Consider the following 144,179-nt stretch of genomic DNA (forward strand, 5'->3'; position numbering starts at 1 on the left):
AACTTCTGTGGTCAGTCACCGATCCTCTCAGAGTCCCAGAGACAGCCGCCGCTTTTCAGGGTTTAGCCCAATAGCTCTCTAAGCAGCCAAGAATTCTCTGTTTTTCACTCTGCTGATACCACATACTCCTCCTGGCTTTCCTTGACTCTTTGGTTGGTCATTTGTGTGTGTGTGTGTGTGTGTGTGTGTGTGTGTGTGTGTGTGTGAGAGAGAGAGAGAGAGAGAGAGAGAGAGAGAGAGAGAGAGAGAGAGAGCAGGTGCATATGTGTGTGTATATGTGTTCAGAGACCCAAAGACAAAGTCTGGTAGTGTCCCTTAGGTGCCATCTATCTTTAATTCTTTGAGACAGGGTCTCTCACTAGTCTAGAACTCACCAAATAGACCATGTTGGTTGCCAATGAGCCCCAGGGACTCATCTGTCTCTGCCCCTTATCCCAGTGCTGGGATTTCATGTACACACTACCACACCAGGATGAAAACAATTTTTTTTATGTGTGTGGATGTTTTGCCTGTATGTGCCTGTGTGCTGTGTGTGCTGTGTTCTTAGAGGACAGAGTTGGAATAGGATCCTCTGAAGCTGATGTTGCAGACGGTTGTGAGATACCAAGCAGGTGCTAGGAACCAAACCCGGGTCCTTTGGAAGAGCAGTTAGTGCTCTGAGCTGAGCCTTTTCTCTCTACCCCACCCCATTCTTTTAAGCACACCAGCTGCTTTCTTTGGGAGCACACACAAGAACCTGGGGAACAAACACCGGTTCTGGTGGGTTAGCAAGGAAAAACGTTTACCAGCTGAGCTATCTTCCCAGCTCTTTACTAATTTCTTGACCTCTAAACGAAATAATCTTGTGCTTAGTCTTGGGTCTCCTTAAGTCTTATTTTTCTGTAGGAAAACTTTTGAACCCAAAGACTTTGAGCAGCGTCCAATTCTTTCTTGGAGGAAATACAACTTGCAGACGCTAGAGGTCGCTACTGTACCATAAAAACACGGCCTGTCAGTGGAAACCCTTAACAACATCTTCCGCGAAACAATGATGGTGTCTTATTCCCAGGGGTGGAAAGGGAGTGGGCTATGGAGAAAAACCACGGTTTGAGAAGAAAGGTGAGCAGTTTCTAGTTTCTGAGGGTGGTTGTCACCTGCGGGTGTTTTGAAATATCGACTTGAAATCTAAGTAAATACCGGGGACTTAGAGTTTCCACTTGGTTTTCAGATTTTTATCTTTGGTCGAACATCCAAACCTTCTCACCGCCTGAAGCGCTGGAAACACAACAAAACAAAACTCAACCAAGACAGACTCTGTGGTGGTTGCTGCACAGACTGCTGAGAAATTATCGCCCCTCTGGGTTTCATTTTGGTAGTCCAGAATCAGGCTTGAGGTAACTGAGCGGCTGCTCTCATATTTAGAGTGCATACAATTTAAGATTATTCTGGGGCTGTGTCTCCACTCACAAAGCATTAGGACCTGAGTGTGACCTCCAGAACTCATGTACAAGGCCAGACACAGTGACGTGTGTGTGTGTGTGTGTGTGTGTGTGTGTGTGTGTGTGTGTGTGTAATCCCAGTGATGACAAGGCAGGAGGCAGGCACATTAGATCCTGAAACTCCTTGCCCAGCTAGCCTAGGCTGTTTAGTGAAGTGCCTGGCCAATGAGAGACCCTGTGTCAAACAAAAACTGGCAAATGCCTGAGAAACATCACCCAAGGTTGTCCTCTGATGTCCACACAAGCACACACACCTGCAACCTTCCCCCACCGCCGCCGCCACCACGATTCTCAGTCTCTTAAGATGATGCTCTGTCTCTTGATCCATCCATGCTGGTCCCAATCCTCTTCCCTGGACCTTGAATTTCCCTGTCACCTCAGCTGGACAATGAAGTGGCCAGATGAGTGGTCAGGTGAGCAATCAGGACTCTTGGTGGGGGGAAGGGTGTGTGATGATTTCTGTCCCGTGGAGTCCTTCCTGTTCTCACCCCACCCCCCAGTCCCTGCCCTGGCCTCCCTAATGTCAGGGAACTTGAAGGCCCTTTGTATCATCACTTATGTGCCTGACTGCTTCCTTGCAAGGGTCTCAGGCCCTTGGCTGTCTCCCAGAGAGCTGTTTCAATGTCTTACAAGCTGCCTATGATTCTCTCAAATGTGTTTGTTCTGAAAGTCTATCAGGCAGCCAGAGATGTAAACTGTCATTTTCCAAAGAACAAGGTCCTTGCTTTTAAAACCGATTATGTATTATTTACATTTAAAATATCACAAGAGAATGTCTGGCTTCAGTTCACAGTCAAGACATGTCCACAGACATGCCCACAAGCCAGTCTGATCTGGGCCATCCTCCGGCTGAGACTCCCTTCTCAGCTGACCCTAGGCGGTGTGAAGTTGACCGTTCAAGCTAAACAGGACAGGTAGACACCGTGAGAACTCAGGCTCCTCCCAGTCACGGTCCGCCTGCGGGGTCTCTTGCTCCTCAGAGGAGGCAGGAGACAGAGCAAAGCCTGATTCCTCCTTTCCATCCTCTGCTCTCTGCTCTCCACCCCCTGCCAGCAGCTCTCACTGCCTGCCCTCACCCAGCTCCTGGAGTGCAGCTCAGGAAACCACGGGACTTTCTGTCTGAACTCCCATGGCTACTTACGGAATCACAGAGGTTAGAGGGAAGATTAAAGATGAAATAAACGAATTATCATGCTTGGAGAGCTCTCTAACTACCTTTGACAAAGGAGTTATGCTTCCGTGCTTATTTAGATCCAAGAAACTTTTGGCCTCCCAAGGAGGCTTATCTGTCACTTATCTATCATTTGTCCTTTGATGATGCATACATATTTTCTATCTATCTGCCTATCTATCTATCTATCTATCTATCTATCTATCTATCTATCTATCTATCATCTATCACCTATGCGTGTATGTATATATGTATGTATGTACGTATATATGTATCTATGTATGTATGTACGTATCTATCTATTTATCTATCCATCTATCATCTATTACCTATCCATCTATGTGTGTGTCTCCTTCTATTCACAGAGGTTCCTTGACTCAGGTTAACATTATGTCCCAATAAACCTAATATAGGCTAAAAAAAATGCATTTAAAACACCTAACCCTGGGCTAGAGAGATGACTCAGAGGTTAAGAATACTTGCTGCTGTTCCAAGAGAATTTGAGTTCAGTTCCCAACATCTATATCAAGTGACTCACAACCACCTGGAACTCCAGCTACATGAAATCTGATGCCCTCTTCTGGCCTTCATGGTGTCTGGACACATGTGGCATACATTCTTCCTCATACATGCATAAAATAATAAGCACCTAACCTACTGAATGTCATTGAATATCAAGTTGTCACTGCAGAGCATCCGTTGTTCCCCCTGTGACTATGTGGCTGGCTGAGATTGTGGCTTGCTGTGGCTGTCCAGGGTCATGAGAAAACATCACACCTCATACTGCTCACCAAAGGAAAGACCGAAATGCAAAATTCAAAGTATGATCTCTATTGAGTGCCTAGTGCTCTTGTCCTTTCATAAAGTTAGAAAATAGTAAGTTGGAAATTTCTATCTATCTATCTATCTATCTATCTATCTATCTATCTATCTATCTACCTATCATCTATCTGTCTACCTATCATCACCCATATATCTTTATCAACCATTCACCATTCTACTTATTTATCTATAAAATGAATCTTTCTATAGTCCATTTTATCTATCACTATTTCTTTGTCTTGTCTTTCCTTGTGTGCATCTATGTTATATATGTTCACAGTCATGAATGCACATAATTTAAAAGCTCTTCAGAGATGTCTCTTTCGTGCTCTCTTTCTCAGGTTCTGGATTTTGAGATTCTGTCTGGCTTTTGTTAAAAAAGATGAGGATATATCTCATCCACTCCTTCATACAGAAATCTTCTCTTCCCTTCTGAGTCTGTTTGATTAAATTTGCATTTATGTAATTATTTATGTATGGCTATTACTTAGAGGAATCTACTTAATGTATTATGATTACCGTCTCTACAATTCACAGTCAGTTCCGTTCCTTTCTGAAATCCATGACTCCGTGGCTTAGGATTTCTCTCTTTACTATGCCAAGTCTTCCTCAACTTCTTTCCATCTTCTGAAACTTTCTAACATCTTTCCTCTGTTGTCTTTTTTTTCTTTGTCTTTTTAAATGACGTAACTTTCTTTGCAAAGCTTAGTTGAAGGTGGGAAGGAATTGAATGAATACCCTGATTTTGCACCAAGGCATTATGTTTTTTTACTATTCCCTTAGGTAACTTAAAACTAGAAGACCGTTTCCATTTTAAAACACACTTACACATGTAGCTTTCTGGCTCCAGGAATTTGACCCTGCTCCTGAATGTCATTGTAAAGGACGCCCTGAAGGAAAAGCCATCCCCGGCCACCATCACTTGGTGTGGTCAATAAAGGCTTCAGCCGGACCTTGGGAGTGGATTAACTTTAGGGTTGTTTACAAGACTCACGGGCCTTCTGGGCAGGCAGGAGAGAATGAGTAAAGGTTCTGGGACAGGAATGGACACATTGAGACATTGTGGAGGGAACAATGAGTCATCAGCATGACATAAATAGCTGGGTGCTATATTGTGTAATCATTTAGTTGATCTCTCTGTATCTTCACACACACATACACACACACACACACACACACACACACACACACACACACACAGAGTGTCCTCTACTCCTCCCTCAACTCTTGTTTCAGGAACATAAATGTGTTAACCTAGGACCCTGGAATCATTTCAATTAAATATTCTCCCTTCCTCTTACCAGGTGTATTTCATGTTGGACACTTGTGGTTAGCTTCCTTGTGCCTTTTTATTCCTCAGACTCAGTCTTCTCCTTTAATACATAGATAGCCATAGCTTCTGTTCCTCTGGACATCTCCCCCTCCCCCCCCCAAGATGGGAAGGCAAAGTAAAGAAGGAAGAAGTGATGGGGGAGATCTTCCTGGATTTGAACTATTGTGACTGGATCCTGGCATTTCTGCATCTGGTAGGTGGTTAAAGCTGGTGCTCACTCATCATTGTGTCCTGGATGGGTCCATTTGAGAATGAGCTATCTCTCAGTGTTCTTCTTGCTGTTGACAAAAACATCTCTTCTGCGACGACTGATAGTTTGTGAGTTTTTCCTCTTGCTAACTGAAAGATGAGCACATCCTTCATAGTACTCTCTCATAGTCCACAAATTGTCCACAGGAAGTGCCTGTGCCCCGTTGTCTGAGTGTGCAGAAGTAGTATAGGCTCTGTGAAGACACCCGCTTTCTTGTTCTTTCTTGGCTGTGTCAAGATGAAGCTGAAGATCTCCTCACCAGCTGTTGGAAACTCAATGAAGTGGAGGGTGACCACAAACGTCGTATTTTCTATGGGAAACGTGTGGTCACCAAAGTAGCTGCTGGTACTCTGAATGAAGAGTGGAAGGGTTATGTGGTCCGGATTAGTGGTGGGAACAGCAAACAAGTTTTCACATGAAGCAAAATGTCTTGACTCACAGCAGACAGAATGTGCCTGCTGTTGAGTAAGGGGAATTCTTTTTATAGACCAAGGGGGACTTCAGAGGAAGTGCAAGTTTGTTCAGGATGTACTGTGGATGCCAATCTAAGTATTCTTAACTTGGTTATTAAAAAAAAAGGAAAGAAGGATATTTCTGGACTGACAGGCACCACTGTGTTTGGGTGGTTAGGGCCCCAAAGAGCTAGAAAAACCTGGAAGCTTTTCAAATCTCTCTAAAGAAGATGATGTTGTCAGAAAGCCCTTAAACAAAGAAGCTAGGAAGAAGCCCCAGACCACAGCACATCTCTTGTGACTTCACCTGTTTGCCACACAAACGCCCACGCCTTGCTCTGAAGAAACAACACACCAAGAAAAACGGGGAGGCTACAGAATGTGCTAAACATTTGGTCAGAAAAATGAAGGAAGCCAGAGAAAGAAATCTTTATCCCTTCAAAAGAAATAAGTATATCTCTCTTTCCAACACCTTTGGATGGGGGCCAAGGAGCAGTCCTCATCTCTGTTGGCAAGATGGAGTCTGAGTGTAAGCACAATGTGGTATGATAGGGACTTGGAGGTGTTCTGAGAACTCTACCAAGCCTGCACCAGACCGTGTCCCTGAACCAGTTTCCCCAGATGTGGAGTTAACCATGACCTGAAGCTGGGAGAGCCCATAACTCTCGGGTCAGTCACAGCCAGTGATGGAAAGATACAGCTGGAAACCTGTATGCACATCATAGTGGAGCAGAACCTCGTGTCAAGAGGTTTGGGTTCAAGTTTCCATTGTCAACTTTCTGGTATGGTCTGAGGTTAGTGGCTGTCACCCGCCACCACAGTTCTTTTGCTCTTCAAGTAGATACATTAATAAATGATTCCAGAGGTTTCTGTAAGAATAAGAGGACACATGTAAGAACTATTTCCAATCTAAAATATGAAGCAGACCTTAACATTGTTAACTGTCCAACAAACCATACAGGAAACATTTGTTATAAAACCGAGGGGAAATGAGGCACTGTTTTCAGTAAAGCAGAGAGGGAATAAAAGTGGATAGGTTGTTATTCCTAAGGGCTAAAAGTCTTCCTATACTTGTGTGTTCTGGGGGGCGGAGGAGGTGTCTCTGTGTGGCAGCTGGGTGCCTGGGCAGGGGTTGTGAGGGAGAAGAGAGCTGACAGGAACTGGGGTTGGCCCCACATCTGGAGAGTGGTATCAGTGGGTACCTGTGTATGGAAAGAATTGCTCACTGACATTTTAGCTTCTTAGGATTTTGATTCATATTAGAACCAGAAAAGACTCAAGTTAGAAGGGACCTCAGCTGTCTCCCTGCTGACCCTCTTAGTTGGGGTGATGAAATGACTTGTTCAAGATGGCAAAGCAAACTCAAGAAAAGGCCATCCCTCCCCGCGGGCTGTCCACTCCAGGCTATGGATTCTCTTTCTCTCCTGTGTGGGTGGATTTGGTCAACATCTGTGAACGTTTTCATCTGGAGCAAGGGAAACGCAAGCGCTTGTTTCCGCACACAGCCAGAGGTTTAGTGTTCTGGTCAACCTTGACTGTCAACTTGACACAGTCTGGAGCCATTCGAGAGAAGTCTCGACTGAGGAACTGGATGGATCAGATTGTCCTGTGGGCATGTTTGTAGGGAATTGCCTTATGTGGGAGGGAATAGAGAAGAGAGACTTGACTGGTAAAAATGAATAGAAATGCAGTGAGAAATAAGAAGGAATGTGTGCATCTGGTGACAAGTATAAAGTAAGAGTGAAAGCAATAAACAGTTTACTCCTCTGTACTGTGTGTGTGTGTGTGTGTGTGTGTGTGTGTGTGTGCAGGTCGGTGTGTGAGTGTATGTGCTTGTCTGTGTGTGTCTTTGTGTGTATATGCAAGTCAGTGTGTGAGTGCATGTGCTTGTGTGTATGTGTATGGAGGTTGGTGTGTGAGTGCATGTGCTTGTGTGTGTGTGTGTGTGTGTGTGTGTGCAGTCAGTGTGTGAGTGTATGTGTTTGTCTGTGTGTGTCTTTATCTGTGTGTATATGCAAGTCAGTGTGTGAGTGCATGTGCTTGTGCTTGTGTGTGTGTGTGTGTGTGTGTGTGTGTGTGTGTGTGTATGCAGGTCGGTGTGTGAGTGCACGTTAGTGTGTATGTGCTTGCAGAGGTCAGAGGTAGATGTCAGCTGTCTTCCTATTTTCCTATTACTCTCCACCACATTGTTTGAAACTGTACCTGGAGCTCACTGACTTGGCCAGCATGGCTGACTGAGGAGTCCCAGGGAATCTACCTGTCTCCCCTGCCCCCAGGACTGGGACTGCAGATGTGTACCAGTGTCCAGTTTTTACATGGGTCCTGGGGATTCAAACTCAGGTAACCTGCTTGCACAGTAAACTCTACCCCATGAGCTATTTCTCCAGTCTTCAACTCTATGCTTTCAATCACTCTTTTAGCAGTATGAATTTTTTTTAAGTCATTGCATTCAAAACTATTATTCAAAGATATGGGATGAACTAATGTGAAACACTCTTATTGCAGCCTAAGAAATGATATACACTTCCTCTCATATTGTTGAATACTCAAGCAGGTTGTTGGTTAAATGTTGTCTTAGTCCCTGTTCTATTGCTGTGAACATACACCATGACCGCGGCAACTCTTATAAAAGAAAGCATTTAACTGGGGCTTGCTTACAGTTTCAGAGGTTTAGTCCATTATCATCATAGTAGGGTGCATGGCAGCACACAGGCAGACATGGTGCTGGAGAAGTAGCTGAGAGTTCTGCATCCGGATCTGCAGGCAGCAGGAAGGGAGAGACACTGGACCTGGCTTGAGCTTTTGAAACTTCAAATCCCATCGCCAGTGACACACTTCCTCCAACAGTGCCATAGCTACTCCTGGGCCACACTTAGACCAACAAGGCCAGACTTGCTCCAACAAGGCCACATCTCCTAATCTTTCTCAAGTAGTGCCATTCCCTGAAGACTAAGCATTCGAATACATGAGCCTATGGAGGACATTCTTATTCAAAGCACCACAGTGTGCTATCTTTCTGATGTGACTGTCTTGCATGAGGAGGGTGTCTGGGTTGAGGGGAGGGACTCTCTGAGTTGCATAGAGTACTGGTGTTGGAAGAGAATGACAGAGCAGAGGTGAGACCACACAGAGTTTCTTCCTTGAAGATCTACTGTTCTATTTTATTTTTGAAAGACATCCCAGAGTGAGTATTGCTGGAAACTCAAGGGCAAGTTGCTCCTTGATGAGTGTCACATCTGATAGTCCTAGAGGGAGAAAGGCGGGTTTCCTGACCTTATCTGAGTCATCCAAAAGAGGACCAAAGATTGTGGGTGGTGGTGGCGCACGCCTTTAATCCCAGCACTCGGGAGGCAGAGGTAGGTGGATCTCTGTGAGTTCGAGGCCAGCCTGGGCTACAGAGTGAGTTCCAGGAAAGGAGCAAAGCTACACATAGAAACCCTGTCTCGAAAAACAAAACAAAACAAAACAAAAAAAAAGAGAACCAAAGATCTTACTATGTATCACGAAACTGTCCTTAGACAGTTTGCTGGATTCTGGATACTAATGTTAGAAGAAAGGAAACTAACAACCCTTTTTGTTTAGTAGATCTATTACTCCACATCATTTACCTGCATTCAGGATTGATATTTATATTCCCAACATACCTTCATAGTCACTAGCCACCAGAATTGACACCAGTTCATAAACAATGTTGACAGACATACTGTGTGAACCCACTGAAAATTAGAGCCACATGGCGAGCATCTCTCTGTCACAGACATGCTTGACCTAAAAACACACAAAAGAGAGGAGAAGGGAGATGGGCTGGGTAGACCCAGGGGGTGCCCAAAGCCATCTAGCCATCTGTGGGAATGCAAATACTTTAGCTGTAAGTAAACACAGCAAATCTAGCCTTGAGGACATGGTAGGGGGAGTATTGATGAGTCCCGCCCCTGGGGGTTTTCACTCCAACAGCTCATTACCTCATTGACATTCCTGGTGTCTTGACACAGACAGCCCCCCCCCCCACACACACACAGCCTGTTAGACATTTGCAGCAAAATGGTGCAGAACATAACATGAATGTCACAAGAGAACAGCTGGTTACCCTGGAGTGTGTGTGTGTGTGTGTGTGTGTGTGTGTGTGTGTGTGTGTGTGTGTGTGTGTGTGTGTGTGTGTGGTGAAGGGGGGGCAGGGCTGTGGGTAACATGGCTTCCTTGCACTTTCCCTTCCTGACAGCTGAGAGGGAAGTCAGGAGATGAAACCCATCTCTGGACACAGATTAAGGCAGCCATGGGGCCAGGATGATACCTGCCAACGAAGAAACACATTGTTGTCTTTTCCTGCAAGACTCCAGGCCCACACAGTCCCCTGGCTTGTCTGGTCATCTGGGACCACTTGTTTTGATTCCAAGTTGTGCAGGGGAAAAAGTCCCCTGGCAACTCTCTTGTCAAACTTGTGGAGTAAATGTAAGGAAGTACTCCACCCTCCACCCCACCCCATTAGATCCCTCTTCACTCTGAAAACTTTGAAAAGGATTAGCTAACACAGTGAAAGGAGTTGAAACCTGGCAAAAAGTATTAAAGCTACAAAATAACTAAGCCTCTGAACTGGTGTTGGACTCAGGATGAAAAGAAATAGAATGGCCCAGAAATGGATGCCTCTTTCCTTGTAAACCCCTAGAGAATAGCTAAGCTAGTTTCTCACTTCATGGTTAATGGGATGGTGGGGTGTCTGGGCTAATCATAGTGGGGGAGGTTGAATTACCATCTGCACCCGGCACAGGATGGTGCAAATGAGCATGGGCTTGCCTGCAAAGTCTTTGCTTTTAATAGAAAAACATAATCACGATAAATATTTTTTACAATGTTGACAAAAGAATGTTTCTTTGAAATTTATCTTAAAAACACACATATAGCCAGGCTTGGTCATCTCTTCATTGTCTTATTACTGTTAACGGGATAAATTTCTTAACTTTTCAAATTGTTCGTTTTTAGTGTATAGAGATGCTACTAAGGTTTTGAATGTGTTTGAGGGGAGGGAACGAGGTGAGTAGATTCATGTGGTGACCAGAGGTTGACCTTGGGCATTGTTTCTCCAGCACGATCCAGCTTACACTTTTGAAGGAGGATCTCTCACTAGCGTGGGGTTTGCGGGACAGGCAGTCTAACCAAATCTGTGAGTTTCAGGTTCCGTAAGAGACCCTACCTAAAATAAAATAAAGACTGAGAATAATCGAGGAAGATACCTCCTATCAGCTGCCAGCCTCCACATGCATGCTCACGTATGTGTGCACACTTGTACATATTTTTGCACACACATATGACTATGCATACACAAACACAAAACCTATGTGATAAATCTAATTTTAGAAACTCATATTTTCTGTTTTTACTAGGAAACTGTCCATTTTATCTGGGTTTTAAAAATATACTGACACGAAATCATATATATTTATACTTAATAATATATCACTTCCTTTTTGGTTTTGTAATTAAGACTCACAATAGTTTTTCAATTATTTTTATGACAAGCAAGTAAGGAGTTTTTTCACTTAAAAAGTCAAAGCTTGGATTTATTAGTGAAGTCTGCTGCACACTTTCTTAGTATATTTCTGCCATTTGTTTATAAAACTTTCTGTTTTCCAGTTGATATGGTTTCTGTGTAATACTTTTTGTGATTTCTTGCATGATTTTGTTCATTTAAAAATATTTTTAATGTAGACATTTTCCTGTTTACAGAAGACATGAATCTAGGCCTGAACACCCATCTCAAACATCTCTGATAAGGCTTCTGCCACATGTTTCATTTTCCATTCTCCAAATCTTCCTTCCTTTCTTTCTCTTTTAAGACAAGATTTTTCTTTTTTTATTTTTCAGACAAGTTCTCTCTCTGTAGCCCTGGCTGTCTTGGAACTTAATATGTAGACCAGGCTGGCCTCAAACTCACAGAGATCCCACTGCCTCTGTCTCCCAAATGCTAGGATTAACTGTGTGCCACCATGCCCAGCTGGCTCCTTCCTTCCCTCCTCCCTCCCTCCCTCCCTCCCTCCCTCCCTCCCTCCCTCCCTCCACCCCTTCCTTCTTTCCTTCCTTCCTGTGTGTAAGTGTGTATACATACACTTACAGGTCAGAAGAAGGCATTGGATCCTCTGGAGCTGGAGTTACAGGTGGTTGTTAACTGCCCGGTGTAGGTGCTGGGAACCCAACTCCAGGCCTTTGAAAGAGCAGCAAACATTCTTAAGCACTGAGTCATCTCTCCAGCCTCTACCTCTTCATTTTGAACTTGAAGATTCAGAGTAGCCTAGGAGACACACCTTGGGACACGTCTGTGAGAGTGTTTCCTGAGAGGGCTACCGGAACCCAGCCCTTCTTGCTTGACCTTGTGTTAGGGTTCTAGTTTTCCAGATTCCCACTGGAATGACCCATGGAACTCTCCACGTTCTCCAGTCCGCAGCTCAACACCCTTCACATTCCTCCTGAAAATCAGTTCCAAAGTCACAAGCCACATGGTCAGGTCATCCCAGCAACAGCTCACTTCTCAGCACCAGCTTTTTTTTTCTTTCTTTTTTATTCATTACTTTTTTGTTGTTGCTGTGACAAAACTTTAAAACAGTAATATAAGGAAGTAAAGGCTTATTTGTCTCATTTCTGAAGAGTGTCTTAATTACTGTTCTATTTCTGTGAAGAGACACCATGGCCAAGGCAAACTATAAACTATAAAACTATATAAAGGAAAGCATTTAATTGGGGACTTGCTTACAATTTCAGAGGTTAAGTCTGTGGTCATGGTGATGGGACAACAGGAGGCAGGCATGGCCTTGGAGGAATAGCTGAGAGCTTACCTCTGATCCACAAGCAGGAGGGAGAGAGAGGGAGAGGAGAGAGAGAGAGAGAGAGAGAGAGAGAGAGAGAGAGAGAGAGAGAGAGAGAGAGAGAGAGAGAGAGGAGAGCCTGGTATGGGCTTTTGAAACCTCAAAGCCGACCACCCCCATGACACATGGGGGTGACACATAGGGGTGTCTCCTCTCACAAGGTTACATCTTCTAATCCTTCCTAAATAGTCTCCCAGCTGGGGAGCAAGCATTGAAATCTAGGAACCGATGGGGGCCGTTCTCATTCAAATCACCATCAAGCCAGTATAGCTCTAACACATAGAGAAAGGTAGGAGTATGCCTTGGTCAGGATTTCTACTGCTGTGATAAAGTACCAGGACCAAAAATAACGTGGGGAGGAAAGGATTTATTTCAGTTTACAGTTCCGTACTCCAGTCCATCATCAAAGGAAGTCAGGGCACCAGAGGCAGAAACTGGAGCATGTGGCCTGCTGAGCCTGCATCTTATATCACCCAGGACCACCTGTCTCGGGTAGCATCACCCCCAGTGAGACGGCCGGTCCACGGCAATCATTAAACAAGAAAATACCCTACAGACGTGCCTACAGGCAATCTGATGGATGCGTTTTCTCAGTTGAGGTTCGTCTTCCCAGATAACCCTATCTTGTGTTAAGTTGATAAAACGCTAGTCAGGGCAGGCAGCTGATCACATGGCGTCTGCAATCCAGAAGCAGAGAGAAATGAATGCTGGTGCTTAGCTTGCTTACCTTACCCCCTTTTTATTCACTTAGGATTGTGACACCCCTAATCACACATTCAGGGTGTGTCTTCTCTCCTCAATTAAACCTTTCTAGAAACAGCCTCACAAACATGACAATGTCTCCTAGGTGGTTTTAAACCCAGTTACAGTGAAGATGAACTATTTCAGTCATCTCTGCTGTTCTTATTCTGAATTCACTTATAGACAGCTTGTGAGTTGTGTTTTACTTGCTCTTGAATGCAGAGGTGTTTACGAGTGAGCTTTCAGTTTGCCAGGCGGAGTTTTCTTGCCAGCCCTCCTGTGGTGACTTTGTCTTGTCAATGCTGAAGTCTTTTAACTTACCACTCCTTGAAGGTGTGTTGGTGGTTTTGTTTAGATTTTAAGAGTAACAATGTTCCCCACACTTTCCTCTCTTTACCACGTACTAGATAGATTTTTCCATATTTTGACTCATTAAACTTTATTAAATCCTGTGACATCGGCTACATTTTTCTTCGGGGTATATATTTAGTGTTTACTGACTTGAATTTTCTATTAGCTCATGCTTACTGAATTTTTTTCGGGTTGCTAGTAATCTTTTTTACCTAAGTTTTGATTTCTGAGGAGGTATTTCAAGGCCTCGCTCTATGATGATATTGTGAAGGTCTAGACTTGACTTTACAGGCTCCATCTTAGGAGAGGGCCACCATCTCAGGCCACCTGCTGTACTCAGTTCCAGGAAGGGCCTCAGGAATGTGCCATGACAACTCTAACAGATACAGGGCAGTATCCTCCTGCAGACACCCTGTCTGCGGTTTATGGCCCTTGAAGATAGCTAGATAATCCTGCTGAGCAGTCCAGATAATCCTGTTCAGCAGGCTGTGGTTCCCCACCAAAACTCTAACCCAATAGTTTAAAATGTGGTTTTGCGCCTAAAATCTAGACCAATAGTTTCAAAAAATCACCTTGCCCCATATCCCTTCTACCCAATCCCAAGTTGCCAATTCCTGGCTTGTGGTTTTTCCCTACAAAAACTCTCTACACCTGGGCTCGTGGCCACCACCACATTTCCTTCCATCTGCCCTGTGGTGGCCCAGGTTGAACCTGAATAAAAGGACCCTTATGTGTTTGCATCGGAAACCGGCTCCTTGGTGGTCTCTGGAGGTTTGAGGAAATAGGTACACCAACATATTTATCCATCTTGCATTTTTATCTGTTTAATTTATTATACTTTCAAAAGTCTCTACGTTTCCATGTATTCTGGATATTTTTATTCAAATAGGATTTTTTTAAACTACATTCTGCCTGGCATTAATATTACTAAAACTGAGATTTTTCTTTTCATTTCTTCCCTGTGTCTTGATGAAAACTCTTGTCAGGAGTTTGGTCTCTGAATTCTCTTCCCAGCTGGTTCACAATATTTAGATTTTTGTGTTCATGTTTGCAGTGTATGATTTTTAGCAAGGACCGTGGTGGGTTAGTTTAGCCAGAATCTGCCACCGTTGATATCTGATCAAATCCCTCATTTCTCTCCATCCCTCAGGGGAGGCTTTGTCACCTTGACTCAAGAATCTTGTTGGGTTCTCCCCTCACCCTTCAGCATCACTCAGTTCCAGTCACTGAGCTCATCTCGCTCCTTGACCACAGGTTCCAACTCATCCATGTTTGCAGTTGAGCCCAGACTTAGCCTCCTGTCCTTCATGGATTCCTAAATGGAATCTGTTTTTACCGCTTTACTGTCAGGCTCTGGTTTTCCTTTGATAGTTGTACTAATTCTCATCTTCCCCCTTTCCTTGTTTCCTTTATCTTTCGTTTCTTCCGAGTTCAACTGCAATATCTTTTCTTAGTCATTTATTGTCAAAAATTCTTGTCACCTAATTTGTATCTGCTGCTAAATAGCACAAAATTAAAAATGTCAATGGGAGAATGTCTTTTATTAAAGAGATTTAACGCATTGACATACTGATTAATGACATGTTTAAAAGTGGGTCTGTTTGTGATTGCTTTTACATTTTTTTTCTGTGTTCTACTTGTTCTTTTAATTGTTTGGAAGCGAACTGACCTTTTTCTAATCTCTTCATGCTTATGTTTACATTAAAGGAAAATAAGTCTATTGAATTTTCTGGATCTGACTTTCTATAGACGTTGCCAAATGATTGCTGCCCTTTGCCGCTTTATAGTTTCCTTAGTGTTATCTACTCTCAGGCCACTTCATCTTTATTCCTGTTACAATCAATTTCCCCTGAAGTGATGAATAACGAGCCAATTGCCAAGGCTGCTCTATTGCCTTCATGAAGGCTAATTGCTCCCACGAGTGAACGAAGCTTTGGATTCATGGGGTCTATTGGCATTTCCAGTATGTTACAAATCTCAGAACAGAGATTTTTGACTTGGTTAATATTTCACCATGTTGACTGACATCTTTAATCAAGTCAGTAGGCCTTTCTTTATCAGAAAGAAATAATAAAATAAAAGACAACTTTCCTGACTCCTGAATTCACGACTTGTTTTTTCTTCTTCTAGGCGTCATCTCCATCACAGTCTATGATGAGCTCAGGAGGCTCAGTGGAGAGAGCACTAGCCATAAGCCCTGGAAAAAAGGTTGGCAGGCAAAAAGATGAAAGCAAATGGTCAAAAGGGAGTATTGTTTTTATTGTAATTATCAATGCACACTGGTTGGACATAGCAGTAGGTTCACTGTTGTGGTCTAGACATGCAAGGTGTGTGTTTTGAGTGTGTTCAGTTCCCAGCGTCCCTCTGTTACCCTAACCCTCCCTGACTCTGGTTTCCTTTCCGGCCCTTGGTTAGGTCCTGCTCCTGCTTTCAAGTTGCTTTTTTAAAATATTAGTATGATTTTAAGCATGTGGTATACTTGTTTTTCTACCTCTGACCTCTCCTGCTTAACAGACTACCTCAAGTCCCATGTATTTCTCCACAAATGATGTGATTCAGTTCTACTGTGATGAGCACCACGAGGAACATGCATGCTCAAGTATCTCTGCAGATATTAATTTTGTGTGGTATAGACCTAAGAGTAGTAGATCTGGGTCATTCTAATTTTAGTTTTTGAGGAATCACCACGATATTGTCCCATCATTGCTGGGCTGATTTTCATTCCCAATAACAATGTATAAAGTTCTTTTCCCCTACATCCTTTCTAGTGTTTTTCTTCTTCCTCTTCCTCTCTTCTCTTTTTCCTTCCTTCCTCCTTCTCCTCTCCTTCCTTTTCCTCCCTTTCACCATTCTGTCTGGGATGAGGGGATTTTAAGTTTAAAGGGGGATTTTTCATCATGTGGGTATTCTAGTTAAATTGATCCTCTTATGTTTATGCCACCATTGATTGTTGATTGATAATTCATCTTCTGGAGAAAAGGAAGAGAAATAACATCTCCTGATACTTCTACTTGGTGTTTAGTATGTATGCTTGCCATCATTGATGACTACCCAAGATGTGTTAAGCATGTAGGGGCAAAGGGTACAGAAGAGGCTCTGTCTTTGTCCTCAAAGAGTTCACAGTATAGAGTCAGATATACAGTTCAGGGAAAGACATGTCACGGGGAAAGCTATGTAGAAGGGCATCTAATTTTGTCCAGGAAATGCATTCCCCACAAGGCAAATTTGGATTGAAAGTCTGTGGTGGTTTGAATAAGAATGGCCCTCATAGGCTCATATATTTGAATGTTTGGTCACTGGGGAGTGGTACTATTTGATTGAAAGGATTAGGAGGTGTGGCCTTGTTGGAGGCAGTGTGTCACTGGGGGTAGACTTTGAGGTTTTCAAAAACCCGAGCCAGGCCCAGTGACTCTCTCTTCTTGCTGACTACAGATCTAGATGTAGAACTCTCAGTTACTTCTCTAGCATCATGTCTGCCTGCATGATGCCATGTCCCAACATGATGATAATGGACTAAACCTCTGAAACTGTAAGCCATCAATTAAATGTTTTTCTGTTGTAGAATATTATTTTAAAATGTGTTACATTTGTTTATGCTGTGGAACATTTGTTTAATGATGCAAAGATGTGTTGCATTCCTTTATGTTGCATTTGTTTAACTCTGTGAAGCTGTGTTACTGTGCCTGTCTAAAACACCTGATTAGTCTAATAAAGAGCTGAATAGCCAATAGCAAGGCAGGAGAAAGGATAGGCGGGGCTGGCAGGCAGAGAGAATAAATAGAAGGAGAAATCTGGGAGGAGAGGAGAGATCAAAGAGTGAGGGAAGGAGGGCGATACTAGGGGCCAGCCACCCAGCTACACAGCCAGCCATGGAGTAAGAGTGAAAGTAAGAATTACAGAAGTCAGAGAAAGACAAAAACCCAGAGGCAAAAGGCAGATGAGATAATTTAAGTTAAGAAAAGCTGGCTAGAATCAAGACAAGCTAAGGCAGGGCACTTATAATTAAGAATAAGCCTCCATGTATGATTTATTTGGGAGCTGGGTGGCAAGCCTCCCCCCAAAACAACAAACAAACAAATAAACAACAACATTTTGGCAGTCTGACGTGGGGCCATAGAAAGCTGAACAACATTTTCCTTTAAAAGAGCAGCTGTGGTTATGCCTTGTGGGGAATGCATTTCCTGGACAAAATTAGATGCCCTTCCACATAGCTTTCCCAATGACACTTCTTTCCCTGAACTGTATATCTGACTCTACACTGTGAACTCTTTGAACCAGCTCTTAGAACCATGACTAAGAATTGGCTGCGTTTAAAGTAGCAAAATCATTCAAGGCATACTGAACTGCATGTTTAATAATCAAGTGGGGCAGGGGAATGTAGCTTTGTGGGGAAGTGTTCACTTAGTGTTCTGGCTAGTTTTATGTCAACTTGACTCAAGCTAGAGTCATTGGAACAAAGGGAGAATCATGTGGGAAAGTGTCTCCAAAATATTTGGCTGTAGGTAAGCTTGTAGGTCTCTCTCTCTCTCTCTCTCTCTCTCTCTCTCTCTCTCTCTCTCTCCCTTCCTTCCTTCCTTCCTTCCTTCATTCTTTCCTTTCTTTTTTAAAATTATTTTAACTTTTATTGATTCTTTGTGAATTTTACATCATGCATCCCGATCTCCCGATCCCACTTATCTCCCTGTCCCCTCGAATCCTCCCTCTGCCCTTGCAACGTTCCCCCCAAAACAAAACAAAATTTGAAAGAAAAACCAAAGACCAAACATAACAAACAAAGCAAAGCAAACCCAAAACAAAACAAACAAACGAAGGAAGAAGAATTTTGTCGTGGAAGCTGTAGTGTGGCCCATTGAGTCACACGGTTTACCCTTTAGTCCACTCATCTTTACTTGCAAGTGTTCATTGCCACGAGTCATTGGAGTCATTGGTCTGGCTCCAGTGAGGCCTCTGGCTTCTGCTACACCACTGACATTGGACTCTGACTGGGGCTCCTCTTGGATATCCTGTTATTGGCCTGTGTCATGGAGATCCTGCTATTTTGGATCTGCAGATCGGGCCCCTCACATGCTCCAACAGTTATAGATGAGGTGGATATTGGGGTGGGCTAACTCATAACCCTGGTTCTGGGCCTGGGTGGTAGCTGGAATGGTCAGTCCACTAGCATTCTCTCATCATCACTACCTGGACAAGCTCTCCAGCACTGCCTCCGCTAGCTCACCCAGTGCAGCCTGCAGCAAGGACCAGGGCTGATTCTGCTCTCAGATCCTCATAACTGGCTCATCCACATTCATACCACTAGGGCCAGCTCCACCATCATGCCCAGGCAAGGTTCAGGGCCCTCTCCCTCCATTGCTGTAAGGGACATATGAGGAGGCAGGGTCAGCTCTCCTGCTGTCACGACCTCGGGGCTGCCTCACCTGTACCCCCAATAACAGGGTCAGCTCTAGTGTGCTGCCCAGGCAGGGTGCAGGGCCCGCTCTCCTGTGTGCTGCAGCTGGTAAGGGGCAGGGCTAGTTCTCCCATTTTTATGGCCCCAGGGCCAGCTCTCTCACCTGCCACAGGTAGCAAGGGGAAGAGGGGGGAGGGCATAGTTCCCTCACCCATGCCGCTGCATGATGGTCAGGGGGCGGGGGGAGGGGTCAGTTCTGCTGCTCTCATGACCTCAAGGCCAGCTCACCTGTGCCCCCAACAACAGGGTTAGTCCTAGTGTGTTGCCCAGGTGAGGTGCATGCCTGTTGTGAGGGATGGGGCCATCTTTCCCTAGTGCAGGGGCCAGCTCTCCCTTAAGGGGTGGGTTCAGCTCTCTTGCTGCAGTATCCAGCAAGGGGCAAGGCCAGCTATCCCAGGGCCAGTGAAGGGAGGGGCTGGCTCAGCTGGTTCTGATAACTCCCTGTGCTAACATGGACCGTGGACATCATCACAGACCCCAGTTGCAGCGGGACCAGGGACCCAGACATGGTCCTTGGTGGCAGCTCGGGCCAGATGTCACCATGGTGTAGGGCATTTTCTTAATTAGTGATTGATGTGGGAGGATCCAGTCCATTGTGGTCCCTGGGTTGGTGGTCTAAAGTTCAATAAGAAAGCAGGCTGAGCAAGTCACATGGAGCAAGCCAGTGAGCAGCACCCCTCCATGTCCTCTGCATCAGCTCCTGCCTCCAGGATCCTGCCCTGTTTGAGTTCCTGTCCTGACTTCCTTTGATGATAAACTGTGATGTGGAAGTGTAAGCCAAATAAACCCGTTCCGCCCCAAGTTGCTTTGGTCATGGTGTTTCATTACAGTAATAGCAACCCTCACTGAAACACTTAGCATATGTAAGGTCTTGGATTCAAACCTCAGCCCTACAAACAAAAGAAAACAAAAACTAAGATGCTGAAAAGACGAGAACCCCAGTTTCCAAAAATTAGGGAGTGGACAAGAGGTGGAAAATGAAGCCAGAGAGGGAAGGCAGGTCCCGAACGCGGAGGTCATGCTTGCTTTGCAATTGGGACTTTTGTCCTGTAGGAAGTAAGAGGCTATAATATAGCCAAATGTTACTATACAGTAGAGCTATTTGAACACCCATCTTCACTGTGGCAGTATTCACAGGAGTCAAGTATGGAGTCAGCCTAGATGCCCATCCATGGATGAATGGATAAGGGGAAACATGACACAAATATACAGTAGATCCGTAAATCATATTTATTTATTCCTTCACCTGACATCAAGCACTGATGAGAAAAGGAGTTATGGAACATGCAAAGATAAATTGGACAGAGATCTTTCCCACTGGGGGTTTACAGCTCACCAGAAAAGTGATGAATGTACCAAAGCAAGCAGCTGGTCATAGGGGAGCTTAGAGAGCTTGGGGCGAACTAGCTAAGGCAGGGGAGGCAACACGATGGGCCAGTCTGCATCTGAGAGACTAGGGGGATTTGGATAAGTGGGAATGGGACATTGGAGGCAAATGAAATAGTATTGGGGAGGCACAGAGGTGAGAACTAATTCATGTGTCTGCACCATGCTGAGAAACTCGGGTGTTGCATCTGGGCTCAAGGTAAAGAGGGAGTCCAGGAACTAAGCCAGTGGGTCCATGGGGGCTTTAGTAAGGGAACATTACGCAGAACATTTTCAACATATGCATTTGCCACATGATGTCAAAGAAAAGAAACCAGATGTCTTTGGGAAAAGAAAGCAGATGCTTGTTTCTGATCTCTCTCCTTTTCATAGAGTCCAAGGTCCCAACCTAGCAAATGCTGTGTGTCTTCCCACCTCAATTAACCAAATCAAGAAAACGTCTCACAGGCCAACTTGAACTACAGAATCTCTCAGAGGTGGGTGGAGGTTTGTTCCCTAGGTGATTCTAAACCCTCAAGTTGACAGTGCTAACCATCACATTATGCAAAGGATCATAATCATAGGATTTGCTATCAAAATCAAAATCAAAATCAAGGAAGTTAGAAGGAGAGAAGGGATTGTTAATGATAATTCTGGTTCTGGGCCCAGGTAATGGAGGCTATGGTGGGGCCATTAGTAGAAACAGCAAATACAAGACAGAACTAGATCCTAACAATGGAATGAATGTACTCTGGGCATGTTGGGTTGATGCAGTCCGCTGGCAGAGGGGCTGCAGCTGGAGATGTCGATTTGTGACTGACTGCATGGAGTGGCACTTACATGCCAGGAGTAAGAGGAGAATACCAGGGGTAGTAAAGGCGAGGGCAGGGAGGGGCTTTCTGAGGGATGCAGAGTATGAGGAAGGACAAGAAGTCAATAGAGGGGTAAGCAAGAGAGGATGCAGGAAAATGTCATCAGAAAATTCTAGAAGGCAGGCTGGACAAGAGCATTGCTCCTGTATAAAATGCTGCAGAAAGGTGACTGAGGAAGAACATTCCACCAGGGACAGAAGACACTGCCACTGGAGGAAGGGAGGCCAGGCACAGTGTGAAGGCAGCCTGTGTAGATCCCTCCATCAAGTACTCTTTCTGGGGAGGGGAAAGAGCGACTTATTTATTTACCTGAATGGCTCACACTTCTGAACATCTCTTTTTCTTAATTCCTCAGTTTTAAACCAAATCCAACCCTGGTTATGTTGTGATGGTCACCACGATGGAAGTTATGTCTTTGAGGGAAATAGCAGAGAATCAAACTATTAAGAGGCATCTTTCTTTCTTCTTCTTTTATTTTTTTTATTTTTATTTTTTATTTTTTTTATTCCATTTTACATATCCACCTTTTTGTTACTGTCACATCTCATCAAAATATACAAACAGCACAGATATTTTAAGTGTACAGTTAGTACTCTAATCCAACAGGACTGACTGCTGCAAAAAGCATGCATGGGTTGTTTGTCTTGCAGGACACCTAAAGAGGGACTTATTTGTCATCAAATCACCAGGAACAGCAATGGGAAGGGATCGGTTTTCTTTATCTCAGAAGGATCATGCACTTCATTTCTTGTCTGGTGGGGAGATGGTAATGAATGGCTATGCTGATAAAGAGCTCAACTGAGGACGGGGGAAGGCAACGCTTGATGGGCAGCGGCAACCTCTGCCGTCCTTGTCGGTTATGTTGACGTCTGTGTGAACATGATGCTGCACACAGGCAACACACCCTTCCTTGTTGGCGACCTGAGCCCGGCTCGTTGCCACTCACTTTCCTCTGTTTTGTGAACGTCAGCGCTAGCCAGAATGAACAGATTTGTAAGTCTCAAGTTCCAAGCTATGTTTATTGGAGAGAATCCCATCACAACCCACTCAGGGCTTCCCCTTTCCTTCCCTTCAACCATTTACATCGCCACAGACATGCACAGAACAATGTGGATTAGTGGCTCCTTCTCCGTGGTTGAGTGAGATCCATTTCTATACGAGGCAATCTGCTGCTCCAGTCTTGAGAAATGTGTTCCATCTGCCCCTTGGCTCACCACCAACCAGCCACTGCTGTCTAGGGCAAGAGCAGAATCTTTCACAGTATCAGGAACCATCTTTCAAGTAAATGACTAGAGTTAATAATGATCTAACTTCAAGGGCTGCTGTGAAAGATGCCGGGTGATATAACGGGGTGATGTCATTAGTGAAGTAGACTTGGTTTCTGCTACAGGTAACAGGTCACGTGAGGAGATCAAAGGTCTCCCCACCTTTGCTGTTGAGTGTTTCTTTTCTTTTCCAACTTGAAAAAGAGACCCCCAGAAGCGATACTCAAACCAGTTCCCAGAGAGAAGGCAAATCCCTTCCGGTCTGGGGAGGGGTGAGGTTCAGGAGCAAATGAAAGTCTCCATCCCTGGATTAATGAAGGAAAAGTTTCTGAACATGTTCTGGTCCATGCTGTTGATGAGTGCTCTGTCGGCGAATGACAGCCGGGGTTTCTCACTTAGGAATTCCTTGTCGAAATTGCTACAGTCGTGTGGTGATTTCTTGGTCACAGTTTAAGGAGGAGAGAAAAGAAAAGGGGAAGAAAATTAGCCACCAAGTTCATTATCTTAACTTTGCTTATGTAGGCTATAGCGTGTGCACAACCCAGTGGGTCCAAATCCTGACTCATCATGTCTTTTATTAGAATAATTAATTTCACATGAAAGAATTACATTGTACAGGTTTCCGTCACCTGTACTGTGACCATTAAGAATATAAGTTCTGCATGCAAAACCCCATCTCCTGAAAGTCCCTCTCGGATGTTCGTTCAACGTGGGAATGTTCTGCAATTTCTTCCTCCCATAGGTGAATTTTGATGACAGTTTAAACCTGGCAAGCAACAGGAACACCCCCTCTGAACTCTCCTCTAGCCAAATGCTGTGGATTAAAGAAGCACGTTCCTCCCGAGGGTGGGGTCGGGCCAGGTTTCTGGAACTGCCCTTACTCGATTAGGATGACAGCCTGTGACAGAAGGAGAAGGGCTGCCGCCAGACTGTCCAGCTGGGGAGTCCTTACCACTTTGGGCCTGAAGGGCGGGTCAATCTCTTTCTTCTCAAGTTCTTCCCAGTTGATCTCTCGGAACAAAGGATGCTGGCGGATGTCTCCTCGCACCCCCAGCCTCTTTTCGGGTTCTCTCACAAAAAGCTGCAAGGGAGCAGAGAAGGAGTAGTTAGTTCACTTCTGTGGTGAGGCATTAGGTCAGGTGCGGGTGCACTCACTCGGGTGTGAGCAACTGGCTTTCTTCACTGACCGCTGTGGAGATGGAATAGGCTCACACTAACCTGACACACCCCCTCCATAGTCTGGGCTTCGACCTCCTTCCTCTTTGCCCCAGGAAGGGTGTACTGTGACTTATAGAAGCCTGGCATGATGTCAGCTTTGCTTTGGGTTACTTATGTGGTCTCTGACAAGGCATGGACTCTGAGTTAGTGTCATAACCTTCGATGTATGCTGTGCTGGTCACTTTTAATTGTCAACTGGACACAACCTAGAGTCACCCGGGAAGAGAGATCCTAAGGGAGCATTGCCTCGTCACACTGGCCTATGTCTGTGTCTGTGAGAGACTAATGACTGATGTGGGTGGTGCCATCCTCAGGCAAATGGTCCTGGGCCATAGAAGAAAGGTAGTCAAGCATGAGTCAGGGAGCAACCCAGTAAGTAGCGTTCCTCCATGACTTCTGCTTCAGTTCTTGTGTGAGTCCCTGCTCCAGTTTCCCTCTGTAACGGACTGTAACCTGTAAGCTGAAATTAACATTTTCCTCCTCAAGTTGCTTTTGGTCATAGTGTTTATCAGAGCAACAGAAAATAAACTAGAACATATTCCCAAGTATCTGTCTCACAGGCACATCCTTAGGATTAAATAAAACAGTAATATACACACATATACAAACATACACATGTATATATACATATATACCTTTACATAGAGAGGCATGCAAACATGCATACAATCACATGTATGTGGACCTAAGCATTCACACACACACACACACACACACACACACACACACACACACACACACATGCATGCCTACGCATATGGCTAAGCATATATGTATGTGTGCATAAACACATACCCACATATTGCAACCCCCCCATATTTGTTTACTGTAACTTTCGGTCTGTAATTCCCAACAGAATAAGCCAGGCACAGTGGTGTGGGTCTGGAAACCCATCACTCAAGAGGCCAGGGAAGGAGGATCATGAACTTGAGGCCAGTCTGGTCCAGTCTGGATGATGTTAGCCTGGGCTTTACAGTGAGGTGTGGTGCTGTTTGAAAAAAAAAAAAAAAAAACAAAACCCCAAAGTGGGGGAAAGAACCCTCAGCAGGACAGAATGAGTGATTAACTTATTTGTCCGACTTAACTGCCCATCCAAGTGTGACATTTCTTATGAAGATGCCCTATCTTAGGAGTCCAGCATTGTGGGGCTTGTGTGTGATGTCAGCTAGTCCTTAACAGTCAACTGAGGTCTCTGCAAGGCCCTGGGTATAGTCACACCCACTCCGCAGACCTGCTGGTGATACTACTGAACACCGGGCTCACCTCTCCAGCCTTTCAGCCAGTGTCATGTGCTCCCCCCCCCCTTCACCTAACAGTCACAATGGATGTCAGAAAGACTGCAGAGCAACCCAGAAGCATTTTACACTTTAACCTCTCCAGGGTTATGGAGCAGGAGAGTCTAAACATTGACACAGAAAGTAACAGGTTCCCCGGCGTCTCATCTAGTTACTTCTTATTTCGGCACCAGCAAGATGTCTGCCATAAAGCCACAGCTCAGGTGTTTTAGGAGACGATGGCCTTTTAAGATAGAAAAGGTAGCAAAACGTAGGGATTTTTCCAAGTGTCTCCCCCAAGGGTTTCAGCCCCATTCTTTCTTCCGTCCTCCCTTCCTCCCTCCCTCCCTTCCTTTCTTTCTTTGTTTTGTTTTTTTGAGACAAGGTTTCTCTGTGTCGTTTTGGTGCCTGTCCTGGACATTGCTCTGTAGACCAGGCTGGTCTCACAGAGATCCATCTGGCTCTGCCTCCCGAGTGCTGGGATTAAAGGTATGTGCCACCACCGCCCGGCCAGAAAACCTCTTTTGATGATGTTATCTCATAACTTGAAAACCTTCAGTGCCTTGGCTCTCCCCAAATCACAAAGGCATGCTGTAGAAAACTGCAAAAGAAAACTGCAGATTCTTTTCTTATGGATTGATCAATGAACTAATTAAATAAGGAGTCTTTCTTAAAGCTCCAGGTGTAGTCAGGCATGGTGGCATACACCTGCAGTCCCAATACCTGTGAGGTAGAGGCAGGAGGATCAGGAGCCAAGGGCTAGCCTTGGCTATAGAGTGAGTTTGATGCCAGACTGAGATACTTGAGATCCTGTCTTAGAAACAAGTGCCAAGTAGAAGGCTTAGGCGACCACTGCACATCCACTGACGAGGCCTCAGAATGGTCCTGATGCTGCTCTCAGCATCACCATCTAGTGGCCATGGAGGACTCTTACTGAGATCCTGAGTACCCAAAGTGTTTTATAAAAGTGCTATATAGTGGAAGTAACCCAAGGCTAGCATGTAAGAAAGCGACTACATTTGCATCACGGAAGGAGTGATTAATCTGTTTGTCTGCTTAGGGCTCTAGTAGCCTTGGGTAAGTTTTCTGAATCTTTATTTCCTATTTAGCCATTTTTCCATTACTGTAACAAAATACCCGAGATACTCAATTTTAAAAATAGGAAAGTTTTATGTTGGCACATGGTTTCAGAAGTTTCACCCCGTGGTCAGTTGGCTTCATGCCTTTTGGGCCTGAGATGAATCAGAACCTTCAGGCAGGAAGCTGGTGATGAATCTCAGTGTTGCACCTCAGCGCAACAGAGAAGCAAAAAAAGAGAAGGGGTGGAGGCTAGGGTCTGCCAAGCTCCCCATAACTAACTTCCTTGCACGATGATCCACCTCTTAAAGGTGCCATTACCTCTCAAGCCTCTGTCACGTGGGCCTTTGGAGGGGATATTTCAGATCCAAACTATAGCACTTCTGTCTGTAAAATGGAAGGTTAGTTAAGATGACCTCCAGGACCCAGAGAGTCCTGATGTCCTCATACTCCTACTAACATTCAAGACTCTGTGCTCTGGTACAAGCACACCCGTCCTTTCTTCCGAGACAAATCTGCTCATTGAATGGATCACTTACCCTCTCAGTTTCATAATAAGAATTCATCTTCTAGGAGGTGACTCAACCATTCTCCTAGTCATTAGTCTTTAAATTATGCCCCGGTCCTCTCTTCCTTGACCACCTTCGCTGTAACAGAGCTCAACCCCCTTTTCAAGGTCATCTGATTGGCTATGCCATTCATTCTGACCAATGTTCTCTGAAAGCCATGTTGAGTGCTAGCTGTTTCAGACAGGTCTGTGTGATTTGGTTTGATTATTCTAACTGTATATATTTATGGCATACAGCAGGATATGTTGATTTATGTGGAATGATTAATCAAGGTAATGAACATCCATCCCCTCACTTTTCTAGGGGGAGAATGAGAACATTTAAAATCTGCCCTGCACCTTTCAACCCTGCAGCTCACATGCTGGACAGCATGTTAACTACAGCCCACACGCTCGACAGCAGAGCTTTAGAACTCCATCCTTGCATTTAAGTGGTATGCTGCAACTTCACCCTAATTTTCAAAACACGTTTAAACAAGACCTTGTGAGATGGCTCAGCACGTAAAGGACGTCCCATGTGAGCCCGATGACTTGAGCTTGCTCCCTGGAAACAACAGTAGAAGGAGAGAACCGATTCCCAAAGTTGTCCTCAGACCTACACGCCTCTGCGTTAGCATGCGCACATGCACTCGTGGATACACATGGTGCACACACATACAATAGTGATAAACGAAATAAAACTTCAAAGAAGAATAGAAGCTATGTTGCTGTCCTACTTGTAGTTTGAGGAAACTGAGGCTCAGAGTAGCTCTGTCACTTCTCCAAGGTCATGAATGCAGCCAGCAGCAGAGGCGTCATGGTCAGTACCCTTCCCACTCTGGGAGCAGGTGTTCTCTCTGCTACGCCCCACACAACATTTCACAGCGGTTTTCACCTGCTGTCAGTTTTCCCAGTCTGCCTGTCCTGTGGACTGTGTTCGTTCCCGTTACCCACAGAGTCTAGCACCATCCCTGGTCCTAAGAAGCAGCTGAGAAAATGCCAGATAACGGAAGATGCTGTCTTCCCAGGTTATCTGCAGGCCGCACATCCTCTGTCCTCACCTTCTCTCAGCCTCCTGTTTTCAGCACATGGAAAAGGCACCGCATTTGCAGTAAGATTGCTTTCTCTGTGGACTCAACAACCAGCGAGAATACAGGTGGAAAAACACATTGGTTCTTAAAAAAAAAGATTCATTTTATTTTTATAAGTGTGTGTGTGTTTGTCTGTCTGTCCGTCAGTGTGTCTGTGTGGGGTGTGCATGTGAGTGCAAGTGTTTGTGGCGGCCGGAAGAGGGCACTGGAGCTCCTTAAGCGGAAGTTACTGGAGTTTGTGAGCTGCCCAATATGGGTGCTGGGAGCTGAACTCGGCTTCTCTCCAAGAGTACCAAGTGCTCCTAAATGCTGGGCCAACTCTCCAGCCCTGACTACATTTTTTTTTTTTTTAAGTTTTAAAACAGAAGAAATAAGCAGTTTGCCCCCCCCCCCCCCCGCCCCAATGATCATAACACGTGGCTGACCTCTGCCTCCTAAGGATATTTTGATGAAACAAGATGAGATCGATAGCTTAAGTGTCTTAAGAACGGCCCCAAATCTAGCTGACATTGGTATAATGAAATGTTTTAGGGAATTAAGTTAGAAGTCACTGCCTTGGGCCAACTGTGAGCCACGCTCAGTTTTCCATTAGATTTTCTTAGCAAACATGTGACATTTGGACCAAGAAAATCCTAACAAAGAGCCATCTGAGTTCGGCTTAGGCCCCTGTGAAATAAAATAATGTCTTCTTAAAAGCAAAATGGGAAACGAGAAGATAATCTGGTCTCCAGCCCCAAAGTTCAATATTCTTTCTGTCCTTATCTTCGCTCCCAGCAGCAAACAGGCCCACTTAATGTCCTGAGGGCAAGACAGGCCCTAAGGACACCCAGGTCAAGGGCTCTGCGGCAGGAAAGATACACCAAGGACACGAGGAAAGTATTGCTTTTGCCAGTAAAAGCTTTCTATATTTATAGGAAGCAGCTCACTCTTACACAAAAAAGCTGGGACATAGTTGGAGTTTGTTTAAATTTATTTGACAGCCCGGGTAGGAAGCTATTTGTAGGCACCCACAGCTGTGGCAGGTTGTACCTGGATCCCCCCTCCCTCCCAAGTCCCTCCTCAGAAAAACGGTCCTGCAAAAAGGGAGATGGATTTCTGTTTAAGGTCATTACTTTCCCGTCATTTTCAAACACAAGGACCGGACATCCTGGATAAATAAACGGGGGAGAAAGGGTGCTCGCTTTTTATTTTGTCACTAGGCAACTGGACAGCAGCATCCCAGCTGTAACTCTTGATGGAACACAGCCTCTTCCGACATGCTCAGTGGGCTACACGTGCCCCTCATGAGAGCTCAAGAGGACAGTCTGGTTGGTACCACTGCGCTACTGGGTGCCATACAGCGCTGCCTCGTCCAGCCTTTCTGGAGAACTCGGGACTTCTTGGTTTTACATCATGGAAAAGTCCCTGGAGGGAATTTCTGAGAAACAGTATTTTCTTTGGATTTTTGCAGAAGGGGGGGGGGGGGGCGCGCAAGGCTGTGAAGGCTGTTGGATTAAGCTTTAAAGTGATCCAGGAGGAAAGATAAGCTGCAGATCAGCCTTATTCGCAGCAAACTGCATAATGGAAATTAATTTTTATCAGCTGAATTGCTGCGATGTGTGCAAGGGGAGGGCAGGGATTTTTTTTTTAATTCATGTCAGAAATAACAATGGCTTCCTAGTGGCTTTAAAGTCTCCTGTGCGTATAGTCCTCCGTTTTTATCCTTAATTGCCTTAATTTTTGATCTATTCAACAAGTTTTTGCCCATTTTCATAACACACTTTTCTTCTACCACCAATAATCTGCATAAATGTGTATTTTATATTTTTGATGTTTGCATGGCATTTAGTCTTACATTTACTTCTGTTTTTGCAAAACTTATGACGTTTATCTATCTACCTACCTATCTATCTACCTATCTATCTATCTATCTATCTATCTATCTATCTATCTATCTATCTATCTACCTATTTATTATTTATCTGCGTGTGTGAGTCCATTCTCTCCTCCCTCTGGTGAGCAATCTCAGGTCATCAGGCTTTGGGGTGAATGCCTCTACCTGCTGAACCATCTTGGCCCTACCTCTGCTTTTAAGTTTCCTGTGTGTGGGTGTACAGGTATGTGTACGCACCTATGTGGAAACCAGTAACTAGCCTTGGGTGTTATTTATTTTAAAAAACCATTTATTTATTTATTTACTTATTTGAGCTGAGGACCGAACTCAGGGCCTTGCGCTTGCTAGGCAAGCACTCTACCACTGAGCTAAATCCTCAGCCCCCTTAAAAAACCTTTTCATCATTAATTTTTATTTTACATGTTTTGGTGTTTGGTCTGCATGTATGTCTGTGTACCACATGTGTGCCTGGTGCTTGAGGTCAGAAGAGGGTTTTAGGTCCATGGAACTGGAGCTAAAGACAGTTGTGAGTTCCATGTGAATTCTGGAACCTGAACTTCAGGTCCTCTGCATGGGCAGCAGGTGCTCCTAACCCCTAGGCTTCTCTCCAGCCTTTCTACTTTGGTTTTTGAGACACGACTTCTTGCTTGACCTGGTGCTCATTGGTCAGGCCAGGCTGGCTGGACCTTAAGCCCCAGCAAGCAGCTTGTTTTCACCAGCTCTGGGATCCCAAGTGTGTACCACCTCAGCGGGTGTTGTGAAGTTGTTTATTGTTTGAAATGATGGCACGTTCTCTCCCTGTTGCTATCTTACATAGTCACAGTCATATGCCTGCCCCAATACCTGTTCTTTCCCCTGACAGGCCAACACGATTCCATCACTTTAAGAACATTGCAGAGATTGACTTTTTGCCTTTAGGATCCATGCAGCTTGCATGAAGTATCGATATTTTGCTCTTTTCATTGAGATGTGGGTGTCTGTTACACATTCTCCACTTCCTTTCTCAACGGAAGCAATCCTTTCCTCTCACCCAAGCTTTCTTACTTTGGCAACTAGCCCTCCCCACTTTCCTCCAAAAGTTGTTTCTGCTTCTGCCTGCCGGTCCCTACTTCACCTATCATAGTTGCCTGACGATGTCCTGATGTTGCACGGGAACTCAGCATTTGGAAGGCACAATGGGAGGGCTGGCTACGGAGCACCCACACGTGTTGGCGGATTGCAGCTAAGTCTGGGGCCTCTGTCTGGGGACTTGTCTGACAGGTAGGTTCCTGACTGAAGGTGACTACATCTCTGATGATGAGAAGAACAAGGCTCTTCCTCATTTCTCTTTTCCCAGAAAGCTCTGTTGGTCCTGGTGCCTCCGTATGGCTGTCCTGTTAAAGACTGAGTGACGGACCCTTCAAAACACATATATCGAAGTCCTAACTCCAATGTGACTGTGGAGAGGGACTTTATGGAAGTGACAAAGTTAGATGAGGTCACAAGGATAGAACCCTAATCTCATAGGATTCGTATTCTTAAAAATAAGAGATACAGAGTATTTTTTGTGACCCGTCTCTTCTCCCAGGTGCAACAAGGTGCTTATATACTTGCTATGAAGAGAGCCAGCACCAAGGCTGACCCTGAGGAACTTTGATTTTGGATGGCTGACCTCTAGAATGGTAAGAAATAAATGTCTGCTGTATGAGATGCATCCATATTCCAGTGTGCAAAAACTAGGGCTTGCTGGGGGTGGGAGATCTGATTTGTGTGCCTTTAAATACTGCCTCTGACAGCATGCCAAGCAGTTAAGAAACAGTGAGAGCGAAACACTGCCTGATTAGTCTGGGTACATTTTGTTATGGCAGGTGGAGCTGACATGTTCAATTCACATTGAGCTCTTCATACAGCCAAGTGTAAAATACATGTACTGATTGTCATGAAATTTGAACTTGCCTTTACATAAGTGAGACTTTGCATTGAAATCCCACTAGCTGCTTTTTACTGCTCTCTTTTTTTTTTAACCTAGCTAATTTTTAAATTAGCTTTCATTCTCCGTGTGTTTTGTTTGCTCATTAAAAGTAAATTTAATTGGTCATTCAGGGAGTTTTCAGAGCTCGGTGCTTGTTTGGCTCATAGTCAGGAGGTGCAGGCTGCATGGACTAGGCTTGGTTTTTAAATACCCACTTCCATTAACCCCAGGCCGAGTTTCCTATGAGGCTTTGTCAACACCTCTCAGATTCGAGATCCCGATTCCCAGGGAGAGCTCTGGAGTCATCTCAAAATTTCTAATACCTCAGACAAGTTGTCACTTGCCTTAGGGACATGGAAGTATAAAGTCCTTTAGAGTTAATCCTAAATAGTTCTTCAAGAGAAAAAAGCAGACTGGTGAAAAGATGAGCCTGGAAATCCCTTGTTCTCTGTCTCTCTCCGTCTCTCCCTCCCTCCTTCCTTTGTTCCTTCGTTCCCTCCCTCCTCCCTCCCTCCCTCCCTCCCTCCCTTCATTCCTTCCTCTGTCTTTCATTCTTTTAGTTTTGAAAGGGAAAGCTAGAACCCTTGTTATGCTTAGAAACCCCCCTGTCACTAGCTGTACCCCATTCATGGAAATGCTTTCAATTTTTGGTTTAAAATGGCTTCTGATTAATAATGCACAATAGATGGCTTCTGATTAATAATACACAATAGACTCATTAGGGTGTATACACATGCACACAAATACACACACAGGTGTGTGTATAACAATAATAATTAAAGAAAAGAGGTTATGAATTTGAGAGGGGACAGAGGAAGAAGAGTGAATTCAGGCTCAGTTAGAGACCTTGCCTCCAAAAAAAAAATCTCTTGTTCTTTAATTATTTTATACCCAACATATTTAAATAATTACAATAAAGAGTTAATAGTATTTAAATATCCTACCACATCTATCTATCTATCTATCTATCTATCTATCTATCTATCTATCTATCTCTGTCTATCATATCTATCTATATCTGGATCATCTATATGCATCTCTCTATATATCACTACAGGTCTAAGCACGGACTCAAGGCGAGGAAGAGAACAAGGACACAGACAACCTCAGCATGATGGCAGTCCCCTCTCCACAGGCCAAAGCCTGCCAGCCATGACCTCTGAGCAGAGGTGGGCAGCAGTCCTGCATTCCCGTTAAGACTGACATGCTGACCGGGGCCTAGGGTTGCATGCTTTCGTCTCTCGATGGAGAGAGCAGAGACGGCATTTGTGACTGAGCGGTTTGCCTATCACCAGAGTGAGCAGAGAAGACCCCATCCTGCCAGGGATGGAGGAAGCATCAGACACAAGAAACAAAGACTGTGGTAAGTCACATGCTGTGAGTGCTTGAAGAACCAGCTACACCTCCACCCAGAGTCCCCCAAGGCTTCCTCCACCCAGACTCCCCCAAGGCTTCCTCCACCCAGAGTCCCCCAAGGCTTCCTCCACCCAGACTCTTCCCCAGGCTTCCCCAGGCATTTCTTTTACAAACGGTGAAAAGAGGATTTATTTGACTTCCTCCTTCTCCCCGTCTCCTTCCCCTCCTCCCCGCTCCTCCTCGTTTTTGAAACAGGGTCTCATGTAGTCATATAGCCTGGTCTGGCCTCAAACTCACTAAGCAGCTGAATGACCTTGAACTCCTAATCCGCCTGCCTCCACCTCCCAAGGGCTGAGAATACAGAGTATGCCACCATCCTTGGCTGCAAATATTAGGTTTTTGTTTGGTTGGTTTTTTTTTTGGGGGGGGGCATGGTTGTTTTAATTTTGCAAAGTTAAATTTTCTTATTATTTTATTTAGTTCACAAAATAATGGGTTTCACTGGGGTATTTTCAGAGACATATAACATTATACTTAGTTCATATTTGTGCCTCCTTACACTTCTTTTCTCATCCTTCCCTTTGCAGCAGGTTTCTTTCCTCCCTTCGAATAGTTTTCCTTTTCTTTACACGCACGCACGCACGCACGCACGCATGCAATCTGGAGTCTGCCTGTGAGAAACAACATGAGACATATGTCTTTCTCCCCTCTCCCCCTTCTCCTGTCTTGGTCCCCTGACTTTGACACCAGAGCTCATGACACCAGCGCTGCTGTTGAAATAGAGACAGTGACATCCCATTGAACCATTCACTACATGCTGTGGTGTCTGGCCATGTCTGAGTCAGAACCTGGGAGCAACTGGGACCACCGAGTTAAGAATCCCTTCTTAGGGTCATTTCCTTTTTCTTGTTTCTTTTCATTTCTCTTTCCGTTGTGCTTTTTCAGTGCTGGGGGTCAAACCCAGGGTATTGCACATTTGAGGCAAGCACTCTCTCAATGCACTGCACCCCAGGCTCTGACTTCTTACCTTCACTAGAAGGTCCTTGGCCTCCTTCTCCAGCCACCGTGGGTAAAAGGGATTGTCCATGCGGATGGAGTGGAAAAGTTCCTCTTCGTCCTGCCCATGGAAAGGCGACTGGCCAATCAGCATCTCGTAAAGGAGGACCCCGAAGGACCACCAGTCAACGGAATGGTTGTATTTCTGACCCAGCAGGATCTGCATGGCCAACAGGTAGAGGCATCATTAATACACGGGTCTGATGACTGATAACACTTCCAAGTCTGGAGGCATTGGGTCTGTCTTCCAGGGAGAAGGGTGTAAAGGTGGGAAATTCTACCTAACTTAAAACAAGAAAACTATCCTTTTACCAATTTACTTTCTGTAGCAATAAAGATGCCCCTTAACTTTCAGCAGCTTCTTCTGCTGTTGGAATGCCAAGGATGTGCAAGCCATTGAGTCACTGCATGTCACCCTGATGCCAGTAGGCCCCAGGCTTTGCTACAGCAGTGAGGAGTGAGCTCCATGACTGCCCGAATGGCTGAAGATGGTGTGGTGGTGGATGTATTAACAAAACCAACCAAGTCAGCGAGCTCCAGAGACATGGGCACTCTGTTTAATATAGCACTGTTTATGGTAACTAAGACAGGGCATCAGCCCAAGATCCCATCAATGGGATGAATGCACAGAGAAACTGTGATACATAGACACAGCAGAATGCTATCTAACCTCACAAACATATAGGAACCCAGAGCACTTCACGTTAAGTGAAATAAGCCAGATACAAAGACAAACACTGCATGACTTCACTTGTATGAGCTACCCCAGGCCCTGGGTCAGAATGGAGTGAGGCTTAGGGACATGATGCAGTGTTCTACAACCCACACGTTCTGCATGGGCTGAATCTCTCATTGCACAACCTGAGGAGGACTCCTCACGCCTTCAGAACCTCCAGTGAAAAGTAGGAATTCAAGGTGACCTGTGACCTGAAAATTGCTGTAAGGGCAACGCTGAACAGCTGCTTGGATGAAATGTACCCCCATGTACGAAAACAAAGATCATTTAGCAAACAGAATTTTGCAATCTGCCACCATTATAAACTGCTACCTGATAACTGTAATTCAATATGGAACTATAAAAGATCATCTTAAAGTTGATAAACAAAAAGTCAACTGCATTTGCCTTAAGGAATAATGTAAAAGTCGACCCAGAGAGAGCGATGAGGAAGAAAAGCTGCACCATTAGTTTGTACAATCAGTTGGTTCCGCCCTCCACACAAAGGGTATTAGGCACTAGGCTCACACGCAATTCCCAAGACAAGCCACAAGGTGGTGCCAAAGCAACCAGAACCGGTTCTGAACAACAAACATCTCAGTAAACAACTTCATTTTGGAGGAACAAATGAAAAGAAATTTGGAGGCCAGGAGACAGCTGTCATAGAAATTAGAGCGTCGAGGCTATGTGATGTTAGTTAAAGCAAACGCAGTCTTGTGCTAGGAGGGAGGAGCAGAATGCAAGTTCACAAAGGGAACAGGCTGTTCGAGAGGGAATGTTAACATACACTAGGTGTTTTTGTTGTACATTATGTTTTCGTTTCTAAGAACACCTGGAACCTCTGTTGTTATCGCTGGAGGATGATGACTGGACTTGGGAGGCTGTGTTTCTTATTTCAGGTCTCATGGTGAGTAGAGAGCTGGGTTCTGAAGTCTAGTCTCTGAGGATTTCAGTTCACAGTTACTACTTACTGTCTCCTGGTATTTATCTCTTCCTTTGCACACTGTTCTGTGATGGAGGGGGCAGAGAAGCTGTACTGCGTAGGGGGTCCCGCCCCTTTCCTAGCTCTGCCTTACTTCAAGAACTGACACTCACAACTTCAAACCAGAGAAACTAGCCAAATAATAATAATAATGGCTTTGTCACTTTCTGACACAGACCCTTTGTCCCCTATAACAGCGACAGTAACAGATCCTTGGAGAGAATGTGTTAAGGTGTGTACATTCCTGAGATGATGGTGAATAGCTACGGATAACATGTATCCCATTAGTGAACACAAGGCTCTGGTAGCAAACAGGATGTTTGGGCTAGAGGCAGAGCTTAAATCAATAAAAGAAATGGTGCTGACATCATCTCTTTCAGACAACTTGTTTGCCAGTCATGTGTGAACTTAAACCAGTGGCCTCATCAACTGTCCTTTAGGCCAAAAGGAAGCTTGCTTTAAAATATAATGTTAAAAACAGTGCTTTGGATAGTGGACTTACATCTGCTATCATCAGTGATAGTCCTTGCTAAGTACGGATTATAAATTCTGTTTCATATTTTACTTGCTAGCAGTCTTTACCATCCATGATAGCATGAGAATCAAAAATTTGAAGAAACACATCAGACCTTTCAATACCAGAGGCCCAAAGTATTAAAGCAAGATTAAAAAAAATATTTTTAAATAATATATTTATTTAATGTGGGGAGGCATGTGCTTGCCACGGCACATGTGTGTAGGCTAGGAGTCTGTTCCTTCTATCACGTGGGTCCTGGGGTGGCTCTCAGGCTGTCAGGCTTGGTAGTAAGTACCTTTACCTGCTGAGCCATCTCATGAATCCCTAAAGCAAGATTTTTTAAAAAATTATCACCTAAGTATAGTCTTTACCCTCAACAAGGAAATTTCTCTTTGCAACAGATGGAGACCATTACAGAAAAACAATCAAAATTCAGGGTGTGGAGCTCAGTCGCAACCGATGCTTCTAGAACACACCTAAGGCTCAGGGCTCAGTGCCGAAGGAGGGGAAGAAGGATTGTAGGAGCCAGAAGAACAGGGGGTTTGCTGTGAGACTGTCTCTCCCCTGGATGTCAAAAGCTACACCTGTAACATTTCACCAACATGACTGTCCAAACACAAGCTGCACAATGCCCACACCAATAGCCATGTTAAAGAGGACAGGAGGAAGCTCACGAGGCCTCAATGTAGACAAAGAACTACAGGCAACCAAGGAAACGCTGAGAGCAGGGGGAACAGTCTGACCTAGGGAAGAGCACACCGACTGGTTAGCTAATACCAAATGGTTAGCCCCGAAAACACACACCTGAGGATTATAAAGACTGAACAGGTTGTACTTATGTATTTAGGAACACACACACACACACACACACACCACCACCACCACCACCACCACCACCACCACCGTCATCAACAACAACAATTAATGGAAAAAGAGGTCATGAAGGTTGTACTTATTTATTTAGGAACACACACACACACAGACACACCACCACCACCACCACCACCACCATCACCACCACCACCGTCATCAACAACAACAACAATTAATGGAAAAAGAGGTCATGAATTTGAAAGAACAAGGAGGTATATATATAGAGAAGGTTGGAGGGAGAAAAGGGAAGGGGATAATGTAATTATATTAAATCTCAAAAAAAGAAGTAATTTTAATAAGTTATTCGATTTCCTAATTTTCATGACATATACTTACTTTCTACTATTAAGACAGAAGAAAATTAAGCTATTTAGTACCAGTTTTTAATCTCATTCTTAGTTCAATTTGATCTTATACATTTTAGACATATTCTTTAACACATGGACTATGTTAACTGGTAGCAATGCACGACATTCATATGTAATGGAGACACATACACATATCTTCAGAGTGTTTGTTTCACTGGTAAAGAAACACCATCAAAAAGTCTGAGACTATGGGGTCACTGAGATACCTCAGTGAGTAAAGGTGCTTGCTGCCAAGTTTGATGACCTGAGTTTGATCCCTAGGACCCACATGGTAGAGGGAGAGAACTGACTCCTGCAAGTTGTCCTCTGACCTTCCCATGTAAGCCAATATGACCCTCATGTATGTATATACATATATAATGACAATTACATAAATAAATAAATAAATAAATAAATGTGTTTTAAAAGCTTGAAAACATATAGAGGCTGGTGGTGTGTGGGATGGAGAGAAGCTGTGAGGAAGGAAGGGTATCATCATAACTAGGACTTAGTGCATGAAGTGACAGACATTCCAGAGTAGGAAATGCCCAGAAAGGATGGGGAAGACTGGGAGATTCTTTGGGGGACCAATTCCAAAGGATGCATTTGAGGATAGAGTAAGAACAAAGGGAAGTCTTGATTCAGTCTCAGGACAGGGGGAATGAGAGGTCCCATTTGAGAAAGCCTTATATTTGACTGGATTTGGGGAAGGAAGGAGAGCACTTGATTATTATATTTCAAATCTTTTGGTTGAGGAAACTGGTAGATGGCCCGTGGTTAATCATCAAAGATGTATTAAGGAAAAGAGAAAGAGTGGGCAGGCTCAGCAGAGAAAGTGAGCTTGGAGTTATGATGTTTGAAGGATCTGTGATGTACTTAAGGCTGTGGTGTATGTAGGTCTGAAGCAAGACAAAGTTTGGGCTGGTCATGCTGATTCTGGAGCTAAAACCATTGTCACAGATAAAGTCACTCATTTGAGACTATATAGAAAGGGGAGAAGAGTTACTAAGCAGTTAAGAACAAATACTGCTCTTGCAGAGTACTGGAGTTCGAGTCCCAGCACCCATGTTGGGGCTGTTCACAACTACCTGTTGTTCTGCTCCAGGGGATCCAACATCCTCTTTTTGCCTCTCTGGGTACCCCCACATACATCACATACCCCTCTCCTGAATATATGTATACATAGCTAAAAAATAAAGTAAAATTGTGAGATAGATAGATAGATAGATGATAGATAGATAGGTAGGTAGGTAGGTAGGTAGGTAGATAGGTAGATAGATAGATAGATAGATAGATAGATAGATAGATAGATAGATAGATAGATAGATAGAATATGCAGTAAGAAGAGATGAGGACCAGGAATGGAGCCACAAGGAGACAAGCATTGGAGATAGAGGGAAGTTGAAAACAAAACAAAACAAAAAGAAGCAGGTCACTGAATCTAAGGGCTGGAAGCTGTGAAAGGAAACAGAACCAGGAAGGGAAGCTTTGCTCCAGCAAGAACAAAACTTAAGAATTTGCAGACAGGGATGGACAGGAACAGACGCAAAGATATTTAGACAGCCTAAGGTAGAGGGAAAAGAATTGCAGGCAGCTCATGGCATGAGGGTGGGGGTTGGATGGAGTGGGCATGGGTGTGGATGAGGTGGGTGTGGGGCAAGAGGAAGACACAGGAGACCTTTGCTGAGACTAACATGAAACATCTGAGCTGAGTCAACACAGTTTAGGGTCATTACTAAAGGGGTTTGGTGCTGAACAGTCTCTGCTCTGAGGTCTCCTGCATTTGTGCCATAATCAGCTTTGGCTTCCCCTCAAACTAAAGCTGGTTTTCTGCACCCACCATAGGTACCTGTGCTCACACGCAGGTTCTAATATCGGAAAGATATCACAGCAATGAACTCGACAATTAAAATAGCCACAATCTCTTGAAGAACAGCGGCCATCCACACCTTTCAATGAGGTTAAATTAAAACGAAAAACACAGGAGTGCAGGGAAAAGCAAAGTTCCTAAACTTCAGCTGCCGTGGTTGGTTGAGGGATTATGGGGATCTGCTGCTGACATTACCAGGGAAATCAGAGGTCTGTCCTTAGTAGACAATCATCTTCCACTCACAAATTCATTCTTTCACTCATTCATTCATTCATTCATTTTTAAAAGGCTAATATGTCTCACCTTACTGTGCCAGTCCTCTTACGGAGTAAAAGGGTAGACCACTCAAATCTATCTGGTGAGATGTCCCTCATAGTCTCAAGCATTTGGATACTTGGATGGCACTGTTTGGTGACGCTTAGGAGGTGTGACTTTGCTGGAGAAAGTGTGTCACCGAGGGTGGGCTTTGAGGTTTCCAAGTCTCTCACTATTCCCTGGGTTTCCTCCTTGGAGTTTAAGATGTGAACTCTCAGCTGCTGCTCCAGCAACCATGCTTGTCTGCTGCCACACTTCCCCTCTGTAATGGAGGTGGACTCTTCTCCCTCTGGAACTGTAAGCCCGAATAAACTCTTCCTTCTGTATGCTGCCTTAGTCATGGTGTTTTATCACAGCAGTAGAAAAGTAACTAATGTATTTTGTGTGTGTGGTCTGTGTGCAGATGCGAATGCATGCATGTGGGGGTGTGCAGCCATGATGGTGTAAGACACTGGGTATCCTGCTATTTACCTCTCTACTCTATTCCTTGACACAGGGTCTCTCACTGAATTTGGAGCTGGGCTTGTAGCCAGCAAACCCCAGTGATTTTCGCGTGCCTCCCTTCCAAAGCTCTGAGGTTACAGGTGTACATGGCCAGGCCTGGCTTTTTAAGAGGGTGCTAGAAGATTTGAACCCAGGTCCTCATGCTTGCACAGGAAGACCCTTGCCCCTTGTGCCATCTCTCTAGATTCTGAACGATCTGAGTTCTAACCAATGGAGGAAGCTGGATGGAGGGTTGCAGGTGTTTCTGTACTGCCTCTGGGACTTCTTACAAACAGATCATGACTTCAAAATTTAAAAAGCTTCTCAACAGTGAGCAACAGGACCAGACGGTAGAGCAAACAAGCAGCTGTGTGGAGACTGAATGGTAAAAATAAAGTAACTGCAATGGCGCCAGCTATTCCATGCTATGACAAGGACCACATGTAAGGCATTCTTCCTTCTCCCTGGGGTGGGCAGCTGGGGGAGAATTCCCCAAGAGGGGAAACTGAGTTTAAGTGAGAGGACAAGTGTCTCCTGAGAAAATGCTGATCACAAGACCAGCAGGACAATTATTTACTATTAATATTTTGGTGGGATTAGAATGAGGCATAGTTTTTAGAAGCTCCATTATTCTTTTAAGGTTTTCTTTTTAAAGCAATACATAATCATATACAATAATAGATTGCATTATGAAATTGTCAGACATGTAGCTGCTCCCTCCTTTAATATCTACAATAACACTATAACTCAGAGTTATCCTCACTGTGGAGAAGTCCACACTCATTTAGAAATGGGATGTGAGAGGCACTGACAACCCTCCACCTTCCCCTTCTACCCCAGTGTTCTGACCCCATGTTTCAACTTGATTTAGGTGGATCACGGCTTCTGCCTGGCTCTTTGTCAGGTGTTCCTTCAGGTGGGTCTGAACAGGTAATTTTTTATGGTTAGGGTGGTTCAGAACCCTAACTCAAAGGGAGTCTAGACCTCTAGCCATGAAAAAGATGTCATTAGTATGAAGAGCATTTGCTATAAACTCAACACACACACACACACACACACACACACACACACACACACACACACATGGAAAACACTCCACAGACCAAACCAAATACTAAACCCTAGGGGAGGAATCACTTGGCCTCAGCACATTGGGTGGGGAAGGACCATTCGGGCAGTGTGTCCCTACCTCCGGAGCGATGTAGTCAGGAGTTCCACAGAAAGTATTTGTCTTCGCATCTCCTAGCATGTTCTCCTTGCACATCCCAAAATCTGCTATTTTGATATGTCCGTCTCTGTCTAACAGGATATTATCTAGCTTCAGGTCCCTGAAAAACAAAAGCAAAGTGAAGTCTCACGTGAATAAAGACAGTTTTGTTCAAATGAAATTCTCTTGGGGGTGTGGTAGCTTGTTGTCATCACAGCTAGGGGGTGGGGTGGGGAGCATGAGGGGATGCTCTGCTGCCACCTGATCCTCTGGACCGGGCATGGTTCTCAGTTGCTCACTGCCTGCTGTCATGTGTCCCCATATCAGTGGCTCACGTTCAAGGCTTCTTTTGAGGCTTGATTCATTCACGGCTGCCCTGGCCACCCGCCTTGGGCCAGATACCGCAACAGATTCTGGTTTCTTCCAAGCCCTTCTGAATACTTGTTGCACCTTAGGGGCTCGATCCATATTTCCTGTGTGGCTGTGTCAGCAGGAGAGTGAGTACATCAATGTCCCATGTGGATGTCTCAGCTGGTGAGTGAAGATACCAGCATCCCGAGTCATGGCCCCAGTGGAAGTTCTGACAACACACTAAACACTCAATAATATTCATGGAATCACTTAAAAGCCAACCAATGATTACCAGCTGTGAAGCACACCCGAGTAACTGTTCCAACTGCTAGCTCCACTTCTGCGAGCTTCCACAAGCTGACTAGAGAATCAGAGCGGCACCCAGCTCCTCTGCTGCAGCTGAGACTTAGCACATGTCCCTGGAGTTGATGTCTTCCATTTGGTCCGGTTTAGTCATCTCTACTACCCCCATGTCACCAATAGACTCTGTGTGACTGAGAATCCCTAGATATGTCTCAGATTCATGATAGCACCTGTTTCTCTCTGTTCCTGCCACACTTTCATGGTCAAGACAGAAGATGCCTGCTGTATCTGATTCTTCTCATTGCAGAGTGCTGGGCTTCTGCCTCCTGGAGCTAAATACACGGCTTACTAGTTTTATCCATTCAGTCCAATTACAGGCTGATCTAAATTCACAGACTAACAATTCAGGCTTATTAGCTAATCCAATATGCTATGCCATATCAGTGCCATTTTTAGTTTGTCATTTATAGATATGTTTACACAGTTCTAAAATTTGGCTGAAGATGATGGGACTCATCTCTTGAGAGCTAGCTATCCAGCTGTGGTGCTTTAGAGAAGACCAGAACAATGGCCACATTATCTAATACTTTCACTGGGTTCTTTTGCTTGTACACACATTTTTTTCATCATTTGATTCTCACAGTAGTGCTTTGATATCAAGTTATTATTATTTTGTGTTACAATATGAGTGTATGTGATGTATGTAGTGTGGTATACAGGCACATGTGTGGGAGGGTGCTCACACTTGTATGTGTGGAGGAGAGAAGAAGATGGTGGGTATCGTATTTTATCATTTGCCATCATTTCCCCTTGAGACAGTGTTTCTTCTGGACTTGGAACTAGGCTGGCAACCAGCAAGCTCCAGAGATCCTCCCATCTCCTCTCTCTCTATCACTGGGATTGCAATGCATGCAGTCACACTTGGATTTTTTGTGGGGGTCTTGGGATTTGAACTCAGGTCTGTAAGCTTGAGTAGTAAGCACTCTTTCCTACCCCTGAGTCATCTCCTCAACTTCATCAAGTTACTACTAATGTAGTTTTCTTTTTTTCCCCCCAGATAAAAGTTTTTCATGGATGACATTATTTATCCAGATGACACAGCCAGTCAGTGGCCTGGGATGCAAACCTAGTCTATCTCTCTTATATTCTTTTTTTTTTTTTTTGGTTTTTTCGAGACAGGGTTTCTCTGTGTAGCTTTGCGCCTTTCCTGGAACTCACTTGGTAGCCCAGGCTGGCCTCGAACTCACAGAGATCCGCCTGGCTCTGCCTCCCAAGTGCTGGGATTAAAGGCGTGCGCCACCACCGCCCGGCCTTATATTCTTTTATAACAAGACCACCTGGTCTTTCTCATCAAACTGGTCTCATGAAACTGTACACAGATGTATTTTAACTGATTCTAAAAATAAATGTTCTCTGGGCCTCTGGCTAGGAAAAATAAGCTTCATGTCAAATTTCCAACCTATTTTTTAAAGCAGGACAGATGTCTTTGGGATGGTGGGAAAGAAGGTCTGAGAGACCTAGTTGGAATGGAAAGGTCCTGAAAGATTTTTTTCCCCAGAGCCAGACCTCCATGAAAGTGAGGAATAAAGGCAGAAGACTAGCCAGGTTCTTTGGAGCCAACTAGAGATACTGTAGAACCTAAAAATCCAGAATGGTCTGAGGCAAATCATTCAACTTATTCTTCACTACAGGATATCAAGATTCAAGAGAAGCACTTGAGAGTCTAAGACCACTGTTTTGTCTCTGTGGCACTTAGGCATCAAGCATAAGGGGAAATTAAGTGGAAACCTTTGGCACATGGTCCACTTGTGGAGATCTTCTTTTCAGAAACCAAGTCACAGCTGATTTCATGGTGGACCTTCTCAGTCATATCACTTGCCTTTGCTGAGCCTCTTGTTACTGACCAACAAACAAGGTCCATGATGCCTCTTGCTTATCTCTGTGGCATCTACTGAGACAGGCCACGCAAAAGCGTTTGGAAATGACCTCAGATATGAAGGTGAGGTGTTGTGGATATCGCTCTATATGCTGTGAATGTGGTGCTCTGATTGGTTAATAAATAAAGTGCTGATTGGCCAGTAGCCAGGCAGGAAGTATAGGCAGGACAAAGAGAGAGGAGAATTCTGGGAACAGGAAGGCAGAGTCAGGAGTCGCCAGCCAGACACAGAGGAAGCAATATGTGAAGGCAGAACTGGGAAAAGGTACCAAGCCACGTGGCTAAACATAAATAAGAATTATGGGTTAAGTGTAAGATCTAGCTAGCAAGAAGCCTGAGCCATTAGGCCAAACAGTTTTAATTAATATAAGTGTCTGTGTGTTTATTTGGGTCTGAGCAGCTGTGGGCCGCACAAGACTGGAGAAAACTCCAGCTACAGTGAGGTCTAGTTCATCATTCATATGTGCAGTCACTCCTTCTCAGCTATGGCATTCTCATAGCCCTTTTCTTTCCACGTCTGTATGTTTTCTGAGTCCTTGGTTTTCTATCACACCCAAATTAGAACTTAGAGCATCTCTTAAGATGCTGCTGTTTCCACGAGAAGGCTTTATTAGACGGTGTTGGAAGATGAGCAGCTACCCGCATCTCCCCATCGCATCACTTCAGCTCTGCGCTGTCCAACCACCGGCTCTCAACCAGTGAATTTAGTTTTGTTTCACATGAGGTGGTAAGCAGCTCTAAGAGCTAACTGGCCTGTCCCTTTCTGCTTGACTTCCTTCATGTGTAAGTGTAAGTGTGTGTGTGTGTGGGGGGGGCTTCTCCACAGTCACTTTTTCTATTTGAAAATCTTCTTCCCCTTAAAAACAAAACACTACCAGAAGAGAAGTTTTTGTTGTTGGAGTGCTAGCAGTTCTGACAAAGTCTTTTCTTCTCTCTCTCTTTAAAACTGGATTCCTATTTATTTGAACTTTTTAGAATGCACTGCCTCTATCTTTTCATGTAATTCTACCATCCAAAAAAATATCTGGAAAGTGGCTTTATTTAGATATCTTAGAGTTGGGAATTCTACATATCTTCTGCCCATTACAATCTTCAACCACGGACTATGCATTAGTGGACATTCATCCATCAGTTCATGATATAGGTTACAGAGTAGTGAACGGTGCCTATCACACACACACACACACACACACACACACACACACACACACACACGACAGGTACTCACTGTGTAGCCCAAACTATCCTTGAGTTGTAATCCTTTTGTCTCTAGTCTCTTGACTGCCAGGATCACAGGCATGTACCATCATGTCTGGCTTTGCATATGTATTTTTAAGACAATAGAAAAGGAATAAAATCCATGTCCTACTTCATAGAATGCTGTGAGTGTAACCTCATTTAAGAGAAGGGGTATTTGCTGAGATAAGTTGAAGATGTCACAATGAACTCATCCTGAATTGTATGTGTGGTGAAGCTGGACTAAATTTATCATGCTTTCTTCTCATGCCACACAGAGGAGAGTGTGGGGCGTTTACCCAACCACCCCCACAGTTCCCCAGAGTTTTCTTGAGTGCGAGCAGCAAGAAATATTAGATAGAAGGATTTATTGCGGAGAATATCGTGGAGATAAACAGATAGAAAATAAAGGATAGCCTCGAGAGGGCCTGGAACCTATTCCAACGGGCCCCGACTGTCTCTGCCCCAGGGTTTTTTTTTTTTTTTTTAAGTATCTTTTTTTTTTTTTAAAGATTTATTTATTTATTATGTATACAGCATGTATGACCAGAAGAGGGCACCAGACCTTATTACAGATGGTTGTGAGCCACCATGTGGTTGCTGGGAATTGAACTCAGGACCTCTGGAAGAGCAGTCAGTGCTCTTAACCTCTGAGCCATCTCTCCAGCCCCCAGAGACGCCAAGGGGTGGAGCAAGAGACCTCCTCCCCCAGCACAGCCAAGTGCAGACCATCCCAGACACCTGCACTTAGGCCCGTGGTCTAATCATCCTCTATTCGGACCTGCTGGGTAAAGCCACGAGGAACCCGAGAACGGGCTCCCACAGGAGAGACAAACAGGAGAGAAGGGCCTGGTGGACACAGGGATTGGAGTGATGTAGCTATCAGCCAAGAAATGCCTGCAGCCACTCCAGCTGGGTGGTTGAAGAAGGGCCTTCCTCTAGAACCTTGGATGAAAGGGTGGCCCTGCCCATACTCTGATTTCAGCCGTCTAGTCTCTACAACTGTGACAGAATAATGTTCTGTTTTTAATGTGCCACAGGATTATGTTAATTTTTTAGACAACCCTTCAAAATGACTAGAGTTTGTAAACAGACAAATGTAATACTGTGTGGTTCACAGGAGGAAATGAACAGACTCTCTTTACCAATTCAGTCACCGCATTAAAAGTTTAGAATAGTCAAGTTACACCTGAGCACTTGAAATGTCTCTTAAAATAGGTCAAGTTCAGTGTCATGAGCAGCTGAAGTTTAGAGCTGACCTTCCCCACCAGCAGCTTGCTGTCTTCACCAAGCAGCATAGAAGTAGAGTTGATAGCCTCATCTCAATTTTAATTATCTTATGATGTCTCTCAAAGATCCACTGTGACCTTATCTAACAAATATTTTCCCCTGCTTGGTACATAAGAAGACTTAAAAACATGACTCATGTATATGGATAAAGCCCTAAAATGAGTGCATGCTGTTTATCATAGGAAGACACTTATCGGTCATTTTGTTCTGCATGTTCAACAGCATGCCAAGAGTCAAGCCTCATGGTGGGTGGGAAGAGAAAGACTGGGGTGTATGGATTTCAGCTTTATAGGTCCTTTTCAACTCTGAGATAGCCAGTTCTCTCTCTTTCCAAAATTCCTGACTTTTTCTTTCCCTCGTCCATCCCCCACATCCATCTAGTCCATTCATCAATCCATTCATTTGTTGATCCATTCACTTATCCGTTTATTAAGATATTCACTCACTCCATTCATCCACTTATCGATCTGCTCAGATTTAAACATACAAACTAAGCAATATTGAGTACAAATGTGTTTTACATATTGCAGACATTATCAAGAAACTAAGAAAAAGCATGAATTTTGATCAAAGTTTTCAAATAATGTTCAGGTGACTATGGAGATAGAACAGCACAAACCCATTTTAGGGCTGTTGATATGTTTAATGACGTAGGTCATGAGTTTGTCTTATGTTCTAATAAAAAAGAATACTGCATTTGTTTAATGTGCTCATGAGGTTGGAGGAGATCCTTGAAAGTCATCATCCTTAGTCTATCACCTTTCAGATAGCTAGGAAAATAATTCTGGAGAGCCAGCTCAGGGGCTAATAGTGCTTGCTGCTTATCCAGAGAACCCGAATTCAGTTCCCGGAATCCATGCTGGGTATCACACAACTCCAGTTCAAAGAATCCGACGCTTTCTTCTGGCCTCTGTAGGTACTGCATACATGTGACACATACCCACACACACACACCACACACACACACCCCACACATACCCACCCACCCACACCCACACCCCCACACATACAACTTAAAAGAAGTTTATACTCGGAATGTGCTTAAGAAGACTGGCCTCCCAAGACATTCCTAGAGACGCTGCACAGGGCACATCTGGAAATGGACTGTTCTTATTATATGACTGGTTTTTTTTTTTTTTTCTGATCACAGGACCATACTCCATGAAAACCAAAGCTTCAGTGTTGACCAAGGCTCTATATAGCCTGCTGTCTGCAAAAAGCCAAGTATAGGAAACAGAACTTTTAATGGTGACTCCAGGTCATGGCTGTCCCAGATCAGGCCCCTGAGTTAGCTTCTTCACTTAAATGAACTGGGTTGTGAAATCAAGTCAGACAGAGAACAGTTTACCTGTAGACAATTCCTTTGGAATGAAGAAACTGTAGACCAAGGATGATTTCAGCAGCATAAAACCTGTCAGAAAGACAGTCAAGACACAGCGTGAGTATAGGAACAGAGTAGGGCACAATCTCCAAGCCTTGTGATAGTTTATGTATATTCAACTAAATGGCACACATGCATTTTTGCTTAATTCCAATAAAGAAGATGTCATCCACTCTGCATTTAACACAAAGGCTCCAGCTCACCCAGTGTCTTCCCAGAAAGCATAATTTAAGAGCTGGCGAATCTGCTGTCTGCTTTTATCTTTTAAACTGCAAAGCCCATACTATCTTAAAACCTATGCAAACATGAACTGTAATAAATAGTACAGTGTAGTAGCAAAATAGCTTTCTCCTTTATTTTAAATTCTGCCCGGAGCCCACAGAGCTCTATGCCAGGCCATTCCCAACATATCTGGCTAGACTATTTTCATATTGATGAAGTTAAGTATGGGCCAGAGCTATAGGCTGGGAAAAAAGGATATTAGAAGATAGACAGGGATAAGCTGGTCCTCATCTTCAGTGGTGACAGGCTTAAAGGAAATGAGTTTATGTCTCTCTAGTGGGATTAAGTCAGACATAAGGGAGAGCTTCCTGGAAGTGAAATTTGCTGGGTCCTGGGAAGAATGTATTTAGGACATGATAGGGGCAGCAGGTGTTCAAGTTAGCTTCATGCTTTATAGAACTCTCGGGGACAGAACGGATCATTTCTAACTCTCTCTCTCTCTCTCTCTCTCTCTCTCTCTCTCTCTCTCTCTCTCTCTCTCTCGTGCATGTGTGCAATAATGCCCAGTGATTTCTGTGCAATGCTGTGGAAACCTGATAAAATAATTGTGGGTGCTTGGCTGAAGGTGCCTGAGGATGTTGGGAGTGGCCAGTGCTCCCTTCAAGAGTTGCTAAAATAGCCACATTGGTGATTTTTGCAGCAGCTGGTGGGCCAAGTCCATCTTTCAGTCCCGTTCAGCCTAAACCACTCAGAGTCGTCATGAAGAGATACCTGATAGATGGCCGAACATCGAGGAAAGAAAGCTAATATGCAGTTGTCTCTAAAAACCACACATTCGTTCATTTATTTATTGTGTATCATGGTGCATGTGTGCAGACTAGAGGACAACCTTCGGGAGTCTGGGATGGGACTCAGGTCATGAGGCAGCACCCTTACCTACCAAGCCATCTTGTCAACCCTCGCTGTCATTTGTAAATGATGTTAATGTCACTGATTACTTCTGCTTGCTTGTCACTACGGGTTTATCAGGAGGGAAGCAGGACCCAAGGCTAAGGAAAGAGCACCTGCAGCTGACCTGTGGGACCCAGCCACAGTCCTACCAGGGAAAAGCTGGCCCCACTTGGATCTCTGGCTGCTTGATGCCAGAGAAGGGGAGGCTTATTTTCAAACACACGAAGGGTTGAATGCTTTATAACTTCCCACTGAGTTTCCCCATGACAGGCTGCAGCTCAGGGCCTCCCTCAGGGCCACTTGGATAGCCGTGTTCCATTTCACTGTTCTTTCCAAAGGATACATGTTTGCATCGGTGCTCAATGAGTTAAGAGCTTGATGGACTGGAGAGGGTTCCAATAATGTTGAACATGAAATAAGACAGAAGTGGATTTCCGTTTCACAAAAATGGAAATTGTTAGCTGGTTTGACACTATTCCCAAGTATTTACCTTGTTCTGGGACTTAGGCATGCCAAGCAAGGAAGTAAGAAAAATAACATATGAGGGGGCTGGAGAGATGGCTCAGTGGTTAACAGCACTTGCTACTCTTTCAGAGGACCCAGGTTCAAATCCCAGCACTCACATCAGGTGGCTCACAACCACCTGTAACTCCAGTTTCAGGGCATCTGACCCCTTCTCCTGAATTCCAAGGCACTGCATGCACATAACCACACACACAATCACAAAAAATAAATTAAAAAAGACCACATGAAAAGAGCAATTTGTGGATGCTGGGTGTACATAAACCACCAAGGATACAGAACATCCCAAAAACCAAGTAGGACTCTTACGTGGCTCTGGAAAGATCAAATTTGTGGCAACTTTGGATGTGGTACATTAAGTCTCCTCCATTGAGATACTCCATCACGAAAAAGAGGTTTTCCTAGGGGAAAAACAGCCAAACACCAATTTTTAGTACTGAAAGAAAGAAAAAAAAGTTGACTTTTCAAAGAGATTAGACAATTTTAGAGGAACCAATTCTATCATAAAATTTCTTATGAGAAGATTGTCCAAATACTTCAGCTGAATTCTCTTTTTGAACCCCAGGGCATGTAGGGAATCTCTGTGGGAGGATGGGTAACACACTGATCGGCTAGTGTGTTGTGATCCATCCCACGGGAAGCAGGAGGCAGAAGAACCTGATTGGATCTGCCTGCTGAATAATGGGTAATGTGGAGCACTTAGTGGGTGTGGATCATGCACTTGCTCAAACGGACAGTGTGTAGGATGGTGTCTGGGTCTCGGACTCCAGGGACAGGATGGGGACCTCCATGTTATATGATGGTCAGCCAACAATCAACGAGCATGTCCTATGGGTGATATCCCAGGCCTTCCATCAAAGATGCTTTCAGTCTTCTCATCAAGTTTGCCTGTCACTCTCATGTCCACATGTCACTCGAGGCAGAGGTAGCCATGGTTTTTGAGCATGTAGCTCCTAGTGTAAGATATCCTGCCTGGCATTAGAAATACAATGCTCATAAGCAGTGATCAACAGAATGCCTGGGTAATCCTCAGGGTATGGGTGAAGGTATCAGATATCAGAGGTCCCAGATTCCAACCAGAGCATGTTCCACCAATAATGTGAGACACCATTTCTTCAGGAAAAATAGTCACAGCTCTTTGAACACTTGGATGCTTAAGAGTTTTTAAGAGTCACAGAGTCACTAACCCATGAAGTGTGGAGACAGTGTGCTTGTGCATGAATTTGCACTTAACCTCAACTGAGTGATTTTTTTAAAAAAATAGAATTAACTTTCTGTCTGGAACCGAGACTAATCAGGTGTTAAGGCAGACAAGGTAATGGTTCAAAGTGTTCTGGCTGCGTGGTGACATTCATTGCCTACCATCTGCACAGAGGCCACATTTCCCCAGGACAAGAAAAGCTAAATACCATGGCAATTACCTTGATAATTCAAGTAAAGTTAAGTATCCATCCACTTTTTCCAAAGCTGACCCAGATGTAATTTCTAAATTTCACTACTTGAGCTGCAACACACACACACACACACACACACACACACACACACACACACACACTCTTTTTTGTCTGTTGCACACAAGCCAGAATTGTCAATTCAATCATTGTAATTGTAATTAAGCCCTGACATTTCAATCATGACTCAAGAGTGGTCATTTCCCTGATCTGGAGGCACCTGAATTTCCTTGGCACGCCTTACCCCACTGTGATTAATGTGTGAACTGCTTCCAGCCTTTACCATTTTCACTCAAAACTCGACTGGCCTTGAATAATCCACGGCGCTGGCATCTTTCTTTCATATGGAAGATTAAAATCACATGACAGGAGCTTAGGGAGATGGCTCAGTTGATAAAGTCCTTGCCTTGCAAGCACACAGACCTCAGTTCAAATACCAGCACCCACGTAAAAAAGCCAGACATAGTGGTATGCATTTGTAATACCAGTGCCAGGGAAGTGGAGACATGTGGATTGCTGGGGTTCCTCAGCCAGCCAGCCTAGCTTATTTGGTAAGGCCCAGGTCCTAGTGAGAGACTCTGTCTCAAAAAACACGGTAGACAGATCCTGAGGAATGATACACGAGGTTGATGTTTGGCCTCCATAGGGATGTGCACACTTATGTACTCAAACACACTAAGTACACATTCACCCATACACACCCACCCACACATAAAACCAGTTGGTAAGCTGGGCGGTGGTGGTGCACACCTTTAATTCCAATACTTGGGAGGCAGAGCCAGGCGGATCTCTGTGAATTCGAGGCCAGCCTGGTCTACAGAGCGAAATCCAGGACAGGCCCCAAAGCTACACAGAGAAACCCTGTCTAAAAAAAAAAAAAAAACCAAAAACAAACAAACAAACAAGAAAACCCAAAACAAAACAAACAACAACAAAAAACAAAACCAGTTGGTAAGACCGTCTGTAAAAATGCAAAGGAGATAGTTCCCTTTTAGTGTCAGGATATGAATGGGGCCCTGCAATATTTCTTTGGATTTCAGTTTATACATCAACTTAGACTTGGAAAAAGTGGATAAAGGAGACTAGTGGAAAACTGTAACTCTATCCCACATATTCCACACATTACTCCTGTGACAGGGGCTTTGTGAAGTTGGGGTATAAAGGAGGACCTAATCACTGTTCTCTTGGTTCACTCTTCCTAGCTCAGGAAGGACTTTGCCACTTGGCAAGGCTTTTTACAGCAACTCGGAAGGAGTCCAGGTCAGCTAGACCTGACTTGTCCTGAGCAACGCTCTGCTGTATTACTCTGTGTGTCTCTGAGTCCTTTAGTTTTGCTGTGTGGTCGAGGATGGCCTTGACAGCCTACCACAAACAATCATGACTTTCCCCAGCACCACCAGATCCCCGAAGAACCAGATCTCAGTAAGGATCAACCCAGTTTGGTCAAGACCACTTGGCTGCATGCTTCCGGTCATCTGCTTTAGTCTTTCTCCAGTAAGATTCTCTCATCAGTACTCCGATGTGGTGACACAGACCTGTAATTCCAGCACTCAGGAGGCTGAGGCAGGGGATCACTGTGAAAACAGCCTGGGCTACAGAATGAGTTCAAAGCCAGTGAGCTACCTAGTACTACATGGGATTTGGAGTTCGAAGATCACAATTTTGAGCATAGATAGCTCCTTTAAAATTTTAATCCCATTACTGAAAACATCCGTACAAATAACTGTCATCAGTGGCCAGGGAAGGAGGCTCAGAAACTGACTTCCGGCTGACCTGGACCCATTTAGAGATGCCATCGCGAGCTCTGCCAACTGGGAAAGTCCAGCCTGAGCTAGGTAGGGCTATCCAAGAGCAGGAGAGTCAGGCTACCTGATAAGGCATGGGCTTTATCTTTCCTTAGAGCTGAGTTCGAATCAACCGTTCTTTACAGGCTAAGTTCATTAACCTCTCTGGGGCTTCATTTCACTTCCGAAATCAGGAAAGTTAATGTTTGTACCTCATAGGGTTGTTCTAGGTATGAGATGAGAGGGTATTTGTAGACAGTGAACTTAAAGTTAGCACCTTGCATGCATTGAGTAATTGGTAGCTGCAGTCATTAAAAGAAAATGAATGGCTGGGTGGTGGCAGCGTATGCTTTTAATCCCAGCATTTGGGAAACAGAAGCAGGCAAATCAGCTGTGGGATGGTCTGTATGTCAAATGTGTTGCTGATTAGTCAATAAGTAAAACACTGATTGGCCATTGGCTAGGCAGGAAGTGTAGGCGGGACAAGGAGGAGAATAAAGCTGGGAAGTGGAAGGCTGAGTCAGACACTGCCAGCCGCCACGATGACAAACAGCATGTGAAGATACTGGTAAGCCACGAGCCATGTGGCAAGGTATAGATTTATAGAAATGGATTAATTTAAGCTGTAAGAACAGTTAACAAGAAGCCTGCCATGGCCATACAGTTTGTAAGCAATATAAGTCTCTGTGTTTACTTGGTTGGGTCTGAGCGGCTGTGGGACCGGCAGGTGAGAGAGATTTGCCCTGACCGTGGGCCAGGCAGGAAAACTCTAGCTACACAAATCTCTGCATTTGAGGCCAGCCAGGGCTACAGAGTGAGTTCTAGGACAGCCAGGGCTACACAGAGAAACCCTGTCTTGAAAGAAACAAAGCAAAGAAGAAAAATGAATGAAATTAATTAATACTAACAAGCAGACATAAACAAATGCTTTTTGGAGAAAGACTGAATAGTACCACAGCTCTTGAAAGAAAGAAGAAAAGAGGATTAGATGTTCCTCTTCTAGGCTGGTCTCTTGACTCTGCTCCCCAGCTGAGAGCCACACGAAGGAGCTCAGTGAGAGGGGACCTGGGAGCTCCCTTTATGTCTGTATCTACATATCTATGTACCTTGACTGGTACAAAGGGTCCTTCCAGGTGTACAGGAACTGAAGTTTTAATGGGATGGGGAATGGAACACTACAAATCTGCTCCCATTTAGAGCTCATGAGCTCCTGGTGCAGCACTTACTGAGTGGAACAAAGTTCCGTATCTGAGCCCAGCCCAGTCTATTGCTAACCAGTTGAGTGATGAGGCCCACCCAACCCAGAGCTTCACTGAGACATATTTGTCAGAACCTTGACTAAACATCACATATTTTTATGTTTTTCCCTTTTCTTGGGGGAAAAGATGAAATTAATAGACAGTGCCCACTCAGCACATGGTACTAAGATCTATGTAACACTTCTGGGTAATAAATATTAGTGAGAGGACGCCAAGCTTACAAACTCCCAGGAGAGATGACTGCCCAGCAATAATGCATACTTGATGTATAATTAAGAAAAAGAGAGGAGTCGTCTTTTGAATGTCCCTTAAGTGGGATGGGGCATACAGCTAGTTTTCCTTAAAGACTACTGTGTTCCCCCAAGGAGGATGGAACGAAGTGCAGGGTTTCCTCTGCATAAGCCGCTCTTGGGTACATTTGAGAGCCTGGCTATTGGAGAAGTGCAGGTGATTGTGTCTACTGCAGGTATTTAGGGTACTCAGGGCCCTGGATGAATTATTTAAATAATTCTTCCATGGGCAAAGGATGGAGAGGCTGAACAGGTCCAAAGAGAATGTGTCTTGGGCTCTTTAGAATAAACAATAAAGGTGGTAGGGCAAGGCCATTTTGATTGGTCATTTTACTTTGTTTCTAAAATGTGCATCTCTTTGAGAAAAAAATCTATGAGGTGCTCAGAGGACAGGACTGAAGCAAGGGAGTCAGTTGTCAATCTGGTCTCAATCTAAGCATTCAGGATCTATGTAAGTACCAAACATAACACTTTGAAAGGGCGAACTCTCTATTAGAAAGCTATCTTCGAACTGACAGATCCAGCTAGTCAAGGCACTTGCTGCCAAGAGTGATGAACAGAGTTGGATCACAGATCCCACATTGACTCCCAAGGGCTCCACACATATGCTGTGGCACCCAAATGTGCACACGCACACACAAACACACCACACACACACACCCCACATGTAGAAAGGTCTCTTTTTTTTTTTTTTTTTTTGAGACAGGGTTTCTCTGTGTAGCTTTGTGCCTTTCCTGGAACTCGCTTTGGAGACCAGGCTGGCCTCGAACTCACAGAGATCCACCTACCTCTGCATCCCGAGTGCTGGGATTAAAGGCGTGCGCCACCACCGCCCGGCTAGGTCTCTTTTTTCAATTTGCTTCCCACAAGAGGAAACACACGACAGTTTTCAACACCACTGTTAGCATCAGATTAAACACTGGTTTGCAAAGTGAGCACTCCTAAAGGGCTTTCTTCTAGTGTCACGCTCTTCAGAATGCATCCTCTGAATGTCCTTTCACTATCCGCTGATTTTATTACCAGAACAAGAAAATACTGTGTTGTTCCCATCCTGTGGGTGAAGCAAGAGTCAACCCATTTGAGAGTGAAGGTGTCCTAGAAGCAGGAACTTATTGACTAATGCTGTGGGGGTCCTGGCTAACAGGAGAGGGTTTGATGTGGCATTCGATGACATTTACTGACTGTCCAACTTCTAGTTTGCAAATACAGCCATGATATGCATGAAGTTCTTAATGCTAAGGCCAAAAACTGAGAGGGTCACAGTGCTTCTTGCTTTACTGTGAGTTCTTAAAGAGAGTGTTGAAGGTAACAATCAACACTCTTGTTCTGTTACTAGATGGCTACTCAAACCTCTGCAGCTGTTTTTATTATTATTATTATTATTAATTGTGTGTGTCTATGTGTGTCAGTGTGTGAGTATAAGCATAACAGTTCAGGTACCCTGTAAGACCAGAAGCATTGTTTCCCCTTGAAACTGGAGTTACCGGCAATTGTGAGCCACCTAATACGGGTACTCTGTAGGAGCAGTATGTGCTTTGTTGGTTTGTTTTGGTGTGTTTGCTTATTTGAGACAAACTCTTTCTATTATGTATCTCTGGCTGTCCTGGAATTTGCTATGTGGATCAGGCTGGCCTCAAACTCACAGAGCTCCACCTGCCTCTGTCTCTTAAGTGCTGGGATTAAAAGATATGTGACACCTCTGGACCTCCATTATTTCTCTAGCCCCTGTGGCTTTGTGCTTGTTTTCTTGGTGCCTTAAAAATGTGTTTATGGTCTGTAATTCTCTTTCTTTGTTGAGTCTTTCTGTACTTTGGGTAACAGGGTGACTGTGGCCTCATAGGAAGAATTGTCAGTGCGTCTGTTTTTAGTTTGTGGAATGACTGTTTCTATTTCTTAGGGGTTATTGGTCTATTTAAATTGTTTATCTGATCTTGATTTAACTTTAGTAAGTAATATCTAGCAAGAAATTTGTCCATTTCTTTAGATTTTTCCAATTTTATGGAATACAGGTTTTTGAAGTATGACCTAATGATTCTATGGATTTCCTCTGAGTCAGTTGTTATGTCCCCCTTTTTGTTTCTGATTTTGTTGATTTGGATATTCTCTCTCTGCCTTTTAGTCAGTTTGGATAAGGGTTTATCTATTTTGTTGATTTTTCTTGAAGAATCAATTCTTCGTTTCATTGATTCTTTGTATTGTTCTCTGTGTTTCTATTTTATTGATTTCAGCCCTCAGTTTGATTATTTCCTCCTGTCTATTCCTCTTAGGTGTGTCTGCTTCTTTTTGTTCTAGAGCTTTCAGGTAACATTGATGCAAAAATACTCAGTAAAATACTGGCAAACGGAATCCAAGAACACATTAGAAAGATTATCCACCATTACCAAGTAGGCTCATCCCAGAGATGCAGGGATGATTCAACATATGAAAACCTGTCATATGTAACTCACCGTATAAACAAACTAAAATAAAAAAAACTACATGATCATCTCACTAGATGCTGAAAAAGCCTTTGACAAAACACAACACCCCTTCATGATAAAAGTCTTGGAGAGATCAGGGATACAAGGGACATACCTAAAAAAAATAAAAGCAACATACAGCAAGCCGATTGTCAACATCAGATTAAATGGAGAGAAACTCAAAGCAGTTCTACTAAAATCAGGAACAAGACAAGGCTGTCCAATCTCTCCATACCTATTCAATATAGTACTTGAAGTTCTAGTTGGAGCAATAAGAAAACTAAAAGAAATCAAGGGAATACAAAAGGGAAAAGAAGAAGTCAAAGAATCATTATTTGCTGATGACATGATAGTATACATAAGTGACCCCAAAAACTCTACCAGGGAACTCCTACAGCTGATAAACATCTTTAGTCAAGTGGCTGGATACAAGATTAACTCCAAAAAATCAGTAGCTCTCTTATATACAAATGATAAATGGGCTGAGAAAGAAATCAGAGAATTGACACCTTTTACAATAGTCTCAAATAATATAAAATATCTTGGTATGACTCTAACTAAGTAAATGAAAGACATGTACGAAAAGAACTTCAAGTCTTAGAAGAAAAAAATCAAAGAAGATATAAGAAGATGGAAAGATCTCTCATGCTCACAGATATGTAGGATTAACATAGTAAAAATGGCCACTGTACCAAAAGTAATCTATAGATTCAATGCAATCCCCGTCAAAATTCCAACACAATTTTTACAGACCTTGAAAGAACAATACTCAACTTCATATGGAAAAACAAACAAACAAAACTCCAAGATAGCTAAAACAATCCTGTACAATAAAGGAACTTCTGGAGGTATCACCATCCTTGATTTCAAGCTCTTTTACAGAGCTGTAGTAATAAAAACCACATGGTATTGACATAAAAACAGATAGATTGATCAATGGAATTAAATTGAAGACCCAGACATAAATCCACACAACTATGGACACCTGACTTTTGACAAAAAAATCCAAAATTATACAATGAAAAAAAGAAAGCATCTTTAACAAATGGTGCTGGTCTAACTGGATGTCTACATGTAGAAGAATACAAATAGATTCATATCTATTGCTCTGCACAAGACTTAAGTTCAAGTGGATCAAAGACCTCAAGATAAATCCAGATACACTGAACCTGATAGAAGCGAACGTAGGAAATAACCTCGAACACATTGGCACAGGAGACAACTTACTGAACAGAGCACCCATAGCACAGGCCTTAAGATCAACAATTAGTAAATGGGACCTCATGACACTGAAAAGTTCTGTAAGGCAAAGTACACTGCCAACAGGACAAAACAATAGCCTACAGAATGGGAAAAGATCTTCACCAACCCCACATCTGACAAAGGGCTAATCTCCAAAATATATAAAGAACTCAAGAAACTGGATATCAACAAACCAAATAATCCAATTTAAAAATGGGGTACAAATCTAAACAGAGAATTCTCAACAGAAGAATCTCAAATGGCCAAGAAACACTTAAGGAGATGTTCAACATCCTTAGCCATTGGGGAAATGCAAATGAAAACAACTCTAAGATTCCATCTTACACCTATCAGAATGGCTAAGATAAAAAACACAAGTGATAGCTCATGTTGGAGAGGATGTGGAGCAAAGGGAACACTCCTCCATTGCTGATGGGAATGCAAACTTGTACAGCCACTTTGGATGTCAGTGTGGTGGTTTCCCAGAAAACTGGGAATCAATCTACCAAAAGACTTAGCCACACCACTCTTGGGCACATACCCAAAGGATGCTCAATCCTACACAAGGACACTTGCTCAGCTACATTCATAGCAGCATTATTTGTAATAACTAGAAACTGGAAACAACCTAGATGTCTCTTAACTGAGGAACGAATAAAGAAAATGTGGCATATTTACACAATGGAGTATTACTCAGCTGTTAAAAACAAGGACACCAGGAAATTTGAAGACAAATGGATGGAACTACAAAAATCATCCTGAGTGAGGTAACCCAGACTCAGAAAGACAATCATGGTATGTACTCACTCATAAGTGGATATTAGCTGTAAAATAAAGGATAACTATGCTATAATTCACAGATCCAGAGAGACTAGGTAACAAGGATGGTACGGGGAGGGGGGGGGGGATGCCCAGATCTCCCTGGGAAGGGGAAGTAGAAGAGATTTTGTAAGTGGACAGAGTGAGGGTGTGGCTGGGAACATGAACAATCAGGCTGGGAGTGGGATGGAGGGGGATAGTACTGAAAGAGACTATTGGGAAGGGGAGCATTTCCGGGTCAGGTAAAAACCCAGTGCAAGGGAATCTCCCAGGAATCTACGAGCTAATACTGTCAATATTGGTTACATAGCCTGAACTGGCCATCTCCTGTGGCCAGATTGGTGCTTAGCCCTATTGTCATCAGAGAGGCCTCATCCAACAACTGATGGAAACGATGCAGACCCACAGCCAAACATTGGGTGAAGTTCAGGGAACCCTACAGAAGAGGGGGAGGAAGGATTGTAGGAGCCAGAGGGGTGAAGTACACCACAAGAAAACTCACAGAATCAACTAACCTGGGCTCATAGGGGCTCACAGAGACTGAACTGACAACCAGGGAGCCTGCATGGGACTGACCTAGGCACTCTGCAAGTTTCCAACTCTCTTTTACTGGCTTTTGGGACCCTATTTCTCATACTGGGTCATTATGCCCACTTAATACATGGGAAGGTGCTTAGCCTTACTGCAACTTGATATGCCATGTTTTACTAATACTCACAGAGACCTGTCCTTTCCTAAACAGAAACAGAGGGAGAGTGGATTAGTGTGGACTGGAGGGGAGGGACTGAGAGGAGAGGAGGGAGGGGAAACTGCAGCCAGGACGTAAAATAAATAAATAAATTCATTTAAAAAGATAATATTATAAAGATTTGCTGGGTTAATAAAATTGTTCTTTTCCCTAAAAGAAAAAAAAATGTGTCTATAGGCTGGGGAGATGCATGCAGAAGCACGAGGACCTGAGTTTGGATCCCCAGAATGCAGATAAAATCAGATATGGCACCTACATGATCTCCAAGGAGACGGGGGAATTCCTAGAAGCTCACAGGCCAGGTAACCTGGAATATGCAGCCATGACCATGGAGGCCAATACTCTTGTCTTTTGACCTCCATTATATTCTTACAAAATTATTTAAGTACACACTTTGAGTACTCTTAAAAATTAAAAATAGTCTAGTGGCTTTGCCAAGAATTATATGTATCTGTGTGCAAAGGATCATATTATCCACAGCTTCTACAAATAGTTTTCATCCCTTAACTGGAGGAAACATATGCTATCACTTATGGGGGCGGCTCTAACATATAAATTTCTTTGTGTTCATTTTCTTTGTTATATCCATATAAAATTTAGCTGTGAAAATGCTTTTTTTAGGTAATGTTGAAGAAAAGGGGCTAAAATTCTATATGAGAATATAGATTTTTAAAATATCCATTTTTAAAATATCTTACAAATCAAAGAGCTGAAAAAAGTAATTTTTATATAAAAAGTTTTAATAATTTCAGTAGCTTTCCTCCTTTCTCTGTCTCCTCAGAGGGGGGATTACAAATATGTGCTACCATACTGGCTTTTTTAAAAAGCAGATTCTCGAGGTTGAACTCAGGTCCTCATGCAAGGCAAACCTCTCTTCTGGACTAATTTTAACTCATGTCCTTAGTACCCTCTTTTGTGACTTGCACTCTTTTTCGTTACTCTGTTTTATCCTTTTTTAAAATTACATTGTCAGTACAGTGAGGCCTCATTGGCATTAGAAGAGCTGGAGATTCCCCTCAGCTGTGGGCCACCACAGTCAAGGCTTAGCTAGGTCTACTCACTAAGGGGACTCAGGTCATCGTGCAGAGAAAGGTTTAAGGTGAGAATCACAAGGGAGAACTGCCTTTTCCACAGTCACACCTCTGCAGTGGGAAAAGACAGGAGCTTCGTGTGTTTCACTATAGATCACGGGCTGCTCAAACACATGCTGCAGGGGGACCTGATGTTTAGTGGGATGAGGTGGCAGGGTGGGGCTTTGATCCCACTTTAACACACTCCATACTGTCTTCGGAGGTCATTCCAAAATTTCTGCTGTGTTCTAAAGCCTGTACTGGGATTGATAACTCAATATTCAGGTGCTGTAAGAAAGTGGAGCAATTCTGAATTCATGCATCCTCTCTTTGAAACAGGTCTTGCTGTGTGGTCTAGGCTGACTGCCTACTCACTGTCTTCTTGCCACGGCTTCTCCAATGTGGGAATTACAGGGCTGTGTCACCTCACCAGGCTCTTTCCTTCAGTTTTAATTTTTCCAACTACAAATTGAGATGTTCTAAGAAAAAAGGATTATTTCCTTTTCATAAATACCAATGCCATAAAAGACCTAACAGAAAACCCTTTGTACAATTTGATATATAAAGGTACAGTGTGTGTGTGTGTGTGTGTGTGTGTGTGTGTGTGTGTGTGTGCATGCATGAATGTGTATATTCAAGGGAGGCAGAGATGGAAAAGAGATAAATGACTCTCTACAAACTAGCAAGCTCATTTATTCTGGCCTGTTTATATTTCTACTGTAAATTTTAATTAGTAAAATTCACTATCTTTGTAGATTCATTAGTGTGAGTCGGAAATAACTGGCCTGAATTTCAAGATGTCGGTACCTTGCAACAGGGACTTGGGCTCAGTTGTATTTACTGGCTTAATTGTTCCGTGGGGTCTTCTTGCATTAACTAACCAATTATTTTCCTTTGCAATCAAAGTGCAACTAAAACTCCATTTCATGAATTTTAAAGCCGTTTCCTTGGTGTGTTTAGTCTCTGAGGAGAGGCAGTACAGCAACATCCTGGCTCCCTTGCTTCACAGCGAGCTGACCTTCAGTGGGGCCTTATTCCTCTGGGGCCTCCATTCCTTTGTCTATAAAACATGGACGTTAATAATGTCTGCTTCCTGGACTGCCATGAAGAGTAGATGAGCTCAAACACAATGTGCTCAGAACACAGAGTGACACATAGTAAGCGCTCTATAAATGTCAGATGTTTTCATATTTATAACTATAGTTATTAACGATAATCCTCACACATTGAGAACAAATGTCGCAGAAGCAGGCTGGATTTTAACACAAAAGGTGAGTTGTTTGAAACAGGGGTTTGATGTGAAAATGTCCCTTTTTGTTGACTATTTATAGTTATTAAATTATCACTGATGTGAAATTACAAAAATATTGGATGTGGCACACACTTTAATCTCAGCACTCAGTATGCTAAGGAAAGAGGGCTGCCATGACTTCAAGGCCTTACACACCAATCAGTGTCAATGTCAAGGAACAAGGTTTAGCCTGAAGGTGATTCATTGATAAATTCATGTAACTATTGCCATTTCTAGAGCTGACAGGGAAACAGTAAGATCCTATCCCCGAAACTCATCTAAGTCAACGATCTTATTACATTGAAGATGCTCAAAAGAAATTATGGCCAGACAGAATAGTAGGGTGGTCTATTGGATGTAAAAAATCATATTTGTAAAACAGGATTGGGGAATGAGGTTGAGTGTTTGCCCCTTGTGCATAAAGCCCTGGGTTCAAGACAAGTAAGGAATAACCCAGATGTGTGCTGACAGACACTTAAAATCACAGCACTTTGAAGATGAAGGCAGGAGAATCAGAAGTTCAAAGTCAGGCTAAGTTACACAGATTGTTTAAGACTAGCTGGGCTACAGGATACTGTCACACACATAAAATTCTGGGTTTAAAAATGCTTAAAAATTGTTTTAAATTAAAGTAAGACAAACATAACCGTTCTTCTAAAAAAGAAAAGAACCTAAAATTTCTCACAGGATAAACATTATTAAAATGCAAATCTATTTACAGTACAAAGGAGAGACAATTAAAGAGCAATCAAAGCGATTAATCTAACAAAATCAATTGCATAAATATCCTAGGACCATGTTGTTTTGATAGGCAGTATTTAGAGAAAGTACAGGGCCTGGAACTGTGAGAAAATGTCAGTATTTAAAATACAGACTCACTCTTAGAGGAGGCAGAGGGCACTCTGGGAACTTTCTAGTGTTAGCCAAAGGGAGATTGCAGAAGCAGACTCAGAAGCCGTTTGATGCGCTCTGGCTTGGAGAGAGAGCATGCTCTCCCTGCAGTGTTCACATTTTCCAAGGAAACGGAGAAGGGAAAATGAAACCAGAGGAACAGTGTCAAATGTTGGGGATAAATGAGAATTTCACAGCATCAAAGGAATTAGCTAGTGATTTTATCAAAGCAAAAACAATTGACTTTAAAAATGCACGGGGAACTTGACAAGTGTCACATAAATGACATCGACATCGAGAACACCAACCCTTTTAGCAGATAAGCAAGGTGGGAACAAAAAGCAAAGTATAATTATAGTTATTTTTTCCCAGGTATCATTTTTCTTCAAAGGCTAGGAAGCTCACCTAATATTTTTTTTTTGGTTTTTGTCTTTTTATAAATTTTTATTTACTCTTTGATAATTAAAAGTTATAGAAGGAGGACATGAAATTGGGAGAGAGAGGTGATGGGGAGTCCTGGGGAGAGCTGGAGGTGGAAGTGAGAGGTGCATTGAGATGCATGAAATTTTCAATGAATAATGTAACAAAATTTATGTATAAGTTTTTCAGTATCTGAAGAAGAAAAGAAATCAAGATCAAAGTACCTACTAAAATAAGATATAAGTAGATCTTATTCTTTTCAGAGTATCATAAGTTAAACATGTGTGATAATGTTCTAATTTCAAGATTATGTAAGAAAAAGATGGATATTGGAGAACAGAAGACTTGTATTCATTGGTATGTAGCCTGTGACAGTCAGTGGACTGAATTGGGAATTCCACTCAGAAAAGAGGAAAGCTACTATACCCATCTAACCCTAAATGAAACAGGCTTGGATGTGGTTCAGCTGGTAGAATGCTTGCACAGTATGCACAAAGTCCTGGATTCCACCTCTAGCATCATATAAACCAGGCATGGGAATCTAAGAGCTGGCAAGGTGGAGGCAGGAGGACCAGAGGGTCCTAGGCCAATACCAAGATCAAGATTGAGACCAGAGCCTGGGCTACTAAGACTCTATCTAAAAAACAAAACCAAATCAAACCAAACTATATAAATAACAAAGAAATAATCCACAGAGAATTCCTAGGCCTGGCCTGGCCTGTAGAACATGCATATTCATTTTTATTATTGTTGTATGCACTGAGCTCTGAAGAAATAAGACAGTTACATGAAGATGAGAAATACCTGTGGGTTTAGAATGTGCAGGAAGCTTATGGCATTTCTAGTGCACTGGCTTTTGCTTTTTCACATGCCAAAGAATTTCTGCATATCTGTTTATTAATTTCCCCTATTATCCTCTGTGACACTGGACAAAACACTTTAAGCAAACTTTCCAAGCATAGTTTACCATAAATTAACTTTAAAGCTACCACATTTGATAAATCTGACCACGAATCCACCTTCTGAATCACAGTTTTGTGACATCAGGCATGGGGGTGGTTGGGGGCTGTTGAACATCCAAGTGAGTCACCATTTCTGAAATAATCTACCCTAGCACTTAGGGAAAAGTGGTTCATTGGTCAGGCTCAACCAGGCAGTGGTCAACATCCATTCTGACCCAGTGCAGGGACAAGTCTCTTCCAGGATATAGTTTACATATGATCTTTTATTATTCTTTTCTTTGCACTAAAACTGATCATCGCCACGGCTCCCAACTCAACCAGAGGGTGTCTAGATCAAAGCGTTCTCCACAGCTTCAGATGAGGAAGCTTAAGTAGCTAGAGATTTAACACCCCACGAGGTTCGAGTTTGCTTTAAGTCATGTCCACACCAGGATGACACGCTTTGGAAAACAAAAAGGTTTTCCTCTCACTTCCAATAGTGATCTTTTTCCTCACAAAAGATTCAAACATCTCTACAATGTTCTCTTTTTCAGCTTTGTGCATTTGAAGACAAGGAGGAAAAGCAAGGTTACCAAGCCATGTTAGAATCCTTTTCAAAAGATGGTGTCTCCTGCCTTGAAGCTGCAACCTGAAGCACAGCTCTGTGTGTCCAAAATAGAAATCAAAACACAAGCTTCTTTTCATTTTACTCTTATTATTATTTCTTATGAAAGAGAAATGTCAAAGGAATTATGCTGACAGTGTTGAAGTAGCTCAGACCAGAGGTGAGTGTATAGTTTTGAACACCAGCATTCATCATGTGATAGTGGGGATGACATGTCTTCATGGAGACCTCTAATACTCACAGTGGCTGTCATTCAAATGCACCCCTAGGAAGGACCCAGAGCTGAGCTTATAGGATTAAAAGCCTCTTTGAGGTCTGTGGTTGTTAACCCTTCTTTTTAAAAATGTGTATAGATTAGTTGCCTGCAACTATGTGCACCACATGAGTGCAGTGCCTCTGAGGGGCCAGAAGAGGGCATCAGATCAATTGGAACTGGAGTTACAAACAGCCTCCATGCAGGTGCTGGGATTTGAACCTGTGTCTACTGGAAAAGCAGCCAGTGCTCCTAACCACAGAGCCATCTCTCCAGCCCTGTTAATGCTTCTTAAACTACAATTGCAGATTTGAATATTGATGGGCCTTTCATTAACTAATGTTCCCTTAATTTATAGCAGACTCAAATGAAGGCAGATCATAATTCACTTTAATGTCTAACAAAAAATAATTTAAAAAAACCAAAGCAAAGACCTCATTGTATTAGGTGCATCTTTTTAAACTAGTTTTGGAGCTACATCAACCTGTTTGAAATGGTTTTTTTTTTTTTTTTTTTTTTTTCGAGACAGGGTTTCTCTGTGTAGCTTTGTGCCTTTCCTGGAACTCACTTGGTAGTCCAGGCTGGCCTCGAACTCACAGAGATCCGCCTGGCTCTGCCTCCCGAGTGCTGGGATTAAAGGCGTGCGCCACCACCGCCCGGCTTGAAATGGTTTTATGGGAGATGAAACAGGGAAACTTGGATTGCCTAGCTCATTGTTGTTATCATTATTATTATCTGTGGCACTCGGTATGGAACCTTGGGCCTCATCCATGCCAGGCAGTCACTCTACCACTAAGCCACACTGTCAGCCCTTTTCTTATTTTTATTTTGAGACAGGGTCTCACAAACTTGCACAGGCTGGCCTTGAACTCATTCTCTAAACCAGATTGGCTTTGAACTTGGTGATCCTCCTGCTTCAGCTTCCTGAGTGCTGAGATTTAAAGGGGCGTGGTGCTATGCCTGCATTAATCATGTTAAACACAAGGAACTTGGGTCTGGGGGTAGCTCAGCAGGGAAAGCATTCCTTGTATAAGCCTCAGAACTGAGTGAAAGTCCAGAACTCACAGAAAAAAGCCAGATGCAGTGACCTGAAATCACTGTGCTCCTGGTGAAGATGGGAGGCAGAGACAGGAGAATTCCTGGGAGGTCGCAGGAGTGTGCCAATGACAGACGTGAAGGAGAGATCCTACCTCAACAAGGGAAAGGCAAGAACTGACTCTGAAAGTTGACCCCTGACCTTCACATGCTCATTCTGGCATCAATGTGCCCCAAGTAAAGAAAGTGAAATAAAATTTAAACAAGACTTCAATTTAAAAGTGAAAACCAAGGAAGCAGAATATTATTCTTCCAAACTAGGTAGATCTTTCCCACCCTTTCTTACTAATTAAAGGAAAAAAAAAGTAAAAATAGGCAAAGCTTTGTAGTTTAGTCCCAGACAGTGCTGAGTTTTGTGTTTTTTTGAGGAAAAACACAGAACTCACAAATAGTGGTTCCCGAGAAGCATCTGTGATTTAATATAACAGGGACTTTTGAAGAAAATTTGTGAGACAGAGTCTCAAAGTTCATATTTAATTTATTCCAGTTGTTTTTAATTCACTTGTGGGTTTCAAAGTTTTCTGTGTAACATTTTCCAATTATTCTTAATTCATTTGTGAGTGAATTCGGCTGAAAGATTCATGGCAATTTTTCTTGTAGATGGTTTTTCTTATATACTTTCTCATCTTTTTTTAAAGATTAATTTATAAAAATAAATTGTATGTGTATTGGTGTTTTGCCTGCATGCGTGTCTGTGTATCATGTATGCTGTTACCAGCAGAGTCCACAGGAGGGGGATGGATCCCCTGGAACTGGAGTTGCCATGGTTGTGAGTGTCATGTGGGTGCTGGGAATCGAACCCCAGGCCTCTGGAAGAGCACCCAGTGTTCTTAGCCACTGAGCCATCTCTCTAGGCACCATCTTGTACATTGTAAAAATTAATAAAAGAAAGTAGATATTGTATTTCCTCCTTTCCTTTCCTCACTCTCCATCCCTCCCTTCCTTCTTCCTTTCTCCTTTTCTCCACCCCTTCCTCCTTCTAGTCTTCCTTCCTGTCCTCCTTTCTTTTTATTTCCCCTCTCTGCTGTAGACGGAACCAGAGCCTTGTGTGTGCTGGCAAGTACTTTTACATTAACCCACCCAGCTCCATGCAGGATTAAAATCCAGTGTCACACAGGTTTGCACACATTAAGGAGCATATACTGAGAAGGGATTGTGCAATTTTAAGCCTTGTGGACTTCCGTATGAGGCATAGAAAATACAAATATGAAGAAACAATACAGAAATATAAATAAAAAGTAAATCAGATATATAAAAGCTGTTCTTTATCTATGACAGTCACAACGCTCGTCACACTACTGTACTGCGGGGCCAATGGCTAATGTCAGAGATTGAAGGGAGTATAAAGTCATCTTGATTAATCTGGAAGATTCTTTTGAGCTTCCTCCAGGTTCAGGTTTGGATTCAACAGAATGCTTTGTGCCTCCCTGGCCTCAGCTTTCCTGTAGGGTACCTGTTCCTACCCTGCTGCCTCTCTGCACACAGATGTTTCCTTTTTATCCTGAGCGAAGAGGCAAGAGAACGTCAGAGCCGAGGCTAAACTTCATAATCCAAGCCCACAGCTCTTGTCCTTTTCACAGAAGCCTCCCTTTCTTTCTTACCACATTTTTATCCACCTAAACACTCATAAAAGTGTGTGTGTGCACACACGTGGGAGAGAGAGACAGAGACAGAGAGCAAGCGCAGGTGCGTGGGGGTGGAGGTCAGAGGTCAACTTTGGGTGTGGCTCCTCAGGTCACTGCCCTTCTTGTTCTTTTGAGACAGCTCTCACTGGTCTTTAACTTTATTTGGCAATCAGGACTCCCTGGGGACCTCCCGGTTTCCACCTCCCCAGGGCTGAGATGATAAGCGCACATTTTGCACCTGACTTTTTACACGCTTATGTGGTAAGCATGTAATGTACTGAGCCATCTCCCTAGCCTGACATTAAAAAATCTTTAATGATCTGATCCACATGTGCCTGATAAATAACAGCTGAACAACCTCAACACCTGTCAACGGCTCTGATGTTCAACAGGAGCCCTCTTTGGAGGTGGTGTGAGAGCCAAAGTCATATTTTAGGTTTTAATAACTATGTCTTAGAGATCCATGAGACAAAAATGCCTCTGATCTGCAAGCCTCTTGCCCAAGGACAGATAGTTTCTAAAATACTAAAGGATACTGTTCATAGTTCCTGAAATGCTGGAGGATACTGTTTATGAGAAATAACAAGTTACATGTTTTCACTCCATTAAACAAGTTTGTTTGACCCATCTGCACTGATGTGCTTGATCTCATAAGGGTGGGAGGTATGTAGGCAGGAAATATGTCTGTCAGGATATATGCCTGCTCATGATTGGACATGATGGGAAATGCAATGAATTATGGGTTTTCTTTCCATACCTGATTCTGGGCCATTTCCCAGGAACCTGGCAACCTCTACCACCAAGCCACACTGTCAGGCGGCCCTTCTCTTATTTTTTACGCTGTGACAAGGTCTCACAAAGTTGCCCAGGCTGATCTTGAACTCATGCTACAGCCCAGGTTGGCTTTGAACTTGGTGGTCCTCCTGCTTCAGCCTCCTGAGTGCTGAGATTACAGGGGTGTACTACCGTGCCTGCATTAATAGTATGTTAAACCCAAGGACCCTGGGCTGGGGAGATGGGTCAGGAGATGAGTCCTGAAGGTGTAAGGCTGATGCCTGGGTCTGAGGATAGGCCCTTCCTTCCCGCCATGCTCCCAAAGGGTGACATGGATCTGTTGCTTCTCCTTCACACGGGCACTTAGTCTGTCCCTTTGGCAGGGCAAGATCTGAATAATAAATCAGGACATCTCAAAAGCTCAGGGTTCTGGGACATCCAGTGTTAGGACAGCTTTTCTTCTTTCCTTTTATCTTTTTCTAAATGGACTCAAGTCCTTAACGTCCAAGTGAACCAGCCACATTTACATTTGATGTGCAAATTCTTGGCCACCTTTTCCTCCATCCTTTTGTTTTTCCCCATGGCAAGGGCAATGCTGGTGCCTTCACTTTTCTCTGGTCTTGTTAAAGTATCAAAACTGCATGGAGTCTGAAAAGTATTGTCTCGTGGCTCTGATAGACAAAGTGAGATTCTGAGTGGTGTCTTCATGAAACAGGCAAATAGTCACCCACGGAAATATATATGCATCCCCACAGGGTACTTGATACGTATGACAGAGATGCAGATAAAAGGTGCTAAATTAATCTGGAAGGCTCAAGCATCTCTAGAAGGCTGTCTGGAGGGTACTTAGCAGTTTGCTACAGGTAAGTGTGTGGAGCAAATTACTCAAAGTTTGTATACCGCCATCCTTTCAAAACGGGAGGCCTCAATTTTTATTTCACTCATTTCCTACAAATACATTCTTGGAGATAAAAATAAAATCAAGGGGCTGAGAAAAGAGCTCAGTGGATAAGAAGGCTTGTTGCACAAGCGTGAGGACCCGAGTTCAAATCCCCAGCACCTCTGTAAAAAGCCAGGCCAGTGCTAGAGAGGTGGTGGTGGGCAGAGACCGGAGGGTTCCTGGAGCTTGCTGGCTAACAGCTTAGTGCTAGGTTCAGTGAGAGACCCTGCTCTAAGGAAAGAGGGCAGAGAGCGAAAGAACAGAACACTAAACAGCCTCCTCTGGCCTCCACATGTACATATGAGCATGTGCACCTGCACACACAGACACATAATTGTGCATAAGCCATACACATGTGCATATCACACACACACACACACACACACACACACACACACACACACACCCCTTTTCAGGAAAAATACAAGAGGAAAAGTGCACGGACAACACTCCCAGGGGAGACACAGTCTGGGGTTCACTCTGGCAGAGAGGAACAGAGTCTGTCACTGTGATTTCAGGGAACATACCTACATCACCCCGACAAACAGGAAGACTAGTAGAAACTTTCTAACATTCATTATCAGGAATCTCACCCTCCTTTTTGCTGCACCAAACAAACTTACTTTCTCTTAGACCAGAAGTTCGTGTAACCCGTAGGGGGTGTTGTGTGTGTGTGTGTGTGTGTGTGTGTGTGTGTGTGTGTGTGTGTGTGTATGTGTGTGTCAAACGACCCTTTCACAGGGGTTGCATACTAGATATCCTGCATATCAGATATTTACATTATGTTTCACAAAGGTACCACAATTACAGTTATGAAGTAACAACGATTAATTTTATGATCAGGGATCAGCACAACATGAGGAACTGTATTAAAAAGTCACAACATAGGAAGGTTGAGAACCGCTGTATTAGACCCTTATTATCATCCCTCAAACTTTCCACACCCCTGTACCTGCCAGGCCCAACTTCCTGTCCTTTCTGAGTTTCAAATTCTAATATCTAGTGTCTTCCTGATCTGTCACGTCAGATCTGCATTCTGAATGGATTTACAAGCTTAGAGCTGTTGTCGGCTAGCTAGGTTGACATCATCAGGCTTTGAGACACTGAGGCCAGACCCCCCTCATGATTGACTTTGGACCCCATCTCCTGTCTCCCTGGTAGTGCCAGCAAGTGAGTGGAGGCATGCAGGTTTTGTGAGGGTTCGCTAAGGGGAAGCTGTTTCTTCCTGATCAAAGGAATGGAATCTAGGCCCTACCTCTGGCCCTAGGTGGAGATCTGACCTCCTGGACTACCCAAAACATCACGTAATACTGTTTTCTTTTTGAGAGCTAACCTGGCTGGGTCTGTTGTCCATCACCTAGCTAGTAGCCGTAGCCTCACCACCCCAGAAGTCTGATTCATCCAGAAGCCGTGCTAGGGAGTGGGGAGGGCTAATTATCTCTTCCTCTTCGTAAGCAGCAGCCTGCAGGACTTGTGGCCTGTGTTCCTGCTGAGCCTGCTCCCTTTCCTTAGCCTTAATTCAGACAAGCATTATTTCCCTTCTTCTTCCTTCTCTTATTCTTTCAGACTGGCCTAACGCTTTCCTTGGGCATTTCTCACTCAGGCCCGGAAGCCTGATTCCCTTCCTACCATGCATCTGCTGCTGACCATCGTAGCTGAATTACTAATAAATAAACAACAACAAAAACATCAGTGACTATGGAGAGTTTGGTATGTTGCTGAACTGATAGCCTAATTAAAATGTCTTTGGGGCTGTCTTTATCCCCTGAAACCATTGCTTACCCACCTCTGTATCCCGCCTAACATCTAGACAGGCAGATAGAAGCCTTTGCAAATGTATTAACTTCCCAAAACCATGTTCTCCACCACCGGCAGGGCAGAGAATGCTGTCTGGTAGCATGTGAGGCCTACAGGAGAGAGTCCACCCTATTCTGCTGTAACCACCTCTCTGTGGTTTCCATCAATGTATTTTAAAAATGTCTTGATTTATGACTTTCTTTGTCCTGCGCTATAAGCTTCAAGAATTTGTTTCTTTGTTGGGGACATCAATCTGGCTCTTTGTTTCCTAGGCCAGAGTCACTCAGATTTGGTTCTAGAATAAACTGTATCTTATTCCCACATGACTTCCTTGCTTCTTCTCCATCTCCTTCCTATAAGCAACTGCTAAAATTTACAGCTTGCCTGCCATGTTGTTTTTCTCCCAAAGACTATTAAACTGGTCCTTGTACTGCTTTCTGAGTCCTTTTAAATTTCTTTTATTAATGATACTATGAATCCAAAAAGGAAGGCCCAATTTCCTCGGTAACAGTATCAGTATTGTCCTATAAAGTATGAAATGTTTCTGGGTCAGGAACTGTATTATATCTATCAGTAGGCTCCACAGTGTTCCGGACAGAGGATATGCTCAGTAAGTCTTTGATTTAATCTGGACATATGGAGGAATATTTACATATTTGAGGAAATGAATACAACAAAATGTTAAAAATGGATGTTATAAATTGGTAGGTAGTTACAGTGAATTGTTACTTATTTGAAGGAACTCATAGGGGTGAGGGAAAATCTAGAGGGATAGACTTCAGAGTATTAATGAGAATCTATCCAGGGGTAGGATTATAAATCTTTGAGAGTCTTCCATATTCTCTACAATGGTAGGAGTCAGAAAAAAAAATTGAGTTTTTGTTCATAAGAGAAAAGGTGACGGGCAGAGTTCCTCCGGAATAGGGGCAACTTCTGAGAAAATCAGCATGAGGGAGGGGACAGAGTTCGTGTCCATCATGACATAAGAACATCTTATTTCACCTCTCTCACCCATGAACTTCATACTAACACCCACCTTTTCTGATGGCCTTTAAAGGGATGGTAATAGAGATCATACTTTTTTTTTTCCTCTTTTCCCTTTTTTTCTGCCTCTACATGTACAGTAGACTAAAGAGTGGGCCACTGTGTAGGAGCCTGGTTCTTATACCAAATTAAATCAAAAGAAATGATGTGCATACAGACAGACCTGGAAGCAAGTGTCTCTCCCAACCACAACATTTACAGTTCTAACTCATGCTTCCATGGTGCTCAGAAGAGGTGAAACTTTTTGACATGGGCTTAGGGAGGGCAGACTGAGAGGTAAGAACACTGTGGAGACAATATCCCACTTCTCCGAATGTGGGCGTCACCAGAGCGCCAGCACTTGGGATAAACCGAAGGGAGAGAAAGTGCGTCTGAGCAGAAAGTGAGGGGCTAGGGGAGTCACACAGACTCCCTGGTAGGCAGGGAGAGGAGTCATGGCTACGTACTGAAGGTGGTGAATGTCAAAGATGGCTAGCCTCTTCCTCAACTTCTGGACCTGAGACAAAAGCCTGGAAGCTTAAAACAAAGGTCTTGTGGACTTTTTCTCCTGCCGGCAGGACACCCTGCTGATGGACAGACTCAACAGTTCAAGGGATCAGGACATGTTTACATCACAGTTTTTATACACCAAACTGACTAACCCTAAATCAGGGGAGGAAAACCCTTCAGAAACTTAAAAAGCTCCGGGCCTTAAGAAGAGTCTGGATTTGTTGGCTTCCCAGTCCCCTCTCTGTTTTGCAAAGGGTCTTTCTCTGTGTGTCTGCTGCATGCCTGTGTTTTCTGGGCCCCAGCAAAAGCCTTCTGCCTGCTGATTCTGCCTGCTTTCTCTGCTGCTACCTGTTGAGCTCCGGACTTTCCATGCCTTTTAATTCTTTAACTGCCAGAGAAAAGGAACCCAATTAGGACCCCTAGAGTGTAATGAAAGCATACCTTGGTCTGGAACGTGCAGAACATGTGTGTTAGAAATGGGTGCTCCCAAGCCAAGGACAGAACCCTCTTCTCCACCATGGTACACTCAACATCATCATCCATCAACACCACATCCTTCTTTAAGGCTTTTATTGCGAAAAATTGATTGGTTCTCTTGAACTCTGCTAGAAAAACCTAAAAGGAAGCAAGACAGCACTTTGTTTTAGAATATGGAGTTCTACACACTAAAGAAGAGGCAAAAGCAGGATTAGGAGAGATCTACACTGGGTAAGAGAGAAGAAAAGCCTTGGGCTTCTGTCCTGGATAGTGTCTCTAGATCATCACTTAAGAGTTTCAGATTTTATGCATTTGGAAGATTATTCTTTTTTTGTTTGTTTGTTTTTTCAAGACAGGGTTTCTTTTTGTGGCCTTGACTGTCCTGGAACTAGCCCTGTAAACCAGCCTGGCCTTGAACTCAGAGATCCACCTGTCTCTGCCTCCCAAGTGCTGGGATTGAAGGTGTGTGCCACCACTGCTCAGCTGGGAAGGTTATTCTTCATGCATGAAAATCTTGGGAATGGGGTGTAGCTCAGGAGATAGAGTGCTTGCCTAGTATGCATGAAGCCCTGGGTTTGATCCTTAGCACTTCATAGACCCAATAGGGTGGGCTTGCCTTCAATCTTAGCATTTGGGAGGTGAAAGAAGGGAGGAGAAATCAGAAGTTAGAGGTTGTCTTTGGCTACATGGTGAGTTTGAGACTATCCTGGGCTACATGACAGAACTCAGAACAATTTGCAGTTCTGAACACTGCAGGAGAGGTATTAATGATAATGATAAAGATAAGAACAATATCCCTGAGTTCCAAGTACAACTTGCTCAAATTCATGGAATTACTCAGGGGACGATCTAACGCCGGAGCTTACTTTCCCATTTGACTTCCTGTCTCATACGTTGACACCAGATGGCGTAATGGAGAATTGAAACCACTGTAGACTTGCGAAGGAGGCAGGAGAGGACTCTTGGCAGTTGGGAGGACTTGGCATTTACATAGCTATGGGCATGTGAGGAAAGCCATTGACCTCCCTGGGCTTCAGGTTCTGGAGCTTTAAAAGGCGTGTTTGTGGCAGGGGGGTTGGGTGGGGGCTTACTTATTCACTGACTTACAGGACTATGGTGACCACTAAATGAGACATGACGAAGTAAAGTGCTTTCTAAATCAGAGTTATAAGAGCTGCTTTATTATTTTAAAATGTAGATGTTACTTTTTATTTATGCTAATGTGTGGTGTCTGTGAGTATGGGCATGTGTTGCAAGTTCCCAAGGAGGCCAGAAGAGGGTGTTAGATACTCTGGGGCTGGAGTTCCAGGCAGCAGTGAGCTGCCAGATGTAGGTGCTAAGAACTGAACTCCAGTCCTTTGTAAGAGCAACATGTATTCTTTTTTCTTTTCCTTTCTTTCTTTCTTTCTTTCTTTCTTTCTTTCTTTCTTTCTTTCTTTCTTTCTTTCTTTCTTTCTTTCTTTCTTTCCTTCTTTCTTTCTTTCTTCTTTCTTTCTCTCTCTCTCTCTCTCTCTCTCTCTCTCTCTCTCTCTTTCTTTTTTTTTTTTTTTTTTTTTTGAGACAGGGTTTCTCTGTGCAGTTTTGGTGCCTGTCCTGGATCTTGCTCTGTAGACCAGCCTGGCCTCAAACTCACAGAGATCTGCCTGGCGCTGTCTCCCGAGTGCTGGGATTAAAGGCATGGGCTACCTCCACCAGCCAGCCCATAGCAACACATATTCTTAAGGACTGAGCCGTTTCCCAGCCCCGAGAGTTACATAAACTCGTAACATTTGTTTCTTTTATTGACTTTCAGGAAATGTCAAAATCAATGGTGCCAAGCTGAAAACACAAGGGTCTAGGGTTAAAATAATCTATGCATGCAGTGCTGGGAATGTAGATCAGTTGGTAACATGATTGCTTAGCGTGCAGGAAGCCCTGAGTTCGATACTCAGGACTGCATAATCCAGGCATGGCCTGCAATCTTGAATCTCAGCATTAGAGAGGTGGAAGCAGAAAGATCAAGAGTTCATGGTTGTCCTGCTGTACAGTGAGTTTGAGATCAGCCTGCATCACATGAAACCTTGGGGGAGGGGGTCTTTGTTTGTTTATTTGTTTTGTTTTAGAAGAGATACACAGTTGCCTCTGATAGCTGACTTGGTAGAGTGCTTGCAGCTTGGATGAGAACTTAGACTCATAAATAGTGTTCATATCTCCAGAAAATAAATAATTTGTTAGCATTGGCTTAAAAGCAGATTGAAAACAATAGGAGACTACCATTTTGGTTAGAAGCCATGTTTCTCACAGGCAGCCAAAAGAATGATGAAATGTAAGTTCTTGAGAACTCTTAGTACTCTGAGAAACAGAAATGGATCAGCTGAGTTTCTGCCTTCTCGGTGTGCAGGGCCCAGCATCTCAGTGCAAAATGGCGCTACATTCTGAACGGAGTAAGAAGGTACCTAGAGCCCAGGATGTCCTCAGGGATACTTGCCAAGCCATGTATGTTTAGCTTATTAACTTTGTTCAAATGTAGAAATCCACATGGGAACAAAGAAAGATAAACATTCCATTAACAAAAGTACTCTGTTGGTAATTGTTTCTTTTAGTAAACCAGCCTAAAACCAGCCATAAAGCAAGAGCCAAAAGGCAATTGCCATCTACATAACGTCCTTTCAGTTTTTTTTGTATCAGGTTATAATTGCACATTAATTGCTGCTAAATTATTATAAAGACTGGCTGTAAAATTGCCTGTTGCACGCAGATTAACACTGAATGAACTGCTGTGGTTCGTATTATTGAGGAACTAAAAAGGATTCATGGATCTCAGCTAGCGTTTGCAGGGCAGAGGAGGTTTTATGAAAAGAAAATGCATTAGTGTTCAAACGCAAACATACCGGAACACAGTATTACTCAGCCATGGTGGAGGCTCGGGTGCACTTGAACTTGTTTGTTGTTAAATAAACTGGGTAGACGTTGCTGCCGAAGTCTGAGCAGCAGGTGCTTACTGTAAGCTGGCTTTGGATTCCCACAGTTGTGGCATAGTGGCCCTTGGTTAAAAATTTCCTAAGAGTTCCATCTAACACTTTAAAAACAGTTAGGCACCCTAGCAATAAATTACATGTCTGCAATGCCTAAGATACCCAAAAGCCTGTATTCTGTAACGTTCCCCTTTACAATCATTAACTTGGAAATTTTCTGTTGTCACTGACGGTTGAAATTTCTTTAAGTGTACGAGTGTTTGTGTGTGCTGTGGAGCATGTCTGTGGAGTCTAGAGGCCAGCCTCACATGCTGTTCCTCAGGAGTGTCCGTCACTTTTTGTTTTTTGAGACAGGGTCTCTTGTTTCCTTGGGACAGACTAAATTGGCTAGGCCGGCTGGCCAGCGAGCCCAAGGGACCTTCTGATCTGTTTGTTTTCAGTGCTTGGATGACAAGTACATGCCAACAAACGTGACTTTTTTATGTGGGTTCTGGGAACTGAACTCAGCCCCTTCAGTTTGCAATTCAAGTGCTTCACCAACTATCCCCAGCCCTGAGAATAACTGCTTTCTCCTCATCTCTCTCCTTTCTCTCCTTCTTCTCTTCTCTTCATTCTGTACTTGTCCTCTATGACTGACAGAGACAAGTTGTTTCCCTTACCCCTGCCCAGTGCGTGGCAAGAAGGATAGGGAAGGAGGACTTTCCTCAAGGTCCATTTTCCAAGACTTTCTTGAACTACATACAGTGTTAGCGCCTGAGCTGTGCCTTCCTCCCTTCCCGTCCTTACGTGTCACGGTGAAATCTTGGCCCTTGTACTTCAGAGTATGAACCTATTTGGAGATGGGCCTTTTAGATGGGTAATTGAGGTTAACTGAGGTCACTCTCTGGGCAATACTCTAGGCATGGGGAAGAGGCAATGAAAAAAATAAAATGACCAATGTGAACAGGAAATGGCCACTTCCCTGATTCTTTGGTGCTCAAAAGACATCAAACTCAGTCGCATGCGATGTACATGGACTTAAAGCAAATGGCTTTGGGGCCAGAGATCCATAGGAAACACAGGCTTTTATTACCATTGAGTCACTCAGCTCCCCATTTAATGCTGGACACTCTCTGTTCTCCCACCACACATTGGGGGTACCCTCTTGGCACACATCCACACCATCTGGTCCTAGGAATTGAGTGTCACCCACTAGGGGCTGTAGTCTGAAGTCCCCGGGAGCGTACCTTGCCGAAGCTTCCTTTCCCCAGCATTTTGTGCAGGACAAAGTCATCAATCTTCAGTTTCAGCTGCAGAACGGCTTTTTGCACATTCACTTCCGGTTCAGGAGGATGGTCCGTTTTATCCATCCCATCCATAGGGGACTCCCAGGAAATTCCCTGGGGCTCTGAAAATGGCAAATCAGTTGTGAAATGTAAACGGGTAAGTCACTTAGGACCCCTACCCACTGTTTTCTTCCATGTCTTATTCTGGGATTCCGGCTAACTCAGTTTAACTCCTCTCCACCTGTCTGTAAATTGGGTATGGACTGTGTCTCTGTATCTAGCCAACAGCCTGAAAAATGGTCTAACTTAAGAAAGGCTGGACTCAGTCAAAGGCTATGTATGCAAGGGAGAGAGACAGAGACAGGGGAGAACTTTTAATAATTTCAGGTCATTGGGAAATAGGAGTTTTCACAAATCTGGGGGAAAGGGGTTTCCCACTGTCTGTGTGGCTCCCAGACACAGTGACATCACTTTCCATGAACCACAATGTAAGCTCTGAGAACATGGCATCTTGTAGACATTGTTAAAGATCTGAACCACATTAGCATCATGGTCTTCAAGGCAAGATGCTATCTGCACTAAGATCACTGAGACTGATCTTCTTTACTGCTTGGAAATCCTTCCAAGATGGATTTTCAATCTCTCTTTAAAATTTTTATGCCAATTTAGTCCTTGAATGATGCCAGAAGAAGTACAGAAAAATGTTTTTAGGAATCCCTCCCTTAGAGCTATTACCATTAATATTTTTTTTTGTGTGTATGTGGGTATGTGTATGTGTGTGTGTGTGTGTGTGTGTGTGTGTGTGTGTGTGTGTGCATGTGGAAACCAGAGGTCAGCTTCAACTACCATTCCTCAGGCACCATTTACCTTGTTTTTAAGACTGGGTTCTTCATAGGCATGGAACATACCAATTGGGCAAGGCTGGCTGGCAGTGGGACTCTGGGATTCACTTGTCTCCATCCCCACCTCATGCCACTGGGATTACAAATGAAGACCACCATGTGCAGCTTTTTTTTTTTTTAAATGTCACTTTGGGATATTGAACTCAGATCCTTGTGCTTGCAATACAAGCACTTACCAACTAAGCCATTGCCCCAGTCCTTAGGATTCATCAATATTCTTGAAGTCCAAAGAACATATTTTATAATGTTTGCTGATATGATTCAGTACCCGGAATCATGTAGCTGCCTTTTCCCATAAGTACCTTCAAGCAGTAGGCACATGACAAAGGTTAAGGCTTAGGACCTTTTTTCCTTCCTGTCTTGAAACCACACAGAAGAGTCTGGAAGGTGCAGAACAACAACTCTGATGCCCTGTCCTCACCTTGTTTTACAGAAGACTAATGTCATAAAACCACTTAACATGGGTAGGAAGTGACATTCTAGTACCCCCCGCCAGCAACCCCCTCACAAAAAACTCCTGGTTAGGTGTATTTTGGTTGAACTCTTAAAAAGAAGAGTAGGCCGGGCGGCAGTGGCACACGCCTTTAATTCCAGCACTCGGGAGGCAGAGCCAGGCAGATCTCTGTGAATTCAAGGCCAGCCTGTTCTACAGAGCAAGATCCAGGACAGGCACCAAAACTACACAGAGAAACCCTGTTTTGAAAAACCAAAAAAAAAAAAAAAAAAAAAAAAAGAAGTAGGAGAAACTGTAATCAGGATATATTGTCTGAGAAATGAATGTATTTTCAGTTAAAAAAAATGTAGGGGCCTCAAAGTTAATAATTGGATTTGTAATCTTTAAATAGAGAAAAAGGAAGCTTATCAGACTAGGCACACGAAGAACTCAAATCCAGGGTCAAATTGATCCTGACAGGTGACTGACATTGACTGACAGTCAACCACAGCGATAGCTACCTCTTTTCCCAGGTGTCGGTACGCATGGTGGCCTGGCTTCATTTCTGATGGAGCACGGGAGACCGATCTCAACTGGTCCTTCTCGGAAGATGTGTTCCGAATCTCTTAAGGAGCGAGCCTAGATCATAAACAGGGTCAGACAACCCAACCACCTGAGGTTGCCACCATCTCCCACCCACAGAAAGCATACTGCACATCTGTCCCTGAGGACAAAAGGTATTTAAGACTTTGAAATGTGCAGGACAGTCAAAGCTTTTCTTCCCTTCAGTGCTCTCAGGATTCTTGGACTTGCAAGCATCCACAGCATTTAATGCCATCAGCAGCAGGCACTTAGCTCCTTTTCACACTTCAAGGGGACCAGCTGGAATCTTCCATACAAGTAGCCTCATCCCATAACAAGTAAGGGTAGGAAAGAGGGTCAATGGCAAGGTAGCTTATATAGAATGTAATGCTAAGCCTCAATGAAAATTGGCTCTTAAGAGATGGGAATTTAACCTATGACAAGGTGTACATGGCTAGGCAGAAGTCACCTAGACTCAGTGTCCTGAGACAATTCTGGAGATGATTCTAGTAAGCAGATCTTTGCCCTCCAGCTTTTTAGATAGCCCTACAATATAGATATAAAGCTGGCAGTAAATCATCAGTAATTTTAAGGAATTGCTTTTTTCTCTACCCGCTCATTCTATGAAGAGTTTAATGATATTGTAACTAGTCACACAGATGCATGAATTCAGTAAGCATCTCAAAGGTGGCAATATGGGCAGGAAGATGAAAAGACCAAGGCAAGTGTTCAGAAGGACACCCTTGGACATCCTGTTGGGATGACAGAGTGAGAGAGCAAAGGACTCGAGTGGCCCTTGTTGAGGGGACGCAGGGAGAATCTCAACCGCCTCTCGAGGCTTCACCTGTTGGGTGCTTTCAATCATTGCTAGTGCCTCAGCCATTAGCTTCTGGTTTATACCACAGAGGTTGGCGACCTTTGTCTGGCATCGGTGGTGGACGTTCATGCCACATGCTGAAAGGAAGAAAGCAGTCCGTGAGGAACAGGGAAAGAAACCCTGGGAGCAACAACATGACACCTGCTTGAGGGGGCATTACAGTCTCGTGTCTAGGAAAGAAAGTCTGTGCTTGGCATCAGCTGAGATGGACTGTGGAGAGAAGCACCAAGCTGACATCGGTTCTATTGAAGCATCTACTGATGGTTCTATTGATTAGGAAGTGCTAGGATAGAAGAGGGGACCCTTCCACTCCAGTCCAGAGACTGAGTCTTCCCTTTCCCAGCTGCCTTGGGTGGAGCTTCTCTAGGACGAAGCCTAAGCTGAGGCCTCAGCCTGAAGAAGGGAAATGGATAGGGATGAGGTGGTATTTGTGTAAATGAAGCGCTAGGAGTAGGCAGGAGGAAAGAAGCCCCAAGACCATGGGCTCACTTTAGGAAGAGGCATCGTTAATAAACTTCTTGACTGGTGATGATGGGGCCATGTAATGAGGGACTAGGTCTGAGCCCTGGCTAGTGGGGGACATCCAGGATGGCTGGGGCTCCTGCGAACAGAACTTAGAGACTGAATGGCACTTTAGAAGGGTGAATCAAACAATTGTGGACCCAGGAGTGAAGGGAGCTCTTTGATGGACTGCAGTGCCCTAGCGGAACTGGACCTAGGCACTAGGCCTCAGATTTGATGAAATCAGACAACTTTCCACAAAGCCTTAAGAAGAAAGCCACAGAACTTCCTCACTGGGGTTCTAGATGGGGATGCCAACACCAGCCTGACAGCTGAATGGGGGTCTTGCTTCAGTTTTCAGGCCCCCAAACACATGCACCTCCAGATATTATGCAACTACAGGGAGGGCAGAGGACCCCTACAGTTATTGGAATTGTCTTAGGTTAATATCAAGGTCATGAAGAAAATGGTATTTCTTACATGTGAGGTAATGTCTTAACTTTACACCTGTGGCCTAGTTAACAGAAAGTGGCAGAGAAGAGAGCACACCTTCGTCCTTGTAGGTCTGCCAAGATGTGGTTTGTAGTTTTTCCACAGAAAAAGAAGAAGTGGTCAATACATGAGTGGGGAGGATGGTGTTTCCTGGTCACAGCTGACCTTGCACGAGCTTGAACAAAAAACCCCAAGGGTTTCTGAGGAGGATCTCTAGCACTATATACAATTTCTCTGTCTCTGTCTCTCTGTCTCTGTCTCTCTGTCTCTGTCTCTCTGTCTCTATCTCTCTGTCTGTCTCTGTCTCTCTCTGTCTCTGTCTCTGTCTCTCTCTGTCTCTGTCTCTGTCTCTCTCTCTGAATGCCTCTGATGCTGTCTACATAGGCTTCTAGTTCTTAGACCCTACAAACACCCTGATTCACAAGTCCTAATAACATCATCCTCTGACCTTGGGATCCTCCTTTTGTCTGTAGGGGGATGTGTGTCCTCATGAGTCTATGTAAAGACAACTATTACATCATGCTATTAGTTTTTAGAAAAATTTCCTTTTGAAGGATCACCATTACAATCAACAGAAAAACTAGTATAAAGACTCCAAGCTCCAGCAGATGAAAGCTCTAACCTCAGGTACTACTTGCTTCTACCCAACTACTTAAGCATTGTATTAATAGAATTAGGCAGTTAAGACCCTAAATTTAATCTTCACTGCTTATTAGCAAGCCATGTGCACAGAGTTTCACACAGGACTGCAGTTCAGCAAGTACCACTTCTCTCCCACCATTATAATTTACATCAGCACATATAAAAACATCTAGGTGGGGCTGGAAGGTGGCTCAGTGACTAAGAGCACTTCCTGCTCTTGTGAAGGATCCAAGCTTAGTTTTCAGCACCTAAGTCATATAGCTCATAACCTCCGTGACTCCAGCTCCAGGAGATCCAATACCCTCTTCTGACATCCATGAACTTGGACTCACATGCGCGCGCGCGCACACACACACACACACACACACACACACAATTTAAGATAAAACTAAACTTTAAAATATCAAGATGAAACTGTGGCAGCCTTCATCTTTTAAATAGTCCACATTTTTTCTAGACAGTTCATCATAAAATAAACAAAACATTATCTATGTAAATAAATTTCATTTGCTATAAAAATTTGTTTAAAGTAAAATCTTTTAGGCATATTTAAAACTTTAATAGTGGCAGTAAAAGCTCTGCATTGTTGATATAGCTACACTGGATTTATTTAGTAGGTTTTAAGGCTTCTATTTTGTTGCCGTTGTTGAGACAGAGTCTTGCTATGTAGCCTGGCTGGCTTTGAACATTCACCTGTCTCAGCTTCCCAAGTGATGGGAGTACAGATATGTAAGTAAGACACCAGTTGAGAATTAGGTACATTGGGATTTTTATTTTACTTTGCTCCTTAAAATTGTAGCCAGGTCTAAGCTTGACTCTGATGCTCAGTCAGGAAGAAAGACCTTTATTCCCATTGTAACACCACGAGTCTTTGTTACTAACCTATCAGGTGGAAACTTGACCTCTGGGAGCGCAAATAGTCCCTTCTGATGACTATTTTCATGGGAATTATCGTGGGCAAGGAAAGAAGACAGTGTAAAGGCTGAGGATGCAGGGCACGCAAGGAAATGACTGATGAGTGGAGGTAAAAGTGAGGCAAAGAGAGGGATAAAGATAACCAGAGGAAGGGATAAGAGTCAAGAAGTGAGGACGAAGCCTGGTGGAGAAAACAGGACTACTAAGGAATATGAAAAACAAAAACAGAAGTTGAAGTGGGGAGGGGAAGGGAGGGAGGGAAAGGGGGGAAAGGAGAGGGAATAAAAGAAGAGAGGGAAGGGGGTTATATGAAATCCAGATAGTAGGAGGGGGAGGGGATGGAATGGGAAGGAAGGAATGTCAGAAAGAGTAAAGCGAAGCACACGAGTGTGAAATAATGCTAAGGAATCTTCAGGGAAGTTCTAAGCTTTGCTATCATGCTGTCAAGATCAACTTCTGCCTTAGCAAGTAGGCACCAAGGCTCCCAGGAAACGAAACCTGACTATGAGATGGTCACAGGAGTAGCAAGCAGTGAGAGTTTTGTCATTTGCCTTTCTGTTTATATAATTAGGATATTTGGATATTACTGTTACCTAAGAATTAATAGTATTTTCCATAATCCTACATGTCAAAGTTTTCTTTATAACAGGCATATGGAGAAAAGGACACAAGTAGGACTTTGTGACCCGTAAAGAGATTCTTAAGGTGAATTCTGATGGCCAGTGACTGCTATGGGTAATAAGCAGTAAACCTGACTCTTCCTGTTTCCACTAAGGTGCCATTCTTAAGTCCCCCCAGGTACATGGACACTACTAAAGCGAGGAAAGGGAGACAGAAAGAGATGGTCTTCCAATTTTAGGAGGCTATCTCCAGCTCTTAAAAGAGAAGAGAAGGCCGGGCGGTGGTGGCGCACGCCTTTAATCCCAGCACTCGGGAGGCAGAGCCAGGCGGATCTCTGTGAGTTCGAGGCCAGCCTGGGCTACCAAGTGAGTCCCAGGAAAGGCACAAAGCTACACAGAGAAACCCTGTCTCGAAAAACCAAAAAAAAAAAAAAAAAAAAAAGAGAAGAGAAAATAAGTAATCCTGCAAAGTAAAATAAAAGGCTGATGTATGTAATAGTTCATTACCAGAAAGGTCTTTTTATGTGATAAAAAACCATCTCGTGAATCATCTAGGTCTCCCATTCTTTCTCACCTGCAAGGCAGAGTGCTTTGTTGGCCTTCGTTAGACATTTTTTCCCTCATGATTCTCTAGTTATAGCGTTTCAGTTTTTAAACTTAAGAGTTTTAGATCAAGAATGCCTAGTTTCTCTTTTCAGTGTAGGCCTGAGCACCTCCACTTCCAGGGAATAGTAGCGATGTATATAAATACAATAAAAATAAAATAATTATAGCTTAGCTCTGCTACAACCCCAGAGGAAGGGTGGTCCGTCCTGGACACAGTCACTTCTGGGCACTTGGAGTTCACAGCCATAGTTTAGGATACACTCTGCAGCTAATGTCCCAGAGTTCCTCTCACTAGAACCATCTACTATTCAAATAGACACATGTTTGCTCCTTGATGGGACGACAGAAATAGTCTCATTAACTGGTGCTGAGGAGGAGGGCAGGGGTTCCACATAACTCTGTCTGCTAGAATTAAGATGGGGGCCCAGAATCTAAGAGACAGCAGCTTGGGTCAGAGTGAAGAGTCCTTGGCAGAGGAACCAGTTAAAGAGGAATGCTGTCCTTTCACTCCAGGACTGAGTATAACATTGAAAAATGGGGTCAGGATGTTGACCTTGACTGAGCTATTGAGCTTTGACCTTGACCTGTTGAACCTTGACTTTCACCCTAAGCTATGGAGCCTAAACCTTGAATCTGACCAGTTGTGCACTTTCCTTGGATGTGAAGATGGAGATGTGGCGGGGTGGAAGGATAGTAGTGGAAGTCTATTTCTCAGGGAGGTGGCACTCATCTTCACGGGCACATAAAGTTGGGTACAGAGGTCATCATTCAAGAGCCTCTCCTTCCCTCCATGACGCACAGGCAACACTGGGGCTACACACAGCACAAGACCCACACTGACGCCTCTGTACTCACCGTCACACTTGAGTCCTTGCCTCGCCAGTCCCCACAGCAGTGTCCCACAGTGCTCACAGAAGGTTGGGCTCTTGTAGTTGTAGACTTTGAATCTGTGTGGCATGTCGATCTTGAACCTCTCCTTGTGGAACTGAAAGAAGGACAGAAGGCTAGTGGCATGTGTGTCTCTAGGTCTCAACTTCTGATAATCTCTTAGATGCATGACACACAGCGATTGTATTGAAAACATGTATAGCATGGGTCCTTTAACCATAGACTGCCTACCACCTTCCCAAGGTATTTGAAGAAGCCTGAAGTTCTCCCAGGGGAGAGCACACGTGGCATCCACAAGTGTCAAAGCATGTGCCAAGCACCAGGAGGCCCACAGCTGATGTCTGAGGCAGCTGTATCGACAGATGAAGTGGCCATGTCAGGAAGAAGCGATATGGATAGTTTTTTTTTTTCAATGGGAGCTAAAGAAACACTCATTTGGTATTGCATGATACCATTATGAACATTAGGTCAAGATCTAGAAACATCTGAATGTTGAGAGGCGGCCCAATGGACTCAGATACAACAGTTGGAGACTCTTGATCTGATCTTGGGATATGAAAACCAAGTAACCACACAGGGTTAGTGATCACCTGTAGGGCAGAGGGCTAGAATTGAGAAGCATGTACAAATTACACAGTAGGATTTGAAGATTTGTTAGGGAAAAATAGTGTAAAATATTTTATATCGATTACATAATGAAATAGTAATAGACTTGGCTCAATTAAATATATGACTCAAATGAATTTTACTTGTTTACTCTTTGGATAACTTTATTATTTATTCTTGTGGCATTGGGGACTGAGCAAGGGCCTCTCACATGCGAGGCAAGTATACTACCACTAGGCCGGCCATATTGTCAGCCTGCTTTATACTTCTTATTTCTAGACGGAGTCTCACTCCCTCAGTGTCCTGAACTGTAGTCTTATGGCACCACACCATGTCTGGTTCTTTATTGTGGCCACTTGAAAGGTTAAAACAACATACATGGCTCTGATTGTATATCTATGGAACAGTACTATTTCAGGTTTAGGTGAATAACAAAACTCTGATGATAATGTCCCCTTGAATGTGCAAGAAACAAAGATAACCCAGAGAACAAACTATTATTGTCTAAAACATGTATCCATTTAACTCACTGTTTCTGAATTTTCACCAGAGGTTTTAGTAGCTATTGAGGTTAAGAGTGAGGCTGACAATCCGATTTGCTGGAAAAAGTGAAAAGAGTAAAGAAATGGAATCTAAATACACCAATACCATGGTTTCTCGACTATTGATAGCTGATCCTGTGCACTTGGCTATGACTTTATCGATACACTTCTTGTGAATCGCTGCATTACATTCTGAAAAGAAACAAATGCCATTTATAATTTCTGGAGGAACAACCCAATTCAAAGAACACTGAGGATACAACTGAAATGCTATGTACTTACGTCGGCACTGGTAGCCCTGTTTGTTCAGTCCCCTGTAAGAAAGCAACGTGAGATTCAAATGCATGTTCACATTGGCATCAGCAACAGAAATGATCTATAGGTAAAACTGATTGTGATATTCCTAAGACCACAGAAAATTCCCTTTGATTAGTAACCCACGTGTACCACTTGCCAAGAAGGTATTTTAAGTTTATGTTGCTTTACTTAAAATTTTATAATCAATTGAGTGAGATTAATTTTCTTTTCATCTTTTCATTTTCAAACAAACTGCTTACAACACCAGACCAAAATGCATCACAGGCTCCTGGCAATAAATTTCTATGTTCCTCACTGAAGAAGTCACTGCCTGGCTTAACTAATGAGTGAGTCACTGCCTTGCTCATTCTTGGTTTCTACACAGATGAGCATACTCATCTGTAAAGTATTTCATTTCCGCATTCTGAGAGTCTGAGAATATCTTTTACCCATAAAGCTTGACATAAAGATGGGTTCCTGAGCGGCTTTGTTGATTAGAAACAAAGGAAACAAAGGAAACAAAGGGAGTCCGGGTGATTAGAGGAAAAACACTTAATGGAAGTTCACCGTAATCTGCTGGCTTGAGGATACTTGAAGCGGGAACTTGTGCATTAATGGTTCTGCAGGAGCCTGAGGGGACCAACATCTCTTAGCGGGCACAGATGCTGAGAGCAGAAACAGGCATCATTTCACTCCCACTCTACCATAGCTTTTGCTGTGTGGTTACACTGATCTGTGAGGCTAAGACACCCAAGAGCTTCATTTCAGCCATTTGTTACAGTGGGATAGTGCTATCTGGTGCAGTGCACAGTAATGCAGCGGCTGGGCTATTGGGATGATGAAGGTGTTGACTATCAAATTACACAGCTTTGCTTACAATAACAATCCACCCTCATCTGTTCCTTTCCTCACGTACCAGCAGCCTCTCAGTTAGTCAGAAACAAAACTCCATTGGACCTCTTATGCTTTGGATCTGAAATGACCCATAGCCATGTGCTAAGGTTTTGGAACTAGCCAGTGGTAATATTTGAACCGTAAGGAGGTGGGATCTGGTAGAAGGAAGTGAGGTCACTGGAGTGTGCCCTTGGAAGGAATGCTGGAACCCTGGTGTTTTCTCTCCTCTCTTGCTTCCTGGATACTTTAAGGTGCCTTAAGCAGCTCTGTCCTGCCTCAGCGTCTTGCCTTGCCACAGGCCTAAAATAAAAGGGATAGGGAACCTTTTTTGGAACTGTGAGCCCAGATAAGCCTTTTCTCCTGTAAGATTGATAGTCGTGGGTATTTTGTCATAGTCAAGGAAAGCTAACTAAGAGAAGACTTTCTGGAGTGGGTCTCCCTCTTCCAGAGCCACATTATAAAAGTCTCGTGTTGAATCAGGCTGTTTAGACCTTTTCAGTGCTGGTGAGCCCACTGACCACCATCCTACAGCACTCAGCCCCTCACACTCCCTCACACTCCCTCACGCTCCCTCACACTCCCTCACGCTCCCTCACGGTGGGGTACCCAGGGCATAGCAGTGACAAAAGACAGATTTTGAAGCTTGGGAGGAAAACACGAAGTTATTGTACCAGACAAATTCATGGCAGACAGAGCAAAATGTGGGCTGAGGGAAAAAGGTGGCTGTGAACTCGTGGCACTTCACGTGGTGGACTTTGGCCTGTTTGATGGCTCCTCGGCGATGATGCAGGGCAAAGAATCCTTCATTCTCAAAGTCACTCATGTCCTTTGTGTCTGCAGAGAGAGAACAGGGGATGCAGTGAAGCAATATGACAGTCACAGCTGGCTGGAGAGGGTGGGGACCTGAGAAACAGAAGCAGCAAGTGCTGAGTGGACACACTGGCCTCCCAAGGGCTTGTGAAGGTGGGATGATGGAATGGAATCACCGCAGGAAGCATGACTAAAGGATTGGATTGGTCCGTTGTTTACTTCTCTAGCTCAGCTAGCCCTCTTTAGTCTTTTAAACCAGAATTCTGACATTTCAAGTCTGTAATTCCAGAGGAATGTGACCGACAGCGATGTGGGAAGGACAGAGAACTCTGGCGCTGGGATGCTTTGCATAGAGTTGTGTTTAGACAAGGTACCAAAGATTGAAAGGAGCAAAAGAACTTTGGGGAGAAGTTTAATGTTCTGGTTCCTGATGGCTACAGTGATCAGATATACAAGCTACAGCCTCTGCTGTAGAAAGTGCCAGAAAATTAATAGTTCAAAGTAAGTTTTTCGATGTCTAGGTCATCCTGTGTCATTTACATGAAACTGTCAAATTTGAACGTATTTACTCAGCCCTGGGCTTGTGGGTTGTCATTGTCCATAGCATCTTATGCTCAGATGAAATCTTCCCCAAAGTGTTGAAGGAATCTAAGATGAGAGAATCCTGAGAATACCTATAATGCCTAGGCTGATGCTCAAGACCCACAAGGAACACAAAATGGTAAGTCACTAAGTAGCGCAATGAACACTTCAGCAAACTGAGAGAATTAACATAGTAAATAATAATGAAATAATGAGAACTGTGACCTGCCATTAAAGCAAGGATAATATATTTAATGATTATAATGCTTAGAATCATAATTTGTAATAGGTTGGAGACTGTTGGATCACTTGCTGTTTCTTTTTATCAACAAAAGTGGAAATTCAGAATTCATGCTCATATTTCAAATGCATAAAGAACTAACAATATGGAACTAAATTGCTTCTATTATGGCTCAGCAGCGAGAGGTCTAACCACACACTTGAGGTGGGTGTATCTTCTAAGGAACCTTACTTTGCCATTATCAACAGTGGCTGGCTGGGAAGGGAATAGCTAGACAAATGAGATTTTGTACAGGTAGAGGCCTTCTCCTAGGAAACCGTCTGAGTTTTATGACACAGTTTAGGACTCACATCTTCTTGGCAGCCATTTCTGGGTCTATTTCACGGAGATTGCAAGCTCCTATGTGCAGGGAATTCCCCATACTTTCCTCGCAGTTCCTCAGCTGGGCCATCATGCTCTGCCTACTACTTTCAAGATAAACTTGTCAGGTCACTTTATTTGGAATTAGGAGGGGGAATAAGCAAGGCTTGGTGAATGTGAGTGAGAGATGGTTACTAAGTTAATACTTTTCTTCCTCAATTTAAGGAATAACTATACAGACAAATCTATAAATTGTGACCTATATGTGTTAGTTCTTAATAAAAGCAGACATTTCTGTTTTAGTTCAGAGGCAATGAAATGGAATGAATGAAAGTATAAGACATTTGTAATTTGTGGAATAAAATGTATATTCTAGAGCCCTAACTGTATTATTATAAATATGTATATATACCTCTATCATCTAAATCTATACCTATATTATTTATATCTATGTATGTATATAACCTTCTATATGTTAGACTAAAAACATTAGAATATTTCAGAAACAAATTTTTCCTTACTCCTTCCTTAATTTCTAATCTTTTCAGTCATTATAAGGGGATACCTATGTACAAACATAGGCTTTGTTTAATTCTTTTGGTATTGGCAGTGTTTATCTCTGAAATGACTTGTTTGGCCATTTCTTTTGAACAAACAACTCCAGATCTTTTATTTAATTGGATCTTTTATTTAATTGACTTGTTTTCAGTCAATCAAACACTGGTGTTTCCTGAGCATCTAAATTTCTGTGCTGAGCATTCTACAGAATTCTGAGGTGTTCTTCCTAACCATTGGGCATCTACAGCTAAGCCAGGGAGACAGGAAGAACACACAGACAACAGCGCTATTTAGAAGAGTCAGGGTGTGATATAGATTCAGATGGTTTGGGGATCTAGGAAAATAAATTACTAAAGAAACCAAGCAGAGAAAGCTGAGCATGTAAGAGAAAATATTGAATACTTACAGATTTAAAAAAAGACTCTTTCAGCATTGACAAATGTCAAAGAAGTTGAAGGCTGAAAAAATTGGAACTTGTTCAGCACGTTCAATGTCTCAGAGAAAGCGATGTTAGCAAATTGATCAAGATACATGGACTTTAAAGGTTTAGGAATCAAAGGAGTTGGGTACATGCCCCATCCCTAACCCAGAAGCAGTCTCTGATTGATGATCACTTCCAAATGAAAACTGAGTTTCCTCTATGGGAAACAAACTGCTCCTAAGGGTAGGCTGCATGCCCAGCACCAGATGGTCAACAGAAAAGGAATCTGGAGGTTCCTTGTCTTATAATGTCATACCAGGGCCTTTCCTTTTTTTTTAAAAAAAAAAACAACTCATTTTTTTCTTAACCTTTATTTTATTTATATATATTTTCTTCTCCCTTTTTACTCTACAGGTCCTGTGCACATATATTATGGCTTCCACTTTAGTATTTTTGTGGGATTTTTGAGTGTGTAAATGAGTGGGTCTCTGTTTCATGTGCCTTCTCTTGGGCTCTTTTCCTTCTGTTTGTTTTGTCCAATCCCGATGTGTTGGTTTTTGTTTCATCTTATTATATTTTATTTTATTCTGCTTTGTTTTGTTGCCATCCCATAGAAGTCTCTTTGTTTTCTAGTGAGATCTAGAAGGGGTGGGTCTGCATGAGAGGGAGGAGGGGAGGACCTAAGAGGAGCAGAGGGAGGGGAAGCCATAATCAGTATATATTGTGCAAGAAAAATAACCTATTTCCAATAAAAGGAAAAAATGGGGGAAACCCAAAGGAGCAATGAAGAAAGAATGACTAACATGTATGAACTATATCTTCAAGAACTGCCAGGGAGGGTTGGGGCTGTATCTCAGTTGGTAGAGTGCTTGCTTCTCATTCACAAAAACCTAGGTTAAATTCTCACTGTAGCATAACACCAGTACAGTGATGCATACCTCTGATCCTGTCCTAGCACTTGGGAGGTAGAGGCAGGAAGATCAAGAGTTGAAGGTCATCCTCAGCTATATATCAAGTTTGAGGTCAGCCAGGCCACCTGACATTATGTCTTAAGAAAAGAAAAAAAATGAATAAAACAGAAATGTCATGTCAGGGAAAGAGAAAAGAAATACCCAGAAAGGCAAAAAGGTTAATATATGTATTTTTCAAAATAGGAAAAGACGTCTTAGCAATCAGGAGGAAACCACAGAGAAAAGGGAAAGTTGACATTAGAGAGGAAGTGTATTGATGGGCCAGGGATGAAGCATGAGGTTGACAAAGGGAGGGACTTTCTCTAGGACCGAGGAAGAGGAAGAGAAAACAGCTGCATCCTAAAGCACACAGACAGAAGAAACTGCCATCAATCATACTGGGCCAAGGTCCACCTTCAAGGTGGAAAAGAAGGGTAAGATACCCCAAGAAACCAAGAACTACGAACTTGTCAGAAGGCAGATAGGCCTTTGGAACAGCTATTATCTAGGAACCCATAGAATTGAAAACTACTGAATGTCCAGGGGAGCCCAACCAAGCCATCTAATTATTATGTATTCCTGCTTATGTGCCTAGCTTATAATCTAGTCATGAAGTTAAATAAGTAAGAGGTGGTTCAACCAATGCTGCCCTAGGGCTCGTACTGGATCAATGGGAAAGTACACACCTCTGCCCCTGCCCAACTAGACTCTACCCACCCATTTAAGGCTTCAACTTGCAGAGATCTAAACTCTTTTGAAAGGAGAGAACTTGAACAGAGAATGCTGTGAAGGGGTTCCCTGTTGGAAAACAACTGCCTAGGCAGGCATTCCACCAGGTTTGTCTGCAAAAGGTGCACAGAGACTCTCAAGAGCTGTGGATGAGGCAGGCTACATTTCAAACATAGAATTTGTCAGAATTATTTACTTGGTGCTGGTTTTGTAAGCACACACGAGCTATGGGGTCCTGGAGGATTGCACCAAGGTTCCAGAAAGCCACCAAGGCCTGGCAGGGTTGGATTCCCTGCAAGGAAGCCCTGAGAGCCCATTTCATGAAGCTATGATAAAGAATCCTAAGTTGAAATGGAGACTCCCGGATGTGGGAAATAGCAGGACTGCGGGATGTCTGCTAAGGAAAGCAACAGGCACGGAATAGAACAGTCCAAGGCAGGCTACACGTGCAGGCAACAGAATTATCGGGGAAGGGCTAACCAAGCCTATTTAAGGCCAGATACTGCCACTAAAAGCTTTAGATGCCAAATGTGGAGCTGCACGGAAACATAATTTGGTATTTCCCTTGCTGAGTTTAAATCTTGTTATTTCTTTACTATGTCCCTAAAACTCTTTTAGAATGAGAATGTTTATTCTATGCCATTATATATTGTAAGTATATAAGTTGCCTTTTGATTTTACAGGGGTTCATGACTAAGAGATTGCTTTGATTCTCAGGAGAGATTTTGGACTTTGGGATTCTGAACTACGTTAGAACTATTAAGACTTAGGGGGTTTTTGGAGATGAACTAAGTGCATTCTGAGATGGTTATGGGCATTTGGGATGCCAGAGGTAATGTTCTGGATTAAAGGGATGTGTTTGGATCTCAAGTTGATGGAGGTGACCTTGTTCTGGTTAGTCTTCACTGTCAATTTTACTAGATTTGGAGTTATCTAAGAGGCACACCTCTGAGAATGCCCATGAGGGTGCTTCTGGAGAGGTTTAACTGAGGAGAGAAGATCCACACCAAATGTGGACCATACCACCTCACAGCCTGGGCTCCCAGACTAAGAAAAGAGAAAAAGGAGGAAGCAAGCTGAGCACCAGCATTTAAACTGCATACTAGCTTTCATCTTTCTCTGCTTCCTGACTGAAGACACCAAGTGATCAGCTGCCTTGTATGATGATGCCATATTTTGAAAACATCTCTTACTTTGTAAGACACTGGAATTGTTCCTGGACCTCACAGCCAGAGTTAACAACACACCATGAGATCGTTTAAGATTGATATCCTACTGTGCACACAACCTCTTTGTTTAACCTGCCTTTAAGAGAATAATGTAACAATCAAACTTACCTGCCTTGGATTTCCCACGCAATCAACTTTTACAACCTAATCTAAAGCGTAGCTACAGTTACATACTCTTCCTTGCCCCAGAGTAATGCAGCAAATACAGAAGTTGAAAGCAACTTCCTAGAATCTGCTATAAAGGTTGAAAGCAACTATTAATGGACATTGGTTGATAAATAATGATGTTTGCTGTCTGTGTTAGCTGGGATCAGTTGGAGTCAGTGATTTAATCTCTTCTAAAACTCAAAGATGTCTGTAAAGCATCCCATTCCTTCCCCATGTGATGATTTCTATGCTGTTCAATAAAGACAGAATGAGGCCCTTTGTTAGAGACAGACAGTCACACCACTCAGGCAGATACCATTCACACATACAGACACATACACAATTCATACAACACACACACATACACATGCACACGCATAGGCACAGACAGACAGACAGACAGACAGACACACACACACACACACACACACACACACGCACACGCACACGCACACGCACAGGCACAGGCACAGGCACAGACACAGACACAGACTCGGGGAGAGATTCACAAGACAGCATTCAGGCAGGCACAGAATCAGACTCATTCAACAGACAGACGACAGAAGACTCTGTAGAGCATGGAGTAGAGAATTCAAATCTGGACTCACTCTTGACTAAATGACTCCAAGGGGAAGTGCTTTATTTTTTCTGTAAGGTGGCACTCATGTGTTACTGGTGACTTGGACTTAATCACCAATGAGTTAGAATCCGCACAGCTTTGAGTCTTTGCTGCCATGACCCCCACCCCCACCCCCACCCCATGGTTGACTATATCTCCTCAATTTTGAGACCAAACAAATCCTTCCTTAAGTTGTTTTTTTAGAACAACGAGAAAAACAAAGCACACATATAACACACTATAACCTCATTAGCAGACCTAAAAAGTCTAATAACCGTGCCTTAATATTTCCAAATACCTGGTAAGTGCTCCCTATTTGACTCATAATGCTATATGAATCTGGGAATCTTAGGACTTACATATGTTAAATAAAAACAGTGTAAATCTCTTAACTAAAACTCATTTCTTGGTACAGTTTGAATATCCTGAATCCCAAAGTCCAAAATCCAAAATGCTAAACATATTTTGAGCACAGATAAAATACACAACTAGAAATTTCTATAACAAACAGCATTACTTCATGTACAAAATTATTTGAAATGTTATATAATATTATCTTCAGGTGGGTGTGAAACACTTATATGAAATAGAAAAGAATTTTCTGTTTAGATTTTAATTCAAATCTCCAAATAACAAATACCCCCAACTCCCCAAACAATTCAAAATCTGAAACCCTTCTGGTCTTAAGCATTTTTGGATAAGTGATACTGAACCTGAAGTAAAAACAATTTACTAAAAACAGTTTGTCGTTATCAAGTTCACATGCTTATTCTGTGGCTTAAGATAAACAGTAGCATTTAATCACAGAGACAGTACTGACTGACTGGCACAGGCACCCAGAGCACAGTGCTTGTATGCTTAACTTCCGGGACCCAAGTTTACGTGCGACATGGAACTGAAACTCTTTGGCAATGCATTTCTCTTCTTCTTTCTTTTCTTTCTTCTTTCTTCCTTTTTTTTTAGGCCTTCACATTTGATACTAGTTTTACAGAAGATATTTTCAGTTTCTTATTTTGTATGTAGGATAGTGGGATGCTGGGTATAGAACATTGTTTATAAATAGGCAATGTGCTTACACACAGCAATGCAAGAGCAGCCTTTTGTATTCATATTAAATCCCAAACTAAAACAGAGACTATAAAAGCACCAGGCATGTGAATTTACACCATTGAAAGATCAGCTCTGTAAATGTTTTATGTTTACATGTATACCATGCTCATGTGTTCATATTTGTTCTGTTTGTCTAGCCAAAACAGTTGTTTTCAATTCCTGCCTGAGCACCATTGAGAATTTTAATAGAATTCTTTGTATTTCTCCTTTCTCCTAATTCTTTTCTAGGATATTGCAGAAGCAAAATGAGCCTTCGTTGAACAGGCCATGCCCTCCTCACCCCCAAACAGGAAGAAGAAATGTCACTTGCCGCTCATTTCCAGAAAGTATCTTGCATTCATTAGCATTCGGCCTTGAGGTTTCAGCTCTAACTGGGCGAGAGAAGGAGAGAAACATCGTCAGAATGGGAAGCCAGCTCCAGCTCTAGGACCCCCTAACTAGCTATGTGGCCGATGGCAGGTTTCCACTAGAGAAAAGATCTCGGCTCTTCTCCACTCAAGATCATCATCATGATGCTCACTATCAGCAGAATTGTGCAGTACCTGGGACAGTGGTTGTCCTTTTATGGAATGCCTTGGCAATTCACTCAATTTACTTGGGGATCAAAATTGACAGAAGAAAGGCCGGATGGTGGTGGTGACAAATGCCTTTAATGCCAGCACTTGGGAGGCAGAGGCAGGTAGATCTCAGTGAGTTTGAGTTCAGCCTGGTCTACAAAGTGAGTTCCAGGACAGCCAGGGCTATTACACAGAGAAAACCTCTCTTGAAAAACAAAATAAAACAAAACAAAAAAACCCAAACCAAACCAAAACAAACAATAACAACAAAAAGACAGAAGAAAGAAAATTAAAAAACAGACTGTTTTTCTGCAGGGTACTTACTGAAGAGTATAAGAAGAGCATAGCCCTAGATATCAATCATGACAGAAGAATCCTGGATGCCCAGACTTGTTCACTTGAAAAAGTAGGTCTTAGGTAGTAAAGATAAATCCTGTTCTGAGGGGCTTTCTTTCTCTTGCTTACTATGTGGGCTACTCATCTAGGTAGATCAGGGTATATTCCATGGAGTATCCTTTTTCTATCACAAGCATTTGTAAGATGACTAAAGAAAAATTTAATTAGGCTGTTCTTGAAAGTTTTATATATGCATGTTGTATATATTGTATTGAATATGCATATGTAATTATTAAATTATTTGGTATATACTTTAGAATAAGTATATACATAGTATTTATATATTCTATATATTATATAATTAAACAAGTACTATATGTATATTATACATATATAAAACTTAAACAGTATCATGTAGAAGATACCAGAGCAAAGTACCATTTTAAAGGCTTATGCAGGATACCATGTAATGTGACATACACAGAGGTTAAAAAGGACATAGATATCACCCCTTTAGAGTATCTATGTAAATATTTATATAATACACACACATTTGAATATATGTATGTATATATACAAATGTATGAACACATGTAAAATATATGTACAACCATCATACTATATCATTAGTGGAATACATAGTTAAGACAAGCTATGACTCAAAGTGACTCATTATTGGTCATCACTGCAGTGGTTGCCTGTAATAAGGGAGAGACAGCAGGAAATGGTCTATTGAACCCAGAGTTAAGTTTGAAATCATCGAGAGGTCATTTCTTGGCTGTGTGACCTTGTGCAAATCACCAAGACTTCAAAGAACTCTAAAGACTGACAGCGCCCCTGCTATCAGTAACAAAGCTGTGTTTCTGGAATAGCTATGAATTCTCACACAAACGTAAACTGATTAACGTAAAGAGAAGTGCTTTAGGCCGTAAGAATGGACACCATCATTTTTATATTTCTGGCATAGTAAAAATGGAGGCAAAAACAGAACCATCAGGGGCGATTTGAGGCCCATTTTCAAAGGAAAGTGTGAAACTTGGTCCCCACGAGATTATCACCATTCAGAAAGTAGTGGTGATGGAGGAAAGTAAATCAGGAAGCGATTAGAAAGCCATGTTTTATAAAGCACTGGGGAATGACTGGGAAAACCTCGCAAACGCTTTCAAGCATGGGAAGCACAAAGGGAGTATCAGCGTGGTTTTTATAGCCAGGATGGACATGAGTGGGAAATTGGAGAAAAATCTTTTGTCATCGCTGTTGTTGTTAAATAAAGAAATTTATTTTAAAACAGCCGATAACCACAGAAGCAAGATAAAATAAAAATTCAAAATAATCTGGGAGCACTTGAAATACAAGTAAACCAAGAAATAACCTTAAAAAAAATAAGGCTTAAAAATGCAGAGTGTGCTGGTTGGCTAAATGAGGCTGTGAATGGTGCTGTGTATTGACGTCCAGCAGTCCTAGACTGCAGAATATTTACCCATATTTCTGTCCTTCCATTGTTCTTCCGGCATCTCTCTGCCAGGGAGTAGAGCTCCACAGTTGTTTCTGATATGAGGTCCACATTTTTGCCCTTCACGATGATCTGCATCACCCTTCCCTTGTTAATGTGGGCATCAAAGGTGCTGTCCCAGGGTGGGTACATGGTTGGCTTTTTCTGGACGTACATCTGCCCATTTTCTAGGAAGAGAAAAATACTGTTCCGTTACTCTTCTGCAAATTCAATTCCATTTAATAGTGAGTGCCATTCCCCCTGCTCTCATATACATAATTCTGAGGCAAAGACTCAAGTAACTCACACTGAGACAATCCAGGGCGGAACAAGACAGGTCCATGGTTAGATGCAAGGTAACACATAGCATCTTATAAATTCAATATAGACAGTTTAAGCAGCAACCATCTGAGAACTACCTATGTTCTACTAATGTTCCTTCCCACTCAATGTTTCGTTGCTTCACTTCGAGGGTGAGCATCTGAGGAAATAACCTTTAAAACATTCTTTATGGCTGGTTATGGTGGTGGACCTGAAACCCCAGCACACAGCAGTTGAGACAGGAGGATGGAGGGTTCACAGCCAGTCTGTGCTTGGTAGCAAGTCCACGTCTCAGAAAATCACAAAAAAAAAAAAACCCAAGAAACACAACCACATTCATGTATCTCCTCTTAACACATCAACCAACACCAACAACAAAAAACTCCAGCTTTGATGCCTTTTAAAACCTTCCTTTCTTATTCTATGATAGCTTGGTTATATGACTGATTAATTCCACCGGCATCTAATAAAAGAGAAGTCCCCATAAAACTACTGAATTTATATGAAAGACACAATGACATAAGTTGAACTCATAAGGAATCCTTTAAAAAAATTTATTTGCCATAAACACACAGAAACAGCAGCCTTTAAAACAAAATGAATCCTTACTTCCTTCTTCCTCTCTCTCTCTCTCTCTTCTCTCTCTCTCTCTCTCTCTCTCTCTCTCTCTCTCTCTCTCTCTCTCTCTCTCTCTCTCTCTCTCTCTCTCTCTCCTCTATCTCTCTCCTCTGTGTGTGTGTGTGTGTCTGTCTGTCTCCCTCTCTCTTCTCTCTCTCTGTCTCTCTCTCTGTCTCTCTGTCTCTGTCTCTCTGTCTCTGTCTCTCTCTCCTCTCTCTCTCCTCTCTCTTTCTCTCTCACTGTCTCTCTCTGTGTGTCTGTGTGTCTGTCTGTCTCTCTCTCTCTCTCTCTCTCTGTCTCTGTCTCTCTGTCTCTCTCTCTGTCTCTCTCTCTCTCTCTGTCTCTCCCCCCCCCCCCCTCATTTCTTCTAGGCAACATGTCACTAGATAGCCTTAGGTTGGTTTCAAATTCACTGTGTGGCCCATGCTGGCCTTGAGTTCTCTCTTCCCACATTAGCCTCTCAAGTGTTGTGATCACAGGCACGTGTCTGCACACTCAGCTTCCTCCTCTAATCCTTGAAGATACATTTTACACTACCGAGGTACCCTAAGCAAAGGCTGGCAAGGGATGCAGAAGGACCAGCAAAGCCAACAGCAGACTTGCATGTGAAGACAGGCAGGGAAACGAGGGTCCTGCTCACAGGAACAGGAGCTGTGACCGGGTGGATTTCTTTACAAGAATCTTTCCCACAAGCTGCCTGGTAGGGACAAGGGTTTACAAAAGGAATTGAGTCATTTCATTACATCTACCCACAATGGATTTTCTCTGCTTTATAGTCTTGATCATTTCAATAGCAGAGAACTGTATCAGTATTTGATTGTTTCTTAGGAGAATAAGCCCATTAAATGCCATATTTAGCAGTTCAGAAACATTGGTAGTGCAAAAGAAAAACAAATCTGCTTAAAGTAGGAATGTGGAGTTATTTTGACATTCTTTTATAACACAGGAGGCTAAATCAAATGAGCATTTAGCAGTAGCTCATATTTATCTTGAGGATATACGAAGAGTGGAAAAAGCTGAAATTTCAAACTTTAGGGAAATTTAGCCAGTAGAGGTATAAACTATGGCACTGTTAAGGATTGAATAGGAAGAAAGTGGTTTAAAAATTAATATATATTTTCATTAATTCTTTGAGAATTTCATACATGAATACAATGTATCATGATAGTTTCTGCCTTCATTTCTCCTCATAATTCCTCCCAGTTCCACCTCTGATCCACCCTCCACACCCTGCTCCCTCCCAACTTTGAGTCCCTCCTCCTCCTCCTCCTCCTCCTCCTCCTCCTCCTCCTCCTCCTCCTCCTCCTCCTTCTCCTTTTTGTAAATACTCCAGCAAGTCCAATTCTCCAGATGTTCATTGGTATAGAGACATCTACTGGAGCCTGGTCAGCCTACCAGGAGCCACACCTTTAAAGAAAACTGACTCATTCTCCTTCAGAACCCTATCAATAGCTCCCCAGTTTGGGCTTGGGAACTCATGAGCTCCTATGAAGTGGGGGGGGATTTTCATGGTTAGGTTAAAAAATGAAAGATAAATTGGGATCTTTGAAAATCAATGATGATATTATTGATCATAGTCTCTAATCTTCCCTATTAAATTATTCCTTTTTACTGTAACCTTTCTCCATGCTTGGAGAAGGGCAGGCATCCAGGAGTGAGCCATTAGGTTAAGAATTACCTAAAAAGTAGACCAGAACTCAGAATCCTGCTGTTCTGGTTTCTTTTTTGTTGCTGTGATAAAATACCCTGCCAGAAAGTGACTTAGAGGAGAAAGGTTTATTTGGGTTGAAATCCCGGGTTACAATCTATCTATCACTAAAGGGAAGTCAAGCCAGGAACTCAGGGAGCTAGTCCATAGCACAACCACAATCAAGAGCAGAAAGCAATACATTCTTGCAAGCCTATTTGTTTGAGTGCCTGCTTTTGACTAGTTTTCCCTCTTCTTACACTGTTCGTGAAGCCCTCCCTAGGGGATGGTGCCACCAAAATGGACTGGGTCTTCCTACATCAATTAACAGTCAAGAGAATTCCCCAAAGACTGCCCATAGGCCAGCGTACTCTAGGTAATTCCTCATTAAGACACTCTTCCCAGGTGATTCTAGACTGTGTCAAATTGATAGTTAAAACTAACCAGCACTCCTGTCTGTGTGTGTATAGTGAGGGCTGCTGTTTTCAAAGGGTCCCAGGCTGACAGCACTGTTTCCTGTTTGCTTCCATTCCCCTGACTCATCATGAAAAATGCAACCTCACACCCTAAATATGGTAACCTATTTAAATTCTGGAGAAGGAATATTTTAGTTAGGTAATGTTAGAGTGATTTCTTTTCGGAATGTAACGCCCCCCCCCCCAATAAATGTCCAAAGCCCACTGTACTGGCCAATCTGTTGGAAAAACGGTTTTATTCTTTTTCTGACAGGGCCTTTTGATCCATATGGCTGATGAGATCAAGTTCAAAAGCAAGGCCAGAAGAAGAGGAAGGGGAAAAAAAGAAAAGGAAAGGAAAGGAAAGGAAAGGAAAGAAAGAAAGGAAGAAAGAAAGAAAGAAAGAAAGAGAAAAAGAAAGATTGGCAGGAGGTAAATGTCAGTGAGACCTGAGGCTGAAAAGAGGACTCAATCTACAAGACCCATTAAGTCAAAAGCAGCTTTGAAAAACTCAGCCATTTTACACTTCAAAGATGGCTGTGACATTTGAAAGGGTTTAGGTGGGAGCAAGCGGCATTTTCACTTTTAAGACAGTCGAGAACTCTGGCTAGAAGAGAAATCAAGAGCATCCAGACGGTCTCCTAGGCTTTGATGCACTCGGAGATGCTAGAGAGATGAAGTGAACATGAAGGGAGATGGGGGTAGGGGACACAGCATGATAAAACTTGGAATCCCAGAATTCACAATTTCCAGCTAGAGGCTCTCAATGCATGCCTAGGATTTCTCTGGTGTCCACAAACACTCTCAACCTCTGACAGAGACCCTTTGAGGGGCGCCCTATTGAGAGTAATGCTCAGCTCTCTGGCTCCCCTCTCCTCTTGCCGAGCTTTATCTTCTCAGCCGTCTTTGCCAGTCATCACACTGTAGACTGTAGCCTTGCTCACCACCAGTCTTCCTCTGTGAGACTGGAAAGTCTGAAGGGAGGGCCCTCCTCCCTGTAGACACCTTCAGTGTGCTTTTCTGTCTGCTCTAGCCCCAGGGCCCTCACAGTGGCTCTCCACAAGCGTGTGCGTGTGTGTGTGTGTGTGTGTGTGTGTGTGTGTGTGTGTGTGTGTGTAAATGAGATACATTCTCCACAACTACCCTTCTGTATGCAGGAATATAGAATTAGGCAGGGAGGATCTTGGGATAAATGGCTTCCTATCTTTCCTTTGGAAGAGACTTAAGAATATTGAAATGAAGAAGTGTGGATCACCAAGGGATTCCTAGCCCAATGGGATTGTTTTGACAGAGCTCTCTAAACCCACAAAATCAGTCTTAGACCTAAATTTCTTCCTCATTATGAACTGCCTGTATACAGTCAGAGTTAATAAAACAGAAATATTCTTTTATTCATGTAGAATGCTAGCTGATTCCTTCCCTTCTCAGCTGAGGCAATGATACAATAAGCAGTCTTTAGAGTTGATCCCAAGATCTCGAATGAGACAGGCTTAATTTATCTGTAGTCATTGAAAAGAGTGAATTATTAGTACAGGTAATACATAATATACTCCTCACTAGATTTCTTATCTAATTTCCCAATTTAATATTCTCCTTATCTCTGGTTATGTGGGAAATATGACACAATGAAATAGATCTGATCAAAATCCATCAGTAAACCTGAGTCCTTAAGAAAGTATCTGGGTACTGGTGTCCTAAACTGTGAAATTCAGTTCCATCAGATGTCCTGGAAGATCATGGAAGGTCTTGTCTCGCACATGCTTGTCTAGCCTAGCCACCACCCCCTCTTTTTCCTCCCCCACCCTAACCCCAATTAACTTACCTGACTCCACATACTCTTTGACAAGCACAGCGCAGTAGGGGTTCACAGCCTCGCTCTGACAAGACTGGCAGGTACCACAGTCAAAGTTGGATAAACCAATTCGCAGAAATGGTGACATGGCTGTTCCCTAGAAAAATGACAAAAGACAAGCGCTGTGTTTCTGGGGCCCTAAGACGTATTATTTTTAGTGTTCCATCTCCACTTAGTGTTTTATCTTGGACAGCCAGCACTTCCAAGGGGCCTGCTGTCCATCTAAACAAATGTGCTTGTCCTTCTCCGAGAAGCATAATGCTGGACCCTTCCTTAACTGCACACTGGCTTGCAGAGGAAGAGCTCTTTGGAAGGTCTGTGGCTAACCTTGAGAGGGAGAACCAAGGGTTAATTCTGCCCAGTCTAACAGTCATGTTTGATAGCTGGCCAGCAAGGCAAACATTTTCCAACTTTTTGCTTCTTCAAGTAGGTGCCCAAAACACAGTTACCAGAAAATGAGTGTATAAAGCCCGAGTCTATTTTAGTCACACCAGTTAAATATGACACCACAACATTCTTACGTAGTCTATTTATGTGTGTCAGGAACTGGCTCTCAGCAGTTAGCAGCTGATCCGGATTTATCTTGGATATTTTCAATATGGTTTGCTCTTGTCAGAGACAAACACACACTTAAACAGACACAAGCAATTAAGCTACTAAATGTTCGAACCACTTTAAAAACCTCTAAACCGTTGACCATTGTATGATTGTGTCTCATCCTAAGGGCAAAGTACTTCATAAACTCCAGGGTTTTTTAATATGTTTTCTCGGAGCTTTAAATGGAAATTACCACAGTGTTGGCTACAGGTTTTGAGAGTTGGTGTAATTCTGTTTTTTAATTTTAAAAGATTATTTTTATTTACGTGTGTGTCAGTGTGTCTGTGTGTCTGTGTGACCGCATGCACATATCCAAGGCAGCCAGGAGACAGAGCTGAACACCTGGAGCTGGAGATATAGGCAGCTACGAGCCATCCAGTGCGAGTGCTGGGAACCCGCCTCTGGTCCTCCACGAGAGCAGCATACGCTCTTTATCACTGAGCCGTCTCATCAGCACCTAGTCTGAATCTTCATCTGCAGCTCCATCTCTGCTTGCTCTGCCATTGACTCCAACTAAACACCTTTTCCTTTATAGTTATTTTCTTGCATGTATGTATGTGTGTGAGTGATGAGCATGTATGTATATATGGATGTTCATGTGGGTACATGTACTTGTGTGTGCACGTACATGGGGAGGCCTGGAGTTGACACTGGGTGTCTTTCTCGATTGCTCTCCACTTTTATTTGTTGAGGGAGGGTCTCTGGCTCAACCCAGAGCTCAGGAATTCCTGCAACTCTAGCTAGCCGGCTTGTCCCAGGATCCGTATCTCAGCCTCTTGAGTGTTAGCATTGCAGCTTATTGCCACACTTGCCTAGCTTTCGGGTGAGTGCTGGTGATTTGAACTCCAGTCTTAGTGACTGTGGGACAAGCACTTTATCTGTGGTCCTGTCTCCCCAGCTCTGCTTTTTCTGCCTGCTTCTTTGTACGTTCTTGTAGGTCTGAAACTGTCATCTAGTGTTCAGTAATAAAGCAATATCCTCGCTTCCTCTCTCTTGTTCCAGTTCACCCTACACTAGTAAAGGTAAGAAGGCCATTTTGACTTGCACCTGGAGGAATCCTTAACTCATAGAGCCCGTTACTACCACCCTAACCTCTGGTGACTCGTCATGGGCTATATTAGGCTCCTAACTGGGCAGCAGCAGCTCAAAATGAATCCGTCTTAGGAATAGATGGAAATCTCCGAGTCTGCCAGGGTTAGTGTTACAGTGTGGAAGGGTATCTATTCCAGAGTGGAAGGAAATTGCAGTGAAACCCTTTCTTCTCCTGGAGGTCTTGTGTAGGTAGCTGTGATGTCTTATTTAATAAGTGATGCAGATTTGTGTGTATTTCCCCGGATTTATTTATTCTACGTCCTCACCCAGAGCATTTTGACAGTTTACTCAATGCTAGTGTCTGTTTTCCAGCCTAGTCAGAAGCTCCATTTCTGAAGGTCTGGCCACAGTGACATGATAAGACATACATGTTGACGTCTAGAAGATAGTGCAGGTATTATGTGGACATATATGTCAAGAATAAAGAAGCTCTATGATGAACACTGGGGGATGAAATTAACATAAAAAAGTTCTGTGAGTTCCTTTTGGGGGTTCAGAACTCATGGAGAGAAGAGGGGAAATTTCCTGGGTATTGAAATAGGAGAATTTCTTGTATACAAACAAATGTAAGTGAGACACAGGATGCCTGAGAACTGGGCTTGCAAAGTTCTGTTTGGTGAACTGTAAACATCAATTTCATCTTCCCTCACCACCCATAAAAGTCCTACAGGTCACAACACATGTGTATGGAAATGACTGATAGGCCAAGCTGTTTCTGACAGGGCAGGGATCAAGTCCTTCCACATATTAGCTGAGCAATAGAGTCACACATGCAGGCCTCCCTCCTGTTTCCATATGCGGATCTCCATATGTACCCACCCAGAACCATCTGGAATGTGCCATCTTCCCATTCAAATCTGCCCCCCCCTTTTATAATTAAAAAATGTTTTTGAGATAGAGTCTCACTCTATAGCCCTGGTTGACCTGGAACTCACAATGTAAACCTGGCTGGCCTAGAACCCAGAGACCGTCCTGCCTCTGCCTCCAAATACTGGGATTAAAGTCCCTTCCCACTACCCTCCAGCTATCTTGCCCCTTCTTTTACTCTTCCACTTCAGTGACTAATGTCATGGTACTGGTCTCTGCTTTGACTTTACCTTGCTCCCGCTGCTCCACAACCTAGTTCCATGATCTCTGCCCCACCTCTTTCCCTTTCTTTATAGCTTAATTCTACACCACCCTTTTTTCACACACTGCGGCAGATTGCATCCCCACACTCATCTGATCTTGGCCACTTCTTGTTCCCTGACATCTCCATGTTGCAGCCCAAACCATCTTAGGATCCAGCAGAACTACAGCTGTTGCACAGCTATAGACTTTGAACAAAACTTTACCTTGTCCCTGGAATATCTTATTTCACCCAATTCTGGAGATACTCTGTCATAGTCCCCCACCCCCATATATATATATATATATATATATATATATATATATATATATATATATATATATATGTGTGTGTGTGTGTGTGTGTGTGTGTGTGTATGTGTGTGTGTGTATGTATATGTATATATATACACACACATATATAACAATATATAAAACTCTCTCTCTCTCTCTCTCTCTCTCTATATATATATATATATATATATATATATATATATATATATATATAGTTCCTGAATGTCTTTTCTACCAAGACTGGATTCTATACATTTCCACAGCAAATTCCCCCATCTCATCTATACAATGCATTTTTGCCAAAGAAGTTATTTCTCAAAAGTAACGTTGCACATCATTTCTTCTTGTGTATTTCTTTTACCTGCAATGGCATCTGATGTTCAAACTGAGCCCAGACAGCTGTAGAGGAAGTGCACCCCTAAGGAGACTTCCCAGCACTTGTCTCAGGCGGAAGATGGATGTTCTCCTGAGTTCGGCTGCTGGAGTTATTTAACCTCTCTAAGCCCGTTTGCTCGTTTGAAAGCATTGCTGTTACCATTAGCACTCTCAAAAGGCTGTGAGAACTAGATGGGCAAACACATGAAAGGTGCTTAGAATGGAATTGGCACCCGCTAAACTCTCAATAAACGTTAGTTATTAGTCTTAAAACTCTGATACATTTTCTGATAGTCTCTCTCCTCTTTATTGATTTGTATCAAATGGGGCAGGAGGAGAGGGAAAAACAGTCTTTTAGGGGCACATATTGGCTGAATTATGTGACCTGTGTCTGCGCTTTGCTAGCATGTCCTCATAAAACCCTACATATATCTCTCATACAGTACTTATAACCCTTTGATTCGATAATCTTGTTTTAGCACTTATCATGATAGATAGCGGCTCACTCATGCAGTCTTCCATGTTTTTGCTATCAAAGCTGAAAAACACTATCATTACGTATACTCGGAATTTCTGAAGGATCTTCACTCTTCCAAACTCACTGTTTTCCCTGTTAGATATGATCAAATTTGTCTTTGGCTTATAGATTTGATGCTATATAGAGTCAGATAGAGTTGGCAGTAGATGTGAACTAGGTCACAGGAACTGAGGAGACTGGTGTTTTGCTCACGTATTCCTCTTACCTGTAAAGACACATGATGTTCAAATGGAATGCAAAAGAGTTGTAGAGGAAGTGGACTGCAAGGAAAGCTCCCAGCATTTGCTATAGGCAGAAGACTCATGTTCTCATGAACTCAATGGCTGGAATGACATGATCTCCACCCCCCACCCCCATGTGTGAGTGTGTGTGTGTGTGTGTGTGTGTGTGTGTGTGTGTGTGTGTGTACAAGAGGCTGATGCTGGTTATTTTCTTCAATTGTTCTCTACCCTATTGTTTTGAGACAGGATCTCTCATTGAACTCAGGGCTCACCAATTTCGCAAGACTGGCTGACCAGCAAGTCCCTGGGATCTTCCTTATTGTGTCTCTTATTGTGTAATTCCAGCACTGGAATTACAAACACAGGCATGATGCTAAGATTTTTTTTACCCAAGTGCTTGGGGTCTGAACTCAGGTCCTCATATTTGCATAACAAACACTTTACTGACTGGGCCAACTCCCTAGCACTTAGCAAATTTTTAAAATTTAAAAAAGGAAAATATTTCATTGCTACAGTTTAGTTGGAGATTCTCAGTGCTAAAGAAGAGTAAGAAAAATAAAACAAAAACAATAAAAACAACAAAAACAGTAAGCTAGTTAGACATGCTTGCATTTGTCTATATTCCAAAGACTCAGGAGGCTGAGGCAGGATCATAAGTTTGAGGTCAACTTGGGCTATTTAGTAGTAAGACCTGTTTTAAAATCCTCAGACCAATCAAATCACCAACCAGCCAAACAAACAAACAAACAAATAAAACACAACAGCTATCACTTGCCTCAAAATGTTTAACATGCAGAAGAGAAAACACACAGTAATTAGAATTAAACTTGGGAATGAAGAAACCAAAGAACTTGACTTCCAATTATAACTGCTCAGCAATGTATGATTGTTATAATTGACTTTGAACTGTCTCCCCCAGGCTTATATTTTGAACTTGTGGTGTTTAGATTGTGGCACTATTTTGAAGGCCATAGAGCCTTCTTAAGGTATGGCTTGGATGACAGAAGCAGGTCACTTGGGATGGCCCTTGAGGTTCTATGCATCCCTGGTTCTTATCTGTGTTCTTTGCTTACTACACAAGATGTGTGTCAACAACTCCCCTATGGAGTCCTCCGTACACGGATGGAGCCACAAAGCCTCACTCTGATGAAATTACCCCAATGCCTAAGAAAATGCTATGAATCTTCATTGATTTAAGTCATAATTCTTAGTCTGACATTTCAAAGCCTTTATGGGTTTAATTAATGTTTTTCTCCCACAGAAAAGCTACCTGGAATGAACTCTCCACTTGTTGAGCCCACCCTGAGTCCATCTCTAGGGCTCTGTTTGCACTGCTCCTGTTTCCAGGTCTTCATCCTTCCACACCCATGCACAATGGTCATCTTTCTAGTCCTCCATCCTTCAAGTGCCCCATTAATGTCTCAGATCATTAAGTTTTCTTTCCCACTCTCAACTTCATTTCCTCACTCTGCAGTCTTACTCATGATGAAAACCAGCTGGTATGCTTGGTTCTTTTTTCTTTGCTAGCACTAGAGATTGAACTTAAGGATTCCTTCACGACTTGAACTTGTGATCTCCTGCAGTGGGAAGTGCTGTGGAATGTCGTTCTGTATGCCCTGAATGTGTGTCGCTCTGATTGGTTGATAAATAAAACGCTGATTGGCCAGTAGCCAGGCAGGAAGTATAGGCGGGATAAGCAGATAAGGAGAATTCTGGGAAGAGGAAGACTGAGTCAGTAGTTGCTAGCCAGACACAGAGGAAGCAATATGACAAGGCAGAGCTGAGAAAAAGGTACCAAGCCATGTGGCTAAACATAAATAAGAATTATGGGTTAATTTAAGTGTAAGAGCTAGTCAGTAATAAGTCTGAGCTAATGGCCGAGCAGTTATAATTAATATAAGCCAAATATAACTGGGAGACACGAGCCCAAGAGATTTGTCCCAACCACCAGCCAGGACACAGAAAAACTTCCAACTACAATCTCCTCTGATTAGCTGACATTACAGGTCTACACCATTAGTTTCTTTCCTGATAGACTTAATATATTTAGGAAAATGAGGATTTGTGAACTTACATTCCTCCTTTGGGTCTCATGAAGGTCACAACTGTGTTTGCCTATCCTTCCTGCTCTTTGAGTTATTTTTTAATTGCACAACAAATGACCTTGACACTTAAATACCAACCGTTTATTTGTTGCTCGGAATTAATTGCCATCAATTAGAGATGTGCTCAGTTGGACAGCTCACATCTTATGGCATGTGAGCTGGCTCAGTGGGGACAGCTAGGCCAGCTCAGCTTCTCTCTCCATGAGGTCCCTCATGCTCCTGGAAGTATCCTGGGCTTGTCTGAATGGCAGTTGCACTAGAAGAGGGTGAGAGGGAAGGGCACTGCTGAGCCTTTCAAGGCTGGTCATAGAACTCAGTCAACATCCTTCTGCCACATATAACTAGTCAAAGAGAATTCCAGGCCAGCTTTGACTCCAGGGGTGGGAACACACTCTCCTGATTAGAAGACTCTTAAAGAATCTGTGGTTTGTTTTAATACCCTACCATGTCTATCTTTCCAAACAGTGAGCACTAAGTACTGCAAAAATTATTATTTTATAGGCAAAAACCTAACATTGTCATCTAGACTAGAACCGAATGCTTTCTTAGCACCCAGAAATTTTATTTTAAACTTATTCAAAGTTTTCTTTAATGTGTGCCTTGTGTACGTTTGTGTGTAGGGGGTGTATGTGTGTGTGGTTTATAAGCAAGTGAGTATTTGGGTACATGTGACTGTGCACCTGTTCAGAGGTCAAAAGAGGATTCCAGTGTCCTGCTCTATCTCTCTCTGGCCTTTTCCCCTTGAGACAGGGCCTCTCACTGAAGCCAGGGCCATGTTGGCAGCCAGCAATCCTGTCTGTGATAAGGCAAGCATGAAGATGCTGCCATTTACAGGAGCACACACAATTTAAGGTTCTGTTCCTTGTGTCAAGTTGACCCTGAAAAGATGATCTCTGTGATGCTATTGTGTCAGTATCCCTGAAGCTATCTCTAAGATGCTGTGACTTTGCCTTCTGATGCTAATCTGATGCTCAGTGAAGAAAACTGAACCATATGGAACACGTAAGCCAAACCTGGGCCTGGGCCCAAGTCAAAGGCACCTGATGAGAAGCTGAGACTGAGGTCCCAGGACAGAGAGTTTGCCGTTGTCTAACATCTGCTTGGCAATATTCCCAGGGGCACAGGGACCCTGGGATGAGTGAAAACATGAAGCTGCTCATAGGTTTGCAATGACACTACCACAGTATAAAGTCAACTCTATCATATTCCAACTCCACATCTTAAGCAAATGTCTGAAACTCTGTGACTATGTTTACATATGTCAAAACAAGGCATATAGTAGACCCACCTCCTAGAAATCTCTGAGGGATTGGGTCTGTCCATGTTCTGAAGATTCAAAGAATTAATCCAGAGAAAATGCTTATGAGTGGCCAGTGGGGGAAGTTACTTGTGATCCTGTAAGATTTCCCGAGATATCCTTTGAAGTGCTTCTTAATAAAAATATAATAACTCATACTATGGCTCACTTCATAAGCCTAAACTACTGACCAAGTAGATGAGGTGACACAAACATTTATTCAATAAACATTGGCTAAACCACCAACCAGGTCGTAAGGTGCTGTACTAGATCCACGGATCTGATAGGGATTTAACTCTAGATAAGCTATGAGACCCCAGTTCGGGGTTGGCCTCTTCCCTTTGAGGGAGCAGGAAATGAAGCACTAAGACCCTGGCCTTCACAGGCCTTCTCCTGTGAGCAGAGAGCTGTGACATGGTGTCAGAGACAGGAGGAGAAACAGCAGAGTGAACTGTCACTGCAGGGCACACCAATGGCAAAACACTCCTGTGTTTACTGCTGCATTAACACCACACCCCACTTCCTCCTGAGGGTGTGTGACACTTTTCAGAGAAAATACAGTGTTCGCTGGTATCACCACAGGGAGCGGAAATAGCTGTCCTTAGATGAACCGATGGTGTTGCACAGAATAGTATTGGGTGGAGTCCTCTCTGCACTAGCGCAGACAGATAATGCCGATGTGGGTCATTTCTGTCACATAAGGATACTGCAGGTACAGAGACATGATGGCCCAGGGAAGGGGATCAGAGGGAAAGAATGTGGACAGATGTGTGTGCTTGCGTCCATGTGAATTGCCCATGTCTTGTTCTTATACTGAAATATCCCTAATTATAAACTAACAGATTGTAAAAACTTGGTGTCAGAGTTTGAAGCTTCAGCTCCATGTAAACTATAAAACTGAGCAACATCCACATTTCTGGGTTAGCCCGTTCACTACTACTGATCTGCTAATTTAGAAGGAGGCCAAGATTAATGTGTTATACAAACTCATTCCTTACTGCTGCTGCCCCAACTTACAGGATTCTCAACTTTTTTCCTCTGACATCCCGTGAATTGTGGTTTGACTAATCAGTTCATTGAGGCCTCATTTCTTTTTAAACATTTTTTAGAATGACATTTTAATTTTCTATTTGTGTGTATGAACACATGCGGGGTTGGAGGGCGGTCCACATGTACCACAGTATGTGTGTAGAGGTCAGAAGATAACTTGCAGGAGACGGTTTTCCTCTTTCCCCATGTGGGTCATGGGAGCAAACTCAGGTCATCAGGCTTGGCAGCAAGCCTCTTTACTCACTGGGCCATCTCATTGGCCCCCGAGGCCTAATTCATAAAGTATAAAACTTGAATTGGCGTGAGTGAAAGAATTAGTTTTACTGTATTTTTGGCCACAGATGCAGAGGGTAATCCATCCCTAAAGGATGTAGCCAGAAGCTCGGTAACACCTAAAATATGTCCCTGGGAGATCCTCCAATATCAGCATCACCTGATAAGTCTCTAGCAAAGCAAACCTTCCAGCCCTCTGGATCTGCCATGTTAAAACTGCCGGGCTTAGCAAGCCGAGCTTCAGCAAAGACTCCAGGCGCCTGGAGCCCACTCGAGATACAGAATCTGCACTAGAGTGAACTGCACTAGAGTGAACCACCCAGGTGAGGCCTGCGTCTTCCTGCTCTTTTGTTTTTCACAGCATCGAGCACAGTGCCTGTGTCTTAGGAGGTTGTAAGCCTCAACCAGGTTGTTGTTACTCCCAGTGGACATTTGCTCAAGTTTAGAGACAGTAAGTAGACTTGGCTGTCATAAATAGAGGGAACAGATGCTGTTGGCTATAGGTGAAGGCCGAGGGTATTACTAAGCAACCAACAATGCCCAGGGTGGTGCTCCATGTTAAATATGCCAGCATAGCTGAGGATGAGAAGCCCCTTCTAGATCAATGTATCAAAGTGGCAATGGTTAAAACATTTCCCTACTCGGTGCTCCTCATCTCCCATCACCTTGTCAAGTTCAGTGACTTCTGGGCTCACAGTGAGAAGGAATCACAGGGAATTAGGATAATCCTTCTCTCTCTGTTTCCTTCATTCCCATCTCATTTAAGGTGCGGAGAACATAAAGACTGACTTACAATGTGTTCACAATGAACAAGTGAATGGATGAATCAAGTATAAAACAGCAATCATACTAGTTACTTTTGTTTCACTATGGCCACAATACTTGACAGAAACAAGAGGTGAATGATTCATGTTGGCTTACAGTTACAGAGTTTTAACCTATCATGGGGGAGGGGGAGCAGAGCAGCTCAGTGCATGTCAGTGGAGGCATGTGGCAGATGCCATTCACATCATGGCAGGCCAGGAAGTACAGACAACAGGAACCAGGGATGGGGTATAACCTTCAAACAGCTGCTCTAAATAACCTTCTGTCAGCAACCTGCCCACCCCTTAGAGGCTCCCCAGCCTCCCCAACTCACATTACCAGTTGTTCTAGTTTTATTCTGTTGCTGTGACAAATACCATGAGAAAAAGCAACTCAGGGGAAGAAAGGGTTTATTTGGCTTTCACTTCCGGGTCACAGTTCATCACCATGGGGAGTCAGGGAGGGGACTCAAGCAGGAGCTTGAAGCAGAAATCATGGAGGAATGCTGCTTCCTGACTTGCTCACAGACTCATGCTTTCTTATATAGCCAAAGATCACCAGCATGGGGAATTGTGCCACCCACAGTAGGCTGGGGCATCCCGGTAGGCATCAATCAAGACAGTTCTCCACATACCCACAAGCAAAACTGATCTGGGTAATCCTTCAGATAAAACTCTCTTCTCAGGTGACTCTAGGCTGTGTCAAGTTGACAGTTAAATCTAACTGGGATACCAGCGGAGGGACACTCATTCAAAACATGAAACTGGGGGAAATTTCAGATTCAAACTATAAGAGCAGTGAATAAGTCAGAATTGGAATTCCCTAATCTCTCTCCCATTTTGAAAATCTAAAAGTCCTTAGTAGTCATTTGGTCTAGATTCTCATATAACAGACTAACAAACAATAGAACTGAAACTCAAGAGAAACCAACGTAAGATATCCATGCTATCTGTCTTCTCTGTGAAGTGGGATGAGGAGCCTAGCTAGAGTCCATCATCTTCCTACTGCCTGAATCCACTGCTCTGACATCGCTCACCTATGAAGATGACTGAGTGATGGGTGGTGCTCCTATATGGAATATTAGAGCTGCTCACCCTGAAATCAGATCAATTAACCCCATGTAAGCCTGGTTCCTTCCATGTCTTTTCTGTGCTTCTTGGCTGTTAGGATGGGAACTGTCCAACTTTGTCCTGGCTACGATGGATTGAAATCTCCAAAACCAAGGGATAAAGTAAGACCTTCCTTCTTTAAGCTGCTTACACCAGGCATTCTGCCACAATGGACAATGTAACTAATCCAAGTGTAACAAATAGATTTCCAACTACAGACAAAGATGGCTGAGCTCTTATAGGAAAGGGGATTTTCTAAAACTTGGTCCTTCACCATAGAGTTTGATAAATACTATTGTATAATAACAAAGTATTTGAAACATAATTCTTGCTAAAACACAATCTAGCTGATGCTCTATTTGCCTTTTTATATTCCTCACTGGAATAGAGCCATGATTTCAGCAGCATTGTCTAGTATTTGTTTCATTTAATGTATCCTAATTTATGGAACAAGTTTACAGCCAAACTGAGCAGAGAAGTGTAGAGGGTTCCCACCAGTCCCATTCCACTCACACATAGCTTCCCTAGCACCCATATCCCTACTGGAGTGGCGCATCTGTTTACATCACCATCATCACACAGAAGATACAGTTTTCAATAAGGTTCATTCTTGATGTTGAACTTTTTATGGGTTTGGATAGACAAATAAGGCCATGTTCCCACAACAACAGAATCCACATGGAGCATTGTTACTGTCCTAAAAATTCTATGTGCTCTACCCAATCATTTCCCCATCTCTAACAGTCCTTATGGATAGAGAAAATTCTATGTAATCATGGAAATAGTGTAGAACTGGTGTTAAAAGAGAAGGTCAGATAAACAGAACAAAATAGAAGATCTGAAGCAGATTAAGATATGATGCATATGTATGTAAGTTCTGTATATAATTAAAATGATACTTAAAGACAATAAGAAAGGGAAGGTTTGTTAGTAAATGGGACTATGTCCTTTGATTAAAGCCTGTATCAAAGCCAATATCAAATTAAAATTTGGGTTGATAGAAGACATGTAGAAATGAAACCAGTTGACCAGCAAAGGTACTACATAATGTCCATTAGTGATTAGAATCGTTTGGAACTAGGAAGGACTCCCTGGATATGACACCACAGAGAAGCTCCATAAGGAAAACATGTCAGCACTAATTTATGTAAAAGCCAATTGTGATGAACACTAACAAAGCATTTTAAATGACAGACACAACTTTGTAAGACATGCGACTATACTTTTGATTCATACGTAAAACCTCTTAACCATCAGGAAAAATGCAAACACCCTAAGAAAAGTATAGAACAAGCTCAACACAGGCAACATATGAAAAATGATATGAATAGCTAATAGAATATAAAGAGTTCAATTTCACTAGAAACCAAAAATATGTAAATTAGCCAAGTATATAATCCCATTTCTACAACTCCAAAACTTATAAAACTCTGAAAATTGAAAATGATTTATCTTGTGATGCAAATTAAATTTGTAGCAAAATTATACGTGAGACAAATGATTAATATGGCCCCATTTGTAGTTTATTGGTAATATATTATAATTTCATCACCTTTATAATATATGGATTCTGAAGCAGATCTAGCCATAAGGGACTGGAGAGATGGTTTATCTATTAAGGATATGTACTGCTCTTACCAAAGGCCTGAGTTCTGTCTAAAAGTGGTGGTTCACAGATGCCTGCACCTCCAACAGTAGAGGATCTGATAGCCTCTTCTGGCTTTGGTGGGCACCCGCACAACACACACACACACACACACACACACACACACACACACACAAATGAAAGCAATAAATCTTTTGAAAAGGAGAGAAAATATGTATTAAGTAATTTAAATAATATAGTTAAATAATAAAGAATAAGGTACATTTATGGGGATATACCTGCAAGAATGCCTATTGCAGAATTATTTCATAATAACAACACTGGAATGAACTAATATCAAAAAACATGACATTGCTTAATCATATGGTCTATACTACAATGGGATATTTTACAATGAACTAATTATGATTCATTAAAGTAAAAATATTTTCATAATATGTGGTTATATCAGAGGCATATTAACTATAATATTTATAACAAGAGCTTATTTTTAAAGACGCATGCGTAAATTTTAGTGAGAGAAAGTTTGGACCAAAATGTTATCTTGGGTGGATTTGATTTTAGGTGATTTTATATGATTATTTTTAGAGTTCACAATTCTGATTCTTAAAAATGATTAGAATAAATATACATGTGTGTAGGGAATGAAAGTAGAGAGGGATAGGAGCCATGAGGGAGAAAGGGAGGGAGGAGAGGGAGAAAAAGGCAATGGAACCCAAGTGGCAGGTAAGCAGAGGGCGTGGGACTCTTCGGGAGGAGAGAGGCAGGGAGCATGGGGGAGGCGAGGGGCAATTGTGAGAAAAATTTCATTTACATGTGAAAATGCATTCATGAAACCCATCACTTTGTATGCTAACTTAAAAACCACTAGAAAAAGTGATTATTGGTATAACTAATATATCATAAGAAATTATAAGAAAAGGAAAGTCCTTTCATCATCAGTCATGAAGTCACCCTACCATTTTTGTCAAGTAGGACGGGCCAGTTCTGTTAGAAAGCAGAAAGGAAAGTGTTTGGAAGACTTCTCAAGTGACGGCTTCTGCTCACGTTGAAGTGGCCTGGCCTAAGTCCTCCCATTCCAGTCCCAGCCCGTTTTCCCTGTGAGACCTGCTTATCCAGTGCCAGCTCAGTGGTGCACCCATTAAGATCTCCAGTTTTGATAGGAGTTAGTAATTTGACAGGTCGCTGTTCCATTGAAGGCCAATCCATCATGATGTTTTATGTGTGGAAAGTGATTTAGGCAACACTTGGATATCAGAACCATAGAAGAATCCTGCAGGCCTCACAATGGGAAATTCTCAATTCAGAGAACTGAAGTCATCCTCAACTTCAAAGTACACAAATCAGCAAATACATATTTCCCCATAGGAATGTCATCCACCGTGCTGGATTCACATATGGTCAGTTTTTAAAGTATTACATGGTGCTATGAAGACATTTTGTGGTGGACTTACAGCAGATTTGCTGTGCCTAGTAAATCCTCCCACATTCCACTTGGGGGCTAGGCACACCATCATAGGGAGACTGAGACAGTGCCTGCATTTAATGGAGAAAGGTTTTATTTGGCTCCTAGTTCAAGATTACAGTCTATCATTATGGGAAAGTCACAGCAAGGGACTTGTGAGAACTGGTCACATTACATCCACTGTCAAGAGCAGAGAGCAATGGATTGATGCATACCAGTGCTCGGCCAACTTTTTCCTTTATTCAGTCCAGGACCAGGAGCTCAGGAAGTGATGCTGATGTAGCCCAGGGTAGGCAGATCCTCCAACATAAATCAACAATATGAAGATAATCAATCCCTCACAGACATTTGCTTTTCCCTTGTTTTCTTTTTCAAAATGAAATTTCATATTTTTCTAATGAAGAAAAAATTTTTATTAATCTATACCTCAACTTACCTTTTAGAAAAAAATTGTGGCTATAGAGGCTAAAAATTATGATATGTAGTCAAAGCAATTCTTCGTTTCTCCCATTTTAGTGCCTCCCATCTTGGTGTATCTTGCCGCTGTTTCACAGATGGAGACCTTGACTCAGAGAGATGAAGCTGTCTGCCCAGTTCTGCACAGTGTCACAGTCAAGTGAGAAGTGAGACCCTTGTGCCACAGAAGCTCCTCCAGGCACGATGCAACAAATGTTCCTCCCTCCCTCGGGGTCTATTCTGGAAGCTCACAATTATTTGATCTTCAGTAAGCTAAGTGCTATTCTATAACTAATTATTTTTAATGACATCCTCCTGAGGGAGCTGGGTTGAGATCTTTGTCAGGCTCCTTGGGCTCCCACTGCCTGCTCTGCAGCTGTTCCTTCTAGCAGAGGCATGGTGATTAAAAGATGACTTTTGTCTTTCACGACGATTGTTTATCTCATGTTTCTCTAGTCTTCTCCAAAGATACCGTCACCCCAGTTGCTCCCAAGGATGAAGTCACACCCTGTCTTCAGATTTTTATACCAGACATCCAGGAAGTGCAGAACACACACTGTGTTCTCTGGTTCTGCTTCTACCCTTCCAGTACTCCTTCTTCCCTAAAGGCTTCCACGGTTGAGAGCTTCCTCACTGGGGATGTGGCAATAAAAAGCAAGCGACATAAATGGGAAGTCTAGCCTTTAGGCAAAATAGGGGGGAAATCGGAAAGCCAGTTCTTGGTAGGAATAATTCGCTCACTGCTGCCAGGAGTTCCTGCGGCTTTCTCAGGCTCTGTCTTCAGCACCTGGCTGAAACTCCTCTTTCGCGGATTCCTGATGTTGCTCCAGCATGGCAGAACACCAGCAGTTCCTGTGGTTGAGTCTGGAGGCAGCAGAGTTAGAAGGAACTAGAATGCTAGACTAACCTGTTTGTTTCAACATCCAGTTCTCTCCTTGCTGGAACTCTGGTGGTGAGCTCGGGAAGCCAGGCTCTGTACAGATGGAAGGTGTACAATCCACGTCGGAGTAGCCTTTTAGGAGAGAGAAGCAGTGCCATGGGGAAGTGTGAAGCCCAAATCCTCCATTCCAATCTTCAGTCGCACTGCTCTGTCGGAAGGACACTGGGAACAGCTCTTTAAAAGCAGAGCACATTTGCACTAGTTCACCTGCCCTCAGAATATCTAATCACCATTTAAAAATGGAGAATTTGCATTGTTTTTCCGTATCCTTAATGTTATCAAGGCCTTCTGGCTCTCTAATCATGGACTCCACGGAAGATCAGAGGTTTTTTTCCTACTCTGAAATGTCTGTCATTTCCCCCATATATCACTTCTCCCACTGATCTTGGCTCTGTCACCATGCTATGCTGAAAAGGTGCCTAAGGGTGGTGGCTCTGCCACTGTGGACCCTCTCAGTTCATGAAGGGCTGTCATGCTGTTTCACCCATGTTTCCCCATAACAAACAGCTCCATTCTAGGGAGCTTCTCTTTCTCCAGCTGTCCAGACTCATTGATTGTGGTCACCTTTGCACAGGCATAAGAGCTTGGCCAAAATTCTCCGTGCAGTAGTTAACGGTCAGGGTAGTGAGTTTATACTTACTAGGTTTTGTGTTGGTGACAAACACTAAACATAAACTTTACCATGTTAACTCTTGAAGCACACAATTCAATGACCCTAACATGTTCATCTCATGGCCCAGTTACCACTGCCACCAGTTTCCGGGACATTTTCTGTCATTCTAAGCCCAAACTCTGTATTATTGAACACTAACACCCCCAAACCCCAGCACTCCACGTTGCTGTCTTCTGACCTGATGGACTTGGATGCTCTAGGTACATCATATACACTGAAACTTTTTTTCACCTACACATATGTTTTAAAGGTTCATCTGTTCTGCAGTATAAGTGTGTGTGTGTGTGTGTGTGTGTGTGTGTGTGTGTGTGTGTTCCATGTGTGTAGAAGCCAAAGGTAAACCTTAAGTTGTTTCACAGGGCACTGTCCACCCTGTTTTTTGAGACAGGATCTCTTATTGGTCCGAAACTCACCAACTCAGGTAGGCTGGCCAACCAGCAAGCCGAAGGGACTCACCTGTCACTTTCATCTCCCAAGCTGTGGAATTAAGTGTGGACCACTAAGCTTGGCCTTTTAAGACAGGTTTCAGGGGTTAAACTCAGGTTTCACTCCTGCACAGCAATCCCTTTCCTGACCGAACTGTCTCCCAAGCCCCCTGCTCCTTTTAAAGGATGGATAATATCACACTGTGGATATGCCACATTTGTTTATCTATTCTCCTCTTGTTGCACAGCCCCTTACTTTTGGGGTACACTGAATAGTGGTGATGTGAAGAAGCATCCGAGTCCTTATTTCAATTCTTTTGGGTGCACCTAAGAATGGAATTCCTGGATCGGGGGATAATTCTGTTTATCTGGTTGAGGAACCACTATGCCGCTTTCTGCAGGGAATGTACCATTTATATTTCCGTCAGCAAGGCATGGGGTTCTATTTTGTGCAGCATCTACCCTTATCTACTTCCTTCTTGGTAACAGTTGCTGTAATAGTTGTGATGTCTAACTTGTTTTGATTTATATGTCCTTAAAGTCTCAGTGAAGGCAGACATTTTTCCTTGTGCCAATGTGCTTATAAAACATATCCAGAATAAGCAATATTCTTCAGATGTTATTTGAACAGACGTTAGAGTAGAACCCACTAAAGGTTCATCAATGCAGGCCAAGAGCAAATGAACTTTTGAGGAGGCTGCATTCAACAGTTAACTCATCTGGAAATAGGAGCTGACTAAAATTCCACTGTTCTGTCCATCACAACGTTGGTTCTAAAGTCCTAGCTCCCCAGTGTGCTCATTTTTTTGTAACGATTTATTTTATTTATAATTACGTGTATTGTGTATGTCGGTGTGTGGATACGTGCATGTGAGCACAGGGAGCAGCAGAGCCCAGAAGGGGGTTCCTGCTCCCCTGGAGCTGGAGTTGCAGGTGGCTTCAGACATGGGTCCCACTTTGCTCTTGACGTTTTGAAGTGCTGAGTCTAGATAAAGGCTTGTACTGCAGCAAGATCTCAATTTGGCCTTCACCTAGTTTACCAGCAGTCTGTGTCACCATTTGGCTCCGATGTTCGACTGACCCATCCTGTTCTGTGGAGTCAGCTGTAAATTTGGCCTGATTTCTCAGTCCTCTTTTGAGACTTAGACTCGTACAAATGCTAGTGACCAGAGCAGAAACAAGTACTGTGAGGGTTAACATTGATTTTCAGCTTGATGAGATTTAGAGTCACAATGAAACAACCCTTCGGATAGGTCTGGGAGGGATTTTCTAGATTAGGTTAATGGAGGTGGAAAGACCTACCCTAAATGTGGGAGGTACCATTTCATGGGCTGAGGTCCCAGATGGAATCAGAAGGAGAAAGGGAGCTCACCAGCTGCATTCATCTCCGGCCACTTCTGACTGTGGACTCAGTGCTAAGCTGGCAATCAGGGAGCCTCATCTGCTGCTGCCATGACCCCCTTGCCATGACAGACTGCTGCCATGACCCCCTTGCCATGACGGACTGCAGCCATGACCCCCTTGCCATGACGGACTTCTGCCATGACCCCCTTGTCATGACGGACTGCTGCCTCACACTATGGCCGCAAAGGAAACCGTTCTGCCTTGAGTGGTTTTTGTCACAGCAACATGAGGAGTGATCAAAACAAGTCTGAAGGCCTCCTGTTTCCTAGGTCTGGAATTTGATCGCTGCTTCCTAAATTCTGGCTGTATGTTCTCCCGTTCCTACCGGGAGCACTGTAAGCCACTCCAGTAAATATTTCAGTGAAATGGAAGCAGGCTTTCACTAACTGAAGAGCTCACTAATCCAGCAATTCCACAAAAATGGAAATCTGGCGAGGCCGAGGTGAATGTTAGGATGCCTAGATTGAGTCTTTCTCATTATTACCATTTATGTATTTCTTAAAAAATAAACAAGTGAAAATTCTCCTATATACTCCAAGCTGTTATTCTTTTGGGTGAAGCTTTAGACGCTGTTAGCCAGTATTCTCTTCTTATTTATTCTCATGTTTGTGTTGCATATTAAAATCACCTCCAAGCTTTCCTTTTCCAAGTGAAGTAATATCTACTCTTCGCACATTCACCAAAATATATTCATATTTAACTTGCAAATGATTTTTTCCTGTTCTCTAGGTCATATCTCATTGCTATATGAATTTATTAAAATGCTGAGCTCAAAGCAATTCTGCTCCATTAGGTTTAAAGTCATGGAGTGGGAAGACAGCTCAGTCGGCAGTGCTTGCAGGGCAAGTATGAGGACTCCAGTTCTGGGGTATGGTTCTAATTCCAGTACTGGAGAGATGAGAACAGTGGATTTCTGGTTAGCTTTTTTTTTTGGCAAGTTCCGGGTTCAGTGAGATACTGTGTCTCAAAAAATGATGTGGATAGGTACTAAGAAAGATGTCTAAAATTGACCTCTACCCTCCACATGCACATACCCACTTATGTACACACACACACACACACACACACACACACACACACACACACACAGAATAAGGTTAAGGCAAGCAATCACATACTTTTCCAGGGCACCCCGACGGTAGAGGCAGGGGCAGAGCTACACAGGTGCATGGTGGCTCTGGGTGCAGAGCATGCTCAGGCATCCTAAAAGGATGAAGAGGCCACTGCAAGGCTCAGAGAGGACCTGAGGAATGTCACTGGACCTCTGAGGCCCAGCTTCTTCACCATAAAATGACAGGGAAGAGATCAATCTCTCCAGTCCATTTGTGACTCCCCCACCTCCAGGCACAGTAGCTGGGCTCTCCGTGATACTGAGGCTAATGTACTGACAGAAAGCTGCCATCTTGGAGAAACACTGCATTCAAATTCTGGAAACATTCCGTAAATAATCTGCTCAGTGACAACACTTACACTATGGATATTGACTGGGTATGGGATATGGGCAAACACTGGTGGAAATAGGAACACCATCCTCAAAAAGCTTGTATTTCAGTGGAATCAAAGCAAACAAACAGGCTAGCAAGATGGCTCGGTAAACAAAGGCACATGTGTGACGCCAAACTTGACAAACTGAGTTTGATCCCCAGAACCCACAGAGTAGAAGGATAGAACTTGAGTTCTCCTCTGACTTGCATGCCATATCATGGCATATGCATCTGTGTGTGTGTGTGTGTGTGTGTGTGTGAGCATACATACATACACATACACTAAGTGCAAAGAAATTAAAACCAACAAACAAACACAACAGCTCTAAGGGAAACCACGAAGATTTGAAGAATTGACAACACAGCATCTACACAATCAGAGCGCCTACCCTTCCTGAGTCAAGAGCGAGCAGGATTTGAGTTTAATTCTATGGATTATCAGGTGCACTTCTCTGACCCTATTGAAATGTTAGCTCTCCACTACAGCTTGGAGAGGTAACACGGGATGTCAGATGAGCTGAACATTAGATTTGATGTGACAAGGTCATTTGCTTGCTTTTTTTTCTTTGAAATCTAAGCTCATTATGGCTATCTCTGCCACACCTTCCTTAGGTATTTGCAGGAATACAATAGGGACACAGAGAATCTATGGATCTGGGCAATGCAAATTCCAGGTCACAGGAGGCTTCTGTCAAACAAAACAAAGTAATCCCTAGCAGGTCAGAAGACACAGGGCTATAACCGTGGCTACTGGGGGACAGAGGGTGCTGAGGCAGGAGGACCACAAGTTCGTGGCTGTCCTAGTTTGCTATCTATCGCTATCCAAAAGCAATCACTGACCAAAAGCAATTTGGCGAGCAAAGGCCTTATTTGGCTTATATGTCCTAATCGTGGTCCATGAGGGAAGTTAAGGCAGGAACTCAAGCAGAGCAGGAACCTGGAGGCAGGAGCTGATGTAGTGACCAAGGAGGGACGCTGCTTACTGGTTTGTTCTCCACGGTTTGCTCAGTTTGCTTCTTGTTCACTCCAGGACCAGAGGAAGGAGGAAGCCCCCCCCACACACACACACAGTGGGCTGGACCCCCACATCAGTCATTAATCAAAAATATGTCCCACTGATAGACAGGCCAATTTCTCAGTTGAGCTTCCCTCTTCCCTAGTTTGTGTTAGGTTGACAAAAACAAAACAAAATTAGCACAGGGCCCTACTTGGGGTGGAGAGGAAGACCTTGTCTCAAAATTAAAAAGAAAGAAAAAATATGTAAAATCAGAGCTGTGGATACAGCTCAGTGGTAGAGTTCTTGCCTAGTATGCCAGAGGCCCTGGGTTCAATCCTGCAGCCACACACACACACACACACACACACACACACACACACCCTTACACCCTTTTATTTGAGTTCCAAGATTCCCATAGCTAGGAGGAAACTTTATCACTTAAGTGTCCTTCACCAGCATGGAATTCCTTCTTTAAGGCTCTGAGAACATTCACAGGTTGGGAAGCGAGTTTCTCTGGAACCCTGGTTGGGGTTCCTCTGAAGACAGTGCGACAGTGCAGCTCTCAGAGCGGGCAGGAAGCAGGGGCACCTCTCCACCACCCTTTGAAGTTCTGTTCTCAGTTAGCCCCACAGTTCCTGTACTTCGGTGTGCTAAGTAATCAGTGAGCTCACATCCTGCTGTGTGTACTTTTGAAAAGAAAGAAAGAGAAGCGTCCCAGTGGGGGAGCCTAGGCATGCGAAAATACTCAGCTGTGGCAGAGCAACACTCAGTCAGCTATCTGTCCTTGTCTATGAGCCCCATCCAGGTTCCTTCTGTATCCAGGTGGAAGAAAAAATAAACAACAAAACGGGCAGGGGGGGGGGTATTGTGGGGAGGTGGAGGGACAGACAGGAGAAAGTTGTCACTGCTCTGAGGATCTCACTGTGCCCTCCCCAGTCTCTCTGGTCCCGGCCTCCATCAAAAGACATGGAACACAGCACAGAAGACAAGCAGAGTTCTTAAAACACTATGAGGGACTCTCGAGAGGAGACAGTGACCAAGAGAGCACTGTTGAGGAAAGCTCTCTCACGGCATGAGAGCCCACAGTTGCCAGAGACCCTTGTGCTTGCCTCCATTTCGAGGTGAGCTTTAGACGATTTCTAAAGCCCCGAGAACGGGTGGATTTACTGAGGGCCAGTTTCCTGTTCAAGGGGTTGAGAGGCCCACTTTGGTGAATTCTTAAGGAAAGGGGCAGTGGGTCTTTGTTCTTTACCAGAAAGCCCTCCTGCATGATAGTAATCTTATGATCTTCCGCACAGTTTAGAATGTTTCCACTTAGGGCCAGAGACAGGACTCGGCTCACAGTCTTTGGATCAGTGATGAGAGCCATGTAACTTCAGTTCTTGGGTTTACAAACTGCTGATTGTAAGGGAAGGCGTACGACCTTCAAGCCAACTCATACCTATCTAGCTACCAACATCATGACTAAATCCCCAGGTATATTCTCAAAATAAAGAGTTCACGGGCATTTTAAGGCCTGCCTCAGCTCCTGTCATTCTTATCTCTAAGAGAGAAACTAACCGCTACTTTGTGGTTACATGAAGAAAGCAAACAGACGCCTCCAGACCCTGAAAACACCGTCATCCAATGAACTTCCTCCTCACACAGCAGGCTGGCTGACAAGGTTACTCGCTTCCCAGGGAGCTGTTTTTCAGAGATACTCAACAGGGCTGAGTGAGGTGCTGGGCCGGAAGAAACACCACCAGGGAACAGAAACACAAGCCATGCTATGCTGTTCAGTTAGTTCTCACCACTGTCCTGAGCTTTGCTTTCAGACACAGGTCTTACTAGTTTAGGCTGGCCTTGAACTTGTGGCCTCCTAATTCAGCCCTTCCCCACCCCCAAGCCCAGCAATTACAGGAATGGACTATCACACCAAACCCCATTATTCCTTTTGTTTATTTGTTTGTTTTATGAGGCAAAGTCTTGCTATGTAGCCCAGGCTGATTTCGAAGTCAATGTTGTATCCTAGCTAGGACTCAAACTTGAAGCACTCCTGCCTCTGTCTCTTAAGTGCTAGGACGACAAGCATTCACCACCACACCTGGCTCTGTCACTCATTACCAACTACACTGTTCTCAGGTGAACAGGCAGTGACTTGGTTTTGCTTGTGTTCTGTGAAGGCTCTTGTCAAGACTGAAAAGAACAGCAAAGCCAGCATTCTGGGAGGCAGAGGCAGGAGGATCTCCGAGTTCGAGGCCAGCCTGGTCTACAGAGCAAGTTCCAGGACAGCCAGAGCTACACAAAGAAATCTGTCTCAAAACAACAACAAGAACAACAACAAAACAAAACAAAAAGAATATCAGATATATCCTCCCAGCTGTAGGAAGTATTTGGGTTGTCTCATAGTGCTAAATGTTACACTTTATTTTGCATAAAGCCTGTACCATTGTCCCCCCGCCCTCCCCCACACACACACCCAGGTAAGACAAACTTGATCACATCATTGAGTTTATGACAGCAAAATCACCATCTTTGAGGAATTCTGGACAGAGACATTTGGGAGAAACTCCGCTTAAAGAATCAAAAGATCCAGCCTGGGAAGTGACTCAGTCAGTGAGGTGCTTGTAGACAACTGTGGGGACCAGGGTTGGATCCCCAGCACCCCCATACAAAATGTTTGGTTTGTCTATCACCCCAGAGCTGGGGAGCTGAGACCAGAGGATCCTCTGGGCTCCAACAACAGTCAGGTTAGCCAAATTCGCAAGACCAGCTTCAGTGAGCGGCCCTATTTCAAAAAATAAGATGAGAACAACTGAAAGAGACACCGGAATTTTAGCTCGGGCCTCCACATGAACGTGTACACCTGTGCTCCTGTGCACACACAAAAAAAATCAAAATACATTTTTCATGGAGTTGAACCAGTGGAGACATTCAGTCAGAAACAAGGTGAACTATTTGCCTCAGAGTCACGGCTTTGGGGTAATTCCTGTCATTTGGCATTCGCTATGGAAAGTGGCTTTGCATTTCCATCCAGATTAGCATCACTCAAGCTTCCTCATCAGGCAGGCTTGCCTTTGTAAAGATCAGTCACCCTGTCCACTGAAGTACTGGCTTGTCCATTCTAATAATGCAGCGATGGCAGAGTACGCTGTTAACAGCATGTTATGTTGTACTATAATTAACTCCATAGTGATGAACTCTAATTAACTTAGGCCAAGGACAACAAATTAAGATAATGGAAAACCAGGTCCTCATATGTTGATCAGATTCATTTAGCCTGGCATCAGTATCTTACTGTAGCCCAAGACAGGTCAGCCTTCTCTCTTACCTAAGCTACCAGGTAAGAGTGTAGCCCGCAATGCACTCTGTACACTTGGTTTTCCTGAGTGGTGGGGCTTGCTATAATTTTTCTTGTTACCAATCTAAATGGGTAGGGATAGTGGGAAAGTGTAAGTAAGAGGAATAATTTTATAATTATTTATATAGAAGTTGTGTTCCAATTTACTAAATAATGAAGATCTCCCATTCTTTCAACTCAGCACAACAGAAATTCTAGAGCCTCCACTAAAGTGTGACATCAGGAACTAGGGAAGTGAGAATGGCATATGTTTGCCCTTGTTCCTCATGAAACTTACAATTTAGAAGAAGAAAGGAAGGATGGGGCTAGAAAGATAGCCCAGTCAGTAAAATACTTGCTTTGCAAGCATGAGGACCTTATCTCAATCTGTAGGAATAATGTGAAGACAGCAATGAAAAGCTGGACATGATAGTGTGCTTGTAGCCCTAGCCCTGGGGAAATGAAGATGGCCAGATCCCTGGGGTTACCTGCAAAGCCAGCCTGTCCTACCTGCTGAGCTATAGGCCAGGGAGAGACCCTGCCTCAAAGCCCAAGATGGATGTGGTCTGGCTTTCATATGCCCATGTGAACATATATGAGGGGGGTTATGGGAAGAGAAGGGAAGGGAATAGAATTCACATCCAATATGTGAGCCCTGTGCCATTTTTCTCTATGTGTGTTCTCACTAACTCTAAACAGTGCCCTTTGAAAAATAGACTATGTTTAGTTCTACAGGAGAGGTAATTGAGGCTGAAAAGGGTAAAGTAGACTATTACGGTCAGTAATACATGTATGAACATACATGTGTATATATGGTCATAAGTGTGTGTCAGTGTATGCACAAGCATGTAGAAGCCAGGGGTTGACCTAGGATGTCTTCCTTTATTTACTGAGGCAGGATCTCTCTCATTCTGGAGTTCACCATTTTGTTTTGATTCAACTAGTTTAGTTAGTCAGCTTGCCTGGAGGAATCTATCCTTACCTCCTAAGAGTTCTAGAATTATCAGGAGGTCTCAGCTTTTACATGGGTGCTGGGCATCCGAACCTCAGCACCAGGAATATTCAGACCTAAAGAAGAAGGAGGTTTTGACACCCACTACAACATAGATGAACCTTAAGAACATTGTGCTAAGTGAACTAAGTCACAGTGACAAAGGGTACGAACATTTGCACATGAGAACTGGACTGGTCAGATGCTGAGGCCAAGGGGATTACTTCCTAATGGGCACAGAGATGCTGTTTGGGAAGATGAAACACTTATGGAGATGGATAGTGGCCAGAGTTGCAGAGCAAGGTCAATGTCTTTAGGGAACCAAATCATGCACCTACAAGTGTTTAACATGATGTGGCTCAGCCAGTAAAGTCCTTGCCTCATAAGCCTAAGTTTGATGGTCAGAATCTACATAAAAAGCTGGGCACACTGACGAGTACATATAGTCTCAGGGATGTGAAGAAGCACTAATGGGGCTATAGGAGTAATGCCATCAAGTTCTATACAGAGTAGCATCCTAGTTAACAAGGCAAGAGCAATCCAACATGCCTAAGTGGGCTCCTGACTTCACCAAACCGAAAGCAGTAAGTGAGTGAGAATCCTAGAGTGGCATTTATTAATGGCTTTTATTGCATGTGTATACATCTACAATGTGCATGCCCATGTGTACATATGGCCACAAGTATGTGCTTGTGCATGCATGCATGCATGCATGTACACACGCATGTGGATACAGCTGTTGACCTTGGGTGCCTTCCTCAGTCACTCCCCGCTTTACTTATTAAGGCAAGATCTCTTGCTCAATCTGGAGTTCACCCTTTGAATTTAATTTAACTGGTTAAGCCAGCTTGCCCACCTAAGAGTTCTGGGATTACAGCCAGCCACCACCTAAGAGTTCTGGGATTACAAGGAGGTCTCAGCTTTCATGTGGGTGCTGGGGATCCAAACCTCAGCATTCATGCTCAGGTGACAAGTACTTTATCCTCTGAGCCATCTCCAAAATCCCTCATCAGTGTCCTTTGGAGTAGGGTTATGCAGGTGGAGAAAAGTGTGGAATATTCTGAAAGTGAAGAATGTTTACTATAAAATCCCACCAAGACTAGACTGATGTACAGAATCTGGGCAAAGATATTCAATTAGATAACTAATTCATTTTTATGATAGTTACGTAACTGAAGGGAATCTGGAAATCTCGTGTTCACACAAAATCTTGTTATAGCTAATACGATTTACTTTTTAACTGTGGAAAGAACCCACATAACATAAAATTCACTATTGAGGTCATTTGCACTTGGCGCTGAAGTGGTAGTATATCTATCCATATTGCTACAGACCCATTTCCGAACTTTCTCCTCTGGAAAATTTGAAACCACACCTATGAAACTTCACCTTCTTTCCCAGCCCCTGGCAACTAATGTTCTACTTTGTTCTGATGAAGTTCACAACTTCCTGTTGGACGCTCACAACTCCCCTGCCTCGGGGTCTAACTGTTGAGCCACCACACTAGGGAGTTTAACTAATAAATAATCATACAGAAGCTGGCACTTGGTGAGTGTCTCCCTCAGCATCATGTTCTCAGGGTTTTGTGCTGGAGCATGAGAAGGGATTCCTTCCTTTTTCCGAGTCAGTAATAGTCCCTTCTGTATACATCGTCCATTCATCTGTTAAGGATTTTTGGGCTGTCTCCACCTCTTGGCTGCTGCAAATAATGCTCATATGAGCATGAATATGTAACTATCTATCCAGGTTCCTGCTTTCAATTCCTTTGTATATGTTCTGATTAGACGTGCTGGGATTTCTATTCTATTTTCATTCTTAAATTCTGTTTTCATTTCTTTTGTGTGCGGTGCTGGGGATTGACCCTCATGCATGGTAGGCAAGTACCCTACCACTGAGCTAGATCCCAGAACTCTATTTTTAATGTTTGGAGGAACCACCTAACTGCTCTGCCTGTAAGCCACACCATTTTACATTCCTGAAAACAGTGCACGAAATCACCAGGTTTCTATTTCTTATTTTCTATTGTTTTTCTAATAGTCATGGTAATGGGTGTGAGATCATGGTGGTTACAATTTGCATGTTTCTAATTATCAGTGAGGCTCAGAATCTTTTCATGTGTTTGTTGGTTATTTACATATCTTCTTTAAAGAAATGTTTATTCAAGACCTTTGCCTACTTTAAAAATCAGCTTGCATTTCTCCTTTTGAGTTATATACAAGTATTAGTTTCACCTTATACAATAAATCCATTCAGTTATACAAACCGTTAAAAAAAACTTTATGAACAATATACCTTTAATTCCAACTCAAAAAAAAACATAATTGAAACATTTGACATTTCTAATGTCTTTGTTTTTGTACCCTCAACTGGCCTCTATTAATTACTAGGCTGAATTTGGAGTTCATTATCTCCCAAACTTTAGACATGATATATATGTGTGTGATGCTTAAAATATGTATTCTACATATAGCATTTTTTCAAGCTTTGAAATCAAAGCAAGGTGCTATTTACGCTCCTCCGCTTCTCTATCCAGTGTGTGCAGGTGCACTCTAGCACATGGGTCTCCATTTGCTCATTTTTGCTCTGTGGAAGTGTATTCTCACATTTTGCCTCAAGATTTCTTACTCTCCTTCCCTTCCTTCCTTCCTTCCTTCCTTCCTTCCTTCCTTCCTTCCTTCCTTCTTTCCTTCCTTCTTTCCTTTCTTTGGAGCCAGGGTTTCATGTAGCCCAGGCTGGCCTTGAACTGTCTGTGAAATCAAAGATGATCCTGAACTTCTGATCCTCATGCTTCTACCTCCCTTCTCTCTGTCTCTCTCTCTGTCTCTCTCTCTGTCTCTGTCTCTCTCTCTCTCTCTGTCTCTCTCTCTCTCTCTCTCTCTCTCTCTCTCTCTCTCTCTGCCTCCCCCTCTCTCTGGCAGTACTGAGGACTGAACCTATGGCTCTGTGCATGTTAAGCAAGTGACCTATATCACCAGACCCTTTGCAAATTTTTTAAATGTATGGCTTAAATGTACGGCTTTATAGAAGATGGCGTGAGCTTCTCATGTGAATTTCTGTGCTCTGCCTGCTGCTATCAGACCATGGAGCTTCGAGAAAACTTCACTGTACAAAATAAGAGTGAAAAGGAAAAGCAGACCTAGACAGTAGTTTCACAAACTCTCTGGAGGAGTTTTAGGGTTACAGGGTTCCCTGGCCTGGACTGTGAGAATGATTTTACTCCATTGAAATAGAAATAAGAGTATATCTGCTCTCCTGGGGTGCCTAGTTGCTTTTGCTGATGCTGTGATAAAACACTCTTACAAATGCAACTTAAGGGAGAAGGCTTTCTTCTGCCTCACATTGCAAGGGCATGGTCCAGCATGACTTCCAGGGAAGTCAAGGTAGCAGGAACTTGGGACAGCTTGTCATGTGGCATTCATAGTCAAGAAGCAGATAACGGGCCAGTGAGATGGCTCAGAAGGCAAAGGTGTTTACTGCCAAACCTGACTACTTGAATATGAGCCCTGGAACACACGTGATGAAATGAGAACTACCTTGTACTCTGTTCTCTACAGAGGACCATCACACACACACACACACACACACACACACACACACACACACACACACACACATAAATGCAAAGAAGGAGGGGGGAGGAGGAAGTGGAAATGGGCAACGAAAGCACATTGCTGCTCATTTCTTCTCCGCTTATGCAGTTCAGGATCCCATCCAGGGGATGATGCCACCCACGGTGGGTCAGTATTCCCATCTCTACTAATGAAATCAAGATAATCTCATAACTGTTTTCAACTAGGATTGGATTAGGGGAACTAAATTTGGGGAAGTGAGAATATAGGAAAGTAGTTCCCCTTTTTAATAGGTTGGGTCAGTAATATTTAGGGGATGATGGTGAGTTTTGGTGTCTAGCTGACACTGTGATTGCCACAGTTGGTAGCTGTCAATTTGAAAGGTGTAGGAGAAGCCTTGTCCAAACTATAGGCCCACAAGAAAAGGTCCTCCTTGTCATTCATTCCCAGTTCAGGAATTTTGTTATCTTTTGTTGAACCTCCACAGACCAAAAAAAAAGAAAATGCGATTCTATAGAAATGACCAAAACATCAGACATTTCCTCCAATGGCGTTTCTTATTTCATAGAGTAGGAAAACATTTCCATTAAAAATAGCTGAGTCTGATACTCTAGTCATTCATCTGAACCTCTTTTAGAGGCCTGTTCCCATCACCCACATATGACAAAGAACAGAGGTTATTTGTTTGCATAATGTTTCATTTTCCTAAATGATGCACAAACAGCTTTTTTTTTTAGGGACTTCTGTTTTAGCAACACATATTCAAATGACTCAAATAGTTTTCTGAAATGAACTGTCAAATAGGAAAAGTTCACCAGTGTATAAATCTGTGTTATCAATTGAATAGGGGAAAAGAGAAAGACTTTCACTGTTATGGGCACATATATGATAAATGAAATACTCAGTGCAAAGAAGTTAAAGGGTTCAATGGATGCAATTATTTTGAATACATTGGGTGTTCACATTGCTCTAATGTTGTACAAGTGTAGAAATGAGTTCTAATCCATACTGTGTGGTAGATTAAGTGAAGAGAGTGCGATTTAAGAAAGACCCATTGATCTTGTGCAGGCAACCACAGTTGCCATGGGTTCCTGATTGCAACAGCTTTGCCCTGTCCAGAAGATCAACCCCGCCAAAATTAAAGCATGAACAGGGGAGGAACTTACAAGGCCCCACCCCTAACTGAGGGGTTCCTGGCAGTTGAAAGCTGCTGAGGGAGGAGAATCATTCTTCTTTGGGGTGTGGCCACTGGTATGTGCCTGGCCCGACACCCCTGTATATATGGGCAGTACTAACTAAATTTAGTGCATTGCTATTTAAAAGGAAGAAAGGAAAGAAGGAAGGAGACAAGAGAATGAGAGGGGGGCTTGGGAAAGATCCAGGGAGTGGGTGGATACAATCATATTCCATTGTATACATGTGTGAAATAAATTAAAATTACAAATGGAGGACGGTTCTGTAAAATGATGACCTTTCATCACTTCCTTTTTCTTGTTTTATGAATCATACTTCAAAAGCAAAAAATAATATCAACTATCTGGAACAGGCATATTCTCAAGGACACATAGCAGAATGGGATTATCAGAGGCAGAGGGCATGGAGAAAGGGGAGCTCTTGGCTAAGGATGCAAAGGTGCTGTATGGGTGATGAGACCATTATGAAAACAGATGGCAGTGAAGCAGGGTGAGAATCATGAGTCTAGCAAATGCTCTTGAACTGTATACTTAAAAATAGTTAAATGAGCTTGGGCTAGTGGCACATGCATGCAATCCCAGCACTCAGGAGGTAGAGGCAGAAGGATCAGGAGTTCAAGGACAGCCTTAACTACTTAGAAAGTCCAAGGCCAGCCTGGGTTATGCAAACCCTGCCTGAAACAAACAAAAGCAAACAGAAAGTTAAGTAGCAAATGTTGTTATATCTCTTTCTACCAAAATTGCAAAAACAAATATATAATCTAGGAATCTGATTTTTTTTTTTTTTTACTGGATTTGCCTATGATCTTTTTTTCTTTTTTTAAATCTCATCTTGGTCCGTTTCCTTTTGAATTTCCTAAATGGGCTGTTTCACAATTGCTTTTCTTTAGTTTCCCAAACCATCACTCTTCCTTCTCTACCCTAGGCAGATGGGCTTGTCTATTTTGGAGAGAAAACGAAAGCCACAAGAGACGCATTTGCTCAGCTTCCTTCTCTCTGTTCATTTCTCTCTCTCTGCCTACCTTGTCTCGGTGGAGCCTTCCACACGCCAGCTCCTTCCCCCGGTACCCTTCACTGTCATCCTTTCATTGGGTCCCTTGTCTGTCATTCTGTGGCTTCGGTCTCCTTCACTCCCAATGACAAGCACAGTGCACGGTTGCCATTTCAAACAACTAACTTCAGACACTGTTTCTCCCACAGGGTGGCCCACCCCTTCCTTTCCCAATAAGCTTCCCCGACCATCCCTTTATCTTCCATCACTGCTCCACCCTCTGCCAGTTGGGTCACCCTGCCCACACTTGCCTGTCTTGCTCTCTGGATGACACACGCACGGTCTCTTCCTTGTTTCTCTTCTCCAGTGTCAATCCTACTTGCCCGTGCAGGCAGACTCCCCTGCTGGCCTTGCAGCCGACTCCCGCTTCTCTTGGTAGTTGGTTGTCCTCTTAAGAAGCATTAGGAGACACATCTGGGCTTTTACTTTACTCCCTTCTTTTCTGAGAAACTTTTTGGCAGTCTTATCTATCTTGATGGCTTGAATGACACCCTACTTGGTGATGAACCTGGAAGTACAGTTTTCTTAGACCATACACTAATTTCTTTCATTCTCAAAATTTCAACTCGACGCCATCAGACAGACTTGTTCAAGTGGATCACCAATCTCACAAGCATAGCCAAACCAAATGTGGTTTCTGCTTTTTCCTTAGATACCTAGGTCTCTCTTCTGTCTCTTTTCTTGAGCAATGGAATTATTGCCTACTAAGTCTTCCAAGCTAGAAATATTAGAACCACCCATGAATCCCACTTCATCCTCATCTCCCACATGTACCTATGTTACAAATTCCACACATGTTTTATCTTGTTATTTCTGTTGCATTCAACTCTTACTAGTTTCAATCTGTTAACTTGAGAATGTTATATATTCTCCCTACATCATAGTAATAGATCTTAAACAAATAGCTTTTTCATGTGGCCTGCTCCTTTTCTACACTGGCTATGTGACTTGTAGTCCACAAAAATTGCTTTTTTGGGCTAGAGAGATGGCTCAGTGGGTAAAAAGTTTGGATCCCTGAAGCCTATGTGAAAAAAACCCTCCTTATAAAGTTGCTGGCACCTGTAATCCCAGAGCTCTTTAAGGTGAGATGAGACAGGAGATGGAGCCAGGAGGTGGAGCCAGGAGGTGGAGATAGAAGGCGGAGGCAGGAGGCGGAGCCAGGAGGTGGAGCCAGGAGGTGGAGATAGAAGGCGGAGACAGGAGGCGGAGCCGGGAGGTGGAGCCAGGAGGTGGAGATAGAAGGCGGAGACAGGAGGCGGAGCCGGGAGGTGGAGCCAGGAGGTGGAGGTAGAAGGCGGAGGCAGGAGGCGGAGCCAGGAGGTGGAGCCAGGAGGTGGAGATAGAAGGCGGAGCCAGGAGGCGGAGCCGGGAGGTGGAGCCAGGAGGTGGAGATAGAAGGCGGAGACAGGAGGCGGAGCCGGGAGGTGGAGCCAGGAGGTGGAGGTAGAAGGCGGAGGCAGGAGGCGGAGCCAGGAGGTGGAGCCAGGAGGTGGAGATAGAAGGCGGAGACAGGAGGTGGAGCCGGGAGGTGGAGCCAGGAGAAGCCTGAAGGACATCTGGCCTGGAGTGTGCAGCACAGCAGCAAGAAAGACCATGTCAGACTTTGTCTCAAAACAAAGGTGGAAGGCATGGAGTTGACCTCTGACCTTCACAGGTGCACTGTGGCACACATGCACCTACATCTCACACAGATCATTTACACACACATCCACGCAAAGTTTAAAAATTAAAAAGGTGAAAGTTTAAACATTGAAAATAAAATTAACAATTACTTCCTTGTTTAGAAAAACTAAACAGACCTTCTTTGATCAAAATATAAAGTCTAGACTCATGAACTACGTGATCTTTTATGTACAAACTTAAATTTTAAAGGGGATTTGATCATTATTAAAATACATTTTCACTACAGTGCTTATTTCTGGTTCTTAACAGTATGTCCTTCTAAATAACCTCAAATTTGTTTAAAAGAACCCTGGGCCAAATTAATCTTCCCTCACACAACTGTCAAGATGAAAACAGACATACAATATTTTTAAAATAAAAAAGCTTAGTAAACACAGGGAGGAGACATATGCAGAAACCCACAACGGATTTAATTTGCAAAACCACACAGTCTTAGCTCAACTAGAGTGAAGATGATTTAGATAAATACGACCAGAAAGCTGAGATAGAAGATACAGGGTAAACAACAGCAGCTAATGGTTTAGCAGTAAACATTACAGGTGTGATGTGAAGATCTGAGAAACTGATTTACTTCAAGACACTGGAGGCAATCCCTGCTCACTGGAAGAGTGCCCTAACTTGTATCTGTGGGAGAATTCTCACCTTGACACAGGAAGAAAAACAAGACTTTTTTAGTTGAAGCTGCTGAGTCCAATTCTATATCTCGCTGCCTTTATTTTTGTATGTGAAGACGTGAGGAATTTCTCCAAGATGGATTCTATCTTGAGGGCTTAAGAAAAGAGGCCAGGCCGGGCGGTGGTGGTGCACGCCTTTAATCCCAGCACTCGGGAGGCAGAGGCAGGCGGATCTCTGTGAGTTCAAGGCCAGCCTGGTCTACAAAGCGAGTTCCAGGAAAGGCACAAAACTACACAGAGAAACCCTGTCTCGAAAAACCAAAAAAAAAAAAAAAAAAAAAGAAAAGAGGCCAGGAGAACCTCTGTGTAGAAATGAATGAGGGTGGTTCCTTTCCCAGGAAGTATTTGGGGAGTAGAGTATGCTTGAGTGACCACAACCACAGAGCAGGGCAAAACACCCCCAGAGGTGACACAGCCAGAAGGTCAGAGGAGAACAGGAAGTGAAAGCTTTTGGGGCTGAGCTTTGTGAGTCGGAATTAATGAAGCCATTCTTGAGATTTCTTCTGCTCATTTTCCTAGCTGCAAAAAATCCAGTCATAGGCAACGAAAGGTTAGAGATTGAAAATGAAAGCGAGATAAACCTTGTGCATAAGGACCACAGCTGTCATCTTAGGTATGAAAATATTCACCAGGAGCCAGCTTTTGCTGCCCACTACTAAGAGTCGGGCACTGCTGAGTAACAAAAGAATGCAGTGTAGTAAGAGAGCCACCCATGGCTTCAGCCCTCCTGGAGGACAGAACACTAGCGTTGGAAGATGTGTGGGTCCAGCAGAGGGAGAGCACACTGTTTCTGTGCCGCCCAGTGACTCATCTGCACCTTCTTGTTTTTTTGTTTTGGTTTTCTTAACCATGATTCTGTGGCAATGAACATGTATGAGAGATTTTTTTTTTTTTCTGAGTCATACATTTAGCAATCTAAAAGCAGGCCAGGTTGCAGAAGTTCCCCTGAGCTCTCCACCCTTTGCCTGCATTTTATGGTGCTGGCCATTACTCAGCCTTCTCTCTCTGAGCTGGTGTTCACTCCATTAGTCTTCCTGCTCCAAAAAAAAGCAGGCCTCCTGAGGGCTAGCATCTTCTCTTTTTATCCCTGCATCTTTGGAATCCAAATGATGCCCAGTGTGGTTAGGTGTCTGATCAACACATATTTAATTCAATAAGATGAATTTAAAATTTAAATTAAAAAATTCCCACTTTTCTCTGGCTAAACCAGTCTAAGGTATAGAGGAGATGTCAGCAGCATTGAGTTTTTAAAAGGATCCTTGTCTTTCAAAGTCCTAAATTGGTAAAATTTCAGGCATTAGAAAAGAGTGTGGTGAAAATTATCCAAAATATTTTACGGGGAGCAATGTTCTAAAGGGTTTCTCCCCAATAGGTTAGTCCATATACACTTACTTTATACTTTAAAAAATAGTTTCCTTCTTTCCTCTATGACTGAATATATACATCATCTAAAAGCACTGTATTGGACCTGGGGAGATGGCTCGGTGGGGGAGGAGAAATATAAGCATGAAGACTGGAGTTCCATGATCCCCTGCACCCACTGGCTGTGGCCAAGCACTTGGTCCAGAACTCCAGCATTGTGGGAGTCAGAGACCGGAGGATCACCGGTATTCCCAGGCTACCAGTTTAGTGAGGTAGCTTCAGGTTCAGTGGGAGACCTCGTCTCAAGGCAATAAGGTAGAGGTAATAGAGCAGGACACCAGCCTCCTCTCCTGGCTTCTGCATTGGCATGCACCCTCACATGTATGCAGACACATAAGACCACATACACCACATATGCCTCCTCACATACACCAGAACAGAACACACTAGCAGTGGTGAGTCTGAAGTGAGTCTGAATATGGCAGAATGATAAAGCTAAATGGAAGGAAGCCTTAGTAACCAGTTGCCTGCTAGATACTTGGTCTCTGCCCCTGGAAAGAGGGTCATGAAGATTCTCTACCTAGGCAGCTATTTATAGTTATTTATTCTAATTCATTTTTAGGGCTAATATTTTAGGGCATATATATATATATATATATATATATATATATATATATATATATATATGCTTACTTTTGAGACAAAGTCTTATGTAGCCCAGGCTAGCCTGAACTCCTCATGTAACCAAGGATGATCTTGAACTTCTCACCCTCTTTGTTCTGCCTTTCACTTACAGGTGTGCATTACCGTGCTCAGAGCATCACTGGTGACCTATACTAGGGCTTTGTGCATGCTCCCTAAGCACTCTGTCAAATGGGTATATCTCTGGCCTGTGGCTATTAGTTACATTCAATTAATTTGTTTTGATTTTGAAAATTGCTCATTTTCCCAAACATGAATACTCCATTGCTGTTCTGATTTTGTTTTGTAACCAATCAAAAACAAAATAAAACATTGTTAAGATTTTGTTTTTGGTAATGCATTTGTTTTTAATTATTTTTATTATAGTTTAAAATTTTTTCATACAATATATTTTATCCATGTTTTCTCCCTCTCCCAACTCCTCCCAGATCCGCCCCACCTCCTTATCTACCCAACTTTATGTTCTCTCTCCCTCCTCCCCTAACAAAGCAAGAAACAAAATAAGCAAGAAACAGCCCCTCCATAAAAACCACAAAAATTAGAATCAAAAGAAACAGATATAAGACCAATAAGATTTTTAAAAAAATGCCAAAACAAACAAACAAAAAGTTCACAAAAATGCTATTGAGTTCATTTTGTCAATGATTCTTAGGCATTGAGGCCTGCCATGGATTGTTGTTGCTATACTTAGTGATACTCCATTGGAGAAAAGTTTTTAAAGGATGCTTTTAAAGATCTATCTATCTATCTATCTATCTATCTATCTATCTATATCTGTCATCTATCTGTCCATCCATCGATCCACCCATTTATCTCTCTATCATGTGTAGGATATTTTGCCTGTGTTTGTCTGTGTATCACTTGCATGCCTGGTGCCTGTGGAGGTGTCAGATCCCTTGGCATAAGGTCCCCTGAAATATGGTGGGTGTGAGCCATCATATAGGTGCTGAGGATTGAACCTGGGGCTTTATGAATGCTCGGCAAGCATGCTACCAACTGAGCTGCATCTCTAATCTCTAAATGATGCTTTTGAAGTTAAAGACAAAAGAAATAGTTCTTTGAACAAAGGTATCTTTTTTAGTGTTTTGAAACCAAGTACTTCAGGAATCTGTTAAATAATAAGCAACAATCACAGGAAGCATCAAGAGTTGACACAACTTTACTGATACATATGAAAATCTCCTGACTCAAAGGCAAATTAAAAGCACTATCAGGCACAAACTAAAATAATTTTAAGATGTCCCGAGGCATATTATTTTTCAAATTCCCAAAATATTTCCATAAAGTTCAAACGTCACGGTTATTGCTCAAGAATGTTAATCAGGCTGCATTCCCACTCATTTTAATTAAAAAATTAATATTTCTCTGCAAGGTACAGTAATCGGTATCAGTATGGCTCTGTGTGTGTGTGTGTGTGTGTGTGTGTGTGTGTGTGTGTGTGTGAGAGAGAGAGAGAGAGAGAGAGAGAGAGAGAGAGAGAGAGAGAGAGAGAATTTGTCTTTGCATGCTTGTGTGTGGCACTAGATATTGAACACATGACCAGAACACTCTCTGTCATTGAGTCACATGCCCCTTGACAGAATGTAAGATTTTAAATTGTTCAGGGTATTTATTAAATATTGCACTCAAAATACCAAAGAGTGAGTGAAAGGAGAAAGAGAAAGGGAAAGTTCAGTGTGAGCCTGGGGAGAGTTTGAGAATGGGATGAGTAAGTCCAGAAGAATGGATGAAGATTCTAAAATATAGTTTAATTTATTTCCAGAGTTGTTTATAAAATATTAATGTACAAAATTAGAAGTTTGGAATACAGTTGGAAGGAAAGAAGTACATAAAGAAATAAATCAGGTTCTGGGTACACCGGAAAGGAAAATTTGTAGGGCATGAAGGTCAGGACAGAAGCAGATCTCTACCATTAAGGAAGCAGAGAAGAGGAGCATCCTTAGCTGCTCAAAGCCACTGCTTCAGAAATACTTAATTGTTTCATTTATATTTATTTATGTTTGTTTATGAGTGTGAGTGTGTGTGTGTGTGTGTGTGTGTGTGTGTGTGTGTGTGTGCTTATGGAGGTGAGAGGAGATAGTCAGATCTCCTGGAGGCAGAGTCACAGGTGGCTGTCAGCTACTTGATGTGGATGCTGGAAATGCGTTCTGGTCTGCTGCTCTTTCAGAAGACCAGGGTTCAATTCCCAGCAACCACATTGGGGGCTGTAACTCCAGCTCCAGGGTTCTAATGCCTTTTGGGAGTTTCCTTAGGAGCACACACCGCTGTGGCATTCACTCACATAGTCTCTCTCTCTCTCTCTCTCTCTCTCTCTCTCTCTCTCTCTCTCTCTCTCTCTCTCTCCACACACACACAGGACTGAGCAAAATTAAATTCAAGGCCTGGAGAGGGTGAGGCAGGAAGATTTCAAGTTTGAAATCTGTTTCAAAGACAATAATAATAACAAGAAAAACTCGCGGCATTTTAAAGAAAATGTATGGAGCTGGAGATTATGATAAGCAAAATACGCCAGACTCAGAAAGACAAACATTGTGTATTTTCTTTCAAGATTTTTTTTCTCTAGTGTAAACTTTAGAGAAGGAGAGGAAAAAAGAAGAGGTAAAAGTAAAACGGAAACTATTAGTGAAGAGGAAGGGACCAGTGAAGGGGAGGGGGAAAGGGAGAGAATAAAATGTGCATGTATGATGTCACAATGAAATCAGTATTCTGTATAATTAATGTGTACTGGTAACGATCTCAAGAACAAAAAGCAGCGATTGCAACATCAGACCACCTGGGTCCATCTTCCGGCTCATGACCTTGAGCAAGCTATCTAACCTCAGTTTCCCGTCTGTAAACTGAAGATAACAATAGGACCAACCTCAAAAGTAGTTACAAGGGCTCCATGAGTCAATAACTGTGAAGAGATAGCGACAGTACCTGGCAGACAGGAAAAGCCAGTCACCTGTGAGTTATACCGGTTCGGGTTCAGAGTCAACTGGGCAACCATACCCTTTTGCCATATTTAGTAGAAACTCCTCACATCAGTTAGACTGCTTTCTTTATAGTCTGTCTCCCCTATCCTCCAAATAAGGCTAAGAGTTCTTTCCAGGTAGATCTTCCTTGGTTGGCTCTTGACTGCCACATCACCTCTCCTCAGTTCCCAGTAAGACAACAACCCCTGTACCTTGTCAGAAAGCAGGATGAAAGTATGTATCCACCGGCATGCAAGCACACAGTGTCACTTTAAAGCTGTCTGGTCAGTTTGGCCCAACGAAGGTCTTTGGTCACATGGAATAGATGGACAGCTTGGGTTTCAGAGCGTTCTACCTTTGGATTAGGGTGCTTTCCCGGGTGCTTCTTGCTCTATTCACATGGATGCTCACCATCAGCTCTGATGCTAAGCCACATCTATCTTTCCATTGCTTCTCTCTTAACTTTTACCACAATTGGCATCTCTCCTGTTGAAGCACACGTTGTTTTACTTTCTGTCCTTGTCCTGTGTCCTTCGTTTTTCTGGAACATTCTCTTCATCGCTCTTGCCCCTTTGATGCCAGCTTTGCCTCTGTCTTACTACTGCTAGCCCTCCACAGCTCTGACTCTCTTTATCACACCCACCTTCTTCCTGTTTAGGGTTTTCTGGTCTCTCTCCCAGTTACTCTGCTGCTTGGTTATGTACCTGCACTAAATTGACAGTCCATGTTTCCTGACCTCTTGTTATACGTAGTGTTCTTTGCTAATGGTGGTCTAGACTGGGGATAGACAGAGATCCTGTTCTCCACCACAGTGGGGACAGAGCTAAGGAGTGCCATGTCTGCTCAGATATCTATGTGTACAAGATGTCATGGCACACAGAGAAGGAACATGACCTGTGAAAAGTGTCAGAGGTGGTAAAAACTCAAGGTGTCAGCAAATGGCCAGTTGGAAGAAGGTGAATTCTAGGTTTAAAATTCATGATGGAGCCATATCAATGCAGGGAGCATCCTGGGAAGGCAATACATTTCGGAAGGCCATGGAATACGCATGTGTCTGGCCCAGGAAGACCTTGATTCACCACAGCCAGATTTTCACATGGGTCTGGGAAACAAACTCAGGTCCTTGTACTTGTACAACAAGCACATTTTGAACATAGTTTTGTTTTAGTAGAATCCTGCTGTAAGCCATGTCATGAATGAAGCAAAAGTTTCAAAAAGGAAAATCCAAGAGGTGCTCTTTATGAGATGGTGTACTAATCGCCTAAAGTTTGTGCTAGATGGTACTACAAAAATAGCTGTCTCAGTCTTCCTCATCTCAGTGCTCCTCTGTGGTGCCACTCCACACTTCCCATTCCCAGATCCTGCCTGTTCTGTGACCTGTTTTGACCAATAGACATCTGTAGAAATGATACCATGTAACTTCCTAGCTTGGACCTTACAAAGTGGAGCCTTTGGTTTTGAGTATTCATAACCCTTGCTTTTAGTATCTTAATTGCTAGGAAAAGAAGCCCAAGGTAGGCACTTGGCAAGAAGGAGGATGAGAGGTTGTGTGGTCTTACCCTTCATGTGCCTGGTCCATGTGATCAGATCTGGCTACCCCCAGGAATATGACAAGTTATGAAGTCACTATGCCAGAACCACCCCAAATTCTTGACCTGTAAAACCACAAGCAAGTAAAAGAGTCACTAAGAGTCACTTTTAGTCACTAAGGTTGGGCAATTTGTCCCACAGAGATTGATATCCAAAGCCATATTCAGGGTCAAGTAAATATTTGTCAAAGAAACAATGAGCTGCATCCTGGACAACTGCAGAGTGATAATGTGAGTCCACTGTCAATTTATATCACTCTTGAACTTCATTCTTAATTACTTGACACCAAATCCCATTTCAGGCCTATGTCACACTTAACTGATTAGGGCTTAAGCTTCTTAGAAATGGGTTCTTAGAAAATGCAATCCTTTGATTCTATCTTATAAAAGACTAAGAAAATGTGCATGGCACATGGATTAAAATTCTCTGGAACTTGGATTGACTTTTCCTTCTGGCTGCTTTAAGACAAACATTCAAACAAATTAGTGTTTCACTTTTTGAACTCACAGAATGCTTGGTGATTCTTCATATTTTCCCTTTTTAGCTTATGATTAAGGGTGATAGACACATACTTGAATTAAAAGTGTGTAATCTTTCCCTTGATCTTAGACAGTTGAATATAGGGGATCCAAATTATTTTTCCACAAGAAGATATCGACAGCATTTTTCCTGAAGAAAATCATTTTTCTACTTCCATGGACAGACATTCTTTTTGTTCTGAATTTTTCAGCTTTTGCTCTATGAAGACAAGGACTTTGCTTTTCACCTGTCCTTCCTATTGTTATAATGAAGTTAAAAATAATGGACTGTGTTGACATTTCTCTCTGGCAGCTCTAACTATAAGGGACTGTGAATGGATGTGTTTTACTTCATTAATTTCTAAAATGATGTGCTAATTGAAGCTTAGCCATATCAGGCCCATTTTGGTCAAACAAGTTGCATTTATTTCATTTTAATAAGCAAAAAAAGATGTCTTTTGTTTCTCCTTCAGATGGTTTACATTCTTGGAGTGCTTTTAGTCACAGACCTCAGATACACGATAAATATTAACAAATCCCCATGTCCAGGAGCTAGGAGCAAGTCTCAGAGGTGTGATCCTTGCTCTTCCTGGAATGACTCAGAAGGTTAGAGGACTCTGGATTGTGCCTGTGGCAAATACTTTAGCTGTCCCGGCTTAAGACCTTGGAACTCCATGAGTTAGGTCTCATTGACTTATTTTCATCAACATTAAAGAATTTTTATAAAATTGTGGACAAGTGTATGGTTCTATTTAAGTGCGAGAGTCATCTGGTTTCTTTTTATGAAGGGGTTTATTAGTGGCTATTCTGAACACTGCTGTAAGGACTGAGTAAGTCCTGAGTGATTTGTGCTCTTTTCCTTTTGTAGGAATAAGGAATTCCCATTCTTAATTATTCAGTACTAATATTCCACCTCTTTGTTCATTATCATCATTTCTTTTAGAAAAAAAAAAACCTCACTAAGGAAATCAACTTTTTTTTAAAATTTTGGTTATTATAACACCCCTTGTATTACCATCACTACCAACACAATAGAAGGCACTTCTTACCATAGTATTAAATATTTTAAATTGTGTGTATGTGTGTGATGTATGTATGTATGTATATGTGTGTGTGTGTGTGTGTGTGTGTGTGTGTGTGTGTGTTAAATATATTATGATCCAGAGGAATTTTAAAGACCCGCTGTGATGGTTTGTACTCATTGTCAAAGTGACTGGATTTGGAAACACTTCTGGGTGTGCCTATGACGGTTTCCAGGTTTAACTAAGGAGAGAAGACTCACTCTGAATGTGGCAGCACTGTCCCTTTGGCGGGGGTCCCAGACTGCATAAAAAGTAGAAAGTGAGCCATGCACCGACATTCTTCCCTCTCTGCTTTCTCAGTGTGAATTCAATGTGACCATCTGCCTCATGCGCCCGTGCCATGCCTTCACTGCCACGATGGACAGACAGTACCTTCAACCTGGGAGGTCTGAGTAACCTTCCCTCCTTATGTTCTTTTCCTCAGGTATTTATTTTATCACAGCAATGAGAAGAGTAACTGATACACCATCTAACCTGGCTCTTTAATGCTATGATCAATACATCATCATGGCTGAGGAGGACTGAGGCAGATGAAGAACACAAGAGATGGCGGCCTCCCTTCAGCCTCTTCTCAAGGAGATGATCTAACTTTGAGTGACAGCTATTTGACGTCCCCAGTTAGTGGGGAAAAACTAGACAGCAGTGAGGTGGAGAGAGCTTGGGAGGGGAGCAGCAGATTTCCCAACACACAGTGAACAACCAGAAGTCAGCGAACCAAAGTTGGCCCCCAAACTATTTTCAGACATATTCCTTAAAACTTAGCTCTAAAATACAGACACAATTTGGAGTGCTTGAAGGTCTTAATGCTGGTTATGAAAATGTGATATGTGCGCTCAGAGACCTTCATGTTTGTGACTGGAGAAAATCAAACATCCTCCTTAATTGCAGAGGTTTTGTATTAGTCCCATTCTTGAGAGTGTAGTCCCTCGTGGATGGGAAGGAATGGTAGCCAGAGCTT

General features: G+C 43.1%; 1 protein-coding gene and 1 pseudogene across 2 annotated transcripts; one reads left to right on the forward strand and one right to left on the reverse strand.

Moving 5' to 3' along the window:
• The first annotated feature begins 5,291 nt into the window (after positions 1 to 5,291).
• On the forward strand, positions 5,292 to 6,033 carry LOC131911055 (small ribosomal subunit protein eS6-like; annotated as a pseudogene).
• A 16,105-nt stretch (positions 6,034 to 22,138) lies between these two features.
• On the reverse strand, positions 22,139 to 102,313 carry Prkcq (protein kinase C theta). 2 transcript variants are annotated; one of them, XM_059263507.1, is made up of 17 exons: positions 102,192 to 102,313; positions 97,277 to 97,476; positions 95,214 to 95,274; positions 87,819 to 87,981; positions 86,239 to 86,270; positions 86,063 to 86,148; positions 84,776 to 84,905; positions 80,112 to 80,221; positions 79,207 to 79,324; positions 77,312 to 77,472; positions 73,096 to 73,269; positions 49,657 to 49,748; positions 47,620 to 47,682; positions 41,138 to 41,276; positions 33,818 to 34,006; positions 23,356 to 23,484; positions 22,139 to 22,841 (listed from the first exon to the last, which is right to left on the reverse strand). In XM_059263507.1, the coding sequence occupies exons 1-17, from the start codon at positions 102,307 to 102,309 to the stop codon at positions 22,683 to 22,685; spliced, it is 2,124 nt and encodes a 707-aa protein (XP_059119490.1). In that variant the 5' UTR covers positions 102,310 to 102,313; the 3' UTR covers positions 22,139 to 22,682. The 2 variants fall into 2 exon arrangements, with proteins under 2 accessions (XP_059119490.1, XP_059119489.1); XM_059263506.1 differs by lacking the exons at positions 84,776 to 84,905; positions 86,063 to 86,148; positions 86,239 to 86,270; ... (2 more) ...; positions 97,277 to 97,476; positions 102,192 to 102,313 and adding an exon at positions 82,662 to 83,042.
• Positions 102,314 to 144,179: the final 41,866 nt, after the last annotated feature.

The sequence above is a fragment of the Peromyscus eremicus genome, chromosome 5 (genome assembly GCF_949786415.1).
Source record: "Peromyscus eremicus chromosome 5, PerEre_H2_v1, whole genome shotgun sequence".
NCBI lineage: Eukaryota > Metazoa > Chordata > Mammalia > Rodentia > Cricetidae > Peromyscus > Peromyscus eremicus.

Bases quoted from the DNA above. Each gene is read 5' to 3' on its own strand.
- Prkcq (XM_059263507.1), bottom strand. From the start codon at position 102,309: ATGTCACCATTTCTGCGAATTGGTTTATCCAACTTTGACTGTGGTACC. The intron at 47,683-49,656 runs GTAAGAGTCCTA...TCTTTCTGACAG, and splicing joins TTTGATCTTTCCAGAGCCAC to GTTTTATGCTGCTGAAATCA. The intron at 34,007-41,137 runs GTAGGGACACAC...TTGGCCATGCAG, and splicing joins CTGACTACATCGCTCCGGAG to ATCCTGCTGGGTCAGAAATA.